The following is a 141,690-nucleotide window of genomic DNA, read 5'->3' as shown; positions in this document are numbered from 1 at the left end:
GTATTGTGCAACAGCGTCAACATGAAGAACGTGTTGCTTTAAAAAAAAGAAAAAAAAATAGAAATTATGAGAAAACAGCTTGCAGTCGCTGAAGCTCAGTTTCTGCGACCCAGCATTCGTATGCCGTTTACCTGCCAGAACCTTTGCAAGAAGGACAAGGTGTGTGTGTGTATGTGTGCGTGTGTGTGTGCGTGCGTGTGTGTGTGCGTGTGTGTGCGTATGTGAGTGTGCGTGTGTGTGCATGTGTGTTTGCGCGTGTGTGTGTGTATATGCGCGTGTGTGTGCGTGTGTGTGTATGTGAGTGTGCGTGGGTGCGTGTGCGTGCGTGCGTGCGTGCGTGTGCGTGTGTGTGTGTGATCAGAAGCCCGAATTATACTTCATTTACTTTTTGCACAAAATTAAATTACATGAAGAAGCAGCGCCATCTACTGGTATTGTTAAAGAAACACAACATTTCTGATTATTAGGGTTTTTCTGCCATCTAGTGGTCTAGACCAATGGTTCCCAACCCCGGGCCTGAGGACCCCCTGTGTCTGCTGGTTTTCATTCCAACTGAGCTCTCAAATACTGAACTAGACCCTTTAATTGAACTGATCATTTGCTTAATTGGAACCTTTTACTTGTTTTCAGCTCTTAAACAGCTTCAGAGTTCAAGTTAACTATACCATTTTAATGCTCACACTGTCCAGCTGGGGGCGTGGAAAACTCACAAACAATAGTTACATAATAGCAAATACATGTTCAGACCTTGTCGCTTACCTACAGCGGCCTTTTTAGTAAACATGTCACACCTTGTTAGCTATCACTCATTGACCAGGTGATGGGAATTAGGAAACAGACTTGCCCCGCCCCTTTGCCCTCCTGTTTATTCATTTGCATTATTAACAATGATGTTAGGGGAGGTGATTTCAAAGCAGTTTTTTTTGCATCCACCAATCAGGTTGTGTCATTTGTTTTTGTTGGGTTTTTAAGGGATTTACCATTCCACTACAGGAGAGCTGCATGGATAATTTACATTTTTATTCAATCCCAAATGAAAAGTCTGACACCTGGAATGTATCGTTTATTGGTATTTGATAAGATGGCACTAGAGACCCCCACGCACTATTAAAGCTGTTGCTTTTCACAAAGACCTGCTTTAATGATGCACTGTGGTGATGATGAGTGCACACTGGCCAGCGCTGGCATGGTGTGAAAGACTGGCTTTCCTGTTCTTATGCACTCAGCACAGTCATGCTGCTCTCTCTGTGCAAACATGTGTTGTGTGTTTCAGCAGCGCATACATGAAAACCAAGGACTCGTCTCAGTTGTGGTCAATGCTACGTTTTGTTTTTTGATAGATAGATGGGCTGTGGTTATAGTCTCGAATTGTATTTGATGAAGATCAATGTGGATTTAAACAATGATGCAACCTTTGCACACCAACCACAGAGTTGTTTCCATTATTGCAGCTTTTCTTTGAAAGGTGTTGCTGTTGTAATTTGTATGTTGAGACTTATTTCAAATATTAACATAGTGAAAAAAAGATGTTTCAGAATTCAACTTAAATCGTTTGCAACAGATTTTAAACACATGCTAGTAGTTGCATCTTTTAAATTTGCAGTTTTGTGTGCAGATATGTTTTCAATTCAACATTAAATTGTGTTTACAATCAGTTGGTTAAGAAGTCTTGTTACATTCTTAGACTTGGTAGAAGAAGAAGAAGAAGAAGAAGAAGAAGAAGAAGAAGAAGAAGAAGAAGAAGAAGAAGAAGAAGAAGAAGAATAATTCAATACTCAATTTTCTTTAAATTCTATATTTTACAGTGTACAGGTTTTGACATCACACACAGATGTCTGATTTAACCTCTTTGGATCACACTGCTTACAGTTCTATATTGTAAATAGCAAAGGATAAAACAAGTTAATTTTAAAGACTGATTATTAAATGCTTATCTTGGACAAAACAATTCTGTAGCAATATAAATCCTATTAGGCCCTCCATTACAACTTCATCAAACTCAGGCATACCCCATCTGTGTGAAAATACAAAAATGATTCTTGTCAGAATCATGGAAAGAATTATAATGTATTTTTTTTTTTTTTTAAATCGGTTGTATGTTACAGGTGAAGACCCAATGTAATCACTGTAAAATGTATTTCTCTCTAAACATGAATAAGACTTAAAACTCATCACATTGATTACATGTGTTACTATTGAACTATTGAATGTGCATAAAAATATTAAATTAAAAAAAAAAAAAAAAACATGTTCCAAACATGAGCCACAGTGTACAGGTTACACGCTCAGGTGTGTCTCTACTCTCTCCTCTGCTAAATGTAATTATTTACAATCTGTAATCCAAGCCTCCACTAACAACCCATGTAAACTATTCTCTACCTTCTCCTCCCTCCTAAACCCTCCCCCTCCTCATCCCTCCTCTATCTCCCCTGATGACTTTGCCTCCTTCTTCTCTTCTAAAATCTCAGATATCCACAAACTCTTTAACACATCTCCCTCCCCTGCACTCTCTCCTGCTCCAACCCCTACACCCACTGCATCCCCTACTAACTCACCCTCCTTTTCCACCTTCTTGCCCCTCTCAGACTCTGACCTCTCCTCCCTGCTCCAGGGTCACAAACCCACCACGTGTGCCCTGGACCTCCTCCCCACTCACCTCTTTCAAGCTGCTGCTCCTGCTCTACTTCCCTTCATCTCCTCCCTTCTCAACACCTCTCTTCTTTCTGGTCTCTTTCCCTCTGCCTTCAAAAAGCCTCTATCACTCCCCTCCTCAAAAAACCTACCCTCGACCCCACCTCCCTCCAGAGCTACCGTCCTGTCTCCCTCCTACCCTTCCTCTCCAAAACCCTCGAGCGGACTGTACACCAGTACTGTACGCCAGCTCTCTGCTTTCCTGTCCAACCACTCTCTGCTCGACCCTCTCCAATCTGGCTTCCGCTCTGCTCACTCCACTAAAATCACCCTCCTGTCTGTCACCAACTCACTTAAGTCTGCCCGAGATGCCTCTCTCTCCTCTGTCCTAATTCTCCTTGACCTCTGCTGCCTTTAACACTGTTGATCACTCTATTCTACTATCATCTCTTGCTGACCTGGGGATCTCTGGCACTGCTTTGGCCTGGTTCTCCTCCTACCTCTCCAACCGCACTTACCAGGTAACCTGGCGTGAAGCAACCTCCACACCTTGACCTCTCTTAACTGGAGTCCCCAAAGGGTCAGTCTTGGGTCCTCTCCTGTTCTCTCTCTACACCCGCTCCCTAGGCCCCCTCATCGCATCCTATGGTTTCTCATTACATTTCTATGCTGATGATGCTCAGATTTTCCTCTCCTTCCCCACCTCTGACTCCACCATCTCCTCCCATATCTCTACCTGTCTGTCTGCTATTTCCTCCTGGATGCACTCTCATCACCTCAAACTCAACCTCTCTAAATCTGACCTCCTTTTCTTTCCCTCCTCCTTCCCCTCCTCTGATCTCTCTATTTCTGTTCCTCTGGAATCTACAACACTCTCTCCCTCTTCCTCTGCTAAGAACCTCGGAGTCACCCTGGACCCCTGCCTCTCTTATTCCCAGCACATCTCCACTCTGGAACGCACTTGCTGATTCTTCCTGAGCAACATCCGAAGAATCCGACCCTTCCTCACCAACTACGCCACCCAGCTCCTGGTCCAGGCCTTGGTACTCTCCCGCCTAGACTACTGCAACTCCCTCCTGGCTGGCCTCCCTGCATCCGCCACCCATTCGCTCCAGCTCATACAGAACTCTGCTGCCCACCTGGTGTTCTCTCTGCCTCGCTTCTCCCACGCAACTCCACTACTCCACTGGCTCCCGATCACCGCTCGCATCCAGTTCAAGACTCTTGTACTAGCCTACAGATGCCTTGACCAGACTGCACCCAGCTACCTCCACACCCTCACCTCTCCCTACACTCCCACTCGACCTCTCCGCTCCGCCTGCACTAGAAGACTGGCTTTACCGCCGCTACGCTCCCCTGCCTCCAGAGCCCGCTCCTTCTCCACCCTTCCTACTGATGTCAGGACTGCCCAGTCCCTGACCACATTCCGGCGCCTCCTTAAGACTCACCTCTTCAAACAGCACCTGTAGAACTCCTCTGTTGTATCCTGGGACACTATCACCCTTCATTTAAATGTGCTTATCTGCCCCCTATTTTACTGCATTTAATCTTGTACTTCAGAGTACTGTAATCTGCCAAGTGTTTAATCTGTAGTATTTTGTAGTTAATCATATCCTGATGTAACTATCACTATTATCTGCTGTATTATTGAATTGTATTTTGTCACACTTGTACTTGCTTGAACCAAAGTCATTGTATTTATCTTGCTCTTATTGTATTATTACTTGTACTGTAACACTTGAAATGTATTTGCTTACGATTGTAAGTCGCACTGGATAAGAAATAAATAATGATACAAATAATAATAAAGAGCATCATTTTATTACTCTCTCTTACCCTCTTGTGGTCACAGAGTGTAGTGCAGTTTGTGCTGTTTGGTGTTTTCTCATTTTAAGGTTGTGCCATAAGAGACTTACCGTGAATATTTTCAGAGTAAAGATCAGAACAATTCCCCTAAAAGATGTATTGGCATCTTCATGAATTCAGGGTTTTAATTGTTTGAGAGTCTCTAATTGATTTATATTGTCCTTTGAGCCACTTTGTGTGACTCAATGACCTAATAAAAGTTTAGTCACCCCAACAACTTAAACCAGTTGCTTCCAGATTGTTTTAATACATGCACTCCTTTTACAGTCGGCTCCATAGCGTGGAACACTCCCTGTTTTTCACAGAACAGGACAGGTATAGAAGCCTCTAACCTGTTCTTAAGAGCCTGATTATGCACATTTGTTTGCAGTTTAAACAATGGCTCACAGGAAACCTGTCCCTGGAAGATGAACGGATGTGGTTTCAGCACCTGTTACATAGGATAGCTGCAGCCATAATACATTGAAAATCTGAAGTACAGTAGCGGTGCTCGAATAATCAACAAAGCACCTACACTTCACACGCGGATAACAAAACACCAATACATCACCACACACACAGAACATTAACAACAATAAATAATATGTGCTTATTTCAATATTTATTTATTCCTTTACTTATTTGTTTATTTCGATAATTATTTAGGTATTTATTTATTTCGATATTTATTTATTAATACATAAATTAATTAAATAAATATTGAAATAAACAAAGAAATAAACAAGAAAACAAATAAATGTCAGTGTAGCTATTTTTTTATTTGTTTATTTATTTATTTTTAATTTTGGCATGGAATATCCTCCATAGTTGCTATGTGTGAGAATTAAAAAAAAAATCCAGTTGGAGCTACAAGGATATATGCAATAAGAAAAGCTCACAGCACCTGGTAATACATACATACATACAAACATACATACATATGAATTAATAAATGAATTAATAATTGAATTGAATTGAATTGAAAAATGAATTAATAAATGAATTATTGTATATACGGTTCAGGTCTGGTCCAGCCGACTCGCTGCAATTGTATTTCTCGTTTGAAAGTCTCCCAGCTGTGCTTACACCACGTGCCCGCTGTCTCCACATAAGGAAGACACTCCATGTGAGATTCTAGAGCTCCTTGCTGTGAGATTTTCTCTTGTAGTCGAAAGCAGTTCAATCAAGCTGGAAAGTTTGTTTCCCCCTCAGCTGCCATTGTAACGGATGGCACGTCCTCCTGTACAGCGTGAGGTAAAACAATGGCAGCATCACCGTCATCGCAGTAGGGATTCAAGGAAATGCATGCACATGGAATAGGGAGTGGTTAACATGTAGAAAACAGAAAGTACTGATTAGAGGAGAAACCTCAAGATGGAGTGAGGTAACCAGTGGTGTACCACAGGGATCAGTATTAGGTAATCTGCTATACCTAATTTACATTAATAATTTAGATTCTGGTATAGTAAGCAAGCTTGTTAAATTTGCAGATGACACAAAAAATAGGAGGAGTGGCAAACACTTTTGCAGTAGCAAAGGTCATTCAAAATTATCTAGACAGCATTTAGAACTGGGCAGACACATGGTAAATTACATTTAATAGAGAAAAGTGTAAAGTATTGCACGCAGGCAATAAAAATGTGCATTATAAATATCATATGGGAGATACTGAAATTGAAGCTGCACACACTGCCATCATTCACACTGACCACAAGAGGGAGCCAGAGGACCACTGCTGTCCATAATGTAATAACACAGTAATAAGACAATTGAAATAGCCAGCAGTTACCTCCCCAGTCAGCCCAGTTCTCCCATTGTTAACACAAGTCTCCTCACACCCAGTCATCTATACACTACAGTGTGGTCAGTGTCTATATATAGGAAATGCTGAAATTGAAGAAAGAATCTATGAAAAAGACCTAGGAGTTTATGTTGACTCAGAAATGTCTTCATCTAGACAATGTGGGGAAGCTATAACAATAGGCCAACAAGATGCTCAGATATATTGTGAGAAGTGTTGAATTTAAATCAAGGGAAGTAATGTTAAAACTTTACAATGCATTAGTAAGACCTCACCTAGATTATTGTGTTCACTTCTGGTCACCTTGTTACAAAAAGGATATTGCTGCTCTAGAAAGAGTGCAAAGAAGAGCAACCAGAATTATCCCGGGTTTAAAAGGCATGTCGTATACAGACAGTCTCAAGGAATTGAATCTATTTAGTCTTGAACAAAGAAGACTACGCGGCGATCTGATTCAAACATTAAAAATCCTAAAAGGTATAGACAATGTCGACCCAGGGACTTTTTTGACATGAAAAAAGAAACAAGGACCAGGGGTCACATTAGATTAGATAAAGGGGCATTCAGAACAGAAAATAGGAGGTACTTTTATTTGGCCCCCACTCGTTTTGTTCTTATCATCAGCAGTCATTGTTAACAAGGCCAGCATGGGGCCTTAAAGGCACAGTCTGCACAGCGTGGTACATTTCCTTTTGCGTGTTATTCCTTTTATATATAGTATATTTTATTTAATTTTACTTTGTTTTTAAGTTCAGTGGTGCATTGTGTCTTGAACTGTGCAATAACAGCGGTGTATGTGGTGTATTGAGATCTTAATATTGTATGGCTACTCCCTTTTTATGGAGGATATTGTACATCAAAATTAAAATAAATAAATAAATGTCTGTGAATGTTTTCATTTATGTTGCTATATATTCATTTAGGGGTCTATTCACACTGTAGTGTTTCATGACGGTGTGAGGTGCCTTGTGTTAACAATGGGAGAACTGGGCTGACTGGGGATGTAACAGCTGCCTGTTTCCATTGTCTTATTACTGTGGTGCTTTGGCTCCCTCTTGTGGTCAGTGTTAATATCTGCAGTCTGTGCTGCTTGTCAGGGCTCTGTTTGATGTTTCTGACACGTCTCTAGGCTCCTGCTTCATCTGATTGCCACTCTAACACTCCAGTGTCCTGTGCAGTGTCCTATCCCACATGTCATTTAGAAACAGTGAGACACTGATCCAGTGTGGGGAGTGGCAGTGCTCTGATAAAGGCTTGTGTGCCACTGGGCTCTGTTCAACAGGGCTGGTGTGGATTCTACAGGAGAGAGGGGGGCAGAGAGAAGCAGACAGCAGGAATACACACAGGCTCCTTCTTACTGCACTGGGGAGGGGCTGGAGGAGAGAGGGGGTTAGGGCAGTCTGGGGTGTTAGTGGTGCTCTGGCTCCCTCGTCTGGTCAGTATTAATATCTGCAGTGTGTCTATCGGAGGTCAAATTAATGAGTGCACTTTATTCACTTGAACACATAGCAGTGTTAGCTGTCACTGAATATCTTCATTCCATGATTTGCTGTATTGAGCTGGAGGCTCAGAGAGTGTTTCCTCTTTCCTACCAGCTGTGTGTTTTGTGTTTAAAACTCAGGGCACTCTGGATATTTACTGTCATACCCCCCTCCCCAAATTACACTTTCTTATTAAATCGTAGTCTTATTGCTATGTTATTACATTACGGGCATCAGTGGTGCTCTGGCTCCCTCGTGTGGTCAGTGTTAATAACTGCACTGTGTCTCTCTGCACTTTATTCACTGAACACAGACCTGTTCCTGTTTCCAAATTACACTTTGTCATTAAAATGCTGCTTTTATCATCAAGATCTTTGAGCTACTTTTCCTGTGAGAAAAGATCAGTTATAAAGAGCATAATCCATATTTTAATTATTAAGTAACTGAAGAAAAAAAACAAAGGTAAATTACTAAATATAATTTGTTATATGCTGTGACTGTACAATGCCTCAGTTAGCTCACATCTAGAATACTGTGTGCAGTTTTAGTCACCCCACTACATAAGAGATATTATTGCACTGGATAAGGTGCAGAGAAGGGCAACAAGGCTTATCCCAGGACTAAGTGACATGAGCTATGAGGACAGGCTAAAAGAATGAAATCTCTTCTGCCTTGAAAAAAGAAGAGAACGAGGGGACTGGATTGAAGTCTATCAAATCCTACCTGGTCTAGACAAAGTTAACCCAAGACACTGCTTCAAATTGAACACAGAGAGCAAAACAAGAGGGCATGAATGGAAGCTGTGGAAAAGCACATTGAGAACAGAAGCTAGGAAGAAGTTTTTACACAGAGAGCTGGAAACACGTGGAATAGGCGACCAGATGAAGTAGAAGGATCCAAAACACTGAGAGCATTTCAAACAAGACGAGATGTTGTGCTTTTAGATTGGAGCCCCCAGTAGAGGAGACTGCTGTGCTAACAAGGGACCAGTCTTGATGGGCCCAATGGCCTTTTCTAATTCTCAACTTTTCTTATGTTCTCATGTTTACTGACATTAGTATTGTATTTATGAACAGCTTCCTATCCTGTGCAGTGTGCTCTTACACTAGATAACTGACCTTGACTCTCATTAATGCCCTCCACATGACTTGGGCCCCTTGTATTTCACCCTCACAACTACAGTATCTTGTGCTGAACTCACTGCATTGGACATTAGTGCTGAGAGTTAGTTCAACTCTCTATAAAACCAGATCAAGACAATCCTTTCTGAACACTATGATAATATAGATCACATTGTGATGCACATAAGGCTGTTTATGTGTGTTTGACTGACACAGCCTCATCAACCCCAGCTCTGTGCAGACCAGCTGCAGCTGCTCTGCGGCTGTTCTCAGCCTCAGCCCCTGTGGTTACTGTCTATGAGCCAGAGCAGTTCCTGCAGAGCTGATGGAGGTTTTTGTACGGACATGTGAGAGGGGAGCTATAGGACTGCTGACAGTAGTAATCTCCTGCATCTTCAGCCTGGACTCCACTTATGGTCAGTGTAAACTGTGTCCCAGATCCACTTCCACTGAATGGAGCTGGAGTCCAAGAGTGAAGAGTGCTGGCATATCTAACCAGGAGCTGTGGAGCCTGGCCAGGTTTCTGCAAGTACCAGTGGAGGAGTCACAACAATGTCTGCACTGGACTCTGGAGAAACAAATACAAGAAAACATGAATACAATAATAAAACAAGATTGTACTGTGTGTTTCAGTGACTCTGAAAGGGCTGAGCAGTGACTGATCAATACTGTGTATCTTAAAGTGTTTGAAGCAGTGAGGCAGGCACATGTATGCAAAGCACCTTCCTTTATACAAATCCTGTCCCAGGCAGTTAGATGAGATCTGAGCCGTGAGCACCAGTGGGGCTTCATAGGGTTGGGCCAATTTTACTGTTTTCTTCTATTTTTACCCCAGTCAAAGCTCTCAGTATATCACTGCTGTCTAATCTGGGTGTCTGTCTAAACTGACAATAATGTTTCTGTTTGTGTCATTATTTCAATCCTATTGAGAATTAAAGGGCATGCAGTGCCCTACCCCTAACCCTAGTGTTATACCTTCCCATGTGTTGCTGCTGCTGTACAAGTAATGGACCTGTCATTTTTCTTTTCATTGTTCTCATTTTGACAGCTTCTTACTCTTCTAAATGGAACATCTACTTCACTGTCTTTCACAGGCCTTTCCAAGATGTACCTTGAACTGCTACCAGTGCGTTTTCATGATTTCAATCATGCTAATATTTAACAAGCCAGGGGAAAAGGTAGAAAACTCATGTACTAATTTCTTTATTGATTGAGTGATTGATGTGTGTGAAAGGGCACACACAGTGAATGATCACACTCCATTGCCATGGCAATCCCAGCTCACTGAGAAACACATGGCTCTTGTATTGACATGTTGTTTTGAGAAAGATTGGAACAAACCAGCTTTCTTTCATTTGGAATGAGACTGAATTAGTGGGGAGTCTGTGATGTAGGGAATTCAAGTCAATATACTGCTGTGACATAATGGAATTCAGTGATAGTTTCAATACACATATTAAATAAAATGTTTACCTTGAAATATTATTAAAATGTATCCCATTTCGAATATAACATTGTTAAAAAAAATCCTACCCTAATGGATATACCTACATGCAAAATATACATGAAAAGTGACAGTGATATGATTGAATCAGAATCAAGGTTCATGAACATCTTCATATGAGAATCAAATAGAAAAAAATGTGAGTTGCATAGTTTCAATTCTTTGAATAATTGAATGATGTTTTTGAATTCCTAAATACATTTAGAATAGAAGGTATCATCACTACATTACTAGATGACCCTGTAGTCACAACAAAATCAGTTGGTTTAAATAGACTAATATTGAATCCATACCTACATGTAACTGCGTGTTGTTATTGAGCTCAGTGTGTTTGTGTGCAGTTGAGCTCCTCCACAGGCCAGGTCCCATTTCATTGCCTTCACCCTGAGCACCTGCAGTAGGTCCCAGCTGCAGCAGTGCAGTCGCTGTGCAGTCCTGCAGAGGGAGGTTTTTGTACGGGTGTGTAGCACTGTGTGAACACATATCTACTGCTGGGGCTGTGTACACTCTGACAGTAGTAATCTCCACCATCTTCAGCCTGGACTCCACTGATGGTCAGAGTGAAGTCAGTCCCAGATCCACTGCCACTGAAACGAGTTGGGATCCCAGACTGAAGCTTACTTATTCCATATATCAGGGGTTTGGGAGCTTCTCCAGGTTTCTGTTGGTACCAGGCTAGGCAGTCATTACTACTGTAGCAATTGCCCACAGCACTGCTGGTTTTACAGCTCAGAGCGACTGTGTCTCCTGGGAGAACAGATTTCACTGCTGGAGTCTGAGTCACAGTATACTGTCCACTGGATTCTGAAAATAATAAATAATAATATAGAATATAAGTAATGAGTGAATTAATTATGAAAACACATTAAATGGCAAGACTTTTTCTTTTCTTTTTTGCCTGTTTTACTGTTGACACTTGTGTAAATTATCTAACAAACAGATATTTTTTTGTAAATGCATTTTTCTAAATGATTCTTACCCTGAGTGCAGATGACAAGTGCCCAGATGAAGATGCTGATAAAAGTCATTGTTGTTGTGGATTCTGTTGCCATGAATGGCAGCTCTCAATCATGAAGTGTTAAACTCACAGGGCTATAAACACTCCCAGAGCACTGAAGCATGTGCTGCCAATGCAAAGTGTCTTTTCTATGCAAATTGTCTTCCTTGGCACAGCAGCCACTTCTAGCCAAGCAGTGCTCTTAAGTTTAAACTCATTTTCAGCTGATGCAGTTTCTTTGCCTTTCAGAAAAAACAGAAAAAACAAGTATTCTCTATCAAGCACAAAGAAAAACAAATAGCTTGTAGTTTTGTTTGTGTTGAGTTTGTACAAACACAGCTATTTCTCTCTCTTCTCCCTTCTCTCAAACAATTCATCTTAGCCACAGCTGTGATTATGTAGCTTTGTTACACAGTATAAATAATTATTAATTGTAAAATATTAAAATCAGAGCTGCAGGTTAACAGATCCATCATTAACTTTGTGAAATCAAATTCACTCAAAAGGCAAACATTTTGACTTTGCACATTGCTAATGTTGAGTGAAATGTTTCCAGTTTTTTTCCTGTGGACCCCCTGGACTGTCTCTGAGGACCCCAGGTTAGGAACCACTGATCTGGATTAAAGAGCATCAGTTTATTACTCTCTCTCTCTCCCTCTTGTGGTCACAGAGTGTTGTGCAGTTACTTCTTGTTTGGTGTTTTGACGAAACATTGACGAGAGTCCCTGCAATGGGGTCCCGTATGGGTGGTTCCATGGTGTAATGGCTAGCACTCTGAATCCAGTGAGCTGAGTTCAAATCTCGGTGCATTCGTGTTATATTTGTCTCACAGAAACACTTTATACTCTGGTTTTGGTTTAAATAACTAATGTTTTAAACTCTGGTTTAGTGTCTTTCATAGTAACTAATATTAGTACATACACTGATACTGCAGATTACTCCCTCGCCCCGCAGTGGAGGAGCGACCTTCCTACAGATGTCAGGACTGCCCAGTCCCTGACCACCTTCCGGCGTCTCCTCAAGACTCACCTCTTCAGACAGGACCTGTAAAACTCAACTCTCCCCTTCTGGACAATATAGCACTCTGCCTTTAATGCACTTTAACTTGCACTTATCTGCTCCCTATTTTACTGTATTTAATCCTGCACTGAACCCAATCTGTAGTATCTTGTATTTCACTTGCACTCGTATCTAACCCTGATGTATCTATCAACACTGTTCTCCGCTCTTGAGCTGCCCCGATATCAAATCGTACTGGGTTTTGTATTTGCTCTTATATATTCTGCAGTGTCGTGTCGTGTAACGCACATGATCCCGTGGTTGTACGGAGGCCGGTACTAAACCAGTACACAATTTAATAGGTGCTGTCAAAAGCACGTTGTTGGAAATGTTAACTCGCTGCGTTGTCCGGGGCTTTCTGATGATGTAAAATCCTCAGCAGATTTCAAACCGCACGCGCGCAGCAGCAGCCGCTTTGGAATTGAGCGCGCGCATGAGAACTGGCGCCATTTCGGATCTCGCGCAGTGTCTGCATCGCATCGAACACAGCGCTGAAAGAGCCAACATGGCGAACTCTGGCATCCAGTTTCATAACCGCCTCGACAGGGAGGCCAGCCAATCAGGCTCACATGCTGGGGATAGAGTGTTTCTACAGCCAATAATACGCGATGGGTCCAACAAGACCCGCCTTCTGCTAGTGACGCTTTCATTTCAGTGCAGGAAATAGAGAGGTTTGTTTTGTTCATGTGTGGAGAGGTGGTTGCAGTCAGTGATGATTTTACAACACGCTGTCTCCTGCTGTTTAAAGTATTTAGGCTGGGATGAAATGTTTTCTAATAATTAGTGATTTTTGTGTTTGTTTATCACCTGCACGGAGTTCCGTGAAAAGGAAAGCATCCCTTTTCTGTGTTGAATTTCACACACAGAGCGGAGCGCGTCAGTTGCAGCTACAGACAAGTTGAGCTTTTCAATGAGATGATTTACTGAGAAACAAACGCGTTGAAGCTCCAGCAGAGCTCTGCGCGATTCTGAAAGACCAAAGTAAAGTTACTCCTTGCAAAGCATGTTGTTTGTGTTCTTTCTTTATCACACCAGAAGAAGTGATGAATATATATTTGAATGGGAAGACTACAGTAAAAAATAAATATTACTAAATACAAACCGCAGGCGGTGTTTCTGAATGAAAAGAGGATTCCGCTAGACCAGTCTGAAACTCAAACCAGTGAAGATGGACGGCAGCGTGTCCGTGTCGCTCTTTCAAGACGAGCTCGCCTCTACCATCGAGCACGCAGTGAAAGCGGCTCTACACACCGTCTTGTGTGCGATTACTAAAGCTGTCGGCAACAAATTCACTGAATTCAGTGGAAATGGAACAAAAAGGAGAAAGAATGAAAGTCTGAAGCTGAGATTGGAAATATCAGAGAGCGAGCTGAAAGCAGTGCGAGGGTGTATAAACGCTACACATGCAGACATTAAACAACCTTTAATATTTCAAGGTAAGATTGATTTTATTGTGTGGTATTGCTTGGTCAATCCAACACCTTAAGTGTTTGATTATTATAAGCGTTGTTAATAACACAGTTCTGTCCTAATATTGACTATAAGGAGTCTAATCAAGACATTGTATTATTTTATATATTTAAATAGGTAGTCTAGAAATTAATAAAGTACTAGATTGGTAAATCTAATTTAAGAGCCTTCAATGGTATCCTTCTGGTAAAGTGATGTCTTGTATAGAGTCCCACTGAGACAGTCACAGACCATATTGCAGAGGGTTAGAATAATGATTTGTGATCTAATATCAACATACAGGCAGCAGCACATCTGGTTTCAGTGTTTCATTGAACTGTTTGACTATGAATCTATTTTTAGATAAATGGTTTCATTGTATTCCGCTCCAGTGCTGTTGAGTTTGTCTTTGGTACAGTCGCGGCTCATTCGCTGCTCGTTCTTTTGCTTTAGTCCTGTTTCCTTCTTGTTCCACACACACACATTTACACGATCTTTCCAGACCTCACTGTGTGAATAAAGGGGCGGCAGCAGCACCCTGCCTGCACCAATCCGCTGTAAGATTTTGGACCCGAGTGGTTCCACAAGTTCAATTAAGGGTTGAAGTTGGAGGAAGTAAATACAACACAGTAAGGTGTCAACTGAATTGTATCATTTTATTGAGTCTCTAGATTGAGTCTCTAAATAAAGTACTTTGTTCAGCTGATGGTAAACAGAATTAGGAAACGATCGCTCATATTGCTTATAAAGATTTACTAATCCAGGTTATTATTTAAGAGCAGAGATGAGTTTGCACAGGATACATACAATAGGGAGAGCCACACCATTACAAATGTATTTTAATAATACAAGGGATGTTATTGGATTTATATCTACAGGTCATGTGACGTTGCTCAAGTAAGCTTCCAGTGTTGTTGCTAATGATTATTACACAGGTGGAGTTTGTACAAAAAACATATTGCTGCACTTGAAAAAGTTTGAGTTGTGTAAATCACGTGTTTAAATGAAACTGCTTTGAGAATAAGCAGGCTATCCTGCTGCAGTCGCTTGTCTGCTCATTGTATTTGACACATTGAAACTTGTATTCTGCGTTGACCGTTTCCTTCAAAACCATTCTCTCAATACTGTATCAGGTAACAAAAAGACATTCCTCAGACACTTTGCTAAGACTGCAAGTCTCCTGGCTTGGTTTCTAAGCATGTTTGCAGTAGAGAAATGGATGTTTGCATTAGAACAATGCAAAGGCAGAACGGCGGTCATGATGGTGATTGACAGGGAGGTAGAAGTGGATGCAATGCTCCAGTGTGAGGCTACAGGAGGTGAGAAAGACCAGCAGCACTGAGTCTTGTACAGGACGTAGAATAAAAAGATGTTCATATGAAAATGCCTTTTCCTTCACTTTGTTCATAGGAACACAAACACAGCGTTAACCGATAATTGCAATGTAGAATAACAGGAATGGTATCAATGCCATCATGTACCTAAACCACCAAACTATTATACCGGCTCAACCCTATACGAAATAACTGAGGAACAGTAACTTTAAATCCCTGATCAAAGCAACTAACAAACCTAGCTGGTAAGTAAGAGATCTAATTGTATACAGTTTTGTTTCCCACAGATCCCAAAGAGAGCCACGCTATCCCTGAATCTGAAGCACAGGAAGGGCCAAAGATAGAAGCAGGAGTGCTGTGCAAGTCTAATGCAGGTTACAGAGCTAGCATGTGTTAAAGATGAAGAGGTCCCTCAACAGGAATGTGTTCCTATTAAAGAGGAATTCATAGAGCAGGAATGTGTCCCCATCGCAGAGGAACTTCCTCATGAAAATCATGTCTGTACACTTGAGGAGAACAACAAGCTGGGATCCAACCTGTGTGATGACTCTCCATCTGAATGTGAACTGGGATTTAGAGGTAATCCTACAAAACAAGCAGCATTGAGCTGCCTGTTCATCCTGCAGAACCTGGTACTGAACACCAGCAGTGTGCTTGAGATTCATATTTTAACCAAGGGGAGCTGCCCAACCACTATGTCAACAAGGACATCACTGTGCTTGCTTCTGAGGCACCTGCTAGATGTGCAGCCGCTGCCACGCCTCTTTAGAATGCTGTGAGACCAGCGGTGTCCAATCACGCTCCTGGAGGCCATTCCACTCCACATTGAACAGGTTCAGTTATATAAAGTGATACTCCTGTGTCTGGATGGACACCGCTGTGTTAGATCTTTGCCTTTCCTCATTCCTGGTAGGCTGTTTGCAGTTCTGCTCCCACAGCTTTACAGAGCTGCAGGGATCACATGTCCCATCACTGGGTGATGCCAAATCCAGTCGGGTTGCTCAGCGTCACCAGAAGAAACATTTCAGTAGAGAATTTCTGTGGAGAATGTATGCAGCAGGATCACCAACATGAGTCTTATTTTATTTCTTGCACTTTATGCAAATACAATATCATTTTTAAACGCTCATCTCACTGCAACTATCCCGAGGACTGTAATGTTTGCTCGCAACGCCACATTTCACTTTTGTGTGTCTCACAGTAAGCATTGCTGTGTTATTATTGTCACAGTACAGTAAGTATGTGTGTGGAGGTGTTCTGTACAGCAGACCAGCTCAACAGATAATTTCTATATTAATTATTAATTATCAAAAAACAAATTAAATATTAGATACATTGCAGTACTATCAAAATGCAGGTACTAAATAGGATTTTTCATGATGCTCTGTTGGCTCGATTTAAAATATTCAATTTTAAACATTAAAAAAAAACATGTTTTTCATTTTCCACTTGGCTGACATGTTGACATCATTCTTGCTGTGACTGAAACTTGCGGGACACTAACTGGTGAATGAATCCACCTCATCTCAAGCAACCAATCACTAAACTGCTCATTCACTTGTGTTCAGAACAGTGCATGTGGAAGAATGCTGTACAATAACCTTTGTCTCTCTTCTCTTTCTTTCTTTAGCTTCTAAAGTAGATGAAGGAGAACACGACTCCACTCTATCACCCCAGTGCAAAAACGCTTCTAGAGGCAAACCACAGTGCAAGAAACAGATAGAAACAACACCCCAAGAAGAAATTGTGAAGACATTGAGAACTCACTCAGTTACAATCCCTTCCTTACAAGACAGACACCCACTTACTGTGGAGAGTACAGAGACGGCACATTCTGTATGTTTTAACAATTCTGAATCCCAGGGCAACTTGAAGACCTTGCCTCATTCTATTAAAGGTGGGAAGAGTTCCTGTCAATTAGACGCTCCTGAAACTCACAAGGGAAATCCCACAGGAGGGACTACGTTTTCCTGGGCTGATTGTGGGAAGAGTTTCAATCATATATCACTGCTTAAAAGACACCAGCGCGTTCACACAGGAGAGAAACATTATCACTGTGCTGTTTGTGGGAAGAGATTCAGTCAGTTAGGAAACCGCACAAGACACCATAACATTCACACATATGTGTAATCCTATCCCTGCACTTAGTGTGAAGAAGTTAAGTCAGTTGCAGGCTCTTACAGGACTTGAGAACATTCTCAGAAATGCAGACACTTGGGGACGCCTAAACAACAGGAGTGCATTCGACTAAATACAGAAATATTAACTGAAAACAAAAGAATAAACTTGCTTGATAAATAGGGTCACCCCTAATCACAATCTGTTCAGATCAAAAACTCACCAAAATCTGTGTTCATCATGTTGTTGAGCATTCTGATTGTGTTACATCACATTAGTAATATATTAAATAGATTGTTATTATGAGTGCAAGTTTCTCTTTTTTTCCTCCTGCATTGCTCAGCCTCTTGCAGTGTGTTGTGTGGAATCTTCCCTGATACCATGGTGAATCTGCGGTACCTCAAGACGCAGCACAGTATACCACAGTTATCATGCGGGCAGCTTGAAGTGGAAAATCAATACTGTTTCCAGCAGGGTGCGCCAGAGACCTTTTAGCACTTTAATGGGCTGCATACCGTTGCTTCTAAACAAGGTGATTTCTGCTCCTGATGTGTTGAATACTCCCCTCTCTCTCTGGGGGACTCTATTAAACAAACAGGCACAAGGTATTTAGAAATCACAGCTTTATTACATCATCTTAGATTCTCTCGTGTACCAGTTCTCTGTGCATGGAAACAACATTTTCATGAGCCATCTGTGAAAACAGCAAAAGAACTTTACACATGGCTAATTTATATAGCAGCCCCCACCTTTCCCCTTCATTTGCATGACGTTGTGTGAAAGCCGGGTTTTCTCAAGTAAAATAAACTGAGCGAATGGGAACCCGAAAAAGCATTTTGCACAAGACATTTTTATTAAGCAATTCCAGTGGTTTGCAGAAGTATTCACCCCCCTGCAAAGTTTTCACATTTTGTTGGCATGTGAGCATACTGCATGACGCTTTCAAATTAGACTTTACATGTAGAATCTACACAAACTACTCCACATTGATAAAGTTAATGGTCACAAAATTAGTGAAATAGTTTTAGCCTGTATGTACTCAAAGTGGTTTAACTTGTAGATAATTACATTCAGGCATATAAAGACTTTCAAGCTGCAACTCACATAGTGAACCAACAAAGCAACCATGAAGACCAAGGAGCTTTCGAAACAAGTCAGGGATAAAGTGGTAGAGAGGCACAGAGAAGGGTACAAGAACATTTCAAAGGCTCTGATTATCCCTCTCAGCACAGTGAAGGCCATCATTAAGAAGTGGAAGATGCATCATACCACCCAGACACTACCCAGATCAGGTCGCCCTCCCAAACTGAGCAGCTGGAAAGCAGGAATCTGGTTCGGGATGTCACTGAAGCCACCAATGACCTTGAGAGATCTGCAAAGTTCTGTGTCTAAGGTGGGAGTCAGCATTCACACATCAACAATAAGCCAGTCCCTACACAAAGCTGGCCTGTATGGATGGGTGGCAAGAAAGAAGCCATTACTCAAAAGCAATTGAACTACTGGTGACACATTTGCTTTTTATATTTCCATATTTCAGCACATGCATCAGTGATGTGATATCCATCAAAGTTCCTTTGAAATGCACAATCAGGTGTTCAGTGGGAGCAGTGGTCAGGCTTCATTTGAAGTGCTGCTTGTTTAGTCTAGTAACTGTTAGCAACGAGCTCATTAAAACTATCAAACATTGTTCATTGTGTTCTTAATGGTTGGTTAATTAAAAAGTAACCTATTTATGTACTAATAATGTCATATTACTGGAATTGGGAGTGGTTTGTTTAAAGGAACTATTGAAGCTAGTACTGTATTAATGTTTAGCAGTGAGATCAGGTTTAGTTTTATTACCGTATACTCACTAGGAATTGACGCATGCGCTTATACTTGAGTATGTGCTGTTTTCTGTGCAGGTGCAGTTACTCCTTTGGTTTCATATAGAAGCTTATGCACCTGCATTTGAGTGTAATGCAAGGTGTGGAGGCTCACATGTTCATAATTAATGATTTCCATTACACGAGAGTAGATGTTAAAACTTCATGCTGATTTGAACTCGGCTCTCGCCAAGATAAGCACCAACTAAGACGTAGCTTTACAGTAAACTAATGTGATCCATATGTGTCTCCCTCCATTTACGTTTCCTTCCATATGATGATGTAGATATCCTTCTGTCTGGTGTTAATGGCTGAAGTGTAATGCTGGCTCCAGGGATCAGCTTATTTTGCCTCCCTGGCGCATCAGCACACACAACGGCTGCGATGCTGGCTCCGGGGATCAACCAAAGTGCGGCCTCCCCAGCGCATCAGCATGACAACCGTCTGGATTGAGCTAAGTAGGGTACATCTCTGGGGTTTTCAAGTGGGCACCTTCCATCCTCAGTGTTTCGTCGACTAGCCCACGACACCTCAAGAGGGCTCGACGGTGATTCTGGCGTCCCAGCATCACCCCCCTCCGTCCCCCACTCAACTCAGCCCAGCTTACTTACCTGTCCCCAGCCAGAATCTTTCCGTCTCAACCACAGCCAGTTGCTGCTCCTCTCTGCTGCTTCAGATAAGTTCTTCACTGTGCGACGCAACTCTTGGCCACTGAATCCGACGTCTCTGAGAAACCGGGTTGTAGAGCGTGCCACAAATCCTCGACAACCCACTTCCACTGGGTAAACCCGAACTCTCCATCCTCGCTGTTCCGCTTCAGTGGCTAGTTGAGCATACCGCAGTTTCTTCCTCTCATACGCCTCATCTACAGCATCCTCCCATGGCACTGTTAACTCTACCAGGTGAACAAGGCGTGCTGATCCAGACCACAAGACAATATCTGGTCGAAGGTTAGTGGTGGCAATCTCAGGTGGAAAAATAAGCCGTTGACCAACATCTGCCAGCATATTCCAGTCTCTAGCAGCTTCCAATTGTCCTGGGCGAGGATTGGTTTTAACACCTTTTCTTGGTGGTTGCTCTCCTGGGCGGAGGAATATTGTCTTTTGTGTGTAATGTTTTGATGGAACAGGTGGCAACTTATTGGTCATGTTACGCTTGTCTTCCAATGCTAAGGCCAAACATCGCAGCACCTGGTCATGGCGCCAAGTAAACCGTCCTTGGCTAAGAGCCACCTTACATCCTGTCAAAATGTGCCTTAATGTTGCAGGTGATGAACACAAAGGACATGAGGGATCCTCTCCTACCCAGAGGTTTAGGTTCTGTGGTGATGGGAGAACATCATATGTTGACCTGATGAGGAAACTGATCCTGCTCTGTTCCATTGACCATAGGTCTTGCCAGCCAATCTTGCGTTGTTCCACACTCTCCCATCTCATCCATTCTCCCTGTTTGGCCTGGGAAATGGCCTTTATACACCTCATCCTCTCCTCCTGCTTTTGCACCTCGTTGACTACCAGCTTCCTCCTTTGAGCTGGGGCCGCCTTGTGCCATGTAGGAGGAGTTGAACTGAAACCAAGACCCCCTCTTCCATGCTGAACTTGCCCCATGATATCACCAATTCGAAGGGCAGCCTTTGCATCTTCCACAGCTTTCTTTGCCGCCCACTTTCTTCCAGTTTTCAACACAGGTGCTGCCTCCCTTACGCATTTATCGCGTGACTCTACTAATGTCATTTCCAGTCTGACCTTGGCGCACTTAAACTCCTCGGTTAGAGCAGAGACTGGTAGCTGCAGTATTCCTTTACCATAAAGTCCCACTCTGCTGAGGCAGCGTGGAACTCCCAACCATTTCCTGATGTATGAACTGATTAAAGCTTCCAGCTTCTCTACTGTTGTCAAAGAAACCTCGTACACAGTCAGTGGCCACAGCAACCTCGGCAGTAGACCAAACTGAAAGCACCAGAGTTTTAGTTTACCTGGTAGAGCGCAGCTGTCTATGCTCTTCAACCCTTCCACTGCTTGTTGTCTAACTTCTCTCACACGAACTGTGTCCTTTAGATCCCCGTCGTACCATCTCCCAAGACTCTTCACTGGCTTCTCAGACACTGTTGGTATTGCCTCACCATTAATGAAGAATGTTTTATCTACTACTTTGCCTTTAATTATAGAGATGCTCCTTGATTTAGTGGGCTTGAATTGCATTCGTGCCCATTCAATGTTATTGGTTAATTTGCCCAATAATCGATTAGTGCAGGCTACTGTTGTAGTCATGGTTGTCATGTCATCCATGTATGCTCGAATTGGTGGTAGTCGCATTCCAGAAGCCAAGTGCTCTCCTCCTACTACCCATTTTGATGCCCTAATGATTACTTCCATTGCCATGGTAAAAGCCAGTGGAGAAATGGTGCATCCTGCCATTATTCCAACCTCTAGGCATTGCCATGTAGTGCTGAATTCTGAAGTTGAAAAACTGAATTGTAAATCTCCAAAATAGGCTTTCACTAAATTTGTTATTGTCATCGGTACACTGAAAAAATCAAATGCTGCCCAAAGTAGTTCATGTGGCACTGAACCATATGCATTAGCCAAAACCAGGAATGTCACATGGAGCTCCTTCCTCTCCTTTTTAGCTGATTGAATTTGTTGCCAGATCACATTGATGTGTTCTAAGCAACCTGGGAAACCTGGAATGCCCGCTTTTTGTATTGAAGTGTCAATGAAGCAGTTCTTTAATAGGTAAGCTGACAATCTCTGAGCAATAATGCTGAAGAAAATCTTGCCTTCTACGTTTAATAGGGAAATGGGACGAAACTGACTGATGCTTGTAGAATCTTTTTCTTTAGGTATAAAGACTCCACCTGCTCGGCGCCATGCTCTTGGTACAACCTGTTTTTCCCATGCCACTTTCATCAATTTCCACAGAATTCGTAGAACTCCTGAAGCACTCTTGTACACTCTGTACGGAACTCCATTAGGCCCTGGAGATGATGAAGCCCTTGCTTTTTTCACAGCTTGCTCTATTTCTTTCCACTTAGGTGCACAGTCCTCCATTTGGTATTCTGGTGGATTGATAGGTGGGATGTCTGACGGAATTGACATAGGCTCCTGCCTTTTTGAATCTGTATGTGTTTCCTCCAAATATCTCTCCAGCTCAACCTTAGATGCTTTTAGTGTGCCATTCTTCTCACTGGTGAATAACTTCTTTACAAATTTGAATGGGTCTTTATAAAAGTTAGCTCTCGCACGCTCCTTCTTTTTGTAGCGTTTCCGTAGGCGCTCAGCTCTGCGCAATGTTGCAAGCTTATCTTTTATGACCCTTTGTAAGAGATTGAGTCCCTCCTTCTGACTTTGTTCTGCTCTTCTCCATTGGTTCCTCAGCTGTCTCCTTTCTCTAACTAAGCGTTCAATCTCCTGCTGCCGTCTAGACTTTCCAGGAATAGTTTGTACTTTTTCCTTCCTTTTTTCAACTCCAAACCTCTCACTTCCATATGCGTAGATGATGTCCCCAAATTTATCCAGCTTCTTTTCAACTGTTCCACTTAATCTTTCCAATGCAACGCAGAGATCTGTGTTTACTGTGTCCCATGCAGTTTTCTCACAAGCTCTTGGCCATTTAACTCCAGGCTTGTGCCCGTTGAGGTTCTTTTCTCTCTTATGCTGGTTTGTCTGACCGGGTTCACAAGGATCATTAGGTTCATCACTAACTGTGTCCATGCAAGTCCTCCTCACATCTATGACAGGGGTGCTGATATCCTGCGAACTGTGGTTTGCTTCCTGTCGCTGGATTTCATTCGACTGACTTGACTGACTTCGTAAGAAGTACTGATCAATGCGAGGCCCTTGTCCCTTCTCCCTCAAGCATTTCATTCTCCCTTGATGAATCTTCAAACCCCTGACCGTTGTCGCCTTGCTCCAGCCGCAGACACAAACCTGGAGTTCCATGTCTTTGTTAACTGCAGATCTTGAACTAGTCTTTTGTGAAGTACTCTCCATACTCATATCCGTTTCCGTTCCTAAGTCGTTAACCGTGTTGTCCAACGTTGAGTCATCTTCCGCCCCCGCTCTCGCAGACTCTAGGGGTATTTTTCTCTTTAATTTCTTAGAAGCCTTGGGCGGGTGTCTCCAGCATCCTGTAAACACAGAGCTGGATACTGCCGACAAGGGTAGCTAACCCTTACCAGCCCCAATGGGGTCTCTTTCCTCCTGTCAGCTGTCTCTCCAGGCTGTCACAAGGTCTTTCCCTTGTTGCCAGCTGCACTATTCACAGCAGTCACTGGACGTATCCAGATCTTCATGATTTCCATTACACGAGAGTAGATGTTAAAACTTCATGCTGATTTGAACTCGGCTCTCGCCAAGATAAGCACCAACTAAGACGTAGCTTTACAGTAAACTAATGTGATCCATATGTGTCTCCCTCCATTTACGTTTCCTTCCATATGATGATGTAGATATCCTTCTGTCTGGTGTTAATGGCTGAAGTGTAATGCTGGCTCCAGGGATCAGCTTATTTTGCCTCCCTGGCGCATCAGCACACACAACGGCTGCGATGCTGGCTCCGGGGATCAACCAAAGTGCGGCCTCCCCAGCGCATCAGCATGACAACCGTCTGGATTGAGCTAAGTAGGGTTGCATTACAAGTTAAACACCATATTTATTCTTTCTCTTTGAATTCCAAATGTTGTAAGACGGATAAGGGTGTCTGCTAAGAAATAAATAAATAATAATCTTTTTAGCTTGTAATAATATAATAATAATATCTTTATTTTTATATAGCACCTTTCATAGTGGACCACCATCTCACAGTGCTTTACAGAGGTAGGCTGTGAACTGTGCATTATATGCAGAGTCACTTACAATAGGGCATTGATTTAATAATATAAGAAAAGTTATGAACAAAATCAGGGAATTTAATGCATCAATACTTTTCTAGTAGCTGACTGATCCCTGGCTTTCATCTAGTTGGCTTTTAAAGACATCCTAATGACTCTGCAGCAGCACCATTCTAGTGACCCATTTCAAACACTCCCAACTCTGTGAGAAGTGTCTTCTCTAATCCTTCTTTGTTCCAGGCTAAATAGATTCAGTTCCCTTGTCTGTTGATTGTCTGTTAACTCCACTGCAAGGGATGTTGCCCAGTCGGAGGAGCACGTCAACCCGAGCCCTTTTTGACTCTGGGTGTAATAATAAATGTGTCAATTAGCAGACGCTGTTATCCAAAGCAACTACACAGACTAGGGAATGAACTATACACCAACAATTTCTGCTGCAGAGTCACTTCCAATAGGACCTCGGTTTTACATCTCATCCGAAGGACGGAGAACAAGGAGGTTAAGTAACTTACTGTGAGAAGATGTGTCTCCTAACCTCTGTCCTAAGTCTGTCTCCACTCAGTTTATAACTGTGTACTCTAGTCCTGGTCTCTCTGCTGTGCTTAAAAGAGTGACTACAGTTAACTCCAACTTTTTAAAAGCTGTTTAGTCTCCTCTAGTCTTTTTTTTGTTCCAGACTGAATTGATTTAGTTCCCTCAACTGTTCTCTCAGCATATTTAGGGTTGGTTGAGTGTACAAGGAAAACAACTGACTCTGGAGAGGAGTTACCAATCAATGCCAGCACACTGGAGATCCAGAATTCAGAACACAGAACCAGGGAGGACATTCGGCCCATCAGTGCAGCAGCTGATTGATCTCAAACCTGTTAAGTCGGGTCTTAAAGGATCCCAGCCCTAACAACGTGACTTGGTAACCCATTCCATCCCCTCACCACACTCTGTGAGAAGGTGTCTCCTACCCTCCGTCCTATAGCTATCCACACTTAATTTCCAACAGTGCCCTCTGACCCTGGTGTCAGTGCTATGCTTGAGGTATTAGTTTGGGTTAACTTTGTCAACACCTTTCAAGTTTTTAAAGACTTCAGTCAAGTCCGCCTAATTGTTCTGTGTTCAAGCTAAACAAATTCATTACCCTCTTCACAGCTTGTTCCTTTAAGCCCCGGGATTAGTCTTCATCTTTATGATTGCATCCCTGTTGCTGGTAGAAATGAGTCTATCACAACACCAAGGTCTTTCTCTCACACCCACTGTGTATTTCAATCCTACTTTTTTCCTTCTAAAAAGAGACTTGGTAATACATTTGTGAAATGTTTCAATAAGAAACATGCACTCCACACCGTACAGCAGCTGACTGATTTGCTAATGAAAGAAGCAGCTCAACCACAACACCTGGTATAATGAACATGTTTGTGAGCCAGGTGTTTGCAGTACTGTACTGTAGATATGAAATTCCAGAGAATGCTTCATTTTGCATGACTGATAACTAATCATTCTATTGCCTTTAATACTGTATATGGGGCCACCTGTCTGCACCTGCTGATCCCAGCACTGATCCTGCTCTGTGTTAAGAGAACAATGAAGATCACTGACACTGTGTCAATAGATTTGGATCATAGGGTATAGAGGAAATAGTTTTCAAGTGAAGTATGGAAATTTGGAAGAGGAGGGCATCACACAGTATCACAGTGTAGAGAAAGAAAGGGTCCTTGATGAGGGTTTAGTGGTGAAGGAGTGCATTTGCCTGAGAAAGGGTATAAAACAGAGCAGGGTGGAGGGACCAGAGCAGCTGAAGAGTGGAAAAGCAGCATCAGCACCTTGTCAAGATGAAAGCCTGGACTACAAGAGCCATTCTCATCTCGGTCCTGACAGCATGTCTTCTGTCAGGGGCTGGTAAGACTGCCTTTCTTCTGAGTAACATGGGGAGGGAGGGAGGGATTGCATTGATTGCCTTCAACGTAAAATAAATGGGGGAAGAGATGGCATTGACTGACTTTCATCAGAATAACAGAAGGGTAGGGAGATAGCAGACAGTCTTCCATGAGATAACATAGTGGAGAAGGCAGGCTTTTCCTCAATGCTGCATCAATGAATAATCAACTTACCATAAGAATATCCTTCTTTGTTCTTAATTTGTACATTGCCATTTAAAAGAATGATTCCACCCCCTCCATTTCCTCTGTGTGCAGATGCAAGGAGCCTCCTGATGTAACTTAAAAAAGAGGATGGTGAGTAAGTAGATTCAAGAAACTGCACAGAGTCCTTTTCTTCAGTCAGTTGTTAGGTTTATTGAAATATGCAGGGTGTCTGGTCCCAGGTACAGGACACAGAATACTCGTTCTTACAATTGTTGCATGACATTAAATACCCTTCTGCATAGGTGTCTCTCTCCTCCTCTTTCTCTGACACTTAACCAATAGAAAAGGTACAACTCATTATCCTGTTGCCATATATTCCATTTTGTGTGAGTGTGTGTATGTGTGTGTGTGTGTGTGTGTGTGTGATCTAGTGTGAAGATCTCTGAACTCAGTGCTTTCTTCAGACCCTGGTGTCACAAAGGTCCATACATCTGGTTTTTGTCATCTTCCTTGTTCCTATCTCTCCAATTTGCCTAAGACCCTTTGATCACAGTGGCATTATCTCTTTTTGGATCTCTCTGAAGTCTTAGAGCCTGGCTCTTCGGTCCCCTTGAAAACTAGCTTTATGACCCCGTCATAAACCAGCTGTATTTTCTAAGCAAAAACCTGTTAACTAGTTTTATACCCCAGTGGATTCCCCGAAGGGCAAACTTCTTTCATGTCAGGGCTGGAGATCAAAGGACTTGTTTGTACAGCCGTGTGCTGCTGGCCAGCCATTTGCTTTGACACAAAATAATCTTAACTTCTCTACCATATTGCAGACTTCATCTATCACAGCAGTGCTTGCATTTTTGGAACTAACAGTTTTTTCTATCCAATGTTAAATCACTTTTCAGAAAAATAACATGAATACAGCCGTCATTCCTCATGCGTAGCAAACTGCTATTCAATACTTGTTCCATGTTTTCCAACACCTCCTTGAGGACTCTGAAGAGCTGGGAGATGATGATTACCAGGCCAGCAAGAGAGAACTGGGTAAGATCCATTCTTCCAGAACTCAATCCTATATTCTCAACACAGAGGTTTGTCTACTTGTCTTGGGGATTGATTTGATGAGCCTGTACTCCACTAGAATAAGACACAGCATTTAAAGAACTTGAAAACTCCCATGTGTTGCATCAACCACCTCCCACCATGGGGACCCCTTATTAAGAGGCTGCTTCAGACCAGAAGGATTCCCTGGTACTGTAAAATGCAGCTGTGGCTTATCCACGTGAATAGCCTAATCAACTCGTCGTTTCTTATCATTTATAAGAACTTATTAGAAATGAAACAGTCATAAACAGTAAATATTTAAATATATTGGGGGGGGAACAAATCAAGGTTTGCATTTGAAATTTCCCTTCGAGTCGATCTTGCCTCCTGCTCATCTCTTCAATAAACCATTGCAGGATGTGAATAAAATACACTGAGATTTTAAAATGTTCATTCAGTTTGATTTACCTTTTTCACAAAATTTACATATCCTTGAAACATATAGACCTGCTCTTTCATTTATTGTGCTAATATTCAAACCACTTTTTATACATCAGATTTAATATAATAATTTATTTAAGAGATATTAAAAATGCAAACTGTTTACTGCAAGTTTATTTATTACAATTCCTTGCCTTATATAATATGTGGCACTTTAAAGTGGTTTATTTATATAATATTAATTCAACTATTCTACACTGTTGCAGTTATTAACAAAAGTGCAGAATTTTATGACCATAATTACATGTTTTCAATACAGATACAAAAATCTTAATAAAATTTTAAAAAATCCCAGTTTTCCTAATCGGTCCGTTTGCATTCTCCATTCCATGCTGTCATTCCTTTCATAGCACTGGATACAACACAGGACTGCGCTCATTAAAAATGTAACCACAGCCTGTGTTTACAGATCTCAGCAACACTCAGGAAGACTCAGAGGAGCAAGAAGGAGCACTGGAGAACAAGAGAGCGCTGGGTAAGGAAAGAAAGAAAGAAAGAAAGAAAGAAAGAAAGAAAGAAAGAAAGAAAGAAAGAAAGAAAGAGCAAAAGAGAGAGAAAGAAAGAAAGAGAGAAAGAAAGAAAGAAATAGAGAGAAAGAAAAAAAGAAAGAGAGAAAGAAAGAAAGAAAGAGAGAGAAAAAAAGAAAGAAAGAAAGAAAGAGCAAAAGAGAAAAAGAAAGAAAGAGAGAAAGAAAGAAAGAGAAAGAAAGAAAGAGAAAGAAAGAGAAAAAAAGAAAGAAAGAAAGAGAGAAAGAAAGAAAGAGAGAGAAAGAAAGAAAGAGAGAAAGAAACAAACAAAGAAAGAAAGAGAGAAAGAAACAAACAAAGAAAGAAAGAGAGAAAGAAAGAAAGAGAGAAAGAAAGAAAGAGAGAAAGAAAGAAAGTTTCTTATTTGCAGGATTTAAGTTAAGCAATGACAAAAAAGCACAGTCCTGCACAGACCACACAATTTGTTTAGAAACTCAACCTGACTAATAATCGCTAATCATGCATAACATCAAGGGCTACTGTATATCCAGGAATCTCCTGGTTAAACCTCACAGCTCTGCATTGCAATGTAATGGGGAACTCTCTGCCTCCCTGTGTTGAGTGTCCTATGAAGCTGTTCACTGCAGTCGAGGGAATCCTTCATTGCTTCATGAAGCTCTCTTCTCCCTGTTCCAGAGGCAGAGGATTCAGGGGACAGTGATGCTGAACTGGACAGTGATGGACTCAAAGGAGAGCGGGAGTTGGGTGCGTCCTTTGAAAAGCACGTCTGGGTAGTGTGTGGGTACAACGTTAAACCTTCAAGAGGAACACATTGTGAATTACAGATGATAGACTTAAGGCCAAACCCCAGTGAATCTGAGCACATTTAGCTGCTGTTTCTCTACTGGCACTAACACAAAGTGCCCAGATCTGTTTCCTAATGTACGTCTAACTGTATAAACCTATTTCTGTTTTACCTGATAGGAGACAATATGATGGAGAAAAGAGCTGACAGTGAGTACAGATGGCCTGTAGCTTCTTCTGTTGAGTGTGTTTCTGTCTGTCTGTCTGTCTGTCTGTCTGTCTGTCTGTCACACTGATGCGGAAGAGGAAAACACAAAGCTTGAGGGATATACACTTTGAAAATATTTCACCTGTTTGCATTTAACATGTGAATTTAAATGTGTTGATGTAGCACCTTTAATAAGACGTATTGTATTAATTGATCACCTTAAATGTCAGTAAGAAGGATCGCTCAACTGAGATATAATAACTTGACTAAAAGGTTGTCCTGTTCCCTTACCTTTTTATCAATCAATGTTTATTTTATATAGCGCCTTTCATAGTTGACCACAGTTGTTTTGTGCATAAGTCTGTGTGATTCTTTTCATATGTAATGCAGACTGAAATATCTTTCTGTTAGTAAGTGCCATCACCATCTAGTGCATAGCAGTGAATTGAAAGCAGAAGGAAGCGTGATCCAGTCACTGGCTCTTCAATAAAGACACTTTGACTGATCCAGCCTACATTATGTACATATATCTAAGACAGGCAACTAGAACTGAAGAGCAGCTCCTGAACTCAGGGGAAAACATCGTAACACACACTCTAACAAAATGAAATCTGAAGCTCCTTACTGTTCAGCAATCTTCTTTAATTTACATTGAAATCCTAATCCAAATTTGGAGAGTTCCTCAACATGGTCTGTGTTTAAATAGAAGGGATGCAACCTACTGTTTGTTTAATGATCGTCACGTGCTTTCTGTCTCCTGAAGTGGATTCTGAAGTGGTCCTGACACAGTCCATGGTAGTGAAGAAGGATGCCCTGTCCAAAAGATACTACAGAAGTAAGTGTGTGTCTCTCTGGAGCTGGCTCCTGGTTTGGGTGAACTGCATGGATTGTAGACTGAAGGTCAATTGATTGAAGACATTGAGAAACACTTCAGTATTACAACATATTCTACCATGGAGTGGTTTCATAGTTCTGGACAGACTGGAGGAAACACTTTGAAATGTGCCCCTTGGTGTCTTCATTAAGCCTGTAACAGCTATCAAAATCAACTGATATTCTCAGAGGAACAGAAAACATTCCAGTAAATGGAACTCAAACATGAATATAAAGTGAACTATTCAATCCAATAACCACTGTTTCTGTTTTTCTTTTTCTTTGGAACAGCTTACTGTTGTAAGTATTTTATTTTATTATGGTACATTAATATGTAGAAATGAATTGTATATATATTTTTAAATTGTATTTAATGGTGTATGTTTATTTCATTTCCAGATTATAGCATCTGTGCTCGTGGTAAGTGTGAATCTGATATTTTAATAAAAATTTGACTGTACACTACAATACAATACACATGTACTGTGCGCTTCACAAGAAATGAATACATGTTAACAATGGGGCCTCCTACAGATGATGTTGAGAATATGGAATGGGGTATTATTGTATAATAGTATGAATTAGCTGCTCTTAATAAGAAATGCCATCTTCATTTAATACATACTCACATAGTGAGGTGTTCTGTATCCTGTGGGAGGGGATATAAAGAAGGAGCCCTGGCTTTGGATTTTGCCAATAATAGAAATGTACAAATAGAGAGACACTCCTTTGAAATATATAGCTCTCTAATACACTTGAGGCCCCATTCTTGTATAAAGCAGCCACTGCAGTGACTTCAAATGGACTGAACTCAATATATCACTTGTATCTTTCACAGTAAGGTACAGATGCTACTATGGTAAGTAAATGGATTCTACTTTATTTTATGCAGCAATCAGTGGGTTTTATTTATTATTTTCAGTCAGGGCATGAATTGTTTATCAGTGTAGCTTTGCTGAGAGGCTTCAGTGACACAGTGACTAGAGTGCAGAGCTGCAGTGTGGAAGGTAGTGGGTTTGAGCAGTTTAGTGGTTAGTGCTGGGCTGTAGTATAGGAGTTAATGGGTTTGATAGCTCAGTGTTTAGAGAAAGTGGTGCCCTGCAGAGTGGAAGGCAATGTGCATGCTTGTGGATCTGAGTATTACTTTTTTATTCATTAGTCTTTTAGCAGTCGCTTTTCTCCAAAGTGCCTTCGAGACTAGGGGGTGTACTATGCATCAACAACTGCTGCTGCAGTCACTTACAATAGGACTCCAGTTTTACGTTTTGACTTGCTCAGGGTCACACACAGTGAGTGAGTGGCTGAGCCGGGATGTGAACCTCCTGGTAACAAGCCCTTTTCATTAACCACTGGGCCACTGTCCCTGGGTAGCTCAGGGGGTTGAGTTCTGGGCTACAGTGTGGAAGGCAGTGGGTTTAAGAAGCTCTGTGTTAAAAATAGACTGTTCCTAATTATCTTTTCTTTTTTTGTGTAGCTCATCACTATCACTACTATTTCTACTACCATCATGGGTACCGCTGCGCTCGCCGTGAGTATGCCTTATTATTTCTGTATACATTGGTTGAGGGATATATTAGAACAATTTGAAATAGAAAACCAAGTGTCATTCCATATCAGTTTAGAACATGAGGTCGACCAGGTCAAATATGGATGGAACTCCAAGAGAGACACAGAATTGTTGGAATAAGTTTTATAACAGATGCCATCCATCATAATCCTTCAACTGGAAATATCAAGACGAGTTTATGATTCATCTTTCTACTGCATTGTCTCAAACTATTGATTGATTTGAGGTCATTCGTAACTTATTGGAAAGAGGAAAGTCTAACCTGTCTCTTGCAATCAAGAAATGTATACTTAAACTTATTACATGTGTGTGATCTCATGCCGGAGTAACCAACTCCACAAATAATCCCAGGAGATCTGATGAATGTGTTTGCTGCTGTTTTATGGTGTGTGTACAGTAGTTCTCTGTGGGAGGTCATTATGTCAGGGTTGGCTTTGAGTTGAGAAGAAGGGTCCACTGACCTCAATCTCATGTGGAACTTTTGTCATTTCAGTGAAACAAAATATAAAAGCAGGGGACAAAACAGAGGAGCTTTGATCTAGGATTGCTCTGAATAAAACCTCAGAAGCATGTTTGGCATTTGAACTAGTATAGAGGGTTTCAATGTTTTTTATTGATAGGATTATATTGCGAGGTTGTGGTGGCTCCACAGTTTAGCAGTTGATTCCATACCCTTTGGGATTGTGAAATTGCATGCTGAATTACACAAAGCTTTACTCAAATTTGTAATTCAAAGGAGTGCAATACAAAGAGTGTGGAGGATGCTGTCTACACATGGGAGGGAGTTCAATTCTGCAGCTCAGTGTGACACTGATTGTCTATATTATTAGACAATGCTGACCATTACCACCCCACAATCCCATTACCTAGCTGTGCAATGCTCTGTAGGGTATGGATCAGAACAATAGCTTTTCTGCCCAGGTTGCTGATAATGTCTTCAATTGGTTTCAGACTGGCGTACCTACCGCTGCAGGCGATGCCAGCACTACTGAGAAGCAGCAGCGCCCAGGGATCACAGTGCTGGAGTTTACCTGACAGCAGACCTGCAAGCAAAGCTCAAACACACCAGCAACCTTCTTTTGTAGCATGGCTGTAACCTTTCTGTTGTGGTCCCTCTCCAAACACACAGCTACAGCACCCATACTTATTTCTATCAGGCCATTCCCAGTTTGTTTAAAACAGCTGCTCTCTGTTGTGCATTTGGTCAATCTCTTCAAGGATATATAATATGGAAAGTATGGAAAGGTGTCCTTATTTAACGTGTAGTCTCAAATTCTCAGTGAGATCACATGCTCACACATGTTTGAATAGAAATACAACTCCACATGGGCACATATACAAAGCGTTACTTGGAGAGCGTGCTTGATTGATTTGCCCCAGCTCATAATCACTGCACCGAGTCAGGTTTGACCAGTAGACTCCTTTCTTCTCCCAGCTCCTCACAGCCACCCTGTGATGTCACAAGTGACCCGTGACAGGCCTTGTTCACAGACTGACAAAAACATTGTGTTTATATAGAGATTTTCTTCATCTCTCAATTATTTAAAAATCTCTTTATTTGCATTCATGACAACAAATGCTCCAACTGTTGACCAGTATAAATGCTGTCCTGCCAAAACAACACTATCTGCTGTTACATGAAACTGGGTAAAAGCCTGCCTCTTTCTGTAAAGCTTTTTAAGCAATACAATTATTAGCATCAATGTCTCATTTTGGACTGGTTTATTTCACATGACATGTATTCTTGTCAAACTGCCACCACTGAAATCATTCAAAAAACACTCTTTATTGACAACAAAGAACTCTTAACAGGCAAGGGAGGATTCATATATTTCCTCTTTCTTCTGCATTGCATATTTAGTAAAGGAGAAAGTGCCTGATTGTTTCTATAATGTCATCGGTTTAGCCGTTCAGAAGCACGTTGCTCTTTCCCAGGTAATTGTTACTTGCATATTGTGGGTAAACCAAGAGGCATGATGAGATGCTGGAGGTGTTATGGCAAACCCTGCTTTTACTTTACTGTGTGCTCCCTACATTAAACTGGTTATTGAAGCTGGCCATCTCTCATCTTTAACTTCTACTAATGAATTACTCTCCAACTCTGGGGAAACAAATCACAAATGTGTGCTAGAATTGACCTTGCTCTAAAGACTCACTGTGCTGTCTGTATTAACTTGTATTATAACAAGGTCAACTTTATCGATTAATGTCAGTGGGCTTGGACAGCATTTAAATACTCCCGCTTCTAGAACATAAGAAAGTTTACAAACAAGAGGAGGCCATTTGGCCCATCTTGCTTATTTAGTTGTTAGTAGCTTATTGATCCCAGAATCTCATCAAGCAGCTTCTTGAAGGATCCCAGGGTGTCAGCTTCAAAAATATTACTGGGGAGTTGGTTCCAGACCCTCACACTTCTCTGTGTAAAAAAGTGCCTCCTATTTTCTGTTCTGAATGCTTCTTTATCTAATCTCCACGTGTGACCCTTGGTCCTTGTTTCTTTTTTCAGGCCGAAAAAGTCCCTTGGGTCGACATTGTCAATACCTTTTAGGATTTTTAATGCTTGAATCAGATCGCCGCGTAGTCTTCTTTGTTCAAGACTGAATAGATTAAATTATTTTGGCCTGTCTGCATACAACATGCCTTTTAAACCCGGGATAATTTTGGTCACTCTTCTTTGCACTCTTTCTAGAGCAGCAATATCCTTTTTGTAATGTGGTGACCAGAAATGAACACAATATTCTAGGTGAGGTCTTACTGATGCATTGTAAAGTTTCAACATTACTTCCCTTGATTTAAATTCAACACTTCTCACAATATATCCGAGCATCTTGTTGGCCTTTTTTTATAGCTTCCCCACATTGTCTAGATGAAGACATTTCTGAGTCAACATAAACTCCTTGGTATTTTTCATAAATTCCTTCTTCAATTTCAGTATTGCTCATATACAGACACAGACCACACTGTAGTGTTTAGATGACTGGATGTGAGGAGGTTTGTGTTAACAATGGGAGAACTGGGCTGACTGGGGAGGTAACTGATGCCTATGTCAATTGTCTTATTACTGTGTTATTACATTATAAACAGCAATGGTGCTCTGGCTCCCTCTTGTGGTCAGTGTGAATGATGGCAGTGTGTGCAGCTATGCAAGGCACTGATGCCTGTTTCCAGGCTATACAAACACAGAGATGGATTCAATCAAACACTAAGTTCACAGTTTAATAGAAGAGTGGATTAGTTCTATTTGTATATGTGTTCTAAGCGCTGCACTTCTGTTTCAATAGGTGTCATATTATGATATTTATAATGCACATTTTTATTGCCTGCGTGCAGTACCTTACACTTTTCTGTATTAAATGTCATTTGCCATGTGTTTGCCCAGTTCTGAATGCTGTCTAGATCATTTTGAATGACCTTTGCTGCTGCAACAGTGTTTGCCACTTCTCCTATTTTTGTGTTGTTGTAAATAACAAGTTTGCTTACTATACCAGAATCTAAATCCTTAGTGTAGATTAGGAATAGCAGAGGACCTAATACTGATCCCTGTGGTACACCACTGGTTACCTCGCTCCATATTGAGTTTTCTCCTCTAATCTGTTTTCTACATGTTAACCACTCCCTAATCCATGTGCATGCATTTCCTTGAATCCCACCTGCATTCAATTTGAGAATTAATCTTTTATGCAGGACTTTGTCAAAAGCTTTCTGAAAATCTAAATAAACCATGCCATATGCTTTGCAATTATCCATTGTCGATGTTGCATCCTCAAAAAAAGTCAAGCAGGTTAGTTAGACACGATCTCCCTTTCCTAAAACCATGCTGACTGTCTCCCAGGATACTTTTACCATATAGGTAATTTTCCATTTTGGATCTTATTATAGTTTCCATAAGTTTACATATAATAGAAGTCAGACTTATTGGTCTGTAGTTACCTGGCTCGGTTTTGTCTCCCTTTTTGTGGATCGGTATTACGTTTGCAATTTTCCAGTCTGTCGGTACAACCCCTGTGTCAAGAGACTGTTGCATGATCTTGGTTAGCAGTTTGTAAATAACTTCTTTCATTTCTTTGAGTACTATTGGGAGGATCTCATCCAGCCCAGTGGATCTGTTTATTTTAAGAGCTCCTAGTCTCTTTAACACTTCTGCCTCTGTTATGCTAAAGTTATTTAAAACTGGATAGGAACAGGTTGACATGTGGGGCATGTTGTCCGTTTCCTCCTTTGTAAAAACTTGTGAAAAGTAATCATTTAATATATTTGCTATTTTTTATTTTTTCATCTATGATTTTGCCATTTGTATCTCTTAGACATTTAACCTCCTCTTTGAATGTTCTCTTGCTGTTATAATATTGGAAAAACATTTTTGAATTGGTTTTAGCCCCCTTAGCAATGTTCATTTATATCTATCTCTCTTGGCCTTTCTAACTTCCTTTTTGACTTGTGTTTGCAGTTCCAAATAGGAGTGGCAAACACTGTTGCAGCAGCAAAGGTCATTCAAAGTGATCTAGACAGCATTCAGAACTGGGCAGACACATTTCAAATGACATTTAATAGAGAAAAGTGTAAGGTACTGCACACAGGCAATACATTTCTCCCCCTTCCTTTCTATATTAGTTAATTGTGGGCTCTATTTTCTTTTTTTTAACATCACTGAGTCCCTTGTCCCTGTGCAACCACAATGTAGAAACATATAGAGAATGTATGGGAATGGTCAATAAACATCACTGCTGTTTCTCTTAAAGCATGTTTATTTATTTCTAATACTGGACCCTGTCTTAATACTGTATTACATTATGAATATGAATATAGCTGAATTATTAATTGTAGATAATACTTAGAATACCAGATACATATTTAGCATTAAAAAGCAATACATGTGATTTATTTAACAGTCGTTCATTATTTTGTGTATCAGCCGCCACACAAAGCTGAGCGCAGTGCAGTATACTGTAATGATGCTGCAGTCAGTCTGCCCGGACTGCACCTGAACCATTTTAAAAACACGAAGCCCCTAATAAGCTAAATTGAAAGAAATAGGAAAACATTGCGCAGATATAACGAAGCTAAATTTGAACTCATAGCTGGAGCAACGAGAGAAGGCGAGAGGGCGGGGCAGAGAAGGAGGGGGAGACGCTGCTAGGCAACCGGCTTGTGAACATTCCACTCAGCTGAGCAGAGACCGTTAGGATTTAAAAATGGAACGTTCCGAGCGGCGTTAGGCGCTTCGTTAAATTAACACACCGTTGCTGATATTTTAATTTTGAAGAAAACAATATTTTAACTCAAACAGCACTGTATTAAAAAAAAAAAAAAATACTTTACTAGAAGTTCCAGACCGTTTTCCAACAAATAAAAGGTGATACGTATTTATAATAAGTATATTTGTTATGATATTAAGACTAAAGAAATGTGCTACAGTTTGGTGTATAATTTATTTATTTATTTATTAAATGTTGTATTTCTTTTTTAATATTGTATTTTTTTCACAAAATAACATCCATACATTATCAGTTCATCTGTTAGAGTAATCAAATCACAAATATTACTCGTCAGTAATTCATACACAGACACACTGTGGTAACTTCAAGAAGTTAAAATGTAAGGCTGGATTAAAGTTTAACAAAATAAATAAGTAAATACATTTTTATCTCTTGCTGGTGCCACGGCTTGTCTCTGTATCAATTCACTGATATTTGAGGTTTTGTTTAGTACACACTAGCAGGTGATCTGATAATCTTATTGATGTTATTTTGTGAAAACAATAACACGTTAATACTGTGCTACAAAAAATGACTCGCCGTGTTGTAACTTGTGCGGGTGATGTCACGGGTTGCCATGGCAGCGCCGATCATCACGGGAGTGGTTATCAGTGGTTGTCAGAGAAACGCTGGAGTTCCGCTGGCTTCCGAGGTATCCAACCCGAATATCTAAATCATATCTAAAACATTTGATTTTAAACCGTTTTGTATAATATTTTCTTTTTCGGGGCTTCGCTAATAGTTTCTTGTTCATTCTTTGTAGATATTGAACTGGATCATTGTTTCAACGTGCATGTCTGGGTTTTGTCCAGTAGATGGCGCTGCTGCTGCTGTTGTGATGTTTTGTTTAGCAGAATGCAGTTCACGTACCGTGTTACAAACGGGACGGCACTGCACAGAGCGGTACAAACTGTGCAATTAAAATCTCCGGTAGTACTACAGACGGGCCGCCGATAATCATCTCCGATTAACCCAACATGAATATAAATACAAACTCAGTCTGTTTCAAAGAGAACTCAGAGTGACGGCGCTGGAGAGTCTGATAGCAGGTTTAATAATATGAATGTGCCTGTGTCTGATCGAGTCTCGCATCAAACTCTCCGTCCTCTTTATAATATAAACACATTACACCCCCCGTACTACACACGGGGTTTCCAGTGTAGTGAATTCAGTTCCAATAACTCACACACTCAAACATGAAGAGAACAACATGTTGTTAAGTAGCACTTTTTTGTGATGCTAAAACAAGGTATATATATAAGGAGTGTTGATAATTTCACCCTAAACTTGCATATTGAAAGTAGCATGTCAAAGCAAGAAGGAATCTAATAAGTAGATTATGCCTGTGTAATCACAACTCAGAGGCAGCCAGACCTATGGCATCACACATGGGACTACAGAAACTGGTACGGGATTCTGGGAATTGTAGTTTGTTTGCAGTTTTACCGTTTTGTGGCTGAACGCTGGAGGCTGCATTAGCCACTGTATTCGATTTTTTTTTATCTAACGGGAGTAATACAAACTACACTAAGCAAAAATGTAAGAGATATATTAATGTTTTATATTTTGCATGTATTTGGATTAATACTTAATATACTTAGTTTTTGTGAACACGATCACCCACAGAACTGTATAATAAAGTTTGTTTCTAGAATTCTGTTCTTTGCATGTGTGTGTTTTATAATATGTATACCTGTCAGCACTGAGCTTTCAAAATAAGGGAGACTGCATGGGGCAGGACTCTGAAACAGACCTTCACGGGCAGGGTTACCATATGACTTCATGCACACTAGAACACACTAGGATAGTTTAGGCTCTTCAACTCACACGCCAAAAGATTGTGGGAAGTGTAGTCCTGCTTTGAACAGTGCCCAAGAGGTGTAGAATGTACCACAATGCATTGCAATTGGAAAAGCCTGAATTGTCCCAATGAACAAGGAGTCACATGGTAACCAGAATGCATGCCTGCCACAGGCTTCCCATGGGCCCTGAAGTATGACCAATACAGACAGGAAGGAACTGCACTGCTGGAAATAGTGATTTTAGAACCTGAAATGTTAGCAAAAATAATTGCTTTTGCAAAAACGTATGTAGGAGCTGAACTGGAATTTTGATTATTAAAAAAAAAGGAATTGTCATGGATAGCAGAGTTGGGTGGAGGTGTAAAAATAATCAAGTCCAGACAATGGTATGATGTGACACAAGTTGTTTTCTTTTCCTTTATTAGTGTCTGCAAACAGTGGTAATCAGGACAACAAACAAAAGAAAATGTCCAAACAAAAGAGAAACACTAACTGAAATGTGGAGAGACAAAACAAACAAACAACAAAGTAAAATTATCCAGACTGTGGGTGGCTGTCCTTGCCTTTCTGGTGTCCACCCTCCTGGTTGGCTGTCTCTCTTTTGAATTAGTTTGTTTATGTCTGTCAAAAAAGTCACAGTGAGCATTTGTTTGGTTTTATCCCTCAGTACCTCTCCCACACTCCTTTGTGCTTTCAGATACCACCCTCGACTGCTACAACACGGCCCCTTTTTATGTGCCGCGGAACGCCCCCTAATCAGCAGAACACCAATCAGCAATTGGCATTTTAATCTCCTCCCAATTCTGGGACATTACAGGACATTCCGTGTTGTTGCCCTCAACAAAGATGGTGACCGTCCTTTCGGGACTTCCGCCCCAAAGGTATAACTGCCACGTCACACCATCTCTGTTGGGGCCTTCTAGGCTGGCTCACAGCCCGCTGGCGGCTGGGAGGATGGCTTACAGCACAGGATCACTTTATCTCGTCACAGGAATGTATTCTTATTTTAGTTTATTTAGGTATGTATAATTATTATGGTTTATGGATTGGTATGTGCTCCTTTTCTATGCACTGCACCCTCAAGTGGTAGTTTTCTTTATAGCTAATGAATTATAGAATTCAGTGTGGAAAGTAAACAATAAAGAACACAGATGACACAGTGAGGAGGAGCAACAACACATACAGTTCAACTGAAGACAATTAGTTTGTACTTTTGAAAGGAGTTCCTGGTATGGAACATATTGCTGTATTGGAAGGATTTTCCACTAGTTTTATTATTGGATATAAGTTAATAAAAGCTTACTGTATTCTGAAGATTGGGAAGTTTACACACCTGGAATTATTCTAGAAGTTAAGAGCTGGAAGTGATGTGAAGCACAGTGACTGTATGATGAGTCGTAATGTAGAGGATACCTAGCCTACAAAAACTAACAAGTGGGAAAATCATTTATGAAGCCACCACAATGTAAATTTAAAAGAGACAAGAGAATCTGTCAGCGAGAAGGGCCCAACCTAAGGGAAAGTGGACAAGCCTGGCTTTGGTGGACAGCTTTTAACTTTACACCAGCTTTTGTTTTCAAATGAACCCCCCCCTCCCCCTCCATTACTATTTCTACACACGAGGCTTCAAAATAATTAACAGTTAAACATATATTCTTAAATCAGTGAAGCGGGGCTCTAGTTTGTTTCTTGTTGAAGCCTGGTTCATGACACTATAAATTGTATACTGAAATAGAATTTCTATATGAAAATTGTTACCTAATACATATTTAATAAAAGGGACAAATGAAGGGGGGTTTCTTCCTTAAATTTTATCATGCTAAATATCTGAAGGTATAGTAATTGCCCTGTTACTGTTCAATATAAAAATAGGGTTACAGCTCAATGGAGGAGGAAAGTCTTTGCCCCCAGGTTCACACAGTGAATTAGTGAAGGGTCCTTGAGTAACGCACCATATTGAGAATGGCCTGATCAGGGAAAATCAAAGCATTTGATACAGCAAGGAGGAGGAAATCCCATTGACATGGCCATTCTGACATCAAGTGTAGAATTAGTCAAGCACAAAAAAAATAAGCTTGTACAAGCAAGATTTTTATTTATCAATACACACTTTTTGGCAGTTTCCAGAAAGATACAACTCCAGCTACAAAGATAACCACTGAACACACACCCATTGCAGCTCCCAGAAGGGACCACACATTGAATTGGGCTGCAAGAGAAGAAAGAAATAGTTAGAGGAATAAAGGAGTTATATTTTACTTGAACTGCAATTGTGTTCACATCATGCATATTACCACTTCTAGGCATAAAGTGAAGGGATCCATCTCTCTTCAGCTCAGTTGGGCCAGAAGACACAAACACCTTTACTGCACAACCATCCATCCCTTCAGCACTGCGACCTACAGGAGGAATTAGGAGTCCATCAAAACAAATGGACAAAAAAGCATGCAAAATGTCCCCTCCTCTCAAACAGAGCTCTTACCAAGCCTCTGTTTCCCTGGAATGCACCGTCTGCTACAGAGGCTGTCTGATGGCCGAGTTGAATCACATATCACAACACCGCAGTGGAAGTAAATCTGAAAGACAGCACACCTTGTCAAGCAAAACTAGCATCAATAGATCAGGCAGTACCATCATCCAAGGAGGATTACTGAATTGAAAAACAAATATATTGCATCATAAGTGTTTCTTGCAAAAGTGCAGTTACATGTTTTCATTCCAACTCAAAGATTTGAGAACAGCGACTATTTACTGCTTGCAAAGCAATCCAAACCATGCATTGTGGTACAAGATCCCCATCCCAACACTCCACTTTACCTGTCCTTTCAGTGCATCCTGGCCGCTTGTGAAGGAAAACATTTTCACTTCAAACCTCTTCAGACGGGAAGGGAACAGCACTCTTGCATTGCTGGAGACTGGGTGAAAGATGGTCAAGTACTCATCTGCAGAGTTCTCACAACTAGAAAGAGAAAGTAGGTCAGGAGCACATCAGCCACAACTCCATTTCCTAGGTTTTGTAGCAGCAATATCATATTCCTGCATCTTACCTGTCCACAACAACATCCCACTTTGGAGAGCTATTCCTGTCAGCAGAATAGGTTGCCCAGCAGTTCTCCAAAAACAATTCAGCCTGTGGATCCCTGCTGTACAGGAGCTCTACCTCAAAATACAAGGGTCTTCGCAAGTACTTCACAACAGGGTAATCCCGAGCGGCATAGAAGTCATTGTAGGTTGAATCTGCAGAGATGCAAGGGAGAATTTTATAGGTGGAAACACACTAGAGCATCTATATTATTTCAATTGCCCAGTCCTACCCAATGCAAGCCGCATGATGACTGCAAGGTCCCCAAAGCCAGGCTGGACTACAGGTGCAGGATTATTCTGGTACAAGAACTGTACTACCTTGGTGTCATTGACCAGATAGTGACAGGCAACTCTCAACCTGGAAAGAGGAGATGGGGTTAAGAGAGTTTCAGGCTCAACCACAAGGATACTCACTTTGATTGCAATCCTTACCGGTAAGATGTGAACAGCACTTCATTCTCATAAGTCAGGAGGTTGTTGTCAATCTGGAAGAGAATCACAAAAGGCTCAGGTTGCAATGAACTTGTAGATTTAGTATGGAGCTGCATACCAAGTTGCAGACTAGCTAATATGGTACTCAGGATCATCCCCAGCTGTGTACTAACTTTGTACCAATTTCACAATTAAAAAAATAAAAAGCATTGATTATGAACACTTTTGGGACCTTATGTTTGTTACAGTTAGTATGATACCACAAGTCTGTCTACAGAAACTGCTAGACTAATTTGGTATTGTTTCAGTAACCGCTAAGAGGGAAACAGCAGTTATTTTGGATTTGTTGCAAATACACATTTGAATACACAGCTGGCGACTCGTGAGCTGCAATTGGTATTAACTCTTGTACTAGTTTAGTCCCATCCTACGTACTAACCACTGGATCTTCCCCAGTTAGTACGCTCCTTCCAGTTCACTGCCATTGACCCAAAAAGGTCTATAGGCAGCACATGCAATGCCATAAACCAAGAGTCATGTGTCGCAGCACCTTTGTCAACTGGACAAGCAGTTCAATACAAAGGTGGCATCCTTCAGATGTACACAATTCATGCAAGTAATTCAGCTGATGGAAACAACAGTCACCATGGCTCCCCAGATTGATCCATGGGTGTTGTGGCCAACTTGTCAATATGTTGAACCTCCTCAAAATATGGTTTTAAATGTGTCAATACTAACCCTTCTAGTTGTGCCACAGGAGTTGACATTGAAGTAGAAAACCGCATTGATAGCATCAGACTGAAGAGGCCGGCAACTAGGATCCCTTAGAGTTAGTTGACTTGGAGACAAGCTGGGGACAGATTCCACTTTCACAGCAAGAGCTGCCATAGTTCCATTGGTGAAGCAATCTGAAACACAGCATTTGGATCCAGGTTAAGGAAACAGATTATAGCTTCAATACCACTCCATGCAACCTTTGGCCAACCTCAAACAGCTATTCTAAAGAATGCTTGGTCTGCAGGAGAGTTACCAATCATCTTTGTAGGGAAACTGCAGGACAGAGAAAAGTCAGCCACCACAACCATGGTCTCAATATTCTTCAAGGTCAAGTCAAGCCTGCTTCTGATGCCCGAAGAACTGATCACCTACAGAGACAATACATCAGGTCAGTAATGTGTTGAACCCAAGACAACTAAAAACACATTAAAGCGCCATCACTTACTTCATATGTGGCATCAACTGAATTGTATGGCAGTCATCCAGAAATTGGTAGCGTTGGCATTATACTTGTACAGGGCAAGCAGACTCCCACCAAGTTCTCGTGAGCCCACAAAAGGAACCCAGTTGCGACCCATGTTGCCATATGTTACCATGGTATAGAATGCAGCACCATCACAGTAGCCAGTTACTATAGGTAGAACTGCAAGAGGAAGAGCAGTTGTCAGGGCAATGGACTGGATTGGTTAGAAAAAGGTAGTTGTAGACCAAATAGTCAGGCACTTACTGATGTCTTGGAGAATGGCTTCAACTACAGCAGGATGAGTAAAGGGTGTATTCTCTGGCACTATATTCAGCAAGTAGGTCAGGGGCAGAATGTAGGTTCTGGTGTCTGGAGTAGTTACCTGAAAGAAAAGCAAGGGTTTGTAGGATTAAACCCAAAGTCAGACAGCAAGCAACACATCCACAGGAAGCAAGTGTTTTCAAAGGGCAATTGGATGGTTGAACAGGTGGGATGTTACCTTTTGCTTCACATTGGGGTCCTCAAATGGCACCTGGAGAGTGTAGGTCTTGGATCCATTGGGAAAGACATGCTCCTGGACATTATAACCTTTTAGGTTGGCTTCTGGCACAGTTAACGTCTCTGATCCAACTATAAATTTTGACCAGCTCCACATCAGGCAGGAATGTCCCCAGGGTCACATTGAACACTCTGGCTTTAGGAACAGTGTCTGAAATTAAAGCATGCAGTTAAATGAAGGCTATGAAGTGGAGCACTGCAACAAATCCCTTTGATTTACTGCATGTGGACAAATTCTACATACTGTTTGTGACAACTGGTGGCCGAGGCATGAAAGGAGTGGTTATTGGATGAAGTACTGTGTACTTGGTCTTCTCAGGCCCATCTTGCCAGGTATGCTCCAGCATTGGTTCAATAGAGTAAGAGATCACATAGGTGTTGTCCAATACATGGCTCTGAAAGCACAGAAGCATCCTAGGAAGCAAGCTTTAAAATGAGAAGGATTTAGAAGTTGTTGAACTTCTACATACCTTGTAATATCCACCATCAGCTCCCACAGGAATTTTTACAGTGATTAGCTGGGGACCGACATCCAGTTTATAATCTCTATTATGAATCGTTGCAGGGTCAAACTCCCATTTGAACATCAAGGGTAGTAATTTGTGGTGTCGGAACAAGAGGAGGTAGAACACGGGGAACATTCCATGTAATCATCTGTTCTGTGAAGGCTGTTCCATCTGACAGAAAGGAACACCATTGACTTGGTATAGAAAATTCATACTTAAAACGTAGAACAGTTCTTGAGCACCATTACCCTCCATAAGCTTACTCACCAGTAGGACATGTAACTGCAGTGTCCACCATCATGACCATCCATCTTTGCTTATAAAAGGTGGTTGACCTTAGCACAGCCATTGGTACAGTTTGGATCTGTTAGAGGGAAGGGGGAATTTTACTAAAACAAAAGCAAGACTTTTCTACCTTCATAGTCTGGATATACTGTACTAGAGAACAATGAAGCCTAGACTACTTACCACCTGAGGCTGGCTTTCTGTGGAGTTGTATGCAGCTCTAACCAGAATTCGACTTGGTGTAGTGTTTATGCCATAGCCATTAGTCATGGCCTGAGCAACAGTCATGGTTGTCTTTCTATTTGCTGGGAGATGGAACACAATTTTCCAGATGCTGTTGTCAGCAGCAGTTGTCTAGCAAAGAAAAAAACCTCATTAGAATAGGGAGTTTGAACACAAAGCATCCCCAGTCTAAAGGATTTGTCACAGCAGATGGCTGGTTTAATAAAACATGAACTAAAACTGAAGGGTGAAATTTTAACAATGTATCACTGAAACCGTTATATGATCACCAAAAGTCTAATGGAACAGAGTAAATCCTCAAATACAACTGCGTACGAAAGAGCCTACGTGAAAGCATGTGGTCTGGATCGGATACAGGCATAGTTTGTAGCCATTCATTTGTACTGGACCTTAATATCAGTGTACCAAACTTTAGGACAATACTTGAAATTGCTCCTATACAGCAGACTTCAAAAAGGTATATCATGAAGGGTTTATAACCCTGCACACATGAAGCCACTACCTCAGTGGTTGAAATACAAGGCTTACACACTGACAAGAAAGTGTTAACTTCACCACAATCATGGTTTTACCAAAACAAATCACAGAATATATGTATACAAAGCCAATGCCTTAAATGTTACACAGTTCCAATATGACCACCCTCTTGGGAGACAGGTTAAAGTTAAGGGGGCCGTTAGATTTTGCTTCAACTAGATGAGACAGTAGATTAGACCTCAATTAGGCAAGACCAAGGGGATGTGAATGAAGCAAATGCAAAGTCACATGATTCTACCTCTGGGTACGCAAGGGACCAATCAGGATCATCTTGAACAAAGTTTGGCTCAATAAGTGGCACACCTCTTCTCACAGAAACCTAAAGAATATTGAAATTAGTCATGCGTGAAGCACTTCTGTAATTACAATTAAAATACCCACACAACAAGTTATACTGAACAGCATTATCACATCCAGACAGCCCTTACCTCCATGTAGTTTCTTTCACACAGAATCTCCCTCTCTGCCCATGGAGAATAGTGGCATGTCATGCTCTGAACATAGGAGGAAGCTGAAGTCATAGCACTGTTTGAGAAGACACTGATTTGTACTGTCAGCTTGTAGGTCTCATCATTCTAGAAACAAAGGCTAAAGTTAGTCCCAGCATGTCACCATTAGAAACAAGTTTACAAGAAATAAAATGATGACTCACTGTGTTCTGAGCAAAGCAACTCAGCACAGAAGCAAGGAACTTGGCATTTCCCAAGAAGTCAACGGTTAAGCTATATCCACACTGTGCAGCCAGTCTTGGAGAGAGGGAGACAAGCGCCCCCTTATTGTCTATGGAAAGAAATTCAGTTGGCCTTTTAAGAAACTGTACACATGATCAAACAAAGCAGAGATATAACAAAGTGAACACCCCCACCGCCCCGTCCCATCTACTTTTCGCAATTTTTTAAAAAACTATTTATATTTGTAGAATTATACGCCCATTCAGAACAATAGGTTTAGAGTAAATTATTTCTAATTCTGTGCACTTGCAGTCAACAAATCTGACTAATGTTGTAGCAGCACAGGTCTATTTAGTGTGATCAGCAACACACTTTTAAAGCTAACGCAAGAGTTTCATACCCTGTATTTGAAAAAAAAAACGAAGCCTGGTTTATGCCATACAGCGCAGGAGTGCTCTGTACTTAATTCAGGTTATTACATTACGAGTCAACAGGCTTTATACATCAAAAGCTTTCCATTCAAGAAAATTGATCACTCACCAATCACATTGATGCGAAAATACTTTCCAACAAAAGACTTATCCAACATCATCATCATAACACTCCCTTGACATTCTGTCCTCACCGAGCCTGCAGAAGACAACGATACTTGAAAACACACAACCGGCAAATAAACAACAAGCTAAAAGAACAGATGTGCTGAAGCGACCGTTATCGTACCTAGAGGCGGGTTCTGCGTCCAAACTTCAGTGACTAACACTGCCAACAGCAATGTTATTCTGCATTGGAAAAAAAAACACGCAAGTGAGAAACATACAATAAAATGAACGTTTCTAAAGTAGAGAAAAGATCAACAATTACCCAAATCTAAGACAACACCCCATCATTAAATCCAAGGCAGCCCCAACCGTGAACTTCTTTCACCGTTATAAAGAAACAATAATATAAACAAACCCGCCAGTAGCTGAGTTTGGTGTTCCTTAGTGCGCAATGTGTTTATAAAGAGGTTCAGGTGCTAATGGGAGCTGATTAGCTGCAATTGATGCGTGCACCTCTTTCATATTAGTCCTCTAATTTTCAATCAGTACGTTAATTAAAATAAATAATAATAATAATAATAATAATAATAATAATAATAATAATAATAATAATAATAATAACCCATTTAGAAGATTGTACTTTGAATTTAAGTTTGGCAGAAGTACGTGCGGAACAAACTGGACTGTCACCGACAATGACTGTCTGATTAAAGGCTCAGCTATGGAGGCGTGTAGTAAACAAACCCCAATGAATAATAAAAAGCAGGCCGCGCAAATGAAGAAACACATTTATATCATGCAGGAATCCAGGCAGATGTGTTGCCTGCGCCAGTTTGAGGGGACGAGAATGACAGCTCGAGTTCTGATGTTAACATCCACAAGTCAATTACCCATTTTTACAATTTCCCCAGACTGATAGGTAGGCTAAGCAGACATTAAAGGAGACAATTTATTTGAGGCCACTTGATTTAAGAAACAGTGCAAAGCATCTCTTTAGCATGTCAGATTTGCCATGACAGGGGCAGTCCCGGGGAATAGAATGACCAAGTGGCAAATGGAAAGCACAGCGCTTAACCTGAAATACAACGCGCAGTATTGATTTAGAACAGACTAAACACAAATCGGATGGCGTGCTGGAAATTTGAATTGTAATCAATTTATTTAAGATTTGAAGTTCCCATTTCAATTATTGAGCTTAATTACATTCATTATTTTATGTTTAATTAATTCAATTAGTGTGTTGCGCATTTTCAATTTGGCATATTATCTTCAAGTCTTGAGCTTTGTCTATTTGACAGCTGTTATTTCAATTCAAATGTTGATCTTTGTCGTTGATGTTTGACGCTCTGACTTTTACAGTTAACATTTTTGTTACATTCCACCTCTCATAAGTTTGAACACAAACGGGTTTCTTTGGTAAATTGTCAAATTGTTTATTGTGTATCCAGCGATCATCTGAACTAACTGGTTCGCTAAGGGCTAAGAAGTAAATGGGAAAAGTGAAAGCAGTGTGAGTCAGTGGAATTTTTTCATTTTTTGAATTTATCAAATGTTCACTATAATCATGTATTTTCTGTAAATGCGGAATACATTTAGTTGATATGTAAAAAGCATGAACAAATGAATGGTGTCTATTCCTAACACATCGGTAAAGTTTAGTATAGTGCCGCTTTTGTAGCAGCAAGCAGGCTTGTTCCGTCGCCTTGATATTCTTTCTTGTGCTGAACAATCTCAATTCTACTGCGAGGTCCCTTAGGCAGAGCTGTGGACTCGAGCGAGGGACTCGGACTCGAGTCCGACTCGATTCGCTTTTTTGGGGACTTGAGACTTGACTTGAGACGTTAACGAATTGACTTGAGACTTGAACGAATTAACTTGAGACTTGACTTGGGACTTGATGAAAATGACTTGACAACAATAAAAATTCAAACGCTACACCGGAATTACGGCTCGTGTTGCACCCTCGCTCTGCTCGTCCTCTCGCTCTCTCTCTCCCTTCCCTCTCGTGCTGCCAACGCGTGTCTGTGCGTGTGTGTGTGTATGTGTGTGTGTTATTATTATTATTTATTTCTTAGCAGACACCCTTATCCAGGGCGACTTACAGTCGTAAACAAAAATACATTTCAAGTATCGCAGTATAAGTAATAATACAATTAAGAGCAAGATAAAAATCCAATGACTTTGGTTCTAGCAAGTACAAGTATATCAAAATTCCATTCAATAACGGAGCAGATAACAGTGTCAGTGATAGTTACATCAGGATATAATTAAAAACAACATACTACAGATTAAATAACACTTGGGACAGATTACAGTACTCTAAAGTACAGGATTAAATGCAGTAAAATTAGGGTGCAGATAAGAGCTAGTAAAGCACATTTAAGGAAGAGTGATAAGTGTCCAGGGGGGAAAAAGAGGAGTTCTACAGGTGCTGTCTGAAGAGGTGAGTCTTGAGGAGGCGCCGGAAGGTGGTCAGGGACTGGGCAGTCCTGACATCTGTAGGAAGGTCATTCCACCACTGCGGAGCGAGGGTGGAGAAGGAGCGGGCTCTGGAGGCAGGGGAGCGTAGCGGAGGTAGAGCCAGTCTTCTATTGCAGGCGGAGCAGAGAGGTCGAGTTGGGGTGTAGGGAGAGATGAGGGTCTGGAGGTAGCTGGGTGCAGTCTGGTCAAGGCATCTGTAGGCTAGTACAAGAGTCTTGAACTGGATGCGAGCGGTGATCGGGAGCCAGTGGAGTGAGCGGAGTAGTGGAGTTGCATGGGAGAAAAGAGGCAGAGAGAACACCAGGCGGGCAGCGGAGTTCTGGATGAGCTGGAGCGGACGGGTGGCGGACGCAGGGAGGCCAGCCAGGAGGGAGTTGCAATAGTCTAGGCGGGAGAGTACCAAGGCCTGGACCAGGAGCTGGGTGGCGTAGTTGGTGAGGAAGGGTCGGATTCTTCGGATGTTGCTCAGGAAGAATCGGCAAGTGCGTGCCAGAGTGGAGATGTGCTGGGAATAAGAGAGGCAGGGGTCCAGGGTGACTCCAAGGTTCTTAGCGGAGGAAGAGGGAGAGAGTGTGGTAGATTCCAGAGGAACAGAGATAGAGAGATCAGAGGAGGGGGAGGAGGAGGAGAGAAAGAAAAGGAGGTCAGATTTAGAGAGGTTTAGTTTGAGGTGATGCGAGTGCATCCAGGAGGAAATAGCAGACAGACAGGTAGAGATAAAGGAGGAGATGGTGGAGTCAGAGCTGGGGAAGGAGAGGAAAATCTGAGCATCATTATTATTATTATTATTATTATTTATTTCTTAGCAGACACCCTTATCAAGGGCGACTTACAATCGTAAGCAAAAACATTTCAAGCGTTACAATACAAGTAATACAATAAGAGCAAGAAATACAATAACTTTTGATCAAGTAAAGTACAAGTTTGACAAACCACAATTAAATAATACAGCAGGTAATAGTGATACTTACATCAGGATATGATTAAATAGTGATAGTTACATCAGGATGTGATTAAATACAAAGTACTACAGGTTAAAAACTTGGCAGATTACAGTATTCTGAAGTACAGGATTAAATGCAGTAAAATAGTGGGCAGATAAGAGCAAAATAAAGCACATTTACATGAAGGGTGATAGTGTCCCAGGATACAAACAGAGGAGTTCTACAGGTGCTCTTTGAAGAGGTGAGTCTTAAGGAGGCGCCGGAATGTGGTCAGGGACTGGGCAGTCCTGACATCTGTAGGAAGGTCATTCCACCACTGCGGAGCAAGGGTGGAGAAGGAGCGGGCTTTGGAGGCAGGGGAGCATAGCGGTGGTAGAGCTAGTCTTCTAGTGCAGGCGGAGCGGAGAGGTCGAGTGGGGGTGTAGGGAGAGATGAGGGTCTGGAGGTAGCTGGGTGCAGACTGGTCAAGGCATCTGTAGGCTAGTACAAGAGTCTTGAACTGGATGCGAGCGGTGATCGGGAGCCAGTGGAGCGAGCGGAGTAGTGGAGTAGCGTGGGCGAAGCGAGGCAGAGAGAACACCAGGCGGGCAGCAGAGTTCTGGATGAGCTGGAGCGGACGGGTGGCGGACGCAGGGAGGCCAGCCAGGAGGGAGTTGCAATAGTCTAGGGGGGAGAGTACCAGGGCCTGGACCAGGAGCTGGGTAGCATAGTGTTTATCGTGTCAGCCCTTGTGGCCTAATGGCTAAGGCACTGGCCTCCTAAGCCAGGGATTGTGGGTTCGAGTCAAATCTGAGGTGTGATTTTGTTATAGGAGGCTGCGTGGTCCAGTGCTTAAAGATAAAGGGCTTGTAACCAGGAGGTCCCCCGGTACAAATCCCACCTCAGCCACTGACTCATTGTGTGACCCTGAGCAAGTCACTTAACTTTCTTGTTCTCCGTTTTCGGGTGAGATGTAACTGTAAGTAACTCTGCAGCTGATGCATAGTTCACACACCCTAGTCTCTGTAAGTCGCCATGTATAATAAAAACGAACATAATTATGGTATGTTTTATTAGCATGTGATATTTTGTAGATCTTGTTATCTGCTAAGTCTGCTCACGCTAGCCAGAACGTGCTCGAGTGCTCTGGCAACAGCCATGAAGCAAGTAAATTTTTCAGTTGAAATAAATAACTACTTTGTTTTTGTGGATGGGGGTGTTTTTTGAAAAGATCAGTTAAATAGCTACGTATTTTGAAATAAAGATGTATTCATTATTATGAACGTTAACAACAATTATATTGTATTTACATTTCCCACGTGTGCTTGCCTTGTACAAATCTGACAGTTTCAACAAAGGCATTTGACTTCGGTTCATTAGTTAGCCTATACTGCCAAATACAGCATTACTGCGGTTTCGTTTACTTCTTTTGGATATTTTCACAAATAACTGTGCGAGCATGTAGTCGTGGCCGAGTGGTTAAGGCGATGGACTTGAAATCCATTGGGGTTTCCCCGCGCAGGTTCGAATCCTGCCGACTACGTAGGCTTTGTTTTTAATTGATTGTATGTGTTCATTGTTAATACATGTTTAAAGCTCAGGGAGTCTGAAATATTACTGGTTGTACTTCATATCGCTTCGGTTCATTTTGTTAAACAACGTTCATTTTGGCACCATTACAAATGCTGTTGTTTCTTTAAAGAAGAAAAGCCGTGGCCCGTACGGGGATCGAACCCGCGACCTTGGCGTTATTAACACCACGCTCTAACCAACTGAGCTAACCGGCCACACAGTCAAAACTTGATACTAGAACCCGAGGAAAATAAGTCCTGCGGACATTATGATTGTTCTACCAAGATGTTCTCATGTTAAACTGAACAATAACACATTCAAAGTATTGGAAAGGCATAATTAGAGGCCTCGTCATAATGAGGCAGTTTAACAGTGTGAAGGATGTGGTGAGGTGCAGGCTTGCGGTGACTTTCTCTCATTTAACGACCTTGTGATTTGAATACTAACAAGAAAAACAAATCAAATTACCAAGCATTCGGTGGACGTTTTAAGAAATAAATAAACAAACAGATTTGTCAGAAGTGGATTCGAACCCACGCCGCCAGAGAGAGTGCGACCTGAACGCAGCGCCTTAGACCGCTCGGCCATCCTGACTTACACCGACGACTTTGCACAACACTGCAGTACACTGCTGAACCTCCAATGTCTGACGCTACAGTAAATCACCTGGTGTGTGCGTGAACTTATTCTTGATCTGTTTATATTAAGGAGGGCTACCTGTTTCGTCGCATTCTATATGGGATCACAAGGACACTCCTCTTACAGACAGAAAATATACGGCAAACAGAGCGATCGCTTCACGGTTAGAAACAAATCAGAACAGTCTGTTAGCAAATTAACTTCATGAAAAAAAAAAACACACAGGCATTACATAAATGTTACAGATATGTTTCGTAGACACAAAAGTTGTAACATAATTGAGTACATTTGTAAACTATCCGCCAGTAACAGACAATATCTCACATTATCTCTAGTTTCAAACGCATTATTACAGGCGGCACAATTACGACATGGAAAAAATCCAGTATATTTGTCCAGTACACCGAGATCTCTCGAACATTAAAATGAGTCAGCCCTTAAAAAAACACTGTCCGTGTTCATTTCTGTGTATATGACATTGTCTATACACAATACCTGTCATGTAAGCCTATTGGTATCAAACCGATCACAATTAATGTGATCCGTGTTTTCAGTCAGATTGATAGTTTTAATCATTCATCGAAAAAGCAGCAGTGCTTTGCAACTGTAGTTCGTCTTGCGTACCTTTTGGTAAGATACCCACTCAGAACGTGTCCGCTTCCTCCAGCCCCCTAAGGAACACTGGAGCGGTCACCAATAACAGGGAGCAGTTGGCCAAAAAAAAAAAAACACTCGCTGTCTCATTCACGCTCAAAAACGAACACTCTCACTCTTCCTCGTGGATAGCGAGTCCAAACAATTTATAAACGCATTTCCCTGGCAAATCACTATAGAAATGATCCCGGAAAGTATTGTTTTATGGGCAAGTGGCCGACCGTCTCCCTCCAACTCTGAGTGGCAATGGTAGCTGTGCCGCTGACAAATAAACAGGAGCTTTTATATAATGCAATTGCTGTTGCCCAGTGAGGTGTTACAAAAACATTTCAAACTCATTCCAAACTGCAGGCGGTTAAAAGCTTAATTGGGTTCAAGTTTCTCGTATGATTTAAAAAGTAGGAGCCAGTTGCCTCATTTGCATTGTCTGCCTTCCTCCTTTGCACTGTGAAGTCTATCAAATTTGTGCTTAAAATCTGAATACGATTCCCATTTGAATCGTATATATTTGGTTTCCATTTTAGCTCTATGCATACACACTGTTCTGTTGAGCTCCCAGGGTGTTATCTAATAAAACACCATAATCGGTTAGCACGTTCGGCTGTTAATCGAAATGTTGGTGTTTCAAGCCCACGCAGAGATGATGCTTTTTGCATTTCTTTATCACATTAGAAAATGGCACTATAATACGTTTTTATTTCCTCCAATTACACTAAAGAAATAATGTGCTGTTTTTTTAATTCAAAAAATTAATTAAGAAAAAATAACCCTAGTCGTGCTGTTTACAAAAAACCCGGTATCGAAGCAGGGACCGTTACAGTCTGAAGCTCTCCCAACTGAGCTATTTCAGCTTGACGCGTTTTTGCTATCGAGACAGCATTCTTTTCGTCAATCGCCTTTTTGTCATGCCAGTAAACCTGCATGTAATGAGAAACGTTCAACAGTTCGGAAACACCACAATAGAATCCAATGCCTTTGCAAATGTGTTTCCAAACTGTTAGTTTTTCTCCCAAATGCGGTTTCTCAAAAAATGGTTTTGCCTACTTTTTATTATTATGATTACTTTTTCCAGAGTAAGACCAAAAGGCAAACATCCAGGAAATAGTTAAACACTGCTACAGCGCTTGAACTGTCTCAACAAACGTTTAGCTCTAAAACGTGTACATTAAAAGTCTATTAACATCTTTAACACAATCATCTGTGTTCCAATAGCGGTTAATCCACATGGTGATCAATAAAGTGAATGCTGGCTTTGTTCACATATTAGCAAGACGTTTTCACGATTCACGCATATTCTGAACAAGCACACAATAATATGGTAATGAAAGGACAGGAAAATAACTGCTTTATTGGCTCTGGTCTTGTATCGTCACCTTGATTACTGTCCGTAAGAAGTGGCATTAATCAGAAACCTAATTATTTAAGGTTCCCAATGCGCAAATACGCAGCATATTTAAACTTCTTCACAATCTTAAATCTTCCCACATGAATGTCAGATACGTACTGACAAGTACGGCCCTTTCCCAATGTAACACTCTGCTGTGTTTGAACACCAACCATGGCTTGGAGATGTATTAAACCACGATACTATTGACCCACTTTCTTTATTACTACCAAATGTGCTTTTTGTGTCAGTCCTTGTGGCCTAATGGATAAGGCACTGGCTTTCTAAACCATGGATTGTGGTTTCGAGTCCCATCTGGGGTGTGATTTTGTTATAGGAGGCTGTGTGGTCCAGTGGTTAAAGATAAAGGGCTTGTAACCAGGAGGTCCCCCGGTACAAATCCCACCTCAGCCACTGATTCATTGTGTGACCCTGAGCAAGTCACTTAACCTCCTTGTGCTCCGTTTTTCGGGTGAGATGTAAATGTAAGTGACTCTACAGCTGATGCATAGTTCACACACCCTAGTCTCTGTAAGTCGCCACGGATAAAGGCGTCTGCTAAATAAATAATAATAAAATGAACATAATTATGGTAAGTTTTATTGGCATGTGATATTTTGTAGATCTTGTTATCTGCTTAGTCCGCTCACGCTAGCCAGAACGTGCTCGAGTGCTCTGGCAGCAGCCATGAAGCAAGTCAGTTTTTCAGTTGAAATAAATATCTACTTTGTTTTTGTGGATGGGGGTGTTTTGAAAAGATCAGTTAAATAGCTACGTATTTTGAAATAAAGATGTATTCATTATTATGAACGCTAACAGAAAGTATATTGTATTTACTTTTCCCACGTGTGCTTGCCTTGTACAAATCTGACAGAGTTTCAACAAAGGCATTTGACTTCGGTTCATTAGTTATCCTATACTGCCATCTACAGCATTACTGCGGGAGCCGTTTACTTCTTTTGGATATTTTCACAACTAACCGTGCGAGCATGTAGTCGTGGCCGAGTGGTTAAGGCGCTGGACTAGAAATCCATTGGGGTTTCCCCCGCGCAGGTTTGAATCTTGCCGACTACGTAAGCTTTGTTTTTAATTGTACGTGTTCATTGTCAATACATGTTTAAAGCTCAGGAAGTCTGAAATATTACTGGTTGTACTTCATATCGCTTCTTTTCATTTTGTTAAAGATTGTTCATTTTGGCACCATTACAAATGCTGTGGTTTCTTTAAAGAAGAAAAGCCGTGGCCCGTACGGGGATCGAACCAGCGACCTTGGCGTTATTAGCACCACGCTCTAACCAACTGAGCTAACCGGCCACACAGTCAAAACTTGATACTAGAACCCGAGGAAAATAAGTCCTGCGGACATTATGATTGTTCTACCAAGATGTTCTCATGTTAAACTGAACAATAACACATTCAAAGTATTGGAAAGGCATAATTAGAGGCCTCGTCATAATGAGGCAGTTTAACAGTGTGAAGGATGTGGTGAGGTGCAGGCTTGCGGTGACTTTCTCTCATTTAACGACCTTGTGATTTGAATACTAACAAGAAAAACAAATCAAATTACCAAGCATTCGGTGGACGTTTTAAGAAATAAATAAACAAACAGATCTGTCAGAAGTGGGATTCGAACCCACGCCTCCAGAGAGACTGCGACCTGAACGCAGCGCCTTAGACCGCTCGGCCATCCTGACTTACACCGACGACTTTGCACAACACTGCAGTACACTGCTGAACCTCCAATGTCTGACGCTACAGTAAATCACCTGGTGTGTGCGTGAACTTATTCTTTATCTGTTTATATTAAGGAGGGCGACCTGTTTCGTCGCATTCTATATGGGATCACAAGGACACTCCTCTTACAGACAGAAAATATATGGCAAACAGAGCGATCGCTTCACGGTTAGAAACAAATCAGAACAGTCTGTTAGCAAATTAACTTCATGAAAAAACCACACAGGCATTACATAAATGTTACAGATATGTTTCGTAGACACAAAAGTTGTAACATAATTGAGTACATTTGTAAACTATCCGCCAGTAACAGACATTATCTCACATTATCTCTAGTTTCAAACGCATTATCACAGGCGGCACAATTACGACATGGAAAAAATCCAGTATATTTGTCCAGTACACCGAGATCTCTCGAACGTTTCAATGAGTCAGCCCTTAATAAACACTGTCCGTGTTCATTTCAGTTTATATGACATTGTCTATACACAATACCTGTCGTGTAAGCCTATTGGTATCAAACCGATCACAATTAATGTGATCCGTGTTTTCAGTCAGATTGATAGTTTTAATCAATCATCGAAAAAGCAGCAGTGCTTTGCAACTGTAGTTCATCTTGCGTACCTTTTGGTAAGATACCCACTCAGAACTTGTCCGCTTCCTCCAGCCCCCTAAGGAACACTGGAGCGGTCATCAATAACAGGGAGCAGTTGGCCAAAAAACAACACTCGCTGTCTCCTTCACTTTATTTTTAATTGATTGTATGTGTTCATTGTTAATACATGTTTAAAGCTCAGGAAGTCTGAAATATTACTGGTTGTACTTCATATCGCTTCGGTTCATTTTGTTAAAGAATGTTCATTTTGGCACCATTACAAATGCTGTGGTTTCTTTAAAGAAGAAAAGCCGTGGCCCGTACGGGGATCGAACCCACGACCTTGGCGTTATTAGCACCACGCTCTAACCAACTGAGCTAACCGGCCACACACTCAAAACTTGATACTAGAACCCGAGGAAAATAAGTCCTGCGGACATTATGATTGTTCTACCAAGATGTTCTCATATTAAACTGAACAATAACACATTCAAAGTATTGGAAAGGCATAATTAGAGGCCTCGTCATAATGAGGCAGTTTAACAGTGTGAAGGATGTGGTGAGGTGCAGGCTTGCGGTGACTTTCTCTCATTTAACGACCTTGTGATTTGAATACTAACAAGAAAAACAAATCAAATTACCAAGCATTCGGTGGACGTTTTAAGAAATAAATAAACAAACAGATCTGTCAGAAGTGGGATTCGAACCCACGCCTCCAGAGAGACTGCGACCTGAACGCAGCGCCTTAGACCGCTCGGCCATCCTGACTTACACCGACGACTTTGCACAACACTGCAGTACACTGCTGAACCTCCAATGTCTGACGCTACAGTAAATCACCTGGTGTGTGCGTGAACTTATTCTTTATCTGTTTATATTAAGGAGGGCGACCTGTTTCGTCGCATTCTATATGGGATCACAAGGACACTCCTCTTACAGACAGAAAATATATGGCAAACAGAGCGATCGCTTCACGGTTAGAAACAAATCAGAACAGTCTGTTAGCAAATTAACTTCATGAAAAAAACACACAGGCATTACATAAATGTTACAGATATGTTTCGTAGACACAAAAGTTGTAACATAATTGAGTACATTTGTAAACTATCCGCCAGTAACAGACATTATCTCACATTATCTCTAGTTTCAAACGCATTATCACAGGCGGCACAATTACGACATGGAAAAAATCCAGTATATTTGTCCAGTACACCGAGATCTCTCGAACGTTTCAATGAGTCAGCCCTTAATAAACACTGTCCGTGTTCATTTCAGTTTATATGACATTGTCTATACACAATACCTGTCGTGTAAGCCTATTGGTATCAAACCGATCACAATTAATGTGATCCGTGTTTTCAGTCAGATTGATAGTTTTAATCAATCATCGAAAAAGCAGCAGTGCTTTGCAACTGTAGTTCATCTTGCGTACCTTTTGGTAAGATACCCACTCAGAACTTGTCCGCTTCCTCCAGCCCCCTAAGGAACACTGGAGCGGTCATCAATAACAGGGAGCAGTTGGCCAAAAAACAACACTCGCTGTCTCCTTCACTTTATTTTTAATTGATTGTATGTGTTCATTGTTAATACATGTTTAAAGCTCAGGAAGTCTGAAATATTACTGGTTGTACTTCATATCGCTTCGGTTCATTTTGTTAAAGAATGTTCATTTTGGCACCATTACAAATGCTGTGGTTTCTTTAAAGAAGAAAAGCCGTGGCCGTACGGGGATCGAACCCGCGACCTTGGCGTTATTAGCACCACGCTCTAACCAACTGAGCTAACCGGCCACACACTCAAAACTTGATACTAGAACCCGAGGAAAATAAGTCCTGCGGACATTATGATTGTTCTACCAAGATGTTCTCATATTAAACTGAACAATAACACATTCAAAGTATTGGAAAGGCATAATTAGAGGCCTCGTCATAATGAGGCAGTTTAACAGTGTGAAGGATGTGGTGAGGTGCAGGCTTGCGGTGACTTTCTCTCATTTAACGACCTTGTGATTTGAATACTAACAAGAAAAACAAATCAAATTACCAAGCATTCGGTGGACGTTTTAAGAAATAAATAAACAAACAGATTTGTCAGAAGTGGGATTCAAACCCACGCCTCCAGAGAGACTGCGACCTGAACGCAGCGCCTTAGACCGCTCGGCCATCCTAACTTACACCGACGACTTTGCACAACACTGCAGTACACTGCTGAACCTCCAATGTCTGACGCTACAGTAAATCACCTGGTGTGTGCGTGAACTTATTCTTTATCTGTTTATATTAAGGAGGGCGACCTGTTTCGTCGCATTCTATATGGGATCACAAGGACACTCCTCTTACAGACAGAAAATATACGGCAAACAGAGCGATCGCTTCACGGTTAGAAACAAATCAGAACAGTCTGTTAGCAAATTAACTTCATGAAAATACCACACAGGCATTACATAAATGTTAAAGATATGTTTCGTAGACACAAAAGGTGTAACATAATTGAGTACATTTGTAAACTATCCGCCAGTAACAGACATTATCTCACATTATCTCTAGTTTCAAACGCATTATCACAGGCGGCACAATTACGACATGGAAAAAATCCAGTATATTTGTCCAGTACACCTAGATCTCTCGAACATTAAAATGAGTCAGCCCTTAAAAAAAACACTGTCCGTGTTCATTTCTGTGTATATGACATTGTCTATACACAATACCTGTCATGTAAGCCTATTGGTCTCAAACCGATCACAATTAATGTGATCCTTGTTTTTAGTCAGATTGATAGTTTTAATCAATCATCGAAAAAGCAGCAGTGCTTTGCAACTGTAGTTCGTCTTGCGTACCTTTTGGTAAGATACCCACTCAGAACGTGTCCGCTTCCTCCAGCCCCCTAAGGAACACTGGAGCGGTCACCAATAACAGGGAGCAGTTGGCCAAAAAAAAAAAAACACTCGCTGTCTCCTTCACGCTCAAAAACGAACTCTCTCACTCTTCCTCGTGGATAGCGAGTCCAAACAATTTAAAAACGCATTTCGCTGGCAAATCACTATAGAAATGATCCCTGAAAGTATTGTTTTATGGGCAAGTGGCCGACCGTCTCCCTCCAACTCTGAGTGGCACCGGTAGCTGTGCCGCTGACAAATAAACAGGAGCTTTCATATAATGCAATTGCTGTTGCCCAGTGAGGTGTTACAACAACATTTCAAACTCATTCCAAACTGCAGGCGGTTAAAAGCTAAATTGGGTTCAAGTTTCTCGTATGATTTAAAAAGTAGGAGCCAGTTGCCTCATTTGCATTGTCTGCCTTCCTCCTTTGCACTGTGAAGTCTATCAAATTTGTGCTTAAAATCTGAATACGATTCCCATTTGAATCGTATATATTTGGTTTCCATTTTAGCTCTATGCATACACACTGTTGTGTCGAGCTCCTACGGTGTTATCTAATAAAACACCATAATCGCTTAGCACGTTCGGCTGTTAATCGATATTTTGGTGTTTCAAGCCCACGCAGAGATGATGCTTTTTGCATTTCTTTATCGCATTAAAAAATGGCACTATAATACGTTTTTATTTCCTCCAATTACACTGAAGAAAAAATGTGCTGTTTTTTTAATTCAAAAAATTAATTAAGAAAAAATAACCCTAGTCGTGCTGTTTGCAAAAACCCGGGATCGAAGCAGGGACCGTTACAGTCTAACGCTCTCCCAACTGAGCTATTTCAGCTTGACGCGATTTTGCTATCGAGACAGCATTCTTTTCGTCAATCGCCTTTTTGTCAAGCCAGTAAACCTGCATGTAATGAGAAACATTCAACAGTTCGGAAACACCACAATAGAATCCAATGCCTTTGCAAATGTGTTTCCAAACTGTTAGTTTTTCTCCCAAATGCGGTTTCTCAGAAAATGGTTTTGCCTACTTTTTTATTATTATTATTACTTTTTCCAGAGTAAGACCAAAAGGCAAACATCCAGGAAATAGTTAAACACTGCTACAGCGCTTGAACTGTCTCAACAAACGTTTAGCTCTAAAATGTGTACATTAAAAGTCTATTAACATCTTTAACACAATCATCTGTGTTCCAATAGCGGTTAAACCACATGGTGAATAATAAAGTGAATGCTGGCTTTGTTCACATATTCGCAAGACGTTTTCACGATTCACGCATATTCTGAACAAGCACTCTAGAATATGGTAATGAAAGGACAGGAAAATAACTGCTTTATTGGCTCTGGTCTTGTATCGTCACCTTGATTACTGTCCGTAAGAAAGTGGCATTAATCAAAAACCTAATTATGTAAGGTTCCCAATGCGCAAATACGCAGCATACTTAAACTTCTTCACAATCTTAAATCTTCCCACATGAATGTCAAATACGTACTGACAAGTACGGCCCTTTCCCAGTGTAACACTCTGCTGTGTTTGAACACCAACGATGGCTTGGATATGATGTATTAAACCACGATACTATTGTTCCCACTTTCTTTATTACTACCAGATGTGCTTTTCGTGTCAGCCCTTGTGGCCTAATGGATAAGGCACTGGTTTTCTAAGCCATGGATTGTGGTATCGAGTCCCATCTGGGGTGTGATTTTGTTATAGGAGGCTGTGTGGTCCAGTGGTTAAAGATAAAGGGCTTTTTACCAGGAGGTCCCCCGGTACAAATCCCACCTCAGCCACTGACTCATTGTGTGACCCTGAGCAAGTCGCTTAACCTCCTTGTGCTCCGTTTTTCGGGTGAGATGTAAATGTAAGTGACTCTACAGCAGATGCATAGTTCACACACCCTAGTCTCTGTAAGTCGCCACGGATAAAGGCGTCTGCTAAATAAATAATAATAAAATGAACATAATTATGGTAAGTTTTATTGGCATGTGATATTTTGTAGATCTTGTTATCTGCTTAGTCCGCTCAAGCTAGCCAGAACGTTCTCGAGTGCTCTGGCAGCAGCCATGAAGCAAGTCAGTTTTTCAGTTGAAATAAATAACTACTTTGTTTTTGTGGATGGGGGTGGTTTGAAAAGATCAGTTAAATAGCTACGTATTTTGAAATAAAGATGTATTCATTATTATGAACGTTAACAGAAAGTATATTGTATTTACTTTTCCCACGTGTGCTTGCCTTGTACAAATCTGACAGAGTTTCAACAAAGGCATTTGACTTGGGTTCATTAGTTAGCCTATACTGCCATCTACAGCATTACTGCGGGAGCCGTTTACTTCTTTTGGATATTTTCACAACTAACTGTGCGAGCATGTAGTCGTGGCCGAGTGGTTAAGGCGATGGACTTGAAATCCATTGGGGTTTCCCCGCGCAGGTTCGAATCCTGCCGACTACGTAAGCTTTGTTTTTAATTGATTGTATGTGTTCATTGTTAATACATGTTTAAAGCTCAGGAAGTCTGAAATATTACTGGTTGTACTTCATATCGCTTCGGTTCATTTTGTTAAAGAATGTTCATTTTGACACCATTACAAATGCTGTGGTTTCTTTAAAGAAGAAGAGCCGTGGCCCGTACAGGGATCGAACCCGCGACCTTGGCGTTATTAGCACCACGCTCTAACCAACTGAGCTAACCGGCCACACGCTCAAAACTTGATACTAGAACCCGAGGAAAATAGGTCCTGCGGACATTATGATTGTTCTACCAAGATGTTCTCATGTTAAACTGAACAATAACACATTCAAAGTATCGGAAAGGCATAATTAGAGGCCTCGTCATAATGAAGCAGTTTAACAGTGTGAAGGATGTGGTGAGGTGCAGGCTTGCGGTGACTTTCTCTCATTTAACGACCTTGTGATTTGAATACTAACAAGAAAAGCAAATCAAATTACCAAGCATTCGGTGGACGTTTTAAGAAATAAACAAACAGATTTCTCAGAAGTGGGATTCGAACCCACGCCTCCAGAGAGACTGCGACCTGAACGCAGCGCCTTAGACCGCTCGGCCATCCTGACTTACACTGACCACTTTGCACAACACTGCAGTACACTGCTGAACCTCCAATGTCTGACGCTACAGTAAATCACCTGGTGTGTGTGTGAACTTATTCTTTATCTGTTTATATTAAGGAGGGCGACCTGTTTCGTCGCATTCTATATGGGATCACAACGACACTCCTCTTACAGACAGAAAATATACGGCAAACAGAGCGATCGCTTCACGGTTAGAAACAAATCAGAACAGTCTGTTAGCAAATTAACTTCATGAAAAAAACCACACAGGCATTACATAAATGTTACAGATATGTTTCGTAGACACAAAAGTTGTAACATAATTGAGTACATTTGTAAACTATCCGCCAGTAACAGACATTATCTCACATTATCTCTAGTTTCAAACGCATTATCACAGGCGGCACAATTACGACATGGAAAAAATCCAGTATATTTGTCCAGTACACCTAGATCTCTCGAACATTAAAATGAGTCAGCCCTTAAAAAAACACTGTCCGTGTTCATTTCTATGTATATGACATTGTCTATACACAATACCTGTCATGTAAGCCTATTGGTATCAAACCGATCACAATTAATGTGATCCGTGTTTTCAGTCAGATTGATAGTTTTAATCAATCATCGAAAAAGCAGCAGTGCTTTGCAACTGTAGTTCGTCTTGCGTACCTTTTGGTAAGATATCCACTCAGAACGTGTCCGCTTCCTCCAGCCCCCTAAGGAACACTGGAGCGGTCATCAATAACAGGGAGCAGTTGGCCAAAAAAAAAACACTCGCTGTCTCCTTCACGCTCAAAAACGAACACTCTCACTCTTCCTCGTGGATAGCGAGTCCAAACACTTTATAAACGCATTTAGCTGGCAAATCACTATAGAAATGATCCCGGAAAGTATTGTTTTATGGGCAAGTGGCCGACCGTCTCCCTCCAACTCTGAGTGGCACCGGTAGCTGTGCCACTGACAAATAAACAGGAGCTTTCATATAATGCAATTGCTGTTGCCCAGTGAGGCGTTACAACAACATTTCAAACTCATTCCAAACTGCAGGCGGTTAAAAGCTTAATTGGGTTCAAGTTTCTCGTATGATTTAAAAAGTAGGAGCCAGTTGCCTCATTTGCATTGTCTGCCTTCCTCCTTTGCACTGTGAAGTCTATCAGATTTGTGCTTAAAATCTGAATACGATTCCCATTTGAATCGTATATATTTGGTTTCCATTTTAGCTCTATGCATACACACTGTTCTGTCGAGCTCCCAGGGTGTTATCTAATAAAACACCATAATCGGTTAGCACGTTCGGCTGTTAATCGAAATTTTGGTGTTTCAAGCCCACGCAGAGATGATGCTTTTTGCATTTCTTTATCGCATTAGAAAATGGCACTATAATACGTTTTTATTTCCTCCAATTACACTGAAGAAAAAATGTGCTGTTTTTTTAATTCAAAAAATTAATTAAGAAAAAATAACCCTAGTCGTGCTGTTTACAAAAAACCCGGTATCGAAGCAGGGACCGTTACAGTCTAACGCTCTCCCAACTGAGCTATTTCAGCTTGATGCGATTTTGCTGTCGAGACAGCATTCTTTTCGTCAATCGCCTTTTTGTCAAGCCAGTAAACCTGCATGTAATGAGAAACGTTCAACAGTTCGGAAACACCACAATAGAATCCAATGCCTTTGCAAATGTGTTTCCAAACTGTTAGTTTTTCTCCCAAATGCGGTTTCTCAAAAAATGGTTTTGCCTACTTTTTTATTATTATTATTACTTTTTCCAGAGTAAGACCAAAAGGCAAACATCCAGGAAATAGTTAAACACTGCTACAGCGCTTGAACTGTCTCAACAAACGTTTAGCTCTAAAATGTGTACATTAAAAGTCTATTAACATCTTTAACACAATCATCTGTGTTCCAATAGCGGTTAATCCACATGGTGATCAATAAAGTGAAAGCTGGCTTTGTTCACATATTCGCAAGACGTTTTCACGATTCACGCATATTCTGAACAAGCACTCTAGAATATGGTAATGAAAGGACAGGAAAATAACTGCTTTATTGGCTCTGGTCTTGTATCGTCACCTTGATTACTGTCCGTAAGAAAGTGGCATTAATCAAAAACCTAATTATGTAAGGTTCCCAATGCGCAAATACGCAGCATACTTAAACTTCTTCACAATCTTAAATCTTCCCACATGAATGTCAAATACGTACTGACAAGTACGGCCCTTTCCCAGTGTAACACTCTGCTGTGTTTGAACACCAATGATGGCTTGGATATGATGTATTAAACCACGATACTATTGTTCCCACTTTCTTTATTACTACCAAATGTGCATTTCGTGTCAGCCCTTGTGGCCTAATGGATAAGGCACTGGCTTTCTAAGCCATGGATTGTGGTTTCGAGTCCCATCTGGGGTGTGATTTTGTTATAGGAGGCTGTGTGGTCCAGTGGTTAAAGATAAAGGGTTTTTTACCAGGAGGTCCCCCGGTACAAATCCCACCTCAGCCACTTACTCATTGTGTGACCCTGAGCAAGTCACTTAACCTCCTTGTGCTCCGTTTTTCGGGTGAGATGTAAATGTAAGTGACTCTACAGCTGATGCATAGTTCACACACCCTAGTCTCTGTAAGTCGCCACGGATAAAGGCGTCTGCTAAATAAATAATAATAAAATGAACATAATTATGGTAAGTTTTATTGGCATGTGATATTTTGTAGATCTTGTTATCTGCTTAGTCCGCTCAAGCTAGCCAGAACGTTCTCGAGTGCTCTGGCAGCAGCCATGAAGCAAGTCAGTTTTTCAGTTGAAATAAATAACTACTTTGTTTTTGTGGATGGGGGTGGTTTGAAAAGATCAGTTAAATAGCTACGTATTTTGAAATAAAGATGTATTCATTATTATGAACGTTAACAGAAAGTATATTGTATTTACTTTTCCCACGTGTGCTTGCCTTGTACAAATCTGACAGAGTTTCAACAAAGGCATTTGACTTGGGTTCATTAGTTAGCCTATACTGCCATCTACAGCATTACTGCGGGAGCCGTTTACTTCTTTTGGATATTTTCACAACTAACCGTGCAAGCATGTAGTCGTGGCCGAGTGGTTAAGGCGATGGACTTGAAATCCATTGGGGTTTCCCCGCGCAGGTTCGAATCCTGCTGACTACGTAAGCTTTGTTTTTAATTGATTGTATGTGTTCATTGTTAATACATGTTTAAAGCTCAGGAAGTCTGAAATATTACTGGTTGTACTTCATATCGCTTCGGTTCATTTTGTTAAAGAATGTTCATTTTATCACCATTACAAATGCTGTGGTTTCTTTAAAGAAGAAGAGCCATGGCCCGTACGGGGATCGAACCCGCGACCTTGGCGTTATTAGCACCACGCTCTAACCAACTGAGCTAACCGGCCACACGCTCAAAACTTGATACTAGAACCCGAGGAAAATAGGTCCTGCGGACATTATGATTGTTCTACAAAGATGTTCTCATGTTAAACTGAACAATAACACATTCAAAGTATCGGAAAGGCATAATTAGAGGCCTCGTCATAATGAGGCAGTTTAACAGTGTGAAGGATGTGGTGAGGTGCAGGCTTGCGGTGACTTTCTCCCATTTAACGACCTTGTGATTTGAATACTAACAAGAAAAACAAATCAAATTACCAAGCATTCGGTGGACGTTTTAAGAAATAAATAAACAAACAGATTTGTCAGAAGTGGGATTCGAACCCACGCCTCCAGAGAGACTGCGACCTGAACGCAGCGCCTTAGACCGCTCGGCCATCCTGACTTACACTGACCACTTTGCAAAACACTGCAGTACACTGCTGAACCTCCAATGTCTGACGCTACAGTAAATCACCTGGTGTGTGTGTGAACTTATTCTTTATCTGTTTATATTAAGGAGGGCGACCTGTTTCGTCGCATTCTATATGGGATCACAACGACACTCCTCTTACAGACAGAAAATATACGGCAAACAGAGCGATCGCTTCACGGTTAGAAACAAATCAGAACAGTCTGTTAGCAAATTAACTTCATGAAAAAAACCACACAGGCATTACATAAATGTTACAGATATGTTTCGTAGACACAAAAGTTGTAACATAATTGAGTACATTTGTAAACTATCCGCCAGTAACAGACATTATCTCACATTGTCTCTAGTTTCAAACGCATTATCACAGGCGGCACAATTACGACATGGAAAAAATCCAGTATATTTGTCCAGTACACCTAGATCTCTCGAACATTAAAATGAGTCAGCCCTTAAAAAAACACTGTCCGTGTTCATTTCTATGTATATGACATTGTCTATACACAATACATGTCATGTAAGCCTATTGGTATCAAACCGATCACAATTAATGTGATCCGTGTTTTCAGTCAGATTGATAGTTTTAATCAATCATCGAAAAAGCAGCAGTGCTTTGCAACTGTAGTTCGTCTTGCGTACCTTTTGGTAAGATACCCACTCAGAACGTGTCCGCTTCCTCCAGCCCCCTAAGGAACACTGGAGCGGTCATCAATAACAGGGAGCAGTTGGCCAAAAAAAAAACACTCGCTGTCTCCTTCAAGCTCAAAAACGAACACTCTCACTCTTCCTCGTGGATAGCGAGTCCAAACACTTTATAAACGCATTTCGCTGTCAAATCACTATAGAAATGATCCCGGAAAGTATTGTTTTATGGGCAAGTGGCCGACCGTCTCCCTCCAACTCTGAGTGGCACCCGTAGCTGTGCCGCTGACAAATAAACAGGAGCTTTCATATAATGCAATTGCTGTTGCCCAGTGAGGTGTTACAACAACATTTCAAACTCATTCCAAACTGCAGGCGGTTAAAAGCTTAATTGGGTTCAAGTTTCACGTATGATTTAAAAAGTAGGAGCCAATTGCCTCATTTGCATTGTCTGCCTTCCTCCTTTGCACTGTGAAGTCTATCAGATTTGTGCTTAAAATCTGAATACGATTCCCATTTGAATCGTATATATTTGGTTTCCATTTTAGCTCTATGCATACACACTGTTCTGTCGAGCTCCCAGGGTGTTATCTAATAAAACACCATAATCGGTTAGCACGTTCGGCTGTTAATCGAAATTTTGGTGTTTCAAGCCCACGCAGAGATGATGCTTTTTGCATTTCTTTATCGCATTAGAAAATGGCACTATAATACGTTTTTATTTCCTCCAATTACACTGAAGAAAAAATGTGCTGTTTTTTTAATTCAAAAAATTAATTAAGAAAAAATAGCCCTAGTCGTGCTGTTTGCAAAAACCCGGGATCAAAGCAGGGACCGTTACAGTCTAACGCTCTCCTAACTGAGCTATTTCAGCTTGACGCGATTTCGCTATCGAGACAAATTCTTTTCGTCAATCGCCTTTTTGTCAAGCCAGTAAACCTGCATGTAATGAGAAACGTTCAACAGTTCGGAAACACCACAATAGAATCCAATGCCTTTGCAAATGTGTTTCCAAACTGTTAGTTTTTCTCCCAAATGCGGTTTCTCAAAAAATGGTTTTGCCTACTTTTTTATTATTATTATTACTTTTTCCAGAGTAAGACCAAAAGGCAAACATCCAGGAAATAGTTAAACACTGCTACAGCGCTTGAACTGTCTCAACAAACGTTTAGCTCTAAAATGTGTACATTAAAAGTCTATTAACATCTTTAACACAATCATCTGTGTTCCAATAGCGGTTAATCCACATGGTGATCAATAAAGTGAAAGCTGGCTTTGTTCACATATTCGCAAGACGTTTTCACGATTCACGCATATTCTGAACAAGCACACAAGAATATGGTAATGAAAGGACAGGAAAATAACTGCTTTATTAGCTCTGGTCTTGTACTGACAAGTACGGCCCTTTCCCAGTGTAACACTCTGCTGTGTTTGAACACCAACGATGGCTTGGATATGATGTATTAAACCACGATACTATTGTTCCCACTTTCTTTATTACTACCAAATGTGCATTTCGTGTCAGCCCTTGTGGCCTAATGGATAAGGCACTGGCTTTCTAAGCCATGGATTGTGGTTTCGAGTCCCATCTGGGGTGTGATTTTGTTATAGGAGGCTGTGTGGTCCAGTGGTTAAAGATAAAGGGCTTTTAACCAGGAGGTCCCCCGGTACAAATACCACCTCAGCCACTGACTCATTGTGTGACCCTGAGCAAGTCACTTAACCTCCTTGTGCTCCGTTTTTCGGGTGAGATGTAAATGTAAGTGACTCTACAGCTGATGCATAGTTCACACACCCTAGTATCTGTAAGTCGCCACGGATAAAGGCGTCTGCTAAATAAATAATAATAAAATGAACATAATTATGGTAAGTTTTATTGGCATGTGATATTTTGTAGATCTTGTTATCTGCTTAGTCCGCTCACGCTAGCCAGAACGTTCTAGAGTGCTCTGGCAGCAGCCATGAAGCAAGTCAGTTTTTCAGCTGAAATAAATATCTACTTTGTTTTTGTGGATGGGGGTGTTTTGAAAAGCTCAGTTAAATAGCTACGTATTTTGAAATAAGGATGTATTCATTATTATGAACGTTGGCAGAAAGGATATTGTATTAATATTTCCCACGTGTGCTTGACTTGTACAAATCTGATAGAGTTTCAACAAAGGCATTTGACTTGGGTTCATTATTTAGCCTATACTGCCATCTACAGCATTACTGCGGGTGTCGTTTGCTTCTTTTGACAATAATACGGCTGTTTTCACGGAAAACCGTGAGAGCATGTAGTCGTGGCCGAGTGGTTAATGAACAAACAGAGCTGTCAGAAATGGAATTCGAACCCACGCTTCCAGGGTAACTGTGATCTGAACGCAGCGCCTTAGATCGCTCAACCATCCTGAATTACACACGTCTTTTTACAACATTGCAGTACACTGCTGAACCTCCGATGTCTGACGCTGCAGTAAATCAACTCGTGTGTGCGTGTACTTATTCTTTTTCTGTTTATATGAAGGAGGGCGACCTGTTTTGTCGCATTCTATATGGGATTGTAGCAGTCACACCCAGTGATGCCCAGTGAGAGTCCTAATACCGACACTACTAAAAACAAATTAAAAGGTTTGGAATAGGAATGACAACAGAATGACAAAGGCAAAATAACAATTCACAAAGCTATATTACAATGATCCAAGATTCACATAAATCAGTTCAAATAACTATACAATAAAATGTATTAAAGTTGTACTAAAAACAAGGAGGGGAAGTTGAATAAAGCCAGCCAATAGCCACATTTTAAAAGCATGGGGTATTAGACCAACATATAGCAGCGATTACACTTCTCATTAAGAGTGCTAGGTGATTGGAAACAGCTCTTCCCAGCAAGGGTTCAACAACAAAAGCCAGATTGTTAATACACACAAGTTTTAACAGTATTAGGGAACGTTAGCTGCAACATTGCAGGCTTAACTATATTAGAGCAATTCAACAGCAATACAAGTTTAGTTAAGATAATTAGCAGCAACGTTCAGGTTTAGCAGCGGTGTAGCATAAGTAAACAGAACCAAAAGGTGTGGGGACATTTACCTGCTGCTTGAACACTTTTAATCTAACAAAACAAAATTGATGAGACCGGGATTTAACCACACGTCTCAGAGCTTTATTCAACAGACTAGCTCTCGAATTATCCAACACTTTACTTTTGGAATATACTCACACGGCTGTAACACCGCAGACACAGAAACAGCGCGTCTCCAGAACACTCATCTACAGCAGCAGCACACCGAATCTCAGGTCCCACGCACGTGTCGGTACTTCCTCTCTCGCCCCGCCTGAAACAAAGAAACTTTCTCCTGTCAGCCCGGCTAGCTCAGTCGGTAGAGCATGAGACTCTTAATCTCAGGGTCGTGGGTTCGAGCCCCACGTTGGGCGTCCTTTTTAAATACAAATTGTAGATGTTTCTTCGAGGCAACGGAGCAATGTCTGATTCTGTTCACATTGTATAAAGTATTGCAACACAATTACTTATTGGTCATTGTCATATAGCAATTGCTATTGTAAAATGCGTGCATCCTTTAAAGCTATACCGATATTGAAATAAAGAATCTTTCTTTCGTGGGTTGGCTTCAATCTGTTTCTTTTTTTACACTTGTCATTACATCATTCATGGAGCAAGTTTGTATGTGCGTAATAAACACAATCGGGCCTTGATACAATAGACAACCCTAGTCTGTGCTGAAATGAAATAATGCGGTTTTCTACTATCGCAAATGCAGCTTGTCAGAATGGCCGAGTGGTCTAAGGCGCCAGACTCAAGGACTCTGTCTTTCCAAAGAATTGTGTGTTCTGGTCTCCGAATGGAGGCGTGGGTTCAAATCCCACTTCTGACAGTTCACTTTTACTTATTTTTTAAATGAATAAATATGTTCATTTTACTATAAAAGATTGTTTCAAGGAAATCAACAGCTGATACCAAACTCTTGTCAGCACTCAATACCATTTTAATTTCCATTTTAAATCGGACTAAAATAGCGTTCTAACACAGATTGCATTTTTGCTGTAAACTGGCTACTTGTTGAAGTCACTGAAAAATATTTTGTGTAGAAACCTGTGTTATTTAACTAAAGATTGTTTTAATATTTCAAATAACACATTACTTTGAAAAACATCTCCGACTGCCACTGGATCGTGGTCTCAGGCTGGGATCCGGACCATTGAGAACAGTACAAACGATCTATTAGTGGAAGTAGCTTACATGAGAAATGCCCTCGTTTAACATGCTAGGATGATCGAATTCGGTATTCTCCAACTGCTGTTTACATTTTCTAACACGTTATGAGGACGAATACAAAGGTTGACAGCTTCCTTGTAAGTGGGGGTAAGCACAAGTTATTTTCAGATGTAATGTCTATTTTAAACTCAATCTAGTCCTGCGTAGTGCAAAAGACATTGCTATATTTTTTATATTAGTCAAGCCCTATTTAAAGTGTTCTTAAATTGTTTTAACATTAGCAATGATCAATTTAAATTTGGTTATTGATTTAAACAACTGAACAATTGTGGGCTTGATGGTTACTTTTTTCTACGTTTCTACCGGAATGAGATACGCACTCAAAATGTGCCCCCTTCCTTCATCAATCCCCGACTGAAGATTGAAGTGGTCATTACTTGCAGCGAGTAGGTTCCCGATAACAACACTCATTGTCAGCTCAGCGCTGAGAAGAAAACACTGCCACTCCTCCTGGTGAATACCGAGACCAATCCCTTCAAAACATGTTTCATTCTAGAAATGATCCTTGCAAATATAGTCTTAACTTTTATTAGCAGACCTTCGCCCCCAACTGGCAAGCTCTACTTCATATGAAACAATGACTGGGCAACAACGAGGTGTTACATTGACAATACAAACTAACTCGAGACAGCCAAGCCGTTAAAGCATACCTTAAGTTTGTCGCGTGATACAAAAGCAAGTATTGGCATTTTTGCATTGTCTGCCTCGTCAAACAAGCTCGAGCCACAGCACACAACGCTGCTGCATCGGGACACAGATTGTGGATTTATAAGCGACTGAATAAACGAGCTGAGACTACTTTTTAAAGAAATTGAAAACATACCTCTAGTCGAAATATTTGCTATTTAGTTAATTCAATTATTTTTTAAATTTGCAAATCACAGACTACATTGCCAAAATAATAATAAAAAAAAAAACTAATCTGATTTGCTCGTATCAAGCTGCGATGAAGCCTATGAGAATCGGTGGCACCATTAAAGGGGAATTAGCTCAAATGGTAGAGCGCTCGCTTAGCATGCGAGAAGTAGCGGGATCGATGCCCGCATTCTCCAAATAATTTTAAAGTATCTGCGTATTTTGTCCCGGCGCATTATGGAGATACATACAAAGTGTGACAATTCTTTGTAACAGTGACGCCCACCCTACATGTGTATTTTAATGCACAGTCTGCTAATTTGTAATAATCCCCGGACTGAAAAAACTGCAGCGCGTGATATTTTGTAGGTCTTCTTATCTCCTATGTCCGCTAACGCTAGGCACAATGTGCCCGAGTGCTGTAGCAGCAGCCATGAAGCAAGTTAGTTTTTCAGTAGAAATAAAGTTTTTGTGTATGGGTGTTTTGAAAAGATCAGTTAAATAGCTACGTATTTTGAAATAAGGATGTATTCATTATTATGAACGTTGGCAGAAAGGATATTGTATTAATATTTCCCACGTGTGCTTGACTTGTACAAATCTGATAGAGTTTCAACAAAGGCATTTGACTTGGGTTCATTATTTAGCCTATACTGCCATCTACAGCATTACTGCGGGTGTCGTTTGCTTCTTTTGACAATAATACGGCTGTTTTCACGGAAAACCGTGAGAGCATGTAGTCGTGGCCGAGTGGTTAATGAACAAACAGAGCTGTCAGAAATGGAATTCGAACCCACGCTTCCAGGGTAACTGTGATCTGAACGCAGCGCCTTAGATCGCTCAACCATCCTGAATTACACACGTCTTTTTACAACATTGCAGTACACTGCTGAACCTCCGATGTCTGACGCTGCAGTAAATCAACTCGTGTGTGTGTGTACTTATTCTTTTTCTGTTTATATGAAGGAGGGCGACCTGTTTTGTCGCATACTATATGGGATTGTAGCAGCCACACCCAGTGATACCCAGTGAGAGTCCTAATACCGACACTACTAAAAATTAATTAAAAGGTTTGGAATAGGAATGACAACAGAATGACAAAGGCAGAATAACAATTCACAAAGCTTTATTACAATGATCCATGATTCACATAAATCAGTTCAAATAACTAACAATAAAATGTATTAAAGTTGTACTAAAAACAAGGAGGGGAAATTGAATAAAGCCAGCCAATAGCCACATTTTAAAAGCATGGGGTATTAGACCAACATATAGCAGCGATTACACTTCTCTTTAAGAGTGCTAGGTGATTGGAAACAGCTCTTCGCAGCAAGGGTACAACAACAAAAGCCAGATTGTTAATACACACAAGTTTTAACAGTATTAGGGAACGTTAGCTGCAACATTACAGGTTTAACTATATTAGAGCAATTCAACAACAATACAAGTTTAGTTAAGATAATTAGCAGCAACGTTCAGGTTTAGCAGCGGTGTAGCATAAGTAAACAGAACCAAAAGGTGTGGGGACATTTACCTGCTGCTGGAACACTTTTAATCTAACAAAACAAAATTGATGAGACCGGGATTTAACCACATGTCTCAGAGCTTTATTCAACAGACTAGCTCTCGAATTATCCAACACTTTACTTTTGGAATATACTCACACGGCTGTAACACCGCAGACACAGACACAGCGCGTCTCCAGAACACTCATCTACAGCAGCAGCACACCGAATCTCAGGTCCCACGCACCTGTCGGTACTTCCTCTCTCACAACGCCTCAAAGAAAGAAACTTTCTTCCGACAGCCCGGCTAGCTCAGTCGGTAGAGCATGAGACTCTTAATCTCAGGGTCGTGGGTTCGAGCCCCACGTTGGGTGTCCTTTTTAAATACAAATTGTAGATGTTTCTTCGAGGCAACGGAGCAATGTCTGATTCTGTTCACATTGTATAAAGTATTGCAACACAATTACTTATTGGTCATTGTCATATAGCAATTGCTATTGTAAAATGCGTGCATCCTTTAAAGCTATACCGATATTGAAATAAAGAATCTTACTTTCGTGGGTTGGCTTCAATCTGTTTCTTTTTTTACACTTGTCATTACATCATTCATGGAGCAAGTTTGTATGTGCGTAATAAACCCAATCGGGCCTTGATACAATAGACAACCCTAGTCTGTGCTGAAATGAAATAATGCGGTTTTCTACTAAAGCAAACGCAGCTTGTCAGAATGGCCGAGTGGTCTAAGGCGCCAGACTCAAGGACGCTGTCTTTCCAAAGAATTGTGTGTTCTGGTCTCCGAATGGAGGCGTGGGTTCAAATCCCACTTCTGACAGTTCACTTTTACTTATTTTTTAAATGAATAAATATGTTCATTTTACTATACAAGATTGTTTCAAGGAAATCAACAGCTGATACCAAACTCTTGTCAGCACTCAATACCATTTTAATTTCCATTTTAAATCGGACTAAAATAGCGTTCTAACACAGATTGCATTTTTGCTGTAAACTGGCTACTTGTTGAAGTCACTGAAAAATATTTTGTGTAGAAACATGTGTTATTTAACTAAAGATTGTTTTAATATTTCAAATAACACATTACTTTGAAAAACATCTCTGACTGCCACTGGATCGTGGTCTCAGGCTGGGATGCGGACCATTGAGAACAGTACAAACGATCTATTAGTGGAAGTAGCTTACATGAGAAATGCCCTCGTTTAACATGCTAGGATGATCGACTTCGCTATTCTCCAACTGCTGTTTACATTTTCTAACACGTTATGAGGACGAATACAAAGGTTGACAGCTTCCTTGTAAGTGGGGGTAAGCACAAGTTATTTTCAGATGTAATGTCTATTTTAAACTCAATCTAGTCCTGCGTAGTGCAAAAGACATTGCTGTATTTTTATATTAGTCAAGCCCTATTTAAAGTGTTCTTAAATTGTTTTGACATTAGCAATGATCAATTTAAATGTGGTTATTGATTTAAACAACTGAACAATTGTGGGCTTGATGGTTTCTTTTTTCTACGTTTCTACCGGAATGAGATACACACTCAAAATGTGTCCCCTTCCTTCAGCAACCCCCGACTGAAGATTGAAGTGGTCATTCCTTGCAGCGAGTAGGTTCCCGATAACAACACACATTGTCAGCTCGGTACTCAGAAGAAAACACTGCCGCTCCTCCTTGTGGATACCGAGACCAATCCCTTCAAAACGTGTTTCATTCTAGAAATGATCCTTGCAAATATAGTCTTAACTTTTATTAGCAGACCGTCGCCCCCAACTGGCAAGCTCTACTTCATATGAAACAATGACTGGGCAACAACGAGGTGTTACATTAACAATACAAACTAACTCGAGACAGCCAAGCCGTTAAAGCATACCTTAAGTTTGTCGCGTGATACAAAAGCAAGTATTGGCATTTTTGCATTGTCTGCCTCGTCAAACAAGCTCGAGCCACAGCACACAGCGCTGCTGCATCGGGACACAGATTGTGGATTTCTAAGCGACTGAATAAACGAGCTGAGACTACTTTTTAAAGAAATTGAAAACATACCTCTAGTCGAAATATTTGCTATTTAGTTAATTAAATTATTTTTTTAAATTTGCAATCACAGACTACATTGCCAAAATAAAAATAAAAAACAACTGACAATCTGATTTGCTCGTATCAAGCTGCGATGAAGCCTATGAGAATCCCTAGCACCATTAAAGGGGAATTAGCTCAAGTGGTAGAGCGCTCGCTTAGCATGCGAGAAGTAGCGGGATCGATGCCCGCATTCTCCAAAAAATTTTAAAGTATCTGCGTATTTTGTCCCGGCGCATTATGGAGATAAATACAAAGTGTGACAATTCTTTGTAACAGAGACGCCCACCATGCATGTGTATTTTAATGCACAGTCTGCTAATTTGTAATAATCCCCGGACTGAAAAACTGCAGCGCGTGATATTTTGTAGGTCTTCTTATCTTCTATGTCCGCTAACGCTGGGCACAACGTGCCCGGGTGCTGTAGCAGCAGCCATGAAGCAAGTTAGTTTTTCAGTAGAAATAAGGCTTTTGTGTATGGGTGTTTTGAAAAGATCAGTTAAATAGCTACGTATTTTGAAATAAGGATGTATTCATTATTATGAACGTTGGCAGAAAGGATATTGTATTATTATTTCCCACGTGTGCTTGACTTGTACAAATCTGACAGAGTTTCAACAAAGGCATTTGACTTGGGTTCATTATTTAGCCTATACTGCCATTTACAGCATTACTGCGGGTGTCGTTTGCTTCTTTTGACAATAATACGGCTGTTTTCATGGAAAACCGTGAGAGCATGTAGCCGTGGCTGAGTGGTTAATGAACAAACAGAGCTGTCAGAAATGGAATTCGAACCCACGCTTCCAGGGTAACTGTGATCTGAACGCAGCGCCATAGCTCGCTCAACCATCCTGAATTACACACGTCTTTTTACAACATTGCAGTACACTGCTGAACGATAGGTTGCGGACGCAACCCCGGTTCCCTGAAAGAGAAAATAACCATCAACATGAGATATTGCCGTCAGGCAGCACCGGTAGGCTGAGCTTTTATAGCAAAGCTGCCGATAGGCCCCCACGCCAGCTGCAGTGTAAGCCCGCCCCCCTGGGAGCTTACTTAACTGCGCGCGCGGGGATGCACATCCTCTTTTGCTCTTCAGGCCGTGAAGGCTACCGGAGCGACCTCGCAGCTTGATGGTTGTTTTCTCTTTCAGGGAACCGGGGTTGCGTCCGCAACCTATCGTTCCCTTTCAAGTCGAAAATAACCATCAACATGGGATACAGTGTACCCTTGCTGTCGCGAGGGAGGATTCTCGGCAGTAGGACAGACTTACGTCATAACGCAACTGCGTAGGCAGTACATCTAGGCATATGCGGAGCTGCGCCTCAGCGTCTATGCTCGTAATGACACCTGTCTTAAAGGTGGAACAGTCAACACCATGCTATCAACCACTCTATACGTCCGCATCCTGAGGCGTCGTAGAGTGTAAAACAGATGCTCCAAACAGTGGAGCAAAGGAATCCAGTACATTTAACCTGTAAAACCTCATGAAAGTATCCGGCGTAGCCCAACTGGCTGCCGCGCAAATATCAGACACCGGCACCCCTCGAAAGAGGGCCCAGGATGTCGCCATACCCCTAGTGGAATGTGCCTTCAACTGCCCTGGTGGTGGAAGGCCTGCAGATTCATACGCTAATTTAATAGCATCCACTATCCAGTGGGAAAGGCGCTGTTTAGACAGCGGCTGACCCAAAGATCTACAACCATGGCATATGAACAACTGTTCTGTCTGCCTCACAGTCTTTGTACGGTCAATATAACACCTCAATGCCCTCACGGGGCAGAGCATGTGTAACCGCTCTTCCTCTGGGGAAGAAAAAGGAGGAGGATGTAACGCCATCAACTCGACTGACTGGTTCATGTGGAACGGGGATATAACCCTTGGTAAAAAGGCCGGATTAGGGCGCATGGAGACCTTAGAACTGTCTCCTGCAAAACGAGTACAAGAAGGATGCACTGAAAGTGCATGGAACTCGCTCACGCGTTTTGCTGATACCACAGCCAGCAAAAATGCAGTCTTAATAGATATGAGCTTCATATCCACGCTGTGGAGAGGCTCAAACGGTGCCTTGGTAAGGGCTTCTAGAACCACATCAAGGCTCCACGACGGTAAACTGGTCGTTCTTGGAGGCCGCAAGCGTCTTGCGCCTTTCAGAAACTGAGATGCCAAAAATGGCAACCAGGTGATAAACCGTCAATGCGTACATGACAAGCCGAAATGGCGGCTAAATACATTTTAAGTGTAGAAGGAGATTTCCCTTCATCCAGCAGTTTCTGCAGAAACTGCAATATTACTGCCATAGGACAGGAGACTGGGTCGTGGCTCTCAGCCAGACACCAACTCTGAAACAACTGCCACTTATACGCATACTGCGACCTAGTAGAGGGCGCTCTCGCACTCTGGATGGTCGATATAACTGCAGTCGAAAGCCCTAAGGCTGACAGGCGCTCCCGCTCAGGGGCCAAACCCATAACTGCATGAGTTTGTGGTTTGGATGCCAAAGCTCTCCTTGAGCTTGGGACAACAGGTCTGCTCACAGAGGGAGCTCCCTCGGGCAACCGTGCAGTAATTGCACTAGACTCGGGAACCATATTCTCCGAGGCCACCGAGGAGCGATCAGAATCACTGTCGCTCGCTCTACCCTGACCTTCTCCAAGAAGGCGGGGAGCATCGGAATCGGTGGAAAGGCATACAGGAGCCCTGGCGGCCATTCGAGAGCCAGTGCATCCACCCCCAGGGGGCTGTCGAGGTCCTTCACCGAGAACCATAGGGGACAGTGCGTGGTCTCTCGCGAAGCGAAGAGATCGACTTGCGCTGTGCCGAACCATTCCCAGATGCGCTCTACCACCCGAGGGTGAAGACGCCATTCTGCCCGGCAGATGAACTGCACGCAGAGAGGCTAAATGCGGTTGAGCCCAGAGCAACATCCGCGTTACCATCCGGTGAAGACTGGGGGACCGCAATCCGCCCTGGCGATTGATATACGCCACTACTGTGGTGTTGTCTGACCGCACTAACACGTGCTTGTCTAGAAGCACTGGCAAGAAGTGCCGAAGGGCGAGGTCCACTGCTCTGAGTTCCAGAGCGTTGATGTGGGCTGACCTCCAGGGTCCTGACCACACTCCACGGGTCCCTGTCCCGTTCCAGACTGCTCCCCAACCTTGGTTGGAAGCGTCGGTTGTGATAACTTCCCTTCGGAAGATGGGACCCAAGCGCACTCCCTGGCGGATGTTCGACTGAACTTTCCACCAGCGTAATGCTTCCCAGCAGGTTCGGGATACCCTCAACCTGCGGTGCTTGTCTCTCCGCGGGTGCAACGCGAAGGCATTGAACCAGGCCTGCAGAGGTCTCTGGTGTAGTAAGCCCAAAGGAAGGGCTTGCGAGGCGGCAGCCATCAACCCCAGCATGCGCTGACAGAGCTCCATGCTGACTGTTTCTCTCAACCTGAATAGGGAGAGACACCGCTCTAATGAGGCAACTCTTTGTGTCGATAGGGTCGCTTCCATGGACACTGAGTCCAGATGCAGACCCAAAAACTCGGTCTGTTGGCTGGGCACGAGGCGGCTCATGTCTGGATTGACCTTCAGACCTAGCCGCTGAAGATGGTCTGTAACCATCACTGTGTGCTGTGCCAGCTGCTCCTTTGACTGCGCGCAGACGAGCCAGTCGTCCAGATAGTTCAGCAGTCGGACGCCTTGAGCCTGCAAAGGAGCTAAAATGGCGTCCATACACTTCGAAAAGGTTCGAGGAGCTAGAGACAGGCCGAATGGCAGGACGCAAAACTCGTAGACCCTGCTCTGGAATGCGAATCGTAGATACTCCCTGTGACCCGGACAGATGGGAACATGAAAGTACGCATCTGTCAGATCTATGGTGGTAAACCAGTCGCCCTGCCGGACAGACTGGACAATGTGCCTGTGCGTGAGCATCTTGAACGACAACACCCATAGGTATTTGTTCAGTACACGCAGGTCTAGAATAGGGCGGAGCCCGCCGTCCTTCTTTGGCACAAGGAAGTATTTGGAGTAGAACCCCTGGTCAGTCAGAGCAGGGTCTGCTAGTTGAATGGCACGCTTCCTGAGCAATGCCTATATTTCCACATTCAGAGCTGAGGACTGAACCACGTCCTTCACCACAGTTACCACCACCCCCCTGAAGGGGGGGGGGGTTTAACCGGAACTGAAGGGTGTACCCGGTGAGTATAGTTTTGCGCACCCAGATATCGCTGGTGCATTGTTGCCAAAACAGAAGCTGTGGAACAGTATAGGGTTGGGTTAATGGCTGCCTGGTTTTCTCAGGGCTGCTTAGGCTTCGCTCGCTCAGGAGGGGCCTGGCCAGAGCCACGAGGGCGTGGTCTGCCGCCTCCTCTAGGTCGCCACCCTGTGCGCTGCGGTCGTCCCCTTGGGATTTGGCCACGCGCTGCTGTATCTGCCGGGGAGGTCTTAGTACCCCCTGGACGCGGCTGGTGTTGCGGTGGTGTTCTACGCCACTGATGTTCTTGTGGGCGTTTGACCTGGAAAGGCCTACGCGGCCATATCGTAGCCAACTGCTGTGATCCCTCTCTAGCCTTAGCTGAGCTTTGCAGCATCTCTTCCACCGCTGGGCCAAATGTGTGCCCCGGTGTAATTGGGGCATCCAACATGGGAGCTTTGTCATGCTCCTGGACTCTCGCCTGCGAGAGCCAGAGCTGTCGTCTGGCCACCACCAGAGACGCGATGCTCCTGCCCTGGGCCCGCGAGTTAAGCTGGGATAGCTTGACCAGCAGCTGGGCAACTAGCCCCAACTCCGCTCCCAGAGACACCGAAGGGTAGTCTGGGAGATCCTTTATTAGCGCAGCCTGATAAACTGAAAGGAGGCTTGCCAGATTGGACAGCCTAACTGCCTCTGTAGCCGCCGAATAGCCCCTCTTGAGGTGCACCTCAGTGATCCTGCACTGCTTGTTAGGGCAGGTGGGGTCTTTCACCAACCAAGAGAGTGTTGGTGACTTCACCAACGCTGCGAACGCAGAGCCAACTGGCGGAAATGACGCCAGACCCGCTTCACTCGCACCTTGCATGGTAAAGGCAGCCGCCTTACGCGAGGTTGCCGGGGCGGAGGCTGGAGTCCCCCAAGTGGACTGCACCTCCTTAACAAAGTCTGGGAAGGCCGAAAGCGTCCTAGACTGCTGGCCCTGTGCCAAAGGCGACTCAAAAAGAGAGCGCCTAGGTTCTTCAGTGACAGGCCATTCTAAGCCCAGGTGGCGAGTCGCCCGCTCTACTAGGGACCATAAAGAGTCATCTGCGCCTACCTCCATCTCAGACTCTGAGTGGTGGGACGTGAGCTCTGCCTCCACACTATCCTCTCCGTGGAGAGGCTCACCCTCTGATGCATCTCGAGAGATAGCATCCACGTCCCATGCGTCCTGTTGCGCAACTGGAACGGACAGGGGTTGTGGTAGGACGATCGGCTGATTGACAGCCGGTCTGACTGGCTCCTCTGCGGCCCGAGCTGTGGCAAGGGACATGAGCAGCGATTGCTGCCCCATCATAAGGTCCATAAACTGAGACATCTTATTAGTGAGCTCAGTTACACCACCTCGCCTGTCGCGACAAGGAGAACGGGAACGTCCTCTCCTTCGGGGCGATCTAGAGCGGGATCTCGAGATCTGACGGGGGCGTTCGCCGCGAGGAGAAGGGCCTCCTGGGGCAGCAGTGTGGAGTAGTGGTTAGGGCTCTGGACTCTTGACCGGAGGGTTGTGGGTTCAATCCCCGGTGGGGACACTGCTGCTGTACCCTTGAGCAAGGTACTTTACCTAGATTGCTCCAGTAAAAACCCAACTGTATAAATGGGTAATTGTATGTAAAAATAATGTGATATCTTGTAACAATTGTAAGTCGCCCTGGATAAGGGCGTCTGCTAAGAAATCAATAATAACAATAGCATTACAGAAAGGCTGTGGGAGCGGTCTCTCTTACGCCTAACGTCAGGAGATCGTTGACCAGGGGTAACCTGGGAAGGTGAACTCCTGGAAAAAGGCAGCTTCGCTGGCGGGGAAGCCAAAGAAGGCTGCGGGGCGGAAAGGTTGTGTGACGACCCAGATGAAGGGGAGCGATCCCCGACTGCTCTCCTCGCCCTACGACGCAGAGTGCGCGTCTGAAAGCTTGCACATAACGTGCAAAAGGCTTTGTCTGCCAAAGCAGATGCCGCATGCTCCGGCCCCAGACAGGACACGCAGTCCTCATGCGGGTCATTAGCTGGTAACTTCGTCCCACAGGTGACACAGCGGTGAAATGACATGGTGCAGCACGTTGTATGCCGAAGCGTACCGTGCCAGTAATAGGAGCGCCGAGCGTTAAGTACTGAGCACCAAGCGAACAGCTTTAAGGTGCGTTGAGGCGCGTGCACCAAGCACTGAAAGACAATCGTCAAGTGCGTGCACTAAGGCACCGAGCGTCGAGGTGCGTGCACCAAAGGTGCGTGCACCGAGCACCGAGCGCCGAGGTGCGTGCACCGAGGCACCGAGCACCGAGCGTCGAGGTACGTGCACTGAGGCACCGAGCGTGGAGGTGCGTGCACCAAGGCACCGAGCACCGAGCGTCGAGGCGCGTGCACCGAGGCACCGAGCGCCGAGGTGCGTGCACCGAGCACCGAGCGTCGAGGTGCGTGCACCGAGGCACCGAGCACCGAGCGTCGAGGTGCGTGCACCGAGGCACCGAGCACCGAGCGTCGAGGTGCGTGCACCGAGCACCGAGCGTCGAGGTGCGTGCACCGAGCACCGAGCGTCGAGGTGCGTGCACCGAGGCACCGAGCACCGAGCGTCGAGGTGCGTGCACCGAGGCACCGAGCACCGAGCGTCGAGGTGCGTGCACCGAGCACCGAGCGTCGAGGTGCGTGCACCGAGGCACCGAGCGTCGAGGTGCGTGCACCGAGGCACCGAGCACCGAGCGTCGAGGTGCGTGCACCGAGGCACCGAGCACCGAGCGTCGAGGTGTTTGCACCGAGCACCAAGCGTCGAGGTGCGTGCACCGAGGCACCGAGCACCGAGCGTCGAGGTGCGTGCACAGGTGCGTTGCGTGCACTGAGCCCAAGCACTAGGCGCCGAAGCGCTACACCAGGCGCCTAAGCGCTGACACCGAAAGCGCCGGAGCGCGTGTACTGCACCAGACGATCCACGTCAGCTGACCCGCAAAGCGGAGACGCTATGTGCTCTAGTACTGTGTCTGAGTCTCGAAAGACAAGGTGTTGTGCTGCTTATAAGGGCAACAGTTAATGCACTTGGTGGTCGTCTTCCTTATACTGTATGGGAAAAAAACTTTTTTTTTTTTTTTTTATTTGTTTGGACGCTGCAGCAGACACTACGTATAGAGTAAGAACAGTGGGGCTATACTCAATAGCAGCCACGTGGCGGTAGAACGCGCCGCGGTGGGGGGGGAGACTGCAATGCAGGCTGCACGCACACACACACACACACGCGGTCTAGCCTAAGCAAGACCGAGGCTGCAATAATGCGCGTGGCCTAAGGCAAAGCGAAAGGAAAAATATATATTAACAAGAAAATATATATAATCCTAAATAACACAATAACTGAAATAAACTCAGAGAAGGGGTAATTAACCAGCTTCTCAAGCGTAAAGCTTATCGAGTACAATCAGTTAACAAGCTCTATTATCTATTACCTACTGTACCAAGGCTGAAGACAAAAGAGGAAGTGCATCCCCGCGCGCGCAGTTAAGTAAGCTCCCAGGGGGGCGGGCTTACACTGCAGCTGGCGTGGGGGCCTATCGGCAGCTTTGCTATAAAAGCTCAGCCTACCGGTGCTGCCTGACGGCAATATCTCATGTTGATGGTAATTTTCGACTTGAAAGGGAACCTCCGATGTCTGACGCTGCAGTAAATCAACTCGTGTGTGCGTGTAATTATTCTTTTTCTGTTTATATGAAGGAGGGCGACCTGTTTTGTCGCATTCTATATGGGATTGTAGCAGCCACACCCAGTGACACCCAGTGAGAGTCCTAATACCGACACTACTAAAAATTAATTAAAAGGTTTGGAATAGGAATGACAACAGAATGACAAAGGCAGAATAACAATTCACAAAGCTTTATTACAATGATCCATGATTCACATAAATCAGTTCAAATAACTAACAATAAAATGTATTAAAGCTGTACTAAAAACAAGGAGGGGAAATTGAATAAAGCCAGCCAATAGCCACATTTTAAAAGCATGGGGTATTAGACCAACATATAGCAGCGATTACACTTCTCTTTAAGAGTGCTAGGTGATTGGAAACAGCTCTTCGCAGCAAGGGTACAACAACAAAAGCCAGATTGTTAATACACACAAGTTTTAACAGTATTAGGGAACGTTAGCTGCAACATTACAGGTTTAACTATATTAGAGCAATTCAACAACAATACAAGTTTAGTTAAGATAATTAGCAGCAACGTTCAGGTTTAGCAGCGGTGTAGCATAAGTAAACAGAACCAAAAGGTGTGGGGACATTTACCTGCTGCTGGAACACTTTTAATCTAACAAAACAAAATTGATGAGACCTGGATTTAACCACACGTCTCAGAGCTTTATTCAACAGACTAGCTCTCGAATTATCCAAAACTTTACTTTTGGAATATACTCACACGGCTGTAACACCGCAGACACAGAAACAGCGCGTCTCCAGAACACTCATCTACAGCAGCAGCACACCGAATCTCAGGTCCCACGCACCTGTCGGTACTTCCTCTCTCACCCCACCTCAAAGAAAGAAACTTTCTCCCGACAGCCCGGCTAGCTCAGTCGGTAGAGCATGAGACTCTTAATCTCAGGGTCGTGGGTTCGAACCCCACGTTGGGCGTCCTTTTTAAATACAAATTGTAGATGTTTCTTCGAGGCAACGGAGCAATGTCTGATTCTGTTCACATTGTATAAAGTATTGCAACACAATTACTTATTGGTCATTGTCATATAGCAATTGCTATTGTAAAATGCGTGCATCCTTTAAAGAAATACCGATATTGAAATAAAGAATCTTACTTTCGTGGGTTGGCTTCAATCTGTTTCTTTTTTACACTTGTCATTACATCATTCATGGAGCAAGTTAGTATGTGCGTAATAAACCCAATTGGGCCTTGATACAATAGACAACCCTAGTCTCTGCTGAAATGAAATAATGCGGTTTTCTACTAAAGCAAACGCAGCTTGTCAGAATGGCCGAGTGGTCTAAGGCGCCACACTCAAGGACGCTGTCTTTCCAAAGAATTGTGTGTTCTGGTCTCCGAATGGAGGCGTGGGTTCAAATCCCACTTCTGACAGTTCACTTTTACTTTTTTTTTAAATGAATCAATTTGTTCGTTTTACTATAAAAGATTGTTTCAAGGAAATCAACAGCTGATACCAAACTCTTGTCAGCACTCAATACCATTTTAATTTCCATTTTAAATCGGACTAAAATAGCGTTCCTAACACAGATTGCATTTTTGTTGTAAACTGGCTACTTGTCGAAGTCACTGAAAAATATTTTGTGTAGAAACATGTGTTATTTAACTAAAGATTGTTTTAATATTTCAAATAACATATTACTTTGAAAAACATCTCTGACTGCCACTGGATCGTGGTCTCAGGCTGGGATGCGGACCATTGAGAACAGTATAAACGATCTATTAGTGGAAGTAGCTTACATGAGAAATGCCCTCGTTTAACATGCTAGGATGATCGACTTCGGTATTCTCCAACTGCTGTTTACATTTTCTAACACGTTATGAGGTCGAAAACAAAGGTTGACAGCTTCCTTGGAAGTGGGGGTAAGCACAAGTTATTTTCAGATGTAATGTTTTTATTTAAGCTCAATATTGTCCTGCGTAGTGCAAATCACATAACTATATTTTTATATTAGTCAAGCCGTATTTAAAGTGTTCATAAATTGCTTTAGCATTAGCAATGACCAATTTGAAATTTGCTTATTGATTTTAACAACTGAGCAATTGTAGGCTTGATGTTGTCTTTTTTCTGAGTTTCTACCAGTATGAGACCAATCTTTCTAGCCGGGGGAGGTTTCAGTCCCCGCCCACCTACATAGTATTCAGGAGGAGGAAGGCTCTGGTGATTTCAAGGGTTTTGCTGCAAATGTGTTTCTTACCCGTTAAGTGCCATTGTCCTAATCTGAGACTACTTTGTCATTTTTGGCGCATTTTTAACTGGCATGTTATTTGAATTTTCTTTTAACTCTATTGTTATGATAACTTACTCTAATTTTGTTAACCGTAACAGTTAAGTCTAGATGTAAGGTATCAGATTAAATAAACACACCTTGTGTTCAGATTTTTTTTTTTTGTTTTAATAAATGTATTGGTCCTCTATGGGTAGAGTCAGGTAAACTGCATACCTGCCGTTTCTACACCTTAACATTTACAAAATACACACACTAAATTGAAAAGTAATAACAGAAAGTCTTGCCTTCAGTTAATATTTTAGAAAATCTATTTTGCTAACAGAAGACAATGTCTCTCTGGGGTTGGCCTGTCATTAGATTGCCGATGTAAGATCCCTGGTCCCATCGTAGAAGCAGGATAGTTTATTCACAAATAAATACATACACGTTTGTTTATGTTTCTTTTGTTGGTAAATTAACCCAATACATTAAGCTGGGCTGAGTTGAGTGGGGGACGGAGGGGGGTGATGCTGGGACGCCAGAATCACCGTCGAGCCCTCTTGAGGTGTCGTGGGCTAGTCGACGAAACACTGAGGATGGAAGGTGCCCACTTGAAAACCCCAGAGATGTACCCTACTTAGCTCAATCCAGACGGTTGTCATGCTGATGCGCTGGGGAGGCCGCACTTTGGTTGATCCCCGGAGCCAGCATCGCAGCCTTTGTGTGTGCTGATGCGCCAGGGAGGCAAAATAAGCTGATCCCTGGAGCCAGCATTACACTTCAGCCATTAACACCAGACAGAAGGATATCTACATCATCATATGGAAGGAAACGTAAATGGAGGGAGACACATATGGATCACATTAGTTTACTGTAAAGCTACGTCTTAGTTGGTGCTTATCTTGGCGAGAGCCGAGTTCAAATCAGCATGAAGTTTTAACATCTACTCTCGTGTCATGGAAATCATGAAGATCTGGATACGTCCAGTGACTGCTGTGAATAGTGCAGCTGGCAACAAGGGAAAGACCTTGTGACAGCCTGGAGAGACAGCTGACAGGAGGAACGAGACCCCATTGGGGCTGGTAAGGGTTAGCTACCCTTGTCGGCAGTATCCAGCTCTGTGCTTACAGGATGCTGGAGACACCCGCCCAAGGCTTCTAAGAAATGAAAGAGAAAAATACCCCTAGAGTCTGCGAGAGCGGGGGCGGAAGATGACTCAACGTTGGACAACACGGTTAACGACTTAGGAACGGAAATGGATATGAGTATGGAGAGTACTTCACAAAAGACTAGTTCAAGATCTGCAGTTAACAAAGACATGGAACTCCAGGTTTGTGTCTGCGGCTGGAGCAAGGTGACAACGGTCAGGGGTTTGAAGATTCATCAAGGGAGAATGAAATGCTTGAGGGAGAAGGGACAAGGGCCTCGCATTGATCAGTACTTCTTACGAAGTCAGTCAAGTCAGTCGAATGAAATCCAGCGACAGGAAGCAAACCACAGTTCGCAGGATATCAGCACCCCTGTCATAGATGTGAGGAGGACTTGCATGGACACAGTTAGTGATGAACCTAATGATCCTTGTGAACCCGGTCAGACAAACCAGCATAAGAGAGAAAAGAACCTCAACGGGCACAAGCCTGGAGTTAAATGGCCAAGAGCTTGTGAGAAAACTGCATGGGACACAGTAAACACAGATCTCTGCGTTGCATTGGAAAGATTAAGTGGAACAGTTGAAAAGAAGCTGGATAAATTTGGGGACATCATCTACGCATATGGAAGTGAGAGGTTTGGAGTTGAAAAAAGGAAGGAAAAAGTACAAACTATTCCTGGAAAGTCTAGACGGCAGCAGGAGATTGAACGCTTAGTTAGAGAAAGGAGACAGCTGAGGAACCAATGGAGAAGAGCAGAACAAAGTCAGAAGGAGGGACTCAATCTCTTACAAAGGGTCATAAAAGATAAGCTTGCAACATTGTGCAGAGCTGAGCGCCTACGGAAACGCTACAAAAAGAAGGAGCGTGCGAGAGCGAACTTTTACAAAGACCCATTCAAATTTGTAAAGAAGTTATTCACCAGTGAGAAGAATGGCACACTAAAAGCATCTAAGGTTGAGCTGGAGAGATATTTGGAGGAAACACATACAGATTCAAAAAGGCAGGAGCCTATGTCAGTTCCGTCAGACATCCCACCTATCAATCCACCAGAATACCAAATGGAGGACTGTGCACCTAAGTGGAAAGAAATAGAGCAAGCTGTGAAAAAAGCAAGGGCTTCATCATCTCCAGGGCCTAATGGAGTTCCATACAGAGTGTACAAGAGTGCTTCAGGAGTTCTACGAATTCTGTGGAAATTGATGAAAGTGGCATGGGAAAAACAGGTTGTACCAAGAGCATGGCGCCGAGCAGGTGGAGTCTTTATACCTAAAGAAAAAGATTCTACAAGCATCAGTCAGTTTCGTCCCATTTCCCTATTAAATGTAGAAGGCAAGATTTTCTTCAGCATTATTGCTCAGAGATTGTCAGCTTACCTATTAAAGAACTGCTTCATTGGCACTTCAATACAAAAAGCGGGCATTCCAGGTTTCCCAGGTTGCTTAGAACACATCAATGTGATCTGGCAACAAATTCAATCAGCTAAAAAGGAGAGGAAGGAGCTCCATGTGACATTCTTGGATTTGGCTAATGCATATGGTTCAGTGCCACATGAACTACTTTGGGCAGCATTTGATTTTTTCAGTGTACCGATGACAATAACAAATTTAGTGAAAGCCTATTTTGGAGATTTGCAATTCAGTTGTTCAACTTCAGAATTCAGCACTACATGGCAATGCCTAGAGGTTGGAATAATGGCAGGATGCACCATTTCTCCACTGGCTTTTACCATGGCAATGGAAGTAATCATTAGGGCATCAAAATGGGTAGTAGGAGGAGAGCGCTTGGCTTCTGGAATGCGACTACCACCAATTCGAGCATACATGGATGACATGACAACCATGACTACAACAGTAGCCTGCACTAATCGATTATTGGGCAAATTAACCAATAACATTGAATGGGCACGAATGCAATTCAAGCCCACTAAATCAAGGAGCATCTCTATAATTAAAGGCAAAGTAGTAGATAAAACATTCTTCATTAATGGTGAGGCAATACCAACAGTGTCTGAGAAGCCAGTGAAGAGTCTTGGGAGATGGTACGACGGGGATCTAAAGGACACAGTTCGTGTGGGAGAAGTTAGACAACAAGCAGTGGAAGGGTTGAAGAGCATAGACAGCTGCGCTCTACCAGGTAAACTAAAACACTGGTGCTTTCAGTTTGGTCTACTGCCGAGGTTGCTGTGGCCACTGACTGTGTACGAGGTTTCTTTGACAACAGTAGAGAAGCTGGAAGCTTTAATCAGTTCATACATCAGGAAATGGTTGGGAGTTACACGCTGCCTCAGCAGAGTGGGACTTTATGGTAAAGGAATACTGCAGCTACCAGTCTCTGCTCTAACCGAGGAGTTTAAGTGCGCCAAGGTCAGACTGGAAATGACATTAGTAGAGTCACGCGATAAATGCGTAAGGGAGGCAGCACCTGTGTTGAAAACTGGAAGAAAGTGGGCGGCAAAGAAAGCTGTGGAAGATGCAAAGGCTTCCCTTCGAATTGGTGATATCATGGGGCAAGTTCAGCATGGAAGAGGGGGTCTTGGTTTCAGTTCAACTCCTCCTACATGGCACAAGGCGGCCCCAGCTCAAAGGAGGAAGCTGGTAGTCAACGAGGTGCAAAAGCAGGAGGAGAGGATGAGGTGTATAAAGTCCATTTCCCAGGCCAAACAGGGAGAATGGATGAGATGGGAGAGTGTGGAAAAACGCAAGATTGGCTGGCAAGACCTATGGTCAATGGAACAGAGCAGGATCAGTTTCCTCATCAGGTCAACATATGATGTTCTCCCATCACCACAGAACCTAAACCTCTGGGTAGGAGAGGATCCCTCATGTCCTTTGTGTTCATCTCCTGCAACATTAAGGCACATTTTGACAGGATGTAAGGTGGCTCTTAGCCAAGGATGGTTTACTTGGCGCCATGACCAGGTGCTGCGATGTTTGGCCTTAGCATTGGAAGACAAGCGTAACATGACCAATAAGTTGCCACCTGTTCCATCAAAACATTACACACAAAAGACAACATTCCTCCGCCCAGGAGAGCAACCACCAAGAAAAGGTGTTAAAACCAATCCTCGCCCAGGACAACTGGAAGCTGCTAGAGACTGGAATATGCTGGCAGATGTTGGTCAACGGCTTATTTTTCCACCTGAGATTGCCACCACTGACCTTCGACCAGATATTGTCTTGTGGTCTGGATCAGCACGCCTTGTTCACCTGGTAGAGTTAACAGTGCCATGGGAGGACGCTGTAGATGAGGCGTATGAGAGGAAGAAACTGCGGTATGCTCAACTAGCCACTGAAGCGGAACAGCGAGGATGGAGAGTTCGGGTTTACCCAGTGGAAGTGGGTTGTCGAGGATTTGTGGCACACTCTACAACCCGGTTTCTCAGAGACGTCGGATTCAGTGGCCAAGAGTTGCGTCGCACAGTGAAGAACTTATCTGAAGCAGCAGAGAGGAGCAGCAACTGGCTGTGGTTGAGACGGAAAGATTCTGGCTGGGGACAGGTAAGTAAGCTGGGCTGAGTTGAGTGGGGGACGGAGGGGGGTGATGCTGGGACGCCAGAATCACCGTCGAGCCCTCTTGAGGTGTCGTGGGCTAGTCGACGAAACACTGAGGATGGAAGGTGCCCACTTGAAAACCCCAGAGATGTACCCTACTTGGCTCAATCCAGACGGTTGTCATGCTGATGCGCTGGGGAGGCCGCACTTTGGTTGATCCCCGGAGCCAGCATCGCAGCCTTTGTGTGTGCTGATGCGCCAGGGAGGCAAAATAAGCTGATCCCTGGAGCCAGCATTACACTTCAGCCAGTTCAAATCAGCATGAAGTTTTAACATCTACTCTCGTGTAATGGAAATCTTGCATTCTGCCACGTAATTAGACGATCAAAGCCCATTTGTGCCAGTGCGCATTCAACGGAGAGACGCTGAGAGAATCCTAGTTAAATACTAGTTTTACTGATTTGAACTAGTTGTTTAATGTTTTCTTTACTTTTAAAGCTGAGAATCAAACACACTTGCGACAACTTCATAGCCCTGCTGGCTACGAACACGTATCGAGTCGGCTGTTTCCTATAACCCTGGTGATACCGAGTGTTTTCCAAGTATCAGCATCGGCATTACCATGCGTTTGGCATGCTTGCTGTGCACTCTAGCATTGCATAACAAGCATGTAGTATGCCCGGACTTCGTGGCGCAACGGTAGCGCGTCTGACTCCAGATCAGAAGGTTGCGTGTTCAAATCACGTCGAGGTCAAAGCCTTCTTTGTTTCTATTCCGCACTATTTCGTTGTTTAACGTGTTTGGATTTGAATGTTTCCGTGCATTTATTTAAACAATTTAGCCTACACAACATATTGATTGTATAGCGATCAAACAGAGATTTCTTGTATTGTGATTTTTTTATGTTTCATTTGATACTGCACAATAAATTAAAGTGACTCCCAAATTAATGTTGGCCAGTCTTCAATGACATAGTTGGGTAATAAAGTCATATTAACACTTCCTTGCATGTTATATTGAAAACAGCTCTACAAATACTAGTTTTGAAGAAACTTAAAGTACAGCAAGTAATGATTGATGCCTTAAAGCTTAACAGACCTTTAAAAATTAACAAAGAAAACATAAAAAAGGGGCACATAGTCGGCAGGATGTGAACATGAGCGGGGAAACTCTAACATCTTTTAAGTCCATCACCTTAACTACTTGGCCAAAACGATAGGTTGCGGATGCAACTCCGGTTCCCTGAAAGAGAAAATAACCATCAAGGTATGGGACATTGCCGTCAGGCAGTAGGGATTGGCTGAGCTTTATGTCAAAGCTGCCGATAGGCCTCCGCGCAAGCTGCCGTGTAAGCCCGCCCCCCTGGGAACTTACTATACGCAGCGCGCGAAGAGTCACTTCCTCTTTTGCCCTTCAGGCCGTGAAGGCCTCCAGAGCGACCTCGCGGCTTGATGGTTATTTTCTCTTTCAGGCAACCGGGGTTGTATCCGCAACCTATCGTTCCCTTTCAAGTCGAGAATAACCATCAAGGTATGGGAACAGTGTACCCAAGTGTAACAGGGCGAGCAGCCCTGTACATTGTTTGTTTATTTTTAGATCGGGGTCTCCCCCTCCGCCCCTGTGCAGTGTGTTTTTCTTTTGTATTTAGTTTTATTGTATTATATTTATGACGGCGTAGCGCCGTGTTTTGTTTATTTTTAAAACATGTCCTGGCAGAGGCGAGATCGGTGCTCGTCCTCTGCCAGGTGTAATGAAAAAACTCGTGCAGAAGGTGGCCATCTCCCGAATTAATTAAGTGATTAATTTAGTTGCTAATCGGGAGATGGTCACCTGAATATAAAAAGCCTGCAACTCTCCAGTTCAGGGTGGGTGTTTGGAGTAGAGAGACAGAGAGCGAGAGGATTAAAAACGAAACTAAAGCATAGCATACAGGAACAGTGACAGCAACTGCCCAGCCTGACCTGTATGGTTTATGGTTTATTTATTTTGGATTTTGTGTTCGTGATTTGTTTTTGTTTAACCTTTTATTTTGCTCTGTGAGCGATTGTTTTCTGTTTGAATATTTTATTTATTTTTGGATTCATTAAATAAAACGGCGCCCGCGCCACTGCACAATACCTTTTTGTTTTGTTGTCCCTTCTTCTGCCGTGACGTCACCACTCAGCCATTCCTGTCACATATGGTGTCCTGCGTGGGATCGCAGCGCCTCCAGGACGCAGGCAGAAGAGGGTACTGCAGGTTTTTTCGTTTTTTTTTTTTTTTCGTTTTTGTGTGTGGAGTGAAGAGGAGGAAGGAAGATGGGAGGAAAGAAGTGGGAGGAAGCTTCGTGGTGCCTGCACTTCACGGAGGTGAGGCACTACCGGAGGGAAAGTGCTCCACAGAGGCCACCTCTCCAGAGAAGGATGGAGAGGTATGAGAGCTGGCTGAGGGACACCAGCGCCCCGCTGTGGTTAAAAACAGAGGGGAGACATCTGCTGGGGGACAGCAACCTGGATATCCTCTTGGACTTCGTTAGGCTGGAGCCAGAAGTTCAGGAAAAAGCCATCACCAGAGGATATCCAGGGCTCATAGAGGCCTTGGAGAGGATGACCCAGATGGTCGACTGGGTCTACCAGGAGCGAGAGGGGAGAGAGCGGAAGGTGAGGAGAAGGAGGCAGAGAGGGAACACGGACCTGGAATGGGAGGAGCCCGAATGTCCTGCGCCTGAGTGGGAGGAGCCCGAATGTCCTGCGCCTGAGTGGGAGGAGCCCGAATGTCCTGCGCCTAAAAGGGAGGAGCCCGAACGTCCTGCGCCTAAAAGGGAGGAGCCCGAACGTCCTGCGCCCAAGAGGGGGGAGTCGGTGCGTCCACGGCCCAAGAGGGGGGAGTCGGTGCGTCCACGGCCCAAGAGGGGGGAGTCGGTGCATCCACGGCCCAAGAGGGGGGAGTCGGTGCGTCCACGGCCCAAGAAGGGGAAGGCCGAAGGTCCACAGCCCAGGTACCTGCCAGCAGAGGGAGAGTTCCTGCTGGTGCCACCTCTGTCTCCATGGGAGGACTGTGAGTCGCTCCCACCACCACCAGCAGAGGGAGAATACCTGCTGGTGCCACCTCTGTCTCCATGGGAGGACTGTGAGTCGCTCCCACCTCCGCCAGCAGAGGGAGAATACCTGCTGGTGCTACCTCCGTCTCCGTGGGAGGACTGTGAGCCGCTCCCACCTCCACCAGCAGAGGGAGCATACCTGCTGGTTCCACCTCCACCGCCGTGGGAGGACTGTGAGCCGCTCCCACCTCCACCAGCAGAGGGAGCATACCTGCTGGTTCCCCCTCCACCGCCGTGGGAGGACTGTGAGTCGCTCCCACCTCCGCCAGCAGAGGGAGCATACCTGCTGGTGCCATCTCCACCGCCCTGGGAGGACTGTGAGTCGCTCCCACCTCCGCCAGCAGAGGGAGCATTCCTGCTGGTTCCACCTCCGTCTCCATGGGAGGACTGTGTGTCGCTCCCACCTCCGCCAGCAGAGGGAGCATTCCTGCTGGTTCCACCTCCACCGTCGTGGGAGGACGACGTGTCGCTCCCACCACCAGCAGAGGGAGCATACCTGCTGGTGCCACCTCCGTCTCCGTGGGAGGACGACATGTCGCTCCCACCACCACCACCACCAGCAGAGGGAGCATGCCTGCTGGTTCCGCTTCCACCACTGCCAGCAGAGGGAACATGCCTGCTGGTTTCCCTGTTGCAGCCAGAAGGGGAGGCGCCCCTGCCGCCTTCGCTGCCAGAAGGGGAGGAGCCGCCTTCGCTGCCAGAAGGGGAGGAGCCGCCTTCGCTGCCAGAAGGGGAGGAGCCGCCTTCGCTGCCAGAAGGGGAGGAGCCGCCTTCGCTGCCAGAAGGGGAGGAGCCCCTGCCGCCTTCGCAGCCTGAAGGGGAGGAAGCCCTGCCGCCTTCGCAGCCTGAAGGGGAGGAAGCCCTGCCGCCTTCGGAGCCTGAAGGGGAGGAAGCCCTGCCGCCTTCGGAGCCTGAAGGGGAGGAAGCCCTGCCGCCTTCGCAGCCTGAAGGGGAGGAAGCCCTGCCGCCTTCGCAGCCTGAAGGGGAGGAAGCCCTGCCGCCTTGGCCGCCTTCGCAGCCTGAAGGGGAGGAAGCCCTGCCGCCTTGGCCGCCTGAAGGGGAGGAAGCCCTGCCGCCTTGGCCGCCTGAAGGGGAGGAAGCCCTGCCGCCTTGGCCGCCTGAAGGGGAGGAAGCCCTGCCGCCTTGGCCGCCTGAAGGGGAGGAAGCCCGTCCGCCTTGGCCGCCTGAAGGGGAGGAAGCCCTGCCGCCTTGGCCGCCAGAAGGGGAGGAGCCCCTGCCGCCCTGGCTGCCAGAAGGGGAGAAGCCCCTGCCGCCTTGGCCGCCAGAAGAGGAGGAGCCCCTGCCGCCTTTACTGTCAGGAGGAGAGGAGAAGGAGCTACCTCTACCTCCACCACCACCATTGGGAGAAGTGGAGCTCCTGCTGCCGCCTTCATGGCCAGGGGCTCCCCTCCCGCCGTCAGCATCGCCTTGGGTCGCCTGTGTCTCCCTTGCGTCTCCTAGGGTTGCTGCCGGTCCTGCGTTGCCTCCCGAGGGTCCGCTGCCGTCGCCTCCCGAGGGTCCGCTGCCGTCGCCTCCCGAGGGTCCGCTGCCGCTGCCGTCGCCTCCCGAGGGTCCGCTGCCGTCGCCTCCCGAGGGTCCGCTGCCGCTGCCGTCGCCTCCCGAGGGTCCGCTGCCGCGGCCGTCGCCTGGGGTCGCCAGGGATCCTGCTTCACCTGGGGTCCCTACACTGTGGTCGGAGCCCCATGGAGGGGAGCTGCCGGCCATCAAGAAAGGGGGGGAGGTCAGGAGACCAGCTCCCCCAGCCGCACTTTCGCGGCAGGATATTGTGTGGTCGGAGCCCCACGGAGGGGAGCTGCCGGCCATCAAGAAAGGGGGGGAGGTCAGGAGACCAGCTCCCCCAGCCGCACTTTCGCGGCAGGATATTGTGTGGTCGGAGCCCCACGGAGGGGAACTGCCGGCTATGAAGAAGGGGGGGAAGGTCAGGAGACCAGCTCCCCCAGCCGCAATTTCGCGGCAGGACAGAGTGTGGAGGGAGCCCCAGAAGAGGGAGCTGCCGGCCACAAAGAATTGGGGGGTGCTGGAGATTCCACCATGGCCACCCCCCAGAAGCAACTTGCTTCCCCCTCTCCGAGGACATTGAGACTGAGGGGGGAGGTGGCCGTTGGGGCCATGTGTGCTTCGCACAAGGAGGGGGATATGTAACAGGGCGAGCAGCCCTGTACATTGTTTGTTTATTTTTAGATCGGGGTCTCCCCCTCCGCCCCTGTGCAGTGTGTTTTTCTTTTGTATTTAGTTTTATTGTATTATATTTATGACGGCGTAGCGCCGTGTTTTGTTTATTTTTAAAACATGTCCTGGCAGAGGCGAGATCGGTGCTCGTCCTCTGCCAGGTGTAATGAAAAAACTCGTGCAGAAGGTGGCCATCTCCCGAATTAATTAAGTGATTAATTTAGTTGCTAATCGGGAGATGGTCACCTGAATATAAAAAGCCTGCAACTCTCCAGTTCAGGGTGGGTGTTTGGAGTAGAGAGACAGAGAGCGAGAGGATTAAAAACGAAACTAAAGCATAGCATACAGGAACAGTGACAGCAACTGCCCAGCCTGACCTGTATGGTTTATGGTTTATTTATTTTGGATTTTGTGTTCGTGATTTGTTTTTGTTTAACCTTTTATTTTGCTCTGTGAGCGATTGTTTTCTGTTTGAATATTTTATTTATTTTTGGATTCATTAAATAAAACGGCGCCCGCGCCACTGCACAATACCTTTTTGTTTTGTTGTCCCTTCTTCTGCCGTGACGTCACCACTCAGCCATTCCTGTCACACCAAGCCGTCGCGAGGGAGGATTCTCGGCAGTAGGACAGCCTTACGTCATAACGCAACTGCGTAGGCAGTACATCTACACATATGCGGAGCTGCGCCTCAGCGTCTATGCTCGCAATGACACCTGTCCCAAGGTGGAATAGTCACACCATATTGTCAACCACTCTAGACGTCCGCAACCTGAGGTGTCATAGAGTGCAACACAGATGCTCCAAATGACGGAGCAGAGGATTCCAGTACATTTAACCGGTAGAACCTCGTAAATGTATGCGGTGTAACCCAACTGGCTGCAGCGCAAATGTCAGACATCGGCACCCCTCTAAAGAGGGCCCAGGATGTTGCCATACCCCTAGTGGAATGTGCCTTCAACTGCCCTGGTGGCGGAAGGCCCATAGTATCATATGCTAACTGAATAGCATCCACTATCCAATGAGAAAGGCGTTGCTTAGACAGCGGCTGACCCAAAGTTTTAGAACCATGGCATATGAACAGCTGTTCTGTTTGCCTCACAGTCTTTGTGCGATCAATATAACACCTCAATGCCCGCACAGGGCAGAGCATGTGTAACCGCTCTTCCTCTGGGGAAGAAAAAGGAGGAGGATGGAACGCCATCAACTCGACTGGTTGGTTCATGTGAAACGGGGATATGACCTTGGGTAAAAAGGCCAGATTTGGACGCATGGAGACCTTAGAACCGTCTCCTGCGAAACGAGTACATGATGGATGCACCGAGAGTGCATGTAACTCGCCCACACGTTTTGCTGATACCACTGACAGCAAAAACGCAGTCTTAATAGACGCGAACTTCATATCCACAATGTGGAGAGGCTCGAACGGTGCCTTGGTAAGGGCTTCTAGTACCACATCAAGGCTCCAAGACGGTAAACTGGTCGACCTTGAGGCCGCAAGCGTCTTGCGCCCTTTAGGAACTGAGATGCCAGGAAATGGCAACCAGGTGATAACCCGTCAATGCGTACATGGCAAGCCGAAATAGCGGCCAAATACACTTTCAGTGTAGAGGGAGACTGTGGCAAAGTGCCCGCCCCTGTGTGTATATTGCGTGTTATGTGTTGTATGTATGGTGCGTATGTTAATGTTGGTGTATAGATTGGTACACGGGATATAAACGGGTCTGTGTTTCACGTGTTTTTAAAAAGTGTAGATTTGTATTTAGGCACGAGGAGGGCACAAATCACTTCACGTGCTGGTTAAATGTAATATGTGAGCACGGGGTTGCACAGAATTAATTCACGTGCTGGGATTCAAGTGAATAATTAATTAGTAATTGAATCCCAGCACAACAGTATAAATAGGCACATTTTTAGTCACTCTGGGTTAGGTGTTCGGTGAGTGGAGAACGAGTGTGGAGAAGGAGGTAAAAAGAATAATAATAATAATAATAATAATAATAATAATAATAATAATAAGGAAAGAACTGTCTCACTCACCGTGTTTCGTTTGTCTGTCTGTCTGTTTACTGTCTAGTCCGTTTTGTTTACCTGTTTATTTTGGCTACCAGTGCCGTGTCCTGTGTTTTTGTTTCAAACCTTTTATTTTCTGTTCTGTTTATTAAATGCTGAGCACGATCACGCGCTCAGCTTAACCAAAACTCCAAGTCTCTGTGTGTTACTTCCTGGCTCTGGTCTGACGCCACCCACTCCGGCCGTCTTTATGACACGTGGTGTCAGAAGTGGGATAGCCGCGCCTCCAAGCGTCAGACCAGGAGGGGTCTGCTTTAAAAAAAAAAAAAAAAAAAAAAAAAGAGGATTACAAATATTGTTTTGGGGGAAAAAAAAAAGTCAATGGCAGAAGACGCCATCAAACTGCGGGGCTGGTTCCTGGAGAATGCTGGGCTGGAGGCCCAGTCTCTGCCCATAGTCATCCGGGCCCTGTGGATGATGGACAGTGAGAGATGGGAGGCATATAAGGAGGAACACACCCCAAACACCTTGGAGGAAGGTGTGGAGTTTGTCCTCAGCTACCTGGAGGCAACCATAAACGGAACAGCAGCCCAGGTAGCAGGACCACCAGCAGAGGGTGAGTACCTGCTGTCCCCATCTCCACCAGCAGAGGGTGAATGCCTGCTGGTTTTGCCTCCACAGCCCAAGCGGGAGGCAGAGACAGATAAAGAGGTGAAGGACAGGGAGGAGGAGTGCCGCCTAAGGGCCAGGCATCCACGGCGATGTAACAAGCCATCGCCGGGGTGCCTCCTCTGCGACCAGGATCACCTGTTCGCCCACTGTCCCTTCCGCAGTTATGGGGAGGAGCCTGAGCATCCACAGCCCGAGTGGGAGGAGCCTGAGCGTCCACAGCCCAAATGGGAGGAGCCTGAGCGTCCACAGCCCAAATGGGAGGAGCCTGAGCGTCCACAGCCCAAATGGGAGGAGCCTGAGCGTCCACAGCCCAAACGGGAGGAGCCTGAGCGTCCACAGCCCAAGCGGAAGGATCCTGAACGTCCTACGCCTGAGTGGGAGGAGCCCGAATGTCCTACGCCTGAGTGGGAGGAGCCCAAATGTCCTACGCCTGAGTGGGAGGAGCCCGAACGTCCTACGCCTGAGTGGGAGGAGCCCGAACGTCCTACGCCTGAGTGGGAGGAGCCCGAACGTCCTACGCCTGAGTGGGGGGAGCCCGAACGTCCACAGCCCAAAAGGGAGGAGTCGGGGCGTACACAGCCCAACAGGGAGGAGTCGGGGCATCCACAGCCCAACAGCGAGGAGTCGGGGCGTCCACAGCGCAACAGGGAGGAGTCGGGGGGTCCACAGCCCAACAGGGAGGAGTCGGTGCATCCACAGCCCAAAAGGGAGGGGTCGGTGCGTCCACAGCCCAAAGGGAGGCAAGTCGGGGCTTCCACAGCCCTGGGACCCAAGCCACCAGCAGAGGGAAAATGCCTGCTGGTTCAGCCCCAAGAGCCGGAAGGGGAGGAGTTACAGGCTCAACCCCCTGAAAATTTTTGGGGGGGAGAGGGGCAGGAGGCTGGTGTTCTCCAGCAGCCTCTATTCATGCTGATGAAGGCAGCACGGCGCGCACCAGTCCAGCCGCCACAGCGGAGGGAGCCAGCGCCGCCAGGAGCAGAGGAGCTGCTTCTGCCTCCGCCACCTCCACCGCTTCCTCCACTAGGAGCAGAGGAGCTGGAGCTGCCTCTGCCTCCACCACCGCCAGGAGCAGAGGAGCTGGAGCTGCCTCTGCCTCCACCACCGCCAGGAGCAGAGGAGCTGGAGCTGCCTCTGCCTCCACCACCGCCCGGAGCAGAGGAGCAGGAGTTGCCTCTGCTGCCCGTACCTCCACAGGGAGTACGGTGGCCGGAGCCCCAGAAAGGGGAGCTGCCGGCCACGAAGAAGGGGGACGAGGTCTGGAGACCACTTTCCCCAGCAGCAGTTTCGCTGCAGGAGTTCTTGTGGCCGGAGCCCCACAGGAGGGAGCTGCCGGCTACGAAGAAGGGGGAGGTCGGGGGACCACCTGCCCCCGCAGCTTTTTCGCTGCAGGACGGGACCAGCATGCTGTCAGCCGTGCCACTACCGGCAGGGGAGCTGACAGCATTTCCAGCCATGGGCCCACTGAAGCCTCCCTTCCCAGCCCGAGACTTTGGCCTGGACTGCTGGGTATTTAAGGGGGGAGGTGGCCATTGAGGCCATGTGTGCTTTGCACAGGGGGGGTATATGTGGCAAAGTGCCCGCCCCTGTGTGTATTTTGCGTGTTATGTGTTGTATGTATGGTGAGTATGTTAATGTTGGTGTATAGATTGGTACACGGGATATAAACGGGTCTGTGTTTCACGTGTATTTAAAAAGTGTAGATTTGTATTTAGGCACGAGGAGGGCACAAATCACTTCACGTGCTGGTTAAATGTAATATGTGAGCACGGGGTTACACAGAATTAATTCACGTGCTGGGATTCAAGTGAATAATTAATTAGTAATTGAATCCCAGCACAACAGTATAAATAGGCACATTTTTAGTCACTCTGGGTTAGGTGTTCGGTGAGTGGAGAACGAGTGTGGAGAAGGAGGTAAAAAGAATAATAATAATAAGAATAATAATAAGAATAATAAGGAAAGAACTGTCTCACTCACCGTGTTTCGTTTGTCTGTCTGTCTGTTTACTGTCTAGTCCGTTTTGTTTACCTGTTTATTTTGGCTACCAGTGCCGTGTCCTGTGTTTTTGTTTCAAACCTTTTATTTTCTGTTCTGTTTATTAAATGCTGAGCACGATCACGCGCTCAGCTTAACCAAAACTCCAAGTCTCTGTGTGTTACTTCCTGGCTCTGGTCTGACGCCACCCACTCCGGCCGTCTTTGTGACAGAGACTTATCCTCATCTAACAGCTTCTGCAGAAACTGTAATATCACTGCCATAGGGCAGGAGACCGGGTCATGGCCCTCAGCCAGACACCAACTCTGAAACAATTGCCACTTATACGCATATTGCGACCGAGTAGAGGGTGCTCTCGCACTCTGAATGGTGGATATAACCGCCGTCGAAAGCCCTAAGGCTGACAGGCGCTCCCGCTCAGGGGCCAAGCCCATAGCTGCATGAGCTTGGGATTCGGGTGCCATAGCCCTCCTTGGGCTTGGGACAACAGGTCCGCTCGCAGAGGGAGCTCCCTCGGGCGACCGTGCAACAACTGCACTAGACTCGGGAACCATATCCTCCGAGGCCACCGAGGAGCGATCAGGATCACTGTCGCTTGCTCTACCCTGACCTTCTCCAAGAAGGCAGGGAGCATCGAAATCGGTGGAAATGCGTACAGGAGCCCTGGCGGCCATTCGTGAGCCAGTGCATCGACTCCTAGGGGGCTGTCGAGGTCCTTCACCGAGAACCATAGGGGGCAGTGTGTGGTCTCTCGCGAAGCGAAGAGATCGACTTGCGCTGTGCCGAACCAGTCCCAAATCCGCTCTACCACCCGAGGGTGAAGACGCCATTCGCCTGCAAGAGGACCTCCTCTGGACAGGAGATCCGCTGCGTAATTGACTCTGCCCGGTAGGTGAACCGCCCGCAAAGAGGCTAAATGCGGTTGAGCCCAAAGCAACAGCCGTGTTACCAACCGGTGAAGACCGGGGGACCGCAAGCCGCCCTGGCGGTTGATATACGCCACTACCGTGGTGTTGTCTGACCGCACTAACACGTGCTTGCCCTGAAGCACTGGCAAGAAGTGCCGCAGGGCAAGGTCCACCGCTCTGAGTTCCAAAGCATTGATGTGGGCCGACCTCCAGGGTCCTGACCACACTCCGCGAGTCCCCGACCCATTCCAGACTGCTCCCCAACCTTGGTTGGAAGCGTCGGTCGTAATAACCTCCCTTCGGAAGATGGGACCCAAGCGTACGCCCTGGCGGATGTTCGATGGAACTTTACACAAGCGCAGTGCTTCCCAGCAGGTTCGGGATACCCTCAACCTGCGGTGTTTGTCTCTCCGCGGATGCAACGCGAAGGCATTGAACCAGGCCTGCAGAGGTCTCTGGTGTAGTAAGCCCAAAGGAAGGGCTTGCGAGGCGGCAGCCATCAACCCCAGCATGCGCTGACACAGCTCCATGCTGACTGTTTCTCTCAACCTGAATAGGGAGAGACACCGCTCCAGTGAGGCAACTCTGTGTCGACAGGGTCGCTTCCATGGACACAGAGTCCAGATGCAGACCCAAGAATTCGGTCTGTTGGCTCGGCATGAGGCGGCTCTTTTCTGAATTGACCTTCAGACCTAGCCGCTGAAGATGGTCTGTAACCATCACTGTGTGCTGTGCCAACTGCTCCTTTGACTGCGCGCAGACGAGCCAGTCGTCCAGATAGTTCAGCAGTCGGATGCCTTGAGCCCGCAAGGGGGCTAAAATGGCGTCCATACACTTCGAAAAGGTTCGAGGAGCTAGAGACAGGCCGAATGGCAGGACACAAAACTCGTAGACCCTGCTCTGAAATGCGAAACGTAGGTACTTCCTGTGACCCGGACAGATGGGAACGTGAAAGTATGCATCTGTGAGGTCTACGGTGGTAAACCAGTCGCCCTGCCGGACAGAGTGGACAATGTGCCTGTGCGTAAGCATCTTGAACGACAACACCCGTAGGTATTTGTTCAGTAGTCACAGATCTAAAATAGGGCGGAGCCCGCCGTCCTTTTTTGGCACTAGGAAGTACTTGGAGTAGAACCCCTGGTCGGTCAGAATACCCCTGTATTTCTGCATTTAGAGCTGAGGACTGAACCGAGTCCTTCACTGCAGTTACCACCACTCCCCTGAAGGGTGGGGGGGGTTTAACCGGAATTGAAGGGTGTACCCGGTGAGTATAGTCTTGCGCACCCAGATGTCGTTGGTGCATTGTTGCCAGAACAGAAGCTGTGGAACAGTGTAGGGGTGGGTTAATGGCTGCCGGGGTTTCTCAGGGCTGCTTAGGCTGCGCTCGCTCACGAGGGGCCTGACCAGAGCCACGAAGGCGTGGTCTGCTACCTCCTTTGGGGCGCCACCCTCCGCGCTGCGGTCTTGCAAACGCGGGTTGGCTGCGTGCTGAAACCCCCAAAGGGGCGGTTTTACTGCCCTGTGGGTGCGCTTGCTGCTGCGGCGGCGCCCTGCGCCATTGGCGCTCCTGCGGCCGCCTTGGCTGGAAAGGCTTGCTTGGCCACATCTTAGCCAACTGCTGCAATGCCTCACGCGCCTTGACGGAGCGTTGCAGCATCTCCTCCACCGCTGGGCCAAACGTGTGCCCCGGGGATATAGGAGCATCTAGCAACGGGGCCTTATCAGGCTCCTGTACCCTGGCCTGTGAGAGCCAGAGCTGCCTCCTTGCCACTACAAGGGAAGCAATGCTCCTGCCCTGTGCTCGCGCATTCAGCTGAGCCAGCTTAACCAAAAGCTGTGCAACTGCACCCAGCTCGGTTCTAAGTCCGACGGATGGGGACTCAGGCAGGTCGCGAATCAGCGCCGCCTGGTAGACTGTCAGGAGGCTGGCCACGTTAGACAGTCTAACTGCCTCTGTAGCCGCGGCATAACCCTTTTTTAGGTGGGCCTCCGTAATCCTACACTGCCTGTTAGGGCAGGAAGGGTCCTTAGCCAGCCCCGATAATGTCGGCGCCTTTACTAGCGCAGCGAACGCGGCGCCCACTGGCGGAAAGGACGCTAATCCAGCTTCGCTCGCCCCGTGCATGGTAAAAGCCGAAGCCTTGCGAGAAGTCGCCGGGGCGGAGGCCGGGGCTCCCCAGGTGGACTGCACCTCCTTAATAAAATCCGGGAATGCCGGGAGCATCCTGGACTGAAGGGGCGGAGCCGATGGCAACTCAAATAAAGAGCGTCGTGTTGGCTCTGACGCAGGCCAGTCCACGCCTAAGTGACGGGCTGCCCTCTCCACCACTGACCAGATAGGGTCATTAGTATCCAGCACTTCAGGGTCGTCCTGCCCAGAGTGCTGGGATGCCACCTCAGGCTCTGTGTCCTCAAAGAGCGGGTCTGCCTCAGATGCATCCCTTGAGACAGCATCGGCGTCCCACTCTACTTCCTGGGGCACTGGTGGAGGAACCGTCAGCTGACTAATGCTGGGTCCGGTTACTAGCTCTGGGGCCCGAGGCGCCACATTTGCTTGGGTCATAAGGAGGGATTGTTGTCCCATCATGAGCTCCATAAATTGTGACATCTTGGAGGTGAGCTCAGCCACCCCAGATGTGTCCTGGTAACGCCTACCCCTCCGAGGGGAGCGAGAGTGCCTTCTCCGGCAAGGCGATCGAGACCTGGATCGAGACTCCCGACGGGGGCATGCCCCGCGAGAGGAGGGACTAACGGGAACGTTCCCGAGCACGCCTGGCTGGAGATCTCTGACCAGCTGTAAGCTGGGAAGATGGGCTCAGAGGGAGCTGAGACGTCGCCGGCAGCGACACGATCGATGACGGTGGGGCCGAGACGGTGTGGGACGAGCCCAAGGATGGGGAACGACCTCCAACTGCCTTCCTCGCTCTCTGGCGAAGGGTGCGTGTCTGAAACCCTGCACATAGCTGGCAGTATGCCCAATCTACCAGGGCAGATGCGGCATGGTCCGGCCCCAAGCATGCGACGCAGTCTTCATGAGGGTCGCTGGCAGGCAACTTGGCCTGACAGGTCACGCAACGGTGGAACCCAGACATAGTAGAACGCCGAAGCGTCTAGTATTGACGTCAAGCACCAAAGAGTGTGCGTTGAGCACTGTCGCGTCAAACGCCGAGGTGCGCGCGTCGGACGCCTAAGCGTCGGACACCAAGCGTCGAGCACCTGAAGTGCGTGCGTCAAGCGCCGCCGCGTTGAGCGCCGAGGTGCGTGCGTCGAGCATCGAGGGTGCGTACGTCGAGCACCGAGTGCCGAAGCGTCGAGCACCGAGGTGCGTGCGTCGAGCGTCGAAGGTGCGCGCGTCGAGGCGTCGAAGCGTCGAGCGTCGAGCGCCGAAGCGTCGAGCACCGAGCGTCGAGCACCGAGCGTCGAGCGTCGAGCGTCGAGCGCCGAGCACCGAGCGTCGAGCGCCGAAGCGTCGAGCGTCGAGCACCGAGCGTCGAGCACCGAGCACCAAGCGCTGATGGAACGTGCACCGAGCGTCGAGCACCGAGCGCCGAAGCGTCGAGCGTCGAGCACTGAGCCCCAAGTGCAGAAGCACTAAGCACCAAGCTCAGAAGCGCTGCACAAAGCGCCGAAGCGCTGCACCAAGCGCACAAGCGCTGACACCAAAAGCGCCGGAGCTCGAGCGCCGAAGCGCGAGTACCGAGCGTGGAACGCTAGCACAGACGCCTAAGCGTCAGCTGACCCGCCAAGCGGAGACGCAAAGTGCTGGTACAGTGTCTGATGCTGTGCAATACCTACCTGAAAGGTGCTGGGGATTTTGCACGTTGGTGGTTGTCTTCCTCTGTATATTGAAGGGAATTTTTTTTTTTTTTGTGGACGCTGCAGAAGGTAAGGGAGTGTAGTGCAATACCACGTGGAGGGAACGCGCCGCGGGGGGGAACACTGCAGAGCAGACTACCCGCACACACACACGGTCTAGCCTAAGCTAGACCGAGGATGCAAAATGCGCGTGGGCCAAGGCCAACGCAACACGCGTCCGAACACACAATATACAATATATATATAACAAAATATATATATACAATAAAATATAAATATATATACAAAATATATATATACAAAAAACCCACACAATAATAATTAAGAATAGAGGAAAGATGGAGACCACGAAGAACACGATGCCGAAGCAAAGCGAAAAGGAATATATAATGTTAAACAATATATAATCCTAAATAATAATACAATAACAATAATAATAAACAATAATAACTCCGGAGAGTATAACTGAAATAAACTCGGAGAAGGGGATAAACCATCTACTCAAGCCTAAGCTTTAGTGAGTACAATCAGTTAAATAGCTCTAAGTCCTACCGCTACTGATGCTGAAGGCAAAAGAGGAAGTGACTCTCCGCGCGCTGCGTATAGTAAGCTCCCAGGGGGGTGGGCTTACACGGCAGCTTGCGCGGAGGCCTATCGGCAGCTTTGACATAAAGCTCAGCCAATCCCTACTGCCTGAAGGCAATGTCCCATACCTTGATGGTTATTTTCGACTTGAAAGGGAACTAACTTGCTGCAGCACTCTAGCACAAGCAAGGACTTTGTAAAGAATTGTGTTTTTTGGTTTCCAAATGGAGGCGTGGGTGCAAATCTCACTTCTGACAGTTGACTTTTACTTATTTTTAAAATGAATAAATGTGTTCATTTTATTATAAAAGATTTTCAAGGAAATCAACAGCTGATACCAAACTCTTGTCAGCACTCAATACCATTTTAATTTCTGCCTCGTCAAACAAGCTCGAGCCACAGCACACAGTGCTGCTGCATCGGGACACAGAGGTGGATTTTAAAGCGACTGAATCAACGAGCTGAGACTACTTTTTGAAGAAATTGAAAACATACCTCTAGTCGAAATATTTGCTATTTAGTTAATCCATTTATTTTTTGAATTTGCAAATGGCAGACTACATTGCCAAAAATCTGACAATCTGATTTGCTCATATCAAGCTGCGATGTAGCCTATGAGAATCACTGGCATAATTCGAGGGGAATTAGCTCAAATGGTAGAGCGCTCGCTTCGCATGCGCGAAGTAGCGGGATCGATGCCCGCATTCTCCAAATAGTTTTAATATATCTGCGTATTTAGTCCCAACGCATTATGGAGATACATACAGTGTGACAATTCTTTGTAACAGAGTCGCCCGCCCTACATGTGTATTTTAAAGCAGTCTGCTAATTTGTAATATTCCCGCAGACTGAAAAACTGCAGTGCGCCCTCCATCGTATGCCTTGCGAGAAGCACAAAGGGAGATTTTTTATATTTTTTAGCAATTGAAGAGTTTGTGTTAATTGAGAATAAATATAAATGGCTTGAAGTTTGCTTTAATTTGTAACGTGTTTGTAATGAATTAGTAGTTTTTTACCATCATTGTACTGTATACTAGCTACTGTCCAGGAGCTCATTAATCAGCTTCCCATATGGTCTAGCGGTTAGGATTCCTGGATTTCACCTAGGTGGCCTGGGTTTGACTCCCGGTATGGGAATGTCTTTGTTATTGTCATTTTGTTACAGAACTGTGGTCATGTGTAATGTGTTTTCATTATGATGATAAACCAACAGTTACTGCTGCAATGTTACTGCAGAATGATGCAATGTATTTGACTCTATTCACATCACCTCACATTTCACTGGTTGCCTACGAGGGCTTGAGAGGGGTGACGTAAAAGTGAGAGAGAAAGAGCAAAGTTTAAACACATAACATACAACAATCTGACACTCGCTCCCGACGGGTCAGGCAGCATCCTCTGGCTGCTGGGCATTTAGTGGAACAAGAGACAGGAAGGGGACCAACAGGACAAAAGGACAGATCCTTCGCAACTCAGTGCGGCATCCTCAGGCAGCTAAGCTGTCAGCTGGGCAGCGTGGAGAGCTTAGGAAATGTGTCTCGGGTCCGTTTAGGAGAGACAAAAACAGAGAACCCCCTCCGTTTAGGACAGACAGAAACAGAGAAACGATGGAATGCTGTCAGTAGTGTGCAGTGGCCTGCTATAGAGAGCAGAGAGCTGCTGAATGCAGTGGAAATTGGTATTTGAGAGTTAAGGCGTTTAAGATGATGTCGGAGATGGGTCTGCCTTTGGGCAGAGATGAAGAATGCGTAGATCTGAGGCCTCTGCAGAACCTGAGAGGATGAGAATGCGTTGCTCGGAGGCTGCTGCAAAACCTATTGATTTGATCAGGAGCAGTCTAAGAGTGTATTGTCTGTTGCGGTGTTGGAGGACTCTTGACTGAAATGTTGATAATCGTAGGACATAGTTTCCGTATGTGCCTGGAAGCTCAAATTGAATGAAATGGACTTTGAAAGTTGTATTAAGTGCCTTGATGAAGTTGGGGGCAAATGAGGAAGTGCAAATCCGGGAGCAAGAAGGTTGCAGGAATGGCCTGATGCAAGGAAGCTGGAAAATTAATGTGACAGTGGATTCTTAACATCTCAGAAAGCTGATAAGCATGGCTTCATGACCAGATCCTCGAAGGGAGGGGTTTTGATTTGAAATAATCAAGTTAATATATGAAGCAAAAGAGGTTGAGGCAGGAGGGGAATGAGAATCCCTCGGAAAGACAACGAACTGCAGGAATTGATAGAAAGTTTGGAGTGTGCGAGATTCGCAGCGATAGAAAATCAGTTTAAATTATGTAGTTTGTGGTGTTATGCTGCCATCTCGAGGTTGCGATTGGAATTGAAACTATTGGCTTCAGTGAAGCAGGGTAGCATATATTTGGTTATTGCGATTAAAATCCTTGTCTATGGATAAAACGTTTGCTTTAGAACAGTTAGTGATGATATAAGTAAGTTAACGTAGGTCTAGAAGAGGAGCCTGCAGTATTTAGATGTCATAATTCGGCGAGTTGAAGCTCTCATGTTGCAAAAGCGCAGCAGCAGGAGCCAGAAGATTGCAGTAGTGAGGCACAGGCTCGCATTGCCTGTTAAAGCTGCCTGGTCGCCATGGCAACTTACCACTCCCAGTAGTCACTCGATGAGGCGTTGCCATGGTAACCATGGTCTGTGAGGCACCTTTGTGAAAGAGTTGCAGTGCAGCGGTGATGTCGGAACAGTCTTTCTGATGAAAACGCAGAGCAAGCTGAGAATGACGCTGCGCTTTGAACGGCGCTGTAGCTGCGCTGGAGACTGGAGGGAGCAGAAAAGACTAACGATGGAGCTCCTGCTGAAAAATACAAAAGCTGAATGATGAAAAGAATCACCTGAGCAGGTAGGTAAATAGCTGATACTGTCTACCAGCGCTGAGCAGAGAAATGACCTGCAGTGAAAAGAGCGAACAACAAAAAAACAAACACAGACCAAAAACAAACACAGACGAAGGGCGGAAGCAGTGCTGGGTGTATAAATAGAAAAGAAGGAGAGATTGACATGCAAGCTACCTAACGGGATTGCCCATACCGCTCTGGTCACGCCCTTTTTACCTGACCAAACACAGCAGCGCAAGATAATGGCAGAGAGACTGGAACTTGATTGAAATTTGTTTGTCGCTATATAATCAATAAATTGTATAAATAAATGTCCGGAGACATTCAAATCCAGGCACGTTAAAAAATGAAATATAGTGGAATAGAAATAAAGACGGCTTTGACCTCGACGTGATTTGAACACGCAACCTTCTGATCTGGAGTCAGACGCGCTACCGTTGCGCCACGAAGTCCTGGCGTAGTGCATGCTTGTTATGCAATCCTAGAGTGCACAGCGTGACGTGACAGAATGCAATAATGTGTTAATTTACCCAAAAAAAGAAACATAAATAAATGTGTAGGTATTTATTTGTGAATAAACTATATTGCTTCTATGATGGGACCGGAGACCTTACATCCGCATTCTAATGATCGTCCCACCCCAGAGAGACTTTGTCTTGACCAGGGATTAATATAATTTAAAAACAAACTGCGATGGTTCCACGCGATGGGAATGTGAATAGAGTCAAATACATTTGCATCATTCTGTATATATATAATATATATATTTCGAGTAACTGTAGCTTTATTATCATATTGAAGACACATTACACATGACCACAGTTCTGTAACAAAATGACAATAACAAGAACGTTCCCATACCGGGAGTCGAACCCGGGCCGCCTGGGTGAAAACCAGGAATCCTAACCGCTAGACCATATGGGAAGCTGAGGAACAAACTCATGGACATGCAACAGTAGCTAGTATACAGTACAATGATTGGTAAAAACACAAGAACCGATATTTCATTATAAACACGTTACAAATGAAAGCAAACTTCAAGCCATTTATTTTTATTCTCAATTAACACAAACTCTTTAATTGCTAATAAATAAATAAATAAATAAATAAATAAATAAATAATCTCCCTTTGTGCTTCTCGGAAGACATACGATGGACGGCGCACTGCAATTTTATCAGTCTAGTGAATATTACAAATTAGGAGACTGTGCTTTAAAATACACATGTAGGGCGGGCGTCTCTTTTACAAACAATTGTCACACTTTGTATTTATCTCCATAATGCGTTGGGACTAAATACGCAGATACGTTAAAACTCTTTGGAGAATGCGGGCATCGATCCCGCTACTTCTCGCATGCTAAGCGAGCGCTCTACCATTTGAGCTAATTCCCCTTTAATGGTACCAGCGATTCTCATAGGCTACATCGCAGCTTGATATGAGCAATTCAGATTGTCCTAATGTCTGCCATTTGCAAATTCAAAACATTTTTTTAATTAAATAGCAAATATTTCGACGAGAGGCATGTTTTCAATTTCTTCAAAAAGTAGTCTCAGCTCGTTGATTCAGTCGCTTTAAAATCCACCTCTGTGTCCCGATGCAGCAGCGGTGTGTGCTGTGGCTCAAGCTTGTTTGACGAGGCAGGCAATGCAAAAATGCCAAAACTTGCTTTTGTATCACATGACAAACTTAAGGTCTGCTTTAACGGCTTGGCTGTCTCAAGTTAGTTTGTATTGTTAATGTAACACCTCGTTGTTGCCCAGTCATTGTATCATATGAAGAAGAGCTTGCCAGGTGGGGGCGACGGTCTGCCAATAAAAGTTAAGACTATATTTGCAAGTATCATTTCTAGAGTGAAACATGTTTTGAATGGATTGGTCTCGGTATCCACCAGGAGGAGTGGGAGTGTTTTCTTCTCAGCACCGAGCTGACAATAAGTTCAGTTGTTTAAATCATTAAGCAAATTTCAAATGGATCACTGCTAATGTTAAAACAATTTAAGAACACTTTAAACAGTAATGTGATTTGCACTATGCAGGACTAGATTGAGCTTAAATAAAGACATTACATCTGAAAATAACTTGTGCTTACCCCCACTTACAAGGAAAGTGTCAAACTTTGTATTCGACAGCAGTTGGAGAATGCCGAAGTCGATCATCCTAGCATGTTAAACGAGGGCATTTCTCATGTAAGCTACTTCCACTAATTGATCGTTTATACTGTTCTCAATGGTCCGCATCCCAGCCTGAGACCATGATCCAGTGGTAGACGGAGATGTTTTTCAAAGTAATGTGTTATTTGGAATATTAAAACAATCAAGTTAAATAACACATGTTTGGACACAAAATATTTTTCAGTGACGTTAACAAGTAGTCTGTTTACAACAAAATGCAATCTGTGTTAGGAACACTATTTTAGTCAGATTTAAAATGGAAATTAAAATGGTATTGAGTGCTGAGAAGAGTGTGGTATCAGCTGTTGATTTCCTTGAAACAATCTTTTATAGTAAAATGAACACATTTATTCCTTTTAAAAATAAGTAAAATTGAACTGTCAGAAGTGGGATTTGAACCCACATCTCCACTCGGAGACCAGAACACACAATTCTTTGGAAAGACAGAGTTCTTGTAGATGCCTGTAGATGCCAGGCATTCCGGTTCAGATCTGAAATTCTGTGTCATACAAAAAATCATTTCAAGATCGCGGTGGTGGTGATCTCGATCAAAAACTATTACAATGTGAATCAAAAAGGATCTTCTATCTCCATAAATAAATTATAGCGCTTTGAGATTATATATGTTACTAGCGGATTGTTTAGAAATGTACTTAATTATATTAAAGCTGTTCTAAAAAAGAATGTTATCTCGAAAATGGAGTCTTGTCAAGCTGAAATAGCGTTAGACTGACAATCTAAAGGTCCCTGGTTTGATCCCAGGTTTCGGCAAACAGCAAGAATTTTTTTGTTTTGTATTATTTTGAACTAAAAAACAGAGCACATTTTTTTCTTCAGTGTAATTGGAAGAAATAACAACGTATCAGAGTGCCATTTTCTAAAGTGATTAAGAAATGCAAAAAGCATCGTCCCTGGGTGGGCTTGAACCACCAACCTCTCGGTTAACAGCCGAACGCGCTAACCGATTGCGCCTCAGAGACCAACCTGTCAAACTACAAAAACTAACTTGCTGCAGCACTCTAGCACAAGCAAGGACTTTGTAAAGAATTGTGTGTTGGTTTCCAAATGGAGGCGTGGGTTCAAATCCCACTCTGACAGTTGACTTTTACTTATTTTTAAAATGAAAAAATGTGTTCATTTTATTATAAAAGATTTTCAAGGAAATCAACAGCTGATACCAAACTCTTGTCAGCACTCAATACCATTTTAATTTCTGCCTCGTCAAACAAGCTCGAGCCACAGCACACAGTGCTGCTGCATCGGGACAGAAGTGGATTTTAAAGCGACTGAATCAACAAGCTGAGACTACTTTTTGAAGAAATTGAAAACATACCTCTAGTCGAAATATTTGCTATTTAGTTAATCCATTTATTTTTTGAATTTGCAAATGGCAGACTACATTGCCAAAAATCTGACAATCTGAATTGCTCATATCAAGCTGTGATGTAGCCTATGAGAATCACAGGCATAATTCGAGGGGAATTAGCTCAAATGGTAGAGCGCTCGCTTAGCATGCGAGAAGTAGTAGGATCGATGCCCGCATTCTCCAAATAGTTTTAATATATCTGCGTATTTAGTCCCAACGCATTATGGAGATACATACAGTGTGACAATTCTTTGTAACAGAGTCGCCCGCCCTACATGTGTATTTTAAAGCAGTCTGCTAATTTGTAATATTCCCGCAGACTGAAAAACTGCAGTGCGCCCTCCATCGTATGCCTTCCGAGAAGCACAATGGGAGATTTTTTTTATATTTTTCAGCAATTGAAGAGTTTGTGTTAATTGAGAATAAATATAAATGGCTTGAAGTTTGCTTTAATTTGTAACGTGTTTGTAATGAATTAGTGGTTTTTTTACCATCATTGTACTGTATACTAGCTACTGTTGCATGTCCAGGAGTTTGTTAATCAGCTTCCCATATGGTCTAGCGGTTAGGATTCCTGTTTTTCACCCAGGTGGCCCGGGTTCGACTCCCGGTATGGGAACGTCTTTGATATTGTCATTTTGTTACAGAACTGTGGTCATGTGTAGTGTGTTTTCTTTATGATGATAAACCTACAGTTACTTGAAATTATATATATATATATATATATATATATATATATATATATATATATATATATATATATACAGAATGATGCAATGTATTTGCCTCTATTCACATCACCTCACATTTCACTGGTTGCCTACGAGGGCTTGAGAGGGGTGACGTAAAAGTGAGAGAGAAAGATCAAAGTTTAAACACATAACATACAACAATCTGACACTCGCTCCCGACGGGTCAGGCAGCATCCTCTGGCTGCTGGCCATTTATTGGAACAAGAGACAGGAAGGGGACCAACAGGACAAAAGGACAGATCCTTCGCAACTCAGTGCGGCATCCTCAGGCAGCTAAGCTGTCAGCTGGGCAGCTTGGAGAGCTTAGGAAAAGTGTCTCGGGTCCATTTAGGAGGGATGAAAACAGAGAACCCCCTCCGTTTAGGACAGACGGAAACAGAGAAACGATGGAATGCTGTCAGTAGTGTGCAGTGGCCTGCTGTACAGAGCAGAGAGCTGCTGAATGCAGTGGAAATTGGTATTTGAGAGTTAAGGCGTTTAAGATGATGTCGGAGATGGGTCTGCCTTTGGGCAGAGATGAAGAATGCGTAGATCTGAGGCCTCTGCAGAACCTGAGAGGATGAGAATGTGTTGCTCGGAGGCTGCTGCAAAACCTATTGATTTGGTCAGGAGCAGTCTAAGAGTGTATTGTCTATTGCGGTGATGGAGGATGCTTGACTGAAATGTTGATAATCGTAGGACATAGTTTCCGTATGTGCCTGGAAGCTCAAATTGAATGAAATGGACTTTGAAAGTTGTATTAAGTGCCTTGATGAAGTTGGGGGCAAATGAGGAAGTGCAAATCAGGGAACAAGAAGGTTGCAGGAATGGCCTGATGCAGGGAAGCTGGAAAATTAATGTGACGGTGGATTCTTAACATTTCAGAAAGCTGATAAGCACGGCTTCATGACCAGATCCTCGAAGGGAGGGGTTTTGATTTGAAATAATCAAGTTAATATATGAAGCAAAAGAGGTTGAGGCAGGACGGGACTGAGAATCCCTCGGAAAGACAACGAACTGCAGGAATTGATAGAAAGTTTGGAGTGTGCGAGATTCGCAGCGATAGCAAATCAGTTTAAATTATGTAGTTTGTGGTGTTATGCTGCCATCTCGAGGTTGCGATTGGAATTGAAACTATTGGCTTCAGTGAAGCAGGGTAGCATATATTTGGTTATTGCGATTAAAATCCTTGTCTATGTATAAAACATTTTCTTTTGAACAGTTAATGATGATATAAGTAAGTTAACGTAGGTCTAGAAGGAGAGCCTGCAGTATTTAGATGTCACAATTCGGCGAGTTGAAGCTCTCATGTTGCAAAAGCGCAGCAGCAGGAGCCAGAAGATTGCAGTAGTGAGGCACAGGCTCGCATTGCCTGTTAAAGCTGCCTGGTCGCCATGGCAACTTACCACTCCCAGTAGTCACTCGATGAGGCGTTGCCGTGGTAACCATGGTCTGTGAGGCGCCGGTGTGAAAGAGTTGCAGTGCAGCGGTGACGTCGGAACAGTCTTTCTGATGAGAACGCAGAGCAAGCTGAGAATGACGCTGCGCTTTGAACGGCGCTGTAGCTGCGCTGGAGACTGGAGGAGCAGAGAAGACTAACGATGGATCTCCTGCAGAAAAATACAAAAGCTGAATGATGAAAAGAATCACCTGAGCAGGTCGGAAAATAGCTGATACTGTCTACCAGTGCTGAGCAGAGAAATGACCTGCAGTGAAAGGAGCGAACAACAAAAAAACAAACACAGACCAAAAACAGACACAGACGAAGGGCAGAAGCAGTGCTGGGTGTATAAATAGAAAAGAAGGAGAGATTGACATGCAAGCTACCTAACGGGATTGCCCATACCGCTCTGGTCACGCCCTTTTTACCGGACCAAACACAGCAGCGCAAGATAATGGCAGAGAGACTGGAACTTGATTGAAACTGAACTGCCCCACCCCAGGAAGTAATTTGTTTGTCGCTTTTTAACACCGTGTAACAATTTTTTTTATTTTTTTTGGTTCCTGGGTAGTAAGTGTTATTTCCTAATTGCTTATGCCTCAAAAGTATAGAAAATGGCTATTATTCCCCACAAACTTTGCTTTTGTGACCAGGACAGTGATATTTTGAAATTTACCTATTTTCCAGAACATTCCAGATAGATTCATTGCTGAGTAAACTTGGAGTAACTTCTAGAACTTTCTAGAACTTTTCAGTAATATAAATAGTAGTATAAATACAGGGACCTTAAGCCCACCAGTTCAGTTTAGTTCCAGCTGCCTAAGTGGATACATATCTGCATTTTTATGAGATGGCATCAAGGTCATAGGAGACTTCAAAATGGTGGCATTCCTGATGGGTCTCCAAGGTGTTTTTACCAAGTTTCCCTGCTATCTTTGCCTTTGGGACAGCAGGGACACCAAGGCGCACTACCACAGGCGGGACTGGCCACAGCGGACCGAGTTCTCTGTGGGGAGGAACAACGTCAAGTGGGAGCCACTGGTGGACCCCCGGAAGGTGCTGATGCCACCACTGCACATCAAATTGGGCCTTATGAAACAATTTGTCAGAGCTCTAGGTAAGGAGTCGGCAGCCTTCAAGTACCTTCAAGACTTCTTCCCTAAGCTGTCTGAGGCAAAGGTCAAAGCCGGTGACTTCGTCAGACCACAGATAAAGAAGATCCTGGAGTGCAATGAATTCCCCAAGAAGCTCACTAGTAAGGAGAAAGCGGCTTGGAACAGCTTTGTCGCAGTGGTTCGGGGCTTCCTGGGCAATCACAAGGCTGAAAACTATGTGGAGCTGGATGAGACTGGTGAAGAACTACGGCACAATGGGCTGTAGGATGTCCCACATAGTCCATATCCTTGATGCTCATCTTGATAAATTCAAGGAGAACATGGTAGCGTACTCGGAGGAGCAAGGCCAGCGCTTCCACCAGGATATACTGGACTTTGAACGCCGCTACCAAGGACAGTATAACGAGAACATGATGGGAGACTACATTTGGGGGCTGATTCGTGAAAGTGATTTACAGTATAATCGTAAATCTCGAAAAACTACTCACTTCTAAATCTTTTGTAGTCATTTTTGTATTACTTTAGTATAAATACATGTTAATTTGGATTCATATGTTGTTTTTTTCTGACTTTATGTGAACGAAAAGACACAAATTTGCTTGTTTTCTCATTGGAAATAGGTAAATTTCAAAATATCACTGTCCTGGTCACAAAAGCAAAGTTTGTGGGGAATAAAGCCATTTTCTATACATTTGAGGCATAAGCAATTAGGAAATAACACCTACTACCCAGGAACAAAAATTGTGTTACATAGTGTAATCAATATGTTGTGTAGGCTAAATTGTATAAATAAATGTCCGGAGACATTTAAATCCAAACACGTTAAAAAATGAAATATAGTGGAATAGAAATAAAGACGGCTTTGACCTCAACGTGATTTGAACACGCAACCTACTGATCTGGAGTCAGACGCGCTACCGTTGCGCCACAAAGTCCTGGCGTAGTGCAGGCTTGTTATGCAATCCTAGAGTGCACAGCGTGACATGACAGAATGCAATAATGTGTTAATTTACCAAAAAAAGGAACAAATAAATGTGTAGGTATTTATTTGTGAATAAACTATCTTGCTTCTATGTTGGGACCGGAGACCTTACATCCGCATTCTAATGATCGTCCCACCCCAGAGAGACTTTGTCTTGACCAGGGATTAATATAATTTAAAAACAAACTGCGATGGTTCCACGCGATGGGAATGTGAATAGAGTCAAATACATTTGCATCATTCTGTATATATATATATATATATATATATAATTTCAAGTAACTGTAGGTTTATCATCATAAAGAAAACACATTACACATTACCACAGTTCTGTAACAAAATGACAATAACAAGAACGTTCCCATACCGGGAGTCGAACCCGGGCCGCCTGGGTGAAAACCAGGAATCCTAACCGCTAGACCATATGGGAAGCTGATTAACAAGCTCCTGGACATGCAACAGTAGCTAGCATACAGTACAATGATTGGTAAAAACACAAGAACCGATATTTCATTATAAACACGTTACAAATGAAAGCAAACTTCAAGCCATTTATTTTTATTCTCAATTAACACAAACTCTTTAATTGCTAATAAATAAATAAATAAATAAATAAATAAATAAATAATCTCCCTTTGTGCTTCTCGGAAGACATACGATGGACGGCGCACTGCAGTTTTTCAGTCTGGGGAATATTACAAATTAGGAGACTGTGCTTTAAAATACACATGTAGGGCGGGCGTCTCTGTTACAAAGAATTGTCACACTTTGTATTTATCTCCATAATGCGTTGGGACTAAATACGCAGATACGTTAAAACTATTTGGAGAATGCGGGCATCGATCCCGCTACTTCTCGCATGCTAAGCGAGCGCTCTACCATTTGAGCTAATTCCCCTCGTATTGTGTCAGCGATTCTCATAGGCTACATCGCAGCTTGATACGAGCAATTCAGATTGTCCTATTTTTTTTTTTTTTTTTTTGGGGGGGGGCAAGGCAATGTAGTCTGCCTTTTGCAAATTCAAAACATTTTTTTAATTAAATAGCAAATATTTCGACGAGAGGCATGTTTTCAATTTCTTCAAAAAGTAGTCTCAGCTCGTTGATTCAGTCGCTTTAAAATCCACCTCTGTGTCCCGATGCAGCAGCGCTGTGTGCTGTGGCTCGAGCTTGTTTGACGAGGCAGACAATGCAAAAATGCCAAAACTTGCTTTTGTATCACATGACAAACTTAAGGTATGCTTTAACGACTTGGCTGTCTCAAGTTAGTTTGTATTTTTAATGGAACACCTCGTTGTTGCCCAGTCATTGTATCATATGAAGTAGAGCTTGCCAGCTGGGGGTGACGGTCTGCCAATAAAAGATAAGACTATATTTGCAAGGATCATTTCTAGAGTGAAACTGTTTTGAAGGGATTGGTCTCGGTATCCACCAGGAGGAGTGGGAGTGTTTTCTTCTCAGCACCGAGCTGACAATAAGTTCAGTTGTTTAAATCATGAAGCAAATTTCAAATGGATCACTGCTAATGTTAAAACAATTTAAGAACACTTTAAACAGTAATGTGATTTGCACTACGCAGGACTAGATTGATCTTAAATAAAGACATTACATCTGAAAATAACTTGTGCTTACCCCCACTTACAAGGAAAGTGTCAAACTTTGTATTCGTCCTCATAACGTGTTAGAAAATGTAAACAGCAGTTGGAGAATGCCGAAGTCGATCTTCCCAGCATGTTAAACGAGGGCATTTCTCCTGTAAGCTACGTCTAGTAATAGATCGTTTATACTGTTCTCAATGGTCCGCATCCCAGCCTGAGACCATGATCCAGTTGTAGACGGAGATGTTTTTCAAAGTAATATGTTATTTGGAATATTAAAACAATCAAGTTAAATAACACATGTTTGGACACAAAATATTTTTCAGTGACGTTAACAAGTAGTCTGTTTACAACAAAATGCAATCTGTGTTAGGAACACTATTTTAGTCGGATTTAAAATGGAAATTAAAATGGTATTGAGTGCTGAGAAGAGTGTGGTATCAGCTGTTGATTTCCTTGAAACAATCTTTTATAGTAAAATGAACACATTTATTCCTTTTAAAAATAAGTAAAATTGAACTGTCAGAAGTGGGATTTGAACCCACATCTCCACTCGGAGACCGGAACACACAATTCTTTGGAAAGACAGAGTTCTTGTAGATGCCTGTAGATGCCAGGCATTCCGGTTCAGATCTGAAATTCTGTGTCATTCAAAAAATCATTTCAAGATCGCGGTGGTGGTGATCTCGATCAAAAACTATTACAATGTGAATCAAAAAGGATCTTCTATCTCCATGAATAAATTACAGCGCTTTGAGATGATATATGTTACTAGCGGATTGTTTAGAAATGTACTTAATTATATTAAAGCTGTTCTAAAAAAGAATGTTATCTCGAAAATGGAGTCTTGTCAAGCCGAAATAGCGTTAGACTGAAAATCTAAAGGTCCCTGGTTTGATCCCAGGTTTTGGCAAACAGCAAGAATTTTTTTGTTTTGTATTATTTTGAACTAAAAAACAGAGCACTTTTTTTCTTCAGTGTAATTGGAAGAAATAACAACGTATCAGAGTGCCATTTTCTAATGTGATTAAGAAATGCAAAAAGCATCGTCCCTGGGTGGACCTGAACCACCAACCTTTCGGTTAACAGCCGAAAGCGCTAACCGATTGCGCCACAGAGACCAACCTGTCAAACTACAAAAACTAACTTGCTTCAGCATTCTAGCACAAGCAAGGACTTTGTAAAGAATTGTGTGTGTTGGTTTCCGAATGGAGGCGTGGGTTCAAATCCCACTTCTGACAGTTGACTTTTACTTATTTTTAAAATGAATAAATGTGTTCATTTTATTATAAAAGATTTTCAAGGAAATCAACAGCTGATACCAAACTCTTGTCAGCACTCAATACCATTTTAATTTCTGCCTCGTCAAACAAGCTCGAGCCACAGCACACAGTGCTGCTGCATCGGGACAGAGGTGGATTTTAAAGCGACTGAATCAACGAGCTAAGACTACTTTTTGAAGAAATTGAAAACATACCTCTAGTCGAAATATTTGCTATTTAGTTAATCCATTTATTTTTTGAATTTGCAAATGGTAGACTATTGCCAAAAATCTGACAATCTGAATTGCTCATATCAAGCTGCAATGTAGCCTATGAGAATCACTGGCATAATTCGAGGGGAATTAGCTCAAATGGTAGAGCGCTCGCTTAGCATGCGAGAAGTAGCGGGATCGATGCCCGCATTCTCCAAATAGTTTTAATATATCTGCGTATTTAGTCCCAACGCATTATGGAGATACATACAGTGTGACAATTCTTTGTAACAGTGTCGCCCGCCCTACATGTGTATTTTAAAGCAGTCTGCTAATTTGTAATATTCCCGCAGACTGAAAAACTGCAGTGCGCCCTCCATCGTATGCCTTCCGAGAAGCACAAAGGGAGATTTTTTTATATTTTTTAGCAATTGAAGAGTTTGTGTTAATTGAGAATAAATATAAATGGCTTGAAGTTTGCTTTAATTTGTAACGTGTTTGTAATGAATTAGTGGTTTTTTACTGGTTTTCACCCAGGCGGCCCGGGTTCGACTCCCGGTATGGGAACGTCTTTGTTATTGTCATTTTGTTACAGAACTGTGGTCATGTTTAGTGTGTTTTCTTTATGATGATAAACCTACAGTTACTTGAAATTATATATATATATGTATATATATATATATATATATATATATATGTATATATATATATATATATATATATATATATATATATATATATATATATATATATATATATATATATATATATAAAGAATGATGCAATGTATTTGCCTCTATTCACATCACCTCACATTTCACTGGTTGCCTACGAGGGCTTGAGAGGGGTGACGTAAAAGTGAGAGAGAAAGATCAAAGTTTAAACACATAACATACAACAATCTGACACTCGCTCCCGACGGGTCAGGCAGCATCCTCTGGCTGCTGGCCATTTAGTGGAACAAGAGACAGGAAGGGGACCAACAGGACAAAAGGACAGATCCTTCGCAACTCAGTGCGGCATCCTCAGGCAGCTAAGCTGTTAGCTGGGCAGCGTGGAGAGCTTAGGAAAAGTGTCTCGGGTCCGTTTAGGAGGGATGAAAACAGAGAACCCCCTCCGTTTAGGACAGACGGAAACAGAGAAACGATGGAATGCTGTCAGTAGTGTGCAGTGGCCTGCTGTAGAGAGCAGAGAGCTGCTGAATGCAGTGGAAATTTGTATTTGAGAGTTAAGGCGTTTAAGATGATGTCGGAGATGGGTCTGCCTTTGGGCAGAGATGAAGAATGCGTAGATCTGAGGCCTCTGCAGAACCTGAGAGGATGAGAATGTGTTGCTCGGAGGCTGCTGCAAAACCTATTGATTTGATCAGGAGCAGTCTAAGAGTGTATTGTCTGTTGCGGTGTTGGAGGACGCTTGACTGAAATGTTGATAATCGTAGGACATAGTTTCCGTATGTGCCTGGAAGCTCAAATTGAATGAAATGGACTTTGAAAGTTGTATTAAGTGCCTTGATGAAGTTGGGGGCAAATGAGGAAGTGCAAATCCGGGAGCAAGAAGGTTGCAGGAATGTGACAGTGGATTCTTAAAATCTCAGAAAGCTGATAAGCATGGCTTCATGACCAGATCCTCGAAGGGAGGGGTTTTGATTTGAAATAATCAAGTTAATATATGAAGCAAAAGAGGTTGAGGCAGGACGGGACTGAGAATCCCTCAGAAAGACAACGAACTGCAGGAATTGATAGAAAGTTTGGAGTGTGCGAGATTCGCAGCGATAGCAAATCAGTTTAAATTATGTAGTTTGTGGTGTTATGCTGCCATCTCGAGGGTGCGATTGGAATTGAAACTATTGGCTTCAGTGAAGCAGGGTAGCATATATTTGGTTATTGCGATTAAAATCCTTGTCTATGGATAAAATGTTTGCTTTAGAACAGTTAGTGATGATATAAGTAAGTTAACGTAGGTCTAGAAGAGGAGCCTGCAGTATTTAGATGTCATAATTCGGCGAGTTGAAGCTCTCATGTTGCAAAAGCGCAGCAGCAGGAGCCAGAAGATTGCAGTAGTGAGGCACAGGCTCGCATTGCCTGTTAAAGCTGCCTGGTCGCCATGGGAACCTACCACTCCCAGTAGTCACTCGATGAGGCGTTGCCATGGTAACCATGGTCTGTGATGCGCCTTTGTGAAAGAGTTGCAGTGCAGCGGTGACGTCGGAACAGTCTTTCTGATGAAAACGCAGACCAAGTTGAGAATGACGCTGCGCTTTGAACGGCGCTGTAGCTGCGCTGGAGACTGGAGGGAGCAGAAAAGACTAACGATGGAGCTCCTGCAGAAAAATACAAAAGCTGAATGATGAAAAGAATCACCTGAGCAGGTAGGAAAATAGCTGATACTGTCTACCAGCGCTGAGCAGAGAAATGACCTGTAGTGAAAGGAGCGAACAACAAAAAAACAAACACAGACCAAAAACAAACACAGACGAAGGGCTGAAGCAGTGCTGGGTGTATAAATAGAAAAGAAGGAGAGATTGACATGCAAACTACCTAACGGGATTGCCCATACCGCTCTGGTCACGCCCTTTTTACCTGACCAAACAAAGCAGCGCAAGATAATGGCAGAGAGACTGGAACTTGATTGAAATTTGTTTGTCGCTATATAATCAATAAATTGTATAAATAAATGTCCGGAGACATTCAAATCCAGGCACGTTAAAAAATGAAATATAGTGGAATAGAAATAAAGACGTCTTTGACCTCGACGTGATTTGAACACGCAACCTTCTGATCTGGAGTCAGACGCGCTACCGTTGCGCCACAAAGTCCTGTCGTAGTGCATGCTTGTTATGCAATCCTAGAGTGCACAGCATGACATGACAGAATACAATAATGTGTTAATTTACCCAAAAAAAGAAACATAAATAAATGTGTAGGTGTTTATTTGTGAATAAACTATATTGCTTCTATGATGGGACCGGAGACCTTACATCCGCATTCTAATGATCGTCCCACCCCAGAGAGACTTTGTCTTGACCAGGGATTAATATAATTTAAAAACAAACTGCGATGGTTCCACGCGATGGGAATGTGAATAGAGTCAAATACATTTGCATCATTCTGTATATATATAATATATATATTTCGAGTAACTGTAGCTTTATTATCATATTGAAGACACATTACACATGACCACAGTTCTGTAACAAAATGACAATAACAAGAACGTTCCCATACCGGGAGTCGAACCCGGGCCGCCTGGGTGAAAACCAGGAATCCTAACCGCTAGACCATATGGGAAGCTGAGGAACAAAATCATGGACATGCAACAGTAGCTAGTATACAGTACAATGATTGGTAAAAACACAAGAACCGATATTTCATTATAAACACGTTACAAATGAAAGCAAACTTCAAGCCATTTATTTTTATTCTCAATTAACACAAACTTTAATTGCTAATAAATAAATAAATAAATAAATAAATAAATAATCTCCCTTTGTGCTTCTCGGAAGACATACGATGGACGGCGCACTGCAGTTTTTCAGTCTGGGGAATATTACAAATTAGGAGACTGTGCTTTAAAATACACATGTAGGGCGGGCGTGTCTGTTACAAAGAATTGTCACACTGTATTTATCTCCATAATGCGTTGGGACTAAATACGGAGATACATTAAAACTATTTGGAGAATGCGGGCATCGATCCCGTTACTTCTTGCATGCTAAGCGAGCGCTCTACCATTTTAGCTAATTCCCCTCGAAATGTGTCAGCGATTCTCATAGGCTACATCGCAGCTTGATATGAGCAATTCAGATTGTCAGATTTTTGGCAATGTAGTCTGCCATTTGCAAATTCAAAAAATAAATGGATTAACTAAATAGCAAATATTTCGACTAGAGGTATGTTTTCAATTTCTTCAAAAAGTAGTCTTAGCTCGTTGATTCAGTCGCTTTAAAATCCACCTATGTCCCAATGCAGCAGCACTGTGTGCTGTGGCTCGAGCTTGTTTGACGAGGCAGAAATTAAAATGGTATTGAGTGCTGACAAGAGTTTGGTATCAGCTGTTGATTTCCTTGAAAATCTTTTATAATAAAATGAAAACATTTATTCATTTTAAAAATAAGTAAAAGTCAACTGTCAGAGTGGGATTTGAACCCACGCCTCCATTCGGAAACCAACACACACAATTCTTTACAAAGTCCTTGCTTGTGCTAGAATGCTGAAGCAAGTTAGTTTTTGTAGTTTGACAGGTTGGTCTCTGTGGCGCAATCGGTTAGCGCTTTCGGCTGTTAACCGAAAGGTTGGTGGTTCAGGTCCACCCAGGGACGATGCTTTTTGCATTTATTAATCACATTAGAAAATGGCACTCTGATACGTTGTTATTTCTTCCAATTACACTGAAGAAAAAAATGTGCTCTGTTTTGTAGTTCAAAATAATACAAAACAAAAAAATTCTTGCTGTTTGCCGAAACCTGGGATCAAACCAGGGACCTTTAGATTTTCAGTCTAACGCTATTTCGGCTTGACAAGACTCCATTTTCGAGATAACATTCTTTTTTAGAACAGCTTTAATATAATTAAGTACATTTCTAAACAATCCGCTAGTAACATATATCATCTCAAAGCGCTATAATTTATTTATGGAGATAGAAGATCCTTTTTGATTCACATTGTAATAGTTTTTGATCGAGATCACCACCACCGCGATCTTGAAATGATTTTTTGTATGACACAGAATTTCAGATCTGAACCAGAATGCCTGGCATCTACAGGCATCTACAAGAACTCTGTCTTTCCAAAGAATTGTGTGTTCCGTTCTCCGAGTGGAGATGTGGGTTCAAATCCCACTTCTGACAGTTCAATTCTACTTATTTTTAAAAGGAATAAATGTGTTCATTTTACTATAAAAGATTGTTTCAAGGAAATCAACAGCTGATATCAAACTCTTCTCAGCACTCAATACCATTTTAATTTCCATTTTAAATCCGACTAAAATAGTGTTCCTAACACAGATTGCATTTTGTTGTAAACAGACTACTTGTTAACGTCACTGAAAAATATTTTGTGTCCAAACATGTGTTATTTAACTTGATTGTTTTAATATTCCAAATAACATATTACTTTGAAAAACATCTCCGTCGACCACTGGATCGTGGTCTCAGGCTGGGATGCGGACCATTGAGAACAGTATAAACCATCTATTACTAGACGCAGCTTACATGAGAAATGCCCTCGTTTAACATGCTAGGATGATCGACATCGGCATTCTCCAACTGCTGTTTACATTTTCTAACACGTTATGAGGACGAATACAAAGTTTGACAGTTTCCTTGTAAGTGGGGGTAAGCACAAGTTATTTTCAGATGTAATGTCTTTATTTAAGCTCAATCTAGTCCTGCGTAGTGCAAATCACATTACTATTTAAAGTGTTCTTAAATTGTTTTAACATTAGCAGTGATCCATTTGAAATTTGCTTAATGATTTAAACAACTGAACTTATTGTCAGCTCGGTGCTGAGAAGAAAACACTCCCACTCCTCCTGGTGGATACCGAGACCAATCCCTTCAAAACAGTTTCACTCTAGAAATGATCCTTGCAAATATAGCCTTATCTTTTATTGGCAGACCATCGCCCCCAACTGGCAAGCTCTACTTCATATGATACAATGACTGGGCAACAACGAGGTGTTACATTAACAATACAAACTAACTTGAGACAGCCAAGTCATTAAATATTTCGACTAGAAGTCCCATGTGCAAACGATAACGATCCAATTCTGGCACGTAATTGGGCCAATATAGTCAAATTGGCCTGTCAGCATTGCACCATTACTGATGAAAAGGTTTGCCAATATTGGTCCAGTATTGACCCATTTCATACATGTTTACTGGGTACCAACTACCAGCTATTTATTTATTTATTTATTTATTTATTTATTTATTTATAATTTTGGCTTAGAATATCCTCCATAGGCTACAAGCCGTCTAACCTGTTCTTAAGAGCCTAAATATGTAAATGTGCCTGCGTTTGAAACAATGTCTCGCAGGAAGCCTGTCCCTGGACAGTGTGGTTCAGCACCTGTTACATAGAACAGCTCCAACGATAATAAACACATTGAAACCGTTTCAAATAAAAGCTGAATTGACGAGCATCCCTGCAATGAGGACCCTGTATGGGAGGTGCCGACTAGCGATTCAACACATGATCCAGAGAAGCGGCTCTGTGTGCTTTCCAAATATCTGTTTACAGAAGAACAGGAACATCGTCCTTCAGATGAACCAGGATATTTTTTCCCTCTGTTACAGCGTCATTCAATTGATTTTCATGTTCCTGTAAAATGTCCTCTCGGGTTGGATTTAACTTACTGAATGCTCTTGTGTTAAGAAAGCGCAGCAGCTGTGAAAGAGCCCGGATAGCTCAGTCGGTAGATCATCAGACTTTTAATCTGAGGGTCCAGGGTTCAAGCCCCTGTTCGGGCGATGTTTATTTTAGGACTATGGATACATATAGCATGACAATAAAACAATGACGTCACGATTTTAACACGCTGACGTGTTCCCGTGTCAGTCTTGTTCGCAGCTGATTTACAGTCAGCAGTTCTGCAGGCACACAGCATGCTGAGATGCAGGTCACTTTTTCTTTTTTGAAGCCCCCTTGCGCGCCGCGCTGCAGACCGGTGTTTATATTGCCAAATAAATTACAGGCGAGTTTGGATATTTACTTTTAAATTAGTATACGTTACCATTCAAGTATAAACGGTATGAATGTGTTTATCGATTGAGCGTTTAACCCATTACATCCCTAGAAGGAACATAGTATAATTAAAAAAATGCCATGTAATGCTTTTGCTAACCAGTAGCTTTTTCTTTCTCGTATATAAAAGCTGCACGTCACATTTTGTAGAAGCTTGTCGTTCCTTGCTAGTGCCGCTCTATAGAACCTCCGGACTTGACCACGTTTGATAAAAACATAGAAACACAATTTTGTTGGCCCAGCCAGCCCTAGCAGTGTGGGGCAGCAGTGTGGAGTAGTGGTTAGGGGTCTGGACTCTTGACCGGAGGGTCGTGGGTTCAATCCCAGTTGGGGGACACTGCTGCTGTACCCTTGAGCAAGGTACTTTACCTAGATTTCTCCAGTAAAAACCCAACTGTATAAATGGGTAATTGTATATAAAAATAATGTGTAAAAAAATAAATGTAATTGTATGTAAAAAAAAAAAATAATGTGGTGTCTTGTAACAATTGTAAGTTGCCCTGGATAAGGGCGTCTGCTAAAAAATAAATAATAATAATAATAAAAGCCCGGACGGCAGTGGAAACAAGGTATAAATCCTAACCACTAGAGCACCAGGGAAACTGATTACTGATGCGAACATCTGGAGTGGAATGAATTATTATTCACTGAGAAAAGAAGCAGGAATCCTGCTGAACAACATGAGCAGCATGCTGCTGGGATGTGGAATTACTCTCTCCCTCTTGTGGTCACAGAGTGTGGTGCAGTCCGTGCTGCTGGGATGTGGAATTACTCTCTCCCTCTTGTGGTCACAGAGTGTAGTGCAGTCAGTGCAAGGGGATAATCATTGTTTTTAAAATGCTGGTCTGCTGAAGGGACATTTTAACATTCTTTAATATTCACTGGCAGGGGTGGAAGTTGCAGATGTTGAGATATTAGAGTCAGTGTTTCCCAGAATGCATCACTGTGAGCAGCTCCTTCCTCCAGACACAGACCACACTGTAGTGTTTAGATGACTGGGTGTGAGGAGCCTTGTGTTAACAATGGGAGAACTGGGCTGACTGGGGAGGTAACTGCTGCCTATTTCCATTGTCATGTTACTGTACTGTTATAGTGTGGAGTAGTGGTTAGGGCTCTGGACTCTTGACCGGAGGGTTGTGGGTTCAATCCCAAGTGGGGGGATACAGCTGCTGTACCTTTGAGCAAGGTACTTTACCTAGATTGCTGCAGTGAAAACCCAACTGTATGAATGGGTAATTGTATGTAAAATAAACTTATAAAATATCTTATAAGAATTGTAAGTCACCCTGGATAAGGGTGTCTGCTAAGAAATAAATAAATAATAATATTACATTAATGACAGCAGTGGTGCTCTGGCTCCCTCGTGTGGTCAGTATTAATATATGTAGTGTGTCTCTCCGAGGTCACATTAATGAGTGCACTTTATTCACTTGAACACAGAGCAGCTCCTGTGTTAGCTGTCACTGAATCTCTTTATTCCATGATTTGCTGTATTGAGCTGGAGGCTCAGAGAGTGTTTCCTCTTTCCTATCAGCTGTGTGTTTTGTGTTTAAAGCTCAGAGCACTCTGGATATTTACTGACACCCTCCTCCCCTTTCCCAACTTGCTTTTTGCTCTTTCTTTTTGCATTAGGACTCTATAGAGTCCTTTTATGTAACTGTAACACCCGCTAGGCAGGGCTTACGCAGAATTGAAATACATAATCACATTTGGAGTCGGTCTACTCCAGATTAGTGTGTAAGACACTGGACAAATAAAACAGTTACAGGTTATTTTATTCTGAAAGCAAATCAAGGATGGGATCAGAAACACGGCCTCTTCCAATTAAAAAATAATCTTTTTTTATTGCAGATAAAAAGAAATGGAATGTTAGCAGCAGATTAATACACAGCAGGAAACGTTCAGCACCAGAAGCACACTAAAGTGCGCGGTGCAATAAATACCTGTGAAAAATGATTGATTTAACATTGCAATCATTACAAATAAATACAAATATAAACAACGACCGCTCTGAAAACAACACACAACACAAAACACAGCAGTGCGCGCAGGCAGGGGATGTCGGAGAGCTGCATGCATCATTTTCTGCTGCAGATCAATCTGTAACCCCATTCAACATCATCTCCTGCTTTACCAGACAAGGAGCAGACAAAAGCCTCACAAGACTTGACTAGCTCCTTGCTTACAGTATATCACTCTGTTACCCCAGTCTACTCGTTGACTGACAATGTCCTGTATGGTTGACAATGAAGTCAGAATGGTTTCTTCCTCTTTCAATGTGATGCATTGGTTGTATCAGCCTGTGAAAGCATGCATTCCACACAGAGCTTCACACTGATAGTGCCAAGTCCTTGCACATATAGCAGCTTCCACAGCTAAACATCTGGGTGTGTTCCTGTCAATGCTACACTTTATAGCAGGAAAACAAAACTGGTTAATTCACCATTGTGATATTTCAAACATTATACATTCATTTAAAAACAGAGACCAAAACTTCAAACAACAGACGATATTAAATTGCTTTGAATACATGTAAAAAAAAATCTTGTATATTAATATTGAAATATGTTAATATGTGTTTTAAACCATAGATTGCTTTAAAACTTGTAACGCAATAGAAATATGTTGGATTGTAATATGCTATGTATGTATGTATGAATGCATGTATATATTTATTTATTTCCTTTAAGAGGAGTAAAGTGTCTGATTTAGTTTATTTTCAGTTTGTATTTAATTATCAGAAAATTAACAATGCTCACCTTTATCTTTTCCTTACTAGACATAAATCAAGAATTATATTTTCATTTTTATTTTAAACTAAATTAGTAAATATAAATCCAATGACAGCCATTCAGCCTCTGCAATGTATTAGAATACAAGAATAATCAAGATATTTACCAGATTGATCTTGTCTTTTATTTTGAACCCTTGTTATTGAGCTCAGTGTGTTTGTGTGCAGTTGAGCTCCTCCACAGGCCGTGTCCCGTTTCATTGCCTTCACCCTCAGCACCTGCAGTAGGTCCCAGCTGCAGCAGTGCAGTCACTGTGGAGTCCTGCTGAGGGAGGTTTTTGTACGGGTGTGTAGCACTGTGTGAACACAGCTCTACTGCTGGTGTAGTGGAAACTCTGACAATAGTAATCTCCTGCATCTTCAGCCTGGACTCCAGTTGTCACGGGTGACCTCGAACCAGTTATTATGTGTAGTAAGAAATTGGATTCCTTTGCATGGAGAATTTCAGTGGCTAGAGTTCACGGCTCCTCGATTGATTCAGATTCAGTTGTATTAAGTCTGCCCACTAATAATGTAGAGCAAAATAGGTATTGTGGTGTTTGCAGAGCCGACCCGAGCTGAACCCAAGACAGAAGTGGAGTCCTGCTGGGAACGAGCTGAAACATTGGACATGGACTGGATGATTTAAAAATGAAATGTATTAATGAGATGATATGTGCTGTAACCATTTGTAATGTTTGAATAATCTTTAGTCTGTAACAAATACTGTAAAGTGCTCTCTCTGTAAGACCGTATAACAGATTCTGGTACAACTTGATACACTGGCCCGCCTTGAGCAGTCTCTTATTAAAATTGGCATGATTCCCAGAATTTAGTGCTGAAATCTCTGTTAAGACTTTTCAGCTTGACTACAGAATAATGCTGTACTAATAGATGTATGTTAATATGCTTGTTTTAAATGGTATAGATTGTTGTGGTAACATATAATCATAGGTAGTGATAATTATTGTTAGTATGAAATACTATGAACAATTTTTATGTATAAGATCATATGATTCACTTTGCTTAATATGATAGCATACCTGAAGCTGTTTTCTATCAAGATGAGCATAGTTAAAAACTGAGTCCTAATTCAATGAAAAGAATTACTGTGTGCTTACACTCAAGAATTATAACTTCTGAATATAAAGGGAAAAGGAGTTAGGAGTATTCTTAAGGGAAAGAGAAAAACAGAAAAGGATTAAAAGACCTCGCTTTGAGTAGGTTTCTGCTTGTAATTCAGTTTTAAAATAAGTAGGTGAGTAAGAACAACCTAGAGTAAAAGCAGACTATAACTTAAGAAAAATAAGCATTGTCAGAAGATACACCACAAATAGAGAGCAGAAAAATTGAATAAAATCCTATTGTAATATTGCGGATATACTGCTGCTAGCAGAAAGTAATAAGGTTAGCAGCCATACACTATAAGAAGTAATGTACTAGTTTGACTCTGAAGTTAAAAGACGCAGCATAAAAAGATGTTGTGTTTAAAATACAAAATAAAAAGATTGAAAAAATATTGAAGAATAACTTTATAAGCAAAAGATAGGCTTTGGAAAAGTAAACTCTGTGTAACCTGCTTTATCGAACTTTCTACAAGCCTGCCCTTGGAGGGATCAGTGCTTGAGGCCAAGAGGTCTTCATTGGCAAGAGAAGCGGGGATTCTCTTATCAGGAATTTACGGTGTCAAGGCTAGAAGTATTTTTCAATTTAGAAGAAGGAAGGACAGAATAGAAATGGTCTAATTCCAAAATATATTAAGATAGTTAGTTGCCGGGTGGAACAAGCACGTAAGATACAGGTGTAAGGAAAGTTCTAGGGAACATTAATCACTATTAAACTTGGCAAGAAAAGAGGTGTCTCCAGCAAGCTGGTTTTAGCCAGTATGTGTATAGCTGAAAAATACAGGGTCATCTGGATGTAAATTAAGTTCAAGCTACCAGGGGCCCATAGGAGAAAAACATTACAGCTTTACAGCTCAGTAAAAGATTTAGGTTTTCCATAAGGAGAAAACTCTACATTAAAAAGATATAAGATGGAAGTTCCCTATAATACCTGCTAAACACACACCTGTAAGGAAAGAATGAAATTAATTTGAGAGTGAGATGACATGAGGGAATATATTTTTGAAAGCCAAGTTCATGTAATCAATTATAATCATTATAACTATAACTGCTATATTATGATATAATTATTGGTGTTGCATATATTCAAAAAACACCACTTTTCTTATATTGGTGTTGCATATATTTAAAACACCACTCCTTTTTATAATGCACCCATATTAAGTAGTGAATCAAGGTTGCAGGGATTTTGTGAACTCTGCTTCACCTAACTTTTCAGATGAAGGAGGGGGGCCAAGAATGAGTGGATGAGAACATGGGCTAGTGTTGATTTGTTGGCATATGACTTTAATTGAGTCTGAGGAGTTGGTTAACTTCTTTAGAGATTACTGTTTGCCAAGAGATAAGGAGTGTCCATATAGATTGATGACTGGATCTAATTGGGGCTTCCCATTGCTTTCAATGGGACGTAAATTGTATAAAAACCCTGGGCCGATCACACTGAGACCACCACAATCAAGCTTGGCAGAGCTATGTGGTCCATCCTTTGCAGATCTCTACAGAACAGTCCTTCTCTTTTGTTCACGCTACTCTTCCTTATAATAGGAGGTAAGCATATTAATGGTATTATTGTATCTCGCATTTATTGGTTATATTGCTATGAGGTTTTAAAACTATGTTTTAGAATTGAGAGTGTTATATTGAATGTGCTAAAATATAGCAGTGGGTGCTTGTAGGCTTTGTGCTTAACCAGCCTGAGGGCTGCACTGAATACATATAATTGTATTATGTTATTGAAGTATTAAATGCTGAAGCTTGTAATAAACTTAGGATTGCTAATTATTGTTACATGTTTTCGGGTTTTGGTAGTATGTGCAAACTACTAAACCAATATTAAAGGCATTTTAATAAAACGAAGGAGCGCTGATGTTGCTCTGATTCGTAAAACTTTGAATAAATGAGTCTGAGTGATTTTCTTGATTAAATAAAAAGGTTTTAAGGACACACCGCTCGTCCAGTGCTCGAACATAAACCACTAGGAGTTTTAAACATCTCTGTCCTCCTTAACGTCTCCCCTGAGTTAAGAGTGTGTGCAGAGCAAATAATATAATAAAAGAGAACGTGAAAAGTGAAAACGTGACACAGTGATGGTCAGAGTGAAGTCAGTCCCAGATCCACTGCCCCTGAAACGAGTTGGAATCCCAGACTGAAGTTTACTTGCTTCATAGATCAGGAGTTTGGGAGCTTCTCCAGATTTCTGTTGGTACCAGTGTAGGTAGCTGTTACCATGCACTGCGCTGCTGATTTTACAGCTCAGAGCGACTGTGTCTCCTGGGAGAACAGATTTCACTGATGGAGTCTGAGTCACAGTATACTGTCCACTGGATTCTGAAAATAATAAATAATAATATTAACATTTATAGTAAATGATTGAAATAAATGATGAAAGCAGATTATATTTCAAGACTTTTTCATTTGATTTCATTCAGTTTGCCTGTTTTACTTCTAATACTTATATATTAAGAATTGTCCCACAAATAGTGGAGTGCAGATGACAAGTGCCCAGATGAAGATGCTGATAAAAGTCATTGTTGTTGTGGATTCTGTTGCCATGAAGGGCAGCTCTCAATCATGAAGTGTTAAACTCACAGGGCTATAAACACTCCCAGAGCACTGAAGCATGTGCTGCCAATGCAAAGTGTCTTTTCTATGCAAATTGTCTTCCTTGGCACAGCAGCCACTTGTAGCCAAGCAGTGGTGTAAACACAGGCTTGGTGCTATGTGTTCTGACAGAGCAAGATTAGCAGTTTAGCACGAACACTCCCAGGACAGCAGGACTAGACAAAGAACAGCTTTAATAGGAGCATATGTGGAGAGCCAATCAGCCGAGCCCTTATTCCACTCAACACAGCTGGAATGGAGTCAAGTGTGGAGTGTGTTTTTAAAGCAGTACTTGCACTGTGTGCTCAGACAGAGCAAGATTAGTAACTGCCCTGGCATTAACACTCCCAGTACAGTAGGACTATACAATAGAGCCCAGCTATTAAGAGTAGCATTGGAACCTGATTAGCACAGTCCTTAATGCACTCATTAAAGTGTAATGCAGCAGTATTGCTTATTAAACAGCAGCACCGTCATGATTGAAGTGCAGTGAAGTTCTCACTGGCTTCAGTAACACTAGAAGACACTAAGCCTGCTGTAGTAGAGATTGCCAGTCCTTGTTTGGTTCTGTGTTGAGTGGCTCTTGCGATGCTGTAGGTAGTTCATCCACAATGTCAAACACTCCATCAGAAAGCCTTCAGGAACAGTAGAAGACACTGTGTCTGGAGTCCAAACTGTTCCTTCTAGTGTTACTGAAGAGCTCTCACTGGCACTGAGGGCAGCACTACTGCCCCACTGGCACCTTTGGGATGGGAAGGGTCAGAATGGCAGGAGAAACATAATGGCACTGGGATTCCTGTCAGTCTGGGGTTCTGCTGTAATGTCTTATTACTGTGTTATTACATTATAAAAAGGAGGGCTGTTCTGGCTTTCTCTTTTGGTCAGTGTAAATATTTGCAGTCTGTGTTGTGTGTCTGGTAGGATTGTGTCTGATGGTTTGATTTACTTTGTATAAAATGAAGTCAAATCCTAAAGGAGTTTCATGATAAGTAAAGGATCTGTTTCTATCCCTCACTGCCAGGGGTGGAATCAAGGGGAAATGAATTCCAAGTGTGGAGATATTAGAGTCAGTGTTTCCCAGCATGCATTACTGTGAGCAGCTCCTTCTTCCAGACACAGACCACACTGTAGTGTTTAGATGACTGGGTGTGAGGAGCCTTGTGTTAACAATGAGAGAACTGGGCTGACTGGGGAGGTAACTGATGCCTATTTCAATTGTCTTATTACTGTGTTATTACATTATGGACAGCAGTGGTCCCCAGCCTCTAAAGTGGTCATCGCATTGCATCACCTCAAACATGCCGCCAGGACCCAACTGTTGCTGTCCTTCGCCTGGTGACCACGCAAGCTGCCACACCTGGACCAGGTCAGTGCTTCCTGGGCCAGAAACTGCTGACAGGAGAAATATGCTTACTCGCGAGCAGAGAGAGAGAGAGAGCACACCTTTTATTTTAATTCGCAGGTGGTGCCACTCTATCTCACTCTAAAACAAACACACAGAGAACAGGGGGTCTTACACAATTATGAGTAAGGATGTTCCAATTGTATTTCACATTTGAAAGTCGCCCAGCTGTGCTTACACCACGTGACCGCTGTCTCCACATAAGGAAAACACTCCATGTGAGATTCTAGAGCTCCTTGCTGTGAGATTTTCTCTTGGAGTCGAAAGCAGTGCAACCAAGCTGGAAAGTGTGTTTCCCCCTCAGCTGCCATGGTAACGGACGACACGTCATCGTGTACAGCGTAAGGTAAAACAATGGCAGCGTCACCCTCATCATCAGCAGTCATCATTAACAAGGCCAGCAGGGGGCGTTAAAGGCACAGTCTGCACAGCATGGTACATTTCCTGTTGTGTGTTGTTCCTTTTTTATATATAGTATATTTGATTCAATTGTACTTTGTTTTTAAATGCAGTGGTGCATTTTGTCTTGAACTGTGAGCGGTGTATGTGGTACATTGCAAACTTAATATTGTATGGCTGCTCCCTTTGTATGGAGGATACTCTGCGTCAAAATAAAAATAAATAAATGAAGAAATAAACGCACAGACATGTATTTATGCATTCATTTATTTTAATATGTATTTATGTCACAATTTACGCAAACCTATTTTTCTGCTTTTTAGATTTCTATGCTTTTCTGTTTTGTTTTACATTTCACTGTGCAAAACTACTTCTGTCAATAAATATTTAAATAAATAAATATAGAAATAAATGAACGAATAAATAAATGTCTGTGAATGTATTTATTTATTTCGCTATATATTCATTTAGCAGTCTATTCGAATTATCCGTACTGCAACCCCTGAGTACCTGACTGAGCTTTTTAAAAAATAGAATATTCTCCTCCCCAACATTTGGTGCATAAATATTAATAAAATCAATTAAAAAAATACCAGCGTGTTTTATCTGTACTTTTAAAAGTCGACCTTGAATAATCTCAATATATAAAATCTCCGCCCAAATCCTGGAGAAAATAAAACAGCAACCCCAGCACTAAAATTAGAACTGTGTCTTAAAATACAGTCGCGCCTCCACTCAGACTGCCAGTGAGACTGATTACACCGTGTAACAATTATTTATTTATTTTTTTTTGTTCCTGGGTAGTAAGTGTTATTTCCTAATTGCTTATGCCTCAAAAGTATAGAAAATGGCTATTATTCCCCACAAACTTTGCTTTTGTGACCAGGACAGTCATATTTTGAAATTTACCTATTTTCCAGAACATTCCAGATAGATTCAGTGCTCAGTAAACTTGGAGTAACTTCTAGAACTTTCTAGAAATTTCCAGTAATATAAATAGTAGTATAAATACAGGAGCCTTAAGCCCACCAGTTCAGTTTAGTCCCAGCTGCCTAAGTGGATACATATCTGCATTTTTCTGAGATGGCATCAAGGTCATAGGAGACTTCAAAATGGTGGCATTCCTGATGGGTCAATGTGATGGGGTGCCAGCTCGCCCCTATAATTTGTGTTTTGTTGTTGTTGTTATTTTTACTGTTTTCATTATGTTTTTGTGATTCTTGGTTTGTTCTGGATTGGCAGGGAGGGGGTTAAATTCCTCCCTGTAAAAGTAACAACAACAACAAAACACAAATTATAGGGGCGAGCTGGCACCCATCACAGTCTCCAAGGCGGTTTTACCAAGTTTCCCTGCTATCTTTGCCTTTGGGACAGCAGGGACACCAAGGCGCACTACCACAGGCAGGACTGCCCACATCGGACCGAGTTCTCTGTGGGGAGGAACAACGTCAAGTGGGAGCCACTGGTGGGAGGCACTGGGCTCCATAATGGTAACAAGTACCCGTCTCTTCCCCTGGCTCACTCGGTGCACCTCAAAGAGGATTACAACAGCATCAAGACCTTGCTGGACGCCTTGAAGTATGATGAGTACGGCTGGGACCCCCGGAAGGTGCTGATGCCACCACTGCACATCAAATTGGGCCTTATGAAACAATTTGTCAGAGCTCTAGATAAGGAGTCGGCAGCCTTCAAGTACCTTCAAGACTTCTTCCCTAAGCTGTCTGAGGCAAAGGTCAAAGCCGGTGTCTTCGTTGGACCACAGATAAAGAAGATCCTGGAGTGCAATGAATTCCCCAAGAAGCTCACTAGTAAGGACAAAGCGGCTTGGAACAGCTTTGTCACAGTGGTTCGGGGCTTTCTGGGCAATCACAAGGCCGAAAACTATGTGGAGCTGGTTGAGACTCTGGTGAAGAACTACGGCACAATGGGCTGTAGGATGTCCCTCAAAGTCCATATCCTTGATGCTCATCTTGATAAATTCAAGGAGAACATGGGAGCGTACTCGGAGGAGCAAGGCGAGCACTTCCACCAGGATATACTGGACTTTGAACGCCACTACCAAGGACAGTATAACCAGAACATGATTGGAGACTACATTTTGGGGCTGATTCGTGAAAGTGATTTACAGTATAATCGTAAATCTCGAAAAACTACTCACTTCTAAATCTTTTGTAGTCATTTTTGTATTACTTTAGTATAAATACATGTTAATTTGGATTCATATGTTGTTTTTTTCTAACTTTATGTGAATGAAAAGACACAAATGTGCCCATTTTCTCATTGGAAATAGGTACATTTCAAAATATCACTGTCCTGGTCACAAAAGCAAAGTTTGTGGGGAATAATAGCCATTTTCTATACTTTTGAGGCATAAGCAATTAGGAAATAACACTTACTACCCAGGAACCAAAAAAAAATAAATAAAATTGTTACACGGTGTAATCTTTCCGTCTCAACCACAACCAGTTGCTGCTCCTCTCTGCTGCTTCAGATAAGATCTTCACTGTGAGACGCAACTCTTGGCCACTGAATATAAAGAATGCCGTGTTCAGAGCTAACTCTATGATTTAGCGTGTGGATATATTGAAACCACTGAAGTTGTTTAAAAAAAAGGAAAGGAAATGTAGGTGATCTCTAACTCGCTGTTTTTACAAACAAAAATTCAAAAATGAAAGCATGTGTGACACTTATTTCCCTACAGGTATGCAAAGCACCTTCCTTTATACAAATCCTGTCCCAGGCAGTTAGATGAGATCTGAGCCGTGAGCACCAGTGTGGCTTCATAGGGTTGGGCCACTTTTACTGTTTTCTTCTATTTTTACCCCAGTCAAAGCTCTCAGTATATCACTGCTGTCTAATCTGTGTGTCTGTCTAAACTGACAATAATGTTTGTGTTTGTGTCATTATTTCAATCCTATTGAGAATTAAAGTGTATGTAGTGCCCTACCCCTAACCCTAGTGTTATACCTTCCCATGTGTTGCTGCTGTACAAGTAATGGGCCTGTCATTTTTCTTTTCATTGTTCTCATTTTGACAGCTTCTTACTCTTCTAAATGGAACATCTATTTTGTTCTCATTTCTAGACATGCTCATTCTCTAATGTATTTGTAATCTCAAACAGCATTTCCTTGCTGTGTGTTACTCTGCAGTCCCAGTTCTTCCCCATGTCTGTGTCCTGCAGCCCCCGAATCACTGCTGCTCTTCATGAAGCCCCAGAGTGTGCAGTATGGGACAGGGGGTCAGTGTGAGGGGCAGTGCTGCACTGGGGGTGCTGGGGAGGGGCTGGGGGCACTTTTAGATTGTTTTGAAATCTGTTCATAAATATTGTGCTGTTCATAAAGGAAGGGTTGTGGCTGTGAAAGGCGCTATAAAATGAGCCGTGGTCACTGTGTGAAGCCACAGAATCCAGGTTTAAAAGAGCCCCCCTCTGTGAGGTTGGAGCAGTGCAGTGTCAGTGTGCAGAGCTGCTGTGTTTGCAGTGAGCTGTGTGATGTGTGGAGTCAGTGGAGCCCTTTAGATAGCTGGAATACTGGACTGACACTGAGAGAAGAGGGGCTCCACCGTGTACGACTGCTCTTCACTGCTGCTCTGTTCTTGTACAATAACTCTCCTCATGGCATTTATTTATTTATTTAGCATTTTTATATAGTGCCACTTGCAATTAGTATCAGAGCTCTGTGCAAAAAAAAAAAAACATTAAAATCATTTAACATAGTGATAAAAAACATGGTACATCATAAATAATCTAAAACACACAGAACAGTACAATCGAAATATATTGCACAAAATTATACCCTTTCAAATCATGTGTTACATTATTAAAACCATTCCAGCTCGCTAAAAATACCCAAATATTCTTTGATAAAGCCAAGTTTTTAATTGCTTTCCAAACTGAAGAAAGCTAGAAAAGGTTCTAATTTCCACTGGAAACAAATTCCATAGATAAGCTGCTCTGGCCTGAAAGGTGCGGCTTCCCAAATTAACTGGAGAGAAAAAAAGGAGGAGAACTATGGAGGGAACCATTCGAATGTAAATCCCTGGTATTGATTCGAAACAGGAAGAACATTGAAGATAGGCTGGTCCAACTCCATTTAATGCTTTAGAAACAGCACAAAGGGTCTTGAAATCCATTCTCCCACGGACTGGGAGTGAGTGTAGCTCCTCAGAACTGGAGCCGCCATGTTTTCAATCCTCTGAAGTCTATTACACTGGACCACAGAGGAGCCTGAATAAAGGGAGTTGCAGTAGTCCAGCTTTGGGCTTAACAGTGTTTGCACAAGTGTCAGAAAAACGGAACCTGATAAAAATGATTTTATAACTTTAAAATTATGCAAGAGAAAAGTAGAGGAACTAACCACCTTGTTAATTTGGGGATAAATGAAAGGTGGTTATCAATAATCACTCCCAGGTTCCTACCTTTAGGAACTACAATAGGTGTGGTCACATTAATAATCAGAGGGATAAAATTATTCTCGAGCTTCTTGAGAGTCGATCCCAATAGGGAAACCTCTGTTCGTGAAGGGTTTAGTTTCAACCATTTTAAATTAAGCCAGGTATCCACCTTTGACAGGCAGCACTGCAGACCAGCCCTGGACTCCTCAACATTGCCTGAGACATGCACATACAGCTGGGTGTCATCAGCATACTGGTGGTACTGGAGTCCACATGCCTCAGTGATCTCCCCCAGGGGCTCTATATAAAGACTGAATAAAATGGGAGAAGTTCGGAACTGACAATCTTTTATCAAGAGTTAAGGTCTTAAAAACAAAAGGCAAGATATTTGTGAAAATGCTTGTGTTTCCACAATCCACAAGGTTACCTGCAAAACATTCTTTCACAAAACATTCTCCATTCTCCCTCACTACTGCATCCCAGCTCCTGACTGAGGGCTGACTGGATTCAACTCATTCCTCTCCTGTGTCTTTAATCACACACACTGGCTCCCTTCAGTCGCTGCTCAATGTTGAGGAGCCACAGCAGATCCTGTACAGCAGAAATTACACTTTCTTTAGCTTTGAAAAAGGGACCTGTGGCTTTTTATATCAGAGCATTCATTCATTTCTTAACATCTTCCATATCCTTAATTAAAAGTTTAGGCATCACGATTCATGAACATCTTCATATGAGAATCAGATATAAAAAATGTGAGTACATAGTTTAAATTATTTGAATAATTGAATGATGTTTTGGAATTCTTGAATACATTTAGAATAGATGCTATCATCACTACATTACTAGATGACCCTGTAGTCACAACAAAATCAGTTTGTTTATGGATATTGAATCCATACCTTCATGTAACTGTGTGTTGTTATTGAGCTCAGTGTGTTTGTGTGCAGTTGAGCTCCTCCACAGGCTGTGTCCCATTTCATTGCCTTCACCCTCAGCACCTGCAGCAGTGCAGTCGATGTGCAGTCCAGCTGAGGGAGGTTTTTGTACGGGTGTGTAGCACTGTGTGAACACATGTATACTGCTGGTGTGGTGTAAACTCTGACAGTAGTAATCTCCTGCATCTTCAGCCTGGACTCCACTGATGGTCAGAGAGAAGTCAGTCCCAGATCCACTGCCACTGAAACGAGTTGGGATCACAGACTGAAGGGTACTTGCAGCATAGATCAGGAGTTTGGGAGCTTCTCCAGGTTTCTGTTGGTACCAGGCTTGGTAGTTGTTATTGTACACTGTGCTGCTGACTTTACAGCTCAGAGCGACTGTGTCTCCTGGGAGAACAGATTTCACTGCTGGAGTCTGAGTCACAGTATACTGTCCACTGGATTCTGAAAATAATAAATAATAATATTGACAATTACAGTAAATGATTGAAATAAATGATGAAAACAGATTACATTTCAAGACTTTTTCATTTGATTTTGTTCAGTTTGCCTGTTTTACTTTTAATACTTATATAATTGTCCCACAAATTAAAGTGTTTTCTAAATGGTTCTTACCCTGAGTGCAGATGACAAGTGCCCAGATGAAGATGCTGATAAAAGTCATTGTTGTTGTGGATTCTGTTGCCATGAAGGGCAGCTCTCAATCATGAAGTGTTAAACTCACAGGGCTATAAACACTCCCAGAGCACTGAAGCATGTGCTGCCAATGCAAAGTGTCTTTTCTATGCAAATTATCTTCCTTGGCACAGCAGCCACTTCTAGTCAAGCAGTGCTCTTAAATTTAAACTCATTTTCAGATGATGCAGTTTCTTTGCCTTTCAGAAAACAACCAGTTTTCTCTGGCAATCAAAAAGAAAAAAATAGCTTAGTTTTCTTTGTGTTGAGTTTGTACAAACACAACTATTTCTCTCTCTTCTCCCTTATCTCAAACAATTCATCTTAGCCACAGCTGTGATTATGTAGCTTTGTTACACAGTATAAATAATTATTAATTGTAAAATATTAAAATCAGAGCTGCAGGTTAATAGAAGTCCAATGCGCAACCCACTGCACCTCTGATGTTGGCTGCCATTTCTGCAAAATCTTCGGGGGTGGAGGGGGAGCTTTATATATAGACACACACACACACACACACACACACACACACACACACACACACACACACACACACACACACACACACACACACACACACACACACACACACACACACACACACACACACACAGAGCTGTGCAAAAGCCTCAGACACATTCAGGAGTTGCAATGTATATGGATGTTGTAGCATTGGCGGTTTACTCCGGGCCTCCGCTAGTGTTTGCTGCTGTTGTGCAGCTTTGAGTGTTGTTGATGCAGCTTGGCTTGGGTGGGGGAAATCAGGCTTGTTGTTTAGAGGTCTTTGTCTGTTGTTGATGCAGCTTGGTTTGGGTGGGGGAGGTCAGGCTTGTTGTTTAGCGGTCTTTGACTGTTGTTGATGCAGCTTGGTTTGGGTGGGGGAGGTCAGGCTTGTTGTTTAGAGGTCTTTGTCTGTTGTTGATGCAGCTTGGTTTGGGTGGGGGAGGTCAGGCTTGTTGTTTAGCGGTCTTTGTCTGTTGTTGATGCAGCTTGGTTTGGGTGTGGGGAGGTCAGGCTTGTTGTTTAGCGGTCTTTGACTGTTGTTGATGCAGCTTGGTTTGGGTGGG

The 141,690-nt window shown here is 43.2% G+C and overlaps 1 protein-coding gene and 35 non-coding genes across 36 annotated transcripts; 13 read left to right on the top strand and 23 right to left on the bottom strand.

The window, feature by feature from the left end:
• Positions 1 to 40,685: 40,685 nt before the first annotated feature.
• On the bottom strand, positions 40,686 to 47,132 carry LOC117966781 (zona pellucida sperm-binding protein 2-like). Its single transcript, XM_059007732.1, has 22 exons — positions 47,041 to 47,132; positions 46,900 to 46,958; positions 46,720 to 46,809; positions 46,161 to 46,288; positions 45,937 to 46,083; positions 45,747 to 45,827; positions 44,912 to 45,082; positions 44,711 to 44,807; positions 44,408 to 44,614; positions 44,182 to 44,332; positions 43,879 to 44,088; positions 43,644 to 43,761; positions 43,362 to 43,559; positions 43,170 to 43,284; positions 42,878 to 43,047; positions 42,140 to 42,192; positions 41,938 to 42,065; positions 41,671 to 41,860; positions 41,441 to 41,582; positions 41,106 to 41,199; positions 40,918 to 41,022; positions 40,686 to 40,832 (listed from the first exon to the last, which is right to left on the bottom strand). The coding sequence occupies exons 14-22, from the start codon at positions 43,222 to 43,224 to the stop codon at positions 40,723 to 40,725; spliced, it is 1,047 nt and encodes a 348-aa protein (XP_058863715.1). The 5' UTR covers positions 43,225 to 43,284; positions 43,362 to 43,559; positions 43,644 to 43,761; positions 43,879 to 44,088; positions 44,182 to 44,332; positions 44,408 to 44,614; positions 44,711 to 44,807; positions 44,912 to 45,082; positions 45,747 to 45,827; positions 45,937 to 46,083; positions 46,161 to 46,288; positions 46,720 to 46,809; positions 46,900 to 46,958; positions 47,041 to 47,132; the 3' UTR covers positions 40,686 to 40,722.
• A 4,451-nt stretch (positions 47,133 to 51,583) lies between these two features.
• Positions 51,584 to 51,665, top strand: trnas-uga (transfer RNA serine (anticodon UGA)). The gene has a single exon. It is a non-coding gene; the product is annotated as a tRNA-Ser (tRNA).
• Positions 51,666 to 51,835: 170 nt separating this feature from the next.
• On the bottom strand, positions 51,836 to 51,909 carry trnai-aau (transfer RNA isoleucine (anticodon AAU)). Its single transcript has one exon. It is a non-coding gene; the product is annotated as a tRNA-Ile (tRNA).
• Positions 51,910 to 52,971: 1,062 nt separating this feature from the next.
• Positions 52,972 to 53,191, bottom strand: LOC131705425 (small nucleolar RNA U3). Its single transcript, XR_009310382.1, has one exon. It is a non-coding gene; the product is annotated as a small nucleolar RNA U3 (small nucleolar RNA).
• A 2,171-nt stretch (positions 53,192 to 55,362) lies between these two features.
• On the top strand, positions 55,363 to 55,445 carry trnas-aga (transfer RNA serine (anticodon AGA)). The gene has a single exon. It is a non-coding gene; the product is annotated as a tRNA-Ser (tRNA).
• Positions 55,446 to 55,611: 166 nt separating this feature from the next.
• trnai-aau (transfer RNA isoleucine (anticodon AAU)) lies at positions 55,612 to 55,685 on the bottom strand. Its single transcript has one exon. It is a non-coding gene; the product is annotated as a tRNA-Ile (tRNA).
• A 298-nt stretch (positions 55,686 to 55,983) lies between these two features.
• trnal-cag (transfer RNA leucine (anticodon CAG)) lies at positions 55,984 to 56,065 on the bottom strand. The gene has a single exon. It is a non-coding gene; the product is annotated as a tRNA-Leu (tRNA).
• Positions 56,066 to 57,014: 949 nt separating this feature from the next.
• trnai-aau (transfer RNA isoleucine (anticodon AAU)) lies at positions 57,015 to 57,088 on the bottom strand. Its single transcript has one exon. It is a non-coding gene; the product is annotated as a tRNA-Ile (tRNA).
• Positions 57,089 to 57,386: 298 nt separating this feature from the next.
• trnal-cag (transfer RNA leucine (anticodon CAG)) lies at positions 57,387 to 57,468 on the bottom strand. Its single transcript has one exon. It is a non-coding gene; the product is annotated as a tRNA-Leu (tRNA).
• Positions 57,469 to 58,417: 949 nt separating this feature from the next.
• Positions 58,418 to 58,490, bottom strand: trnai-aau (transfer RNA isoleucine (anticodon AAU)). The gene has a single exon. It is a non-coding gene; the product is annotated as a tRNA-Ile (tRNA).
• Positions 58,491 to 58,788: 298 nt separating this feature from the next.
• On the bottom strand, positions 58,789 to 58,870 carry trnal-cag (transfer RNA leucine (anticodon CAG)). Its single transcript has one exon. It is a non-coding gene; the product is annotated as a tRNA-Leu (tRNA).
• A 680-nt stretch (positions 58,871 to 59,550) lies between these two features.
• LOC131705431 (small nucleolar RNA U3) lies at positions 59,551 to 59,770 on the bottom strand. Its single transcript, XR_009310387.1, has one exon. It is a non-coding gene; the product is annotated as a small nucleolar RNA U3 (small nucleolar RNA).
• Positions 59,771 to 61,946: 2,176 nt separating this feature from the next.
• Positions 61,947 to 62,028, top strand: trnas-uga (transfer RNA serine (anticodon UGA)). Its single transcript has one exon. It is a non-coding gene; the product is annotated as a tRNA-Ser (tRNA).
• Positions 62,029 to 62,198: 170 nt separating this feature from the next.
• trnai-aau (transfer RNA isoleucine (anticodon AAU)) lies at positions 62,199 to 62,272 on the bottom strand. The gene has a single exon. It is a non-coding gene; the product is annotated as a tRNA-Ile (tRNA).
• A 294-nt stretch (positions 62,273 to 62,566) lies between these two features.
• On the bottom strand, positions 62,567 to 62,648 carry trnal-cag (transfer RNA leucine (anticodon CAG)). Its single transcript has one exon. It is a non-coding gene; the product is annotated as a tRNA-Leu (tRNA).
• A 680-nt stretch (positions 62,649 to 63,328) lies between these two features.
• LOC131705600 (small nucleolar RNA U3) lies at positions 63,329 to 63,545 on the bottom strand. Its single transcript, XR_009310550.1, has one exon. It is a non-coding gene; the product is annotated as a small nucleolar RNA U3 (small nucleolar RNA).
• A 2,177-nt stretch (positions 63,546 to 65,722) lies between these two features.
• On the top strand, positions 65,723 to 65,804 carry trnas-uga (transfer RNA serine (anticodon UGA)). The gene has a single exon. It is a non-coding gene; the product is annotated as a tRNA-Ser (tRNA).
• Positions 65,805 to 65,974: 170 nt separating this feature from the next.
• Positions 65,975 to 66,048, bottom strand: trnai-aau (transfer RNA isoleucine (anticodon AAU)). Its single transcript has one exon. It is a non-coding gene; the product is annotated as a tRNA-Ile (tRNA).
• A 298-nt stretch (positions 66,049 to 66,346) lies between these two features.
• trnal-cag (transfer RNA leucine (anticodon CAG)) lies at positions 66,347 to 66,428 on the bottom strand. Its single transcript has one exon. It is a non-coding gene; the product is annotated as a tRNA-Leu (tRNA).
• A 680-nt stretch (positions 66,429 to 67,108) lies between these two features.
• Positions 67,109 to 67,325, bottom strand: LOC131705385 (small nucleolar RNA U3). The gene has a single exon (XR_009310341.1). It is a non-coding gene; the product is annotated as a small nucleolar RNA U3 (small nucleolar RNA).
• A 3,119-nt stretch (positions 67,326 to 70,444) lies between these two features.
• Positions 70,445 to 70,517, top strand: trnak-cuu (transfer RNA lysine (anticodon CUU)). Its single transcript has one exon. It is a non-coding gene; the product is annotated as a tRNA-Lys (tRNA).
• A 347-nt stretch (positions 70,518 to 70,864) lies between these two features.
• trnal-caa (transfer RNA leucine (anticodon CAA)) lies at positions 70,865 to 70,975 on the top strand. The gene is made up of 2 exons: positions 70,865 to 70,902; positions 70,930 to 70,975. It is a non-coding gene; the product is annotated as a tRNA-Leu (tRNA).
• Positions 70,976 to 71,691: 716 nt separating this feature from the next.
• LOC131705498 (small nucleolar RNA U3) lies at positions 71,692 to 71,897 on the bottom strand. Its single transcript, XR_009310451.1, has one exon. It is a non-coding gene; the product is annotated as a small nucleolar RNA U3 (small nucleolar RNA).
• Positions 71,898 to 74,037: 2,140 nt separating this feature from the next.
• On the top strand, positions 74,038 to 74,110 carry trnak-cuu (transfer RNA lysine (anticodon CUU)). Its single transcript has one exon. It is a non-coding gene; the product is annotated as a tRNA-Lys (tRNA).
• Positions 74,111 to 74,457: 347 nt separating this feature from the next.
• On the top strand, positions 74,458 to 74,568 carry trnal-caa (transfer RNA leucine (anticodon CAA)). Its single transcript has 2 exons — positions 74,458 to 74,495; positions 74,523 to 74,568. It is a non-coding gene; the product is annotated as a tRNA-Leu (tRNA).
• Positions 74,569 to 75,283: 715 nt separating this feature from the next.
• On the bottom strand, positions 75,284 to 75,489 carry LOC131705510 (small nucleolar RNA U3). The gene has a single exon (XR_009310463.1). It is a non-coding gene; the product is annotated as a small nucleolar RNA U3 (small nucleolar RNA).
• A 9,093-nt stretch (positions 75,490 to 84,582) lies between these two features.
• On the top strand, positions 84,583 to 84,655 carry trnak-cuu (transfer RNA lysine (anticodon CUU)). The gene has a single exon. It is a non-coding gene; the product is annotated as a tRNA-Lys (tRNA).
• A 346-nt stretch (positions 84,656 to 85,001) lies between these two features.
• trnal-caa (transfer RNA leucine (anticodon CAA)) lies at positions 85,002 to 85,112 on the top strand. The gene is made up of 2 exons: positions 85,002 to 85,039; positions 85,067 to 85,112. It is a non-coding gene; the product is annotated as a tRNA-Leu (tRNA).
• Positions 85,113 to 91,272: 6,160 nt separating this feature from the next.
• Positions 91,273 to 91,344, top strand: trnaw-cca (transfer RNA tryptophan (anticodon CCA)). The gene has a single exon. It is a non-coding gene; the product is annotated as a tRNA-Trp (tRNA).
• A 17,738-nt stretch (positions 91,345 to 109,082) lies between these two features.
• Positions 109,083 to 109,154, bottom strand: trnaw-cca (transfer RNA tryptophan (anticodon CCA)). Its single transcript has one exon. It is a non-coding gene; the product is annotated as a tRNA-Trp (tRNA).
• Positions 109,155 to 109,554: 400 nt separating this feature from the next.
• On the bottom strand, positions 109,555 to 109,626 carry trnae-uuc (transfer RNA glutamic acid (anticodon UUC)). Its single transcript has one exon. It is a non-coding gene; the product is annotated as a tRNA-Glu (tRNA).
• Positions 109,627 to 112,786: 3,160 nt separating this feature from the next.
• trnae-uuc (transfer RNA glutamic acid (anticodon UUC)) lies at positions 112,787 to 112,858 on the top strand. The gene has a single exon. It is a non-coding gene; the product is annotated as a tRNA-Glu (tRNA).
• Positions 112,859 to 116,866: 4,008 nt separating this feature from the next.
• trnae-uuc (transfer RNA glutamic acid (anticodon UUC)) lies at positions 116,867 to 116,938 on the bottom strand. Its single transcript has one exon. It is a non-coding gene; the product is annotated as a tRNA-Glu (tRNA).
• A 5,384-nt stretch (positions 116,939 to 122,322) lies between these two features.
• trnaw-cca (transfer RNA tryptophan (anticodon CCA)) lies at positions 122,323 to 122,394 on the bottom strand. The gene has a single exon. It is a non-coding gene; the product is annotated as a tRNA-Trp (tRNA).
• A 400-nt stretch (positions 122,395 to 122,794) lies between these two features.
• On the bottom strand, positions 122,795 to 122,866 carry trnae-uuc (transfer RNA glutamic acid (anticodon UUC)). Its single transcript has one exon. It is a non-coding gene; the product is annotated as a tRNA-Glu (tRNA).
• Positions 122,867 to 125,975: 3,109 nt separating this feature from the next.
• Positions 125,976 to 126,048, top strand: trnak-uuu (transfer RNA lysine (anticodon UUU)). The gene has a single exon. It is a non-coding gene; the product is annotated as a tRNA-Lys (tRNA).
• The last annotated feature ends 15,642 nt before the right edge of the window (positions 126,049 to 141,690 follow it).

Source organism: Acipenser ruthenus, chromosome 35, assembly GCF_902713425.1.
Source record: "Acipenser ruthenus chromosome 35, fAciRut3.2 maternal haplotype, whole genome shotgun sequence".
Classification (NCBI taxonomy): domain Eukaryota; kingdom Metazoa; phylum Chordata; class Actinopteri; order Acipenseriformes; family Acipenseridae; genus Acipenser; species Acipenser ruthenus.
This window is presented reverse-complemented; position numbering and strand designations above follow the sequence as displayed.

What these genes read in the sequence shown, in the direction of transcription:
- LOC117966781 (XM_059007732.1), bottom strand. Translation starts at nt 43,224, where the DNA reads ATGGTTGTGGTGGCTGACTTTTCTCTGTCCTGCAGTTTCCCTACAAAG. An exon ending in CCTGTGGCACAACTAGAAGG is followed by an intron (nt 42,193 to 42,877) that starts GTTAGTATTGAC and finishes ATTCTCTTCCAG; the next exon opens with ATTGACAACAACCTCCTGAC. An exon ending in TCACTTTATGCCTAGAAGTG is followed by an intron (nt 40,833 to 40,917) that starts GTAATATGCATG and finishes CTTCTCTTGCAG; the next exon opens with CCCAATTCAATGTGTGGTCC.